Raw genomic sequence first — 140,192 nt, 5'->3', positions numbered from 1 at the left:
TGGAGTGAAACAGTGAAATAATTGCCAAACTGTCAGTCCTAAAAATCCATCTCAGCTTACAGATTTCTTGGTTCAACTTTGACCAACAGTACTGTAGTTCTATGCTTTTGTTCTCCCCAAATAAGGTGGTCCAGAATCTGGTTGAATTGTTGGTTGATCATCCGATCACACGTGTTTATTGCCTTGTCGCTGTGTTACTAGATCACAGCAATTACTTTGCGAGTACAATGTTATCACAACCAAGTGAACAATGGCCAAAACTATGAAAATATGAATATAAGTATAGGTGAGCACCACTTTACCTTGGTTTTGGCCATATCCACAATGTACTGGTCTCCCTTCACACACTCCATGACATTGAAGCCATCACGGTCCAACACCTTGGCCTGTGCATTGCCAGAAACCACCAAAATGACATCACCAGTGTTGCTGTACTGCAGGGTCTTGATCTGATGGCTGAGGGCAAACAACACACAAAGAGAACATCTGAGGCAAAGAAGATACTTTTAGTTTGCATTTCTGTGGTGCTGATAAGTTCTGACAAGTCTCTTGGTGCCTGTTTGCAAGCCATCTGTGAGTTGTGATTTTACAAAACGTCTGCACCAAAACAAAAGTTATTCAAGAAGATTTTTAATCTTTCAACGGCTTCAAAAGGGGACAAAAACAACAATAGATACATGTAGCTATAGGAACAAAATAGCACAGCATTAACACAGCAGGGGGTAGCAGGGGCATCAATATTTCCATACACACAGCAAAAAGTTCCATTGCTGGAATAAAAGTGTGGCTACCAAATGGTAATTTTCCCCATTGTTTTAGTTTGACTGAGCTCATTTTTTGGGGGTCAGGAAAGAGAAATAGTGGAACTCAGCAGCACAGCTTTCTGAAGCCCAGCTTGTTAGTAAACCAAAAAGGCTACTGGATCACACTGTAATCAAATTAAATGTAGCGTACATTTCTGTTAATAAGGGGAAGCCTGCTCCAGCTCAGCCCACTGGTTCCCAAAACCAAAAAAGAATTTGATCTTTGATGATGGCTTCAATGAAACACAGAATAAACACGCACAGACACACAAACATCCACATCTGCTTCTGAAAGGCTCATTTTGAATGAAAAGAGAGGATGTCACAGAGTTAACATGAGACTTAATGAAGCTCAAGAAGTGTGTGTGTGTGTGTGTGTGTGTGTGTGTGTGTGTGTGTGTGTGTGTGTGTGTGTGTGTGGTCTTGTTATCTCCAGCAGTGTTGCTCTGGTCCACTTTGTCACACATAAATGCAGTGAGTGTACTTGATGTTTGCATGGAACTATTTAACCACATGTTAAGCAATTGTGTTGATGTTACACGTTGTATTCTCAGAAGTGAACTCACCACTCACAGGGCTGGAGGGATCTGAAAGCCTGCAGAGCCTGGTCCATTCCAGCAAAATCCCAGAACCGCACATCATAATCATACCCACCAGTCACCAGACGAGCTCCAGAGGGGTCTAATGCAAGAGCTGATACCTGAGGAGACAATGAGTTTATATTTCAAACTACTCACAAGGCCAACCAACTTTAGAAGGTTGCTTCTGCTGCTACAAACATTTGACAGTGTAGTTATACTGCATTCTCTAAAAAGGCAGCAAAAATAAACAAAAGCCAAATATTTAAAGTTTGTTCTCATGTAATGATCAAATTATTCAGATCTAAAATGTTTTAAATCTGCAATCAGCACTGTATCTGGATACCAGATTGGTTCTATACTGATGATACAGAGATTTCAAAAAATGTTCTCACTGCTACAAAATATCAAGTGAAACAGACTTGAGAACTTGGGAATCAGTGAGCGGCCCCTCCACAAATGGCATAGCCCTGGTCAGCCTACAGTATGACGTAAAGCCATCGAATGCCTCTTTGTTTAGATCCTGTGAAACTGCCGTTTCGGTACTCTATTCAGAATTCCAAAATAAAAAGACGTATTAACAGGAAGTGGAAGGCAGGACTTAGGTTGTTTGTTTTGGTCAAATCCATAGCTGTGGGTAGCCTTTCTTGAGCAACCAAAGCTAGAAGTACACATTGGGTTATGAAAACATTACACCTAATGAGTTTAAAACTCAGACCCTCAACTCGCAATGTCTGGAACCTGTAAGGTAGGTCAGTGGCTTTCCTTTTCTCAATTTGTCTGGCTGTGGCATAAGTTAGCTTGGCAGTCAGTTCCAATGCGTGTTGGGCTAGTGTGGATCATGTTGCTTTGCTGTGTGTTGTTCATTCATTCACCGGACCATCGGATTTACAAGTCACTTACAATGAATACAAAACTTCTTATTCTTCTTTCTAATTGAGTCATTGAATACATTACCATAGAGACACTTAAGCAATAATTAGTGAATGTTGAAAGAATAAGTCCTTACTGTCTTGGTGCCGTGCTGCAGTGTAATCTCATGAGTGTCTGGAATCTTCTTCACTGGATTCTAGGGCGGAAAGTTGAGATGAATATAAGGAAACAGTAATAGAGTGAAGAATTAAGTGTATAGTTATAGAGTGGCATTTCATCCCAATATTCAATTACACATGACATTTAACATTTAATAGGCTGTTCAACTAAAAACTCTGGAATCACAGTAATCACCTGCAAATGACTGACTGGAAACAGTTACACCACTGGATGCAAAAGGTTAGGATTTGAGCAATATCACTCACAACCTGGGGCATTTACTTCCCTACGTGACAGAGTGTAAATTAATACTCTTCATGTGAAAACCAATGCACCACCACGCTTTTGAATAATGCTGCAATTGCCACATATATTTAGGTATGAAAAAGAAAGAAACAGGATAAACACCTAAGAGACAACATTGTAATTACTGTTCAGTAACATAAGATCATAGTCTCTCATGTATAGTGTTAACACTAACAACTGAGTCTATTTTCTTGTGCTGCCATCTAGTGGTGACAAACAGGTGCCTTTATAGGTCTTTTTCACTGAGGACACTGACATGTCACGGTAGGAAAAGCACAGGTGTAAATAATAAAATTACTGATAGCTCAAGGATGTAATTTATATTTAACTGCTTCGGCTCCTTGGCATTCCTTCTCTCTATCACACTGTGACGACTTATTGTGACACTTGATGATAAAAAAAAAAGAGAGCAGACATTAATGTTATTAGTAACACCTGTGCTTTTCCTACTATGACAAATCAAAATGTCTGTGAAAAGGCCTATTTAAGGCAGCAGGAAGACAGATTGGATGTTTTCAACAGAATGTATAAAAACTCAGGTGGTGAACCTATTGGAAATATTTTGTAATCCACTCATAATGTCTACTGTTAAGTGGGTTATTTCAGACGTACGTCATCATCATCATCATCATCGTCATCTTGTGTCTCCCCTTCATCATCATCACTGTGAGCCGCGTTGCCTGGTAGGCGAGGCAGTCGCACATGCTCATCATCGTCATCTTGGGCTGTATATTGAGGAGGCAGTGGAGGCCCAATAAGCTCGGATTCTGAGTCTGAATCTGAACCACTGTCACTGCTGCTCTCACTCTCCTGTTTTCTAAAAGGAAAAAAACAAAACATAATTGTAAGTCAAAGCAAAAATGTTATCTTACGTTTGATTTACAGACATGTAACTAACCTCTGAGGTAGTGGGGCCTGACCAAACTGTAAAATAGTACTCACTCCAACAATTAAACAAAAAATCTCTGGTTACCTGGAAGTAGCAGTCGCAGCTTTGTCTCTCTGAGTGTGTACTGATGACTTGACTGATTTGGAGCTTTCCCCTTCCTCCTCCATCTGATCATCATTCTGCTTCCTCTCTAAGGAAGCAACAATTAGAGTAAACAACTTCACACACCCTGGTGACAGAATTAACAGCTCGTCTTGTGGGTAAACCTACCTAATGCACGCTGACTCCTCTCAATGGCTGTTCGACGGGTCTGTTCAAAAATGGCATCCAGGTCAAATGTGCGGGCCTTCTTACCTGGATGGAACAAAGAAAAATAACTGACAACCCATATTGTCATTTTCTCATATAAGGAATAAAATTAGCCTGTAAAATGATTGACCATTTTTGGACTGTACATACCAAACCCAGAGAATCCCATGACAGATGCCATTTCTCCATCATCACTCATCTTGTCCGATGCTGCAAAGGAGGCGAGCAAATTGTTTATCATAGCCTGGTTATCTTGTTTATCATGGAAGATGTAATAATGACACATTGCTTTTCACGTGAATTCCCAAGAATACAGGACGCAGTTTTAATTACCGGTGATAATTCAGTGAACACTTGAGGTAATTTTGGATGAAGAGGGCGAATTACTCTAAAGAGAGGTAAAATACCGAGTATCGAGTTGTGAAAGAAACACATAAGCTCGAATAGCAAAATAAATGATGCTGCTATACCAGAAATTAATTAACGTAACGTTAGCCATAAAGACAAACACAATTTTTTATATAACGTTACTGATGGTCCACTGTTTGCATCAAATAGCAAATATATAGGCCTTCATCGAGTTGAAACTGAATACCAAAATTTTTTTTGACATCACCCGTTTACATAAATTCGCTTTGAATATAACGTTGTTAGGAAAAGTTCAAATATTAAAGCTTGGCTGTTAGCTAACGTTAACTGTATGCTTTTAGCTTGAATGAGAATATATTTAACACTGGTAACGTTAAGAGCACCAATTCTTTCTCGTTTGAAGGACAATTATTGCAGCTTTTCAGGACAATTAAAGCTGTAACTAGCTAACTTTATAGTTAAATGCTTTGATAATAATTTTGGAAATTGGAGAACACCATGGCAGAAAACATAAGCTAACAAATAAGCTAGCAAAACTAGCAACGATACAGGTTTCTTTTAAGGTAAGGTAGCTAGTCGATAAATGTCAGACAAACTGGAAATACAGCCCAATATGCGTAGCACATACATGTAAGTCGTGTAAGATGAATATACAAAACTTAAAGACAAAAAGTTGCTACCTTCATTCACGTTGTTTGGATCCATGTTTTCAAAAACGAAGACCACCTATGACCTCCGGAAGTTCTTTCTTCTTCTTCTTCTGTTGCGCTTGTGGTTGCGGCACAGCTGCTCCGGTGTTTTCTAAAATAAATGCACTAGTCTTGCGAGGTTTTGGCTGTTCACACCGAAGCCAAGCCCAGTTAATAACAAACAATAAAAAAAGTAAACGTTTAATACGGTGTCACTTTTTGTATACTAAGATGATAAAGATCTTTATATTGTTAATATGTTGATGAACACAAGAATGTTAAAAAGCATGTGATCTGTTTCGTGTAGGACACTTTTGTAGATCCACTGCAAAATCCTGTCTATAAGGCAATAACAAAACTCAAGAAGCTATCAATTGTCTAAAATTTAATAGTTTTGGGAACTTTTAGTCTGTATGATATATGCTGAAAATGTAAGATATGTCAAATATTAAAACACATGCTTGTGTGATCCAGTGGGAAGCTCTCTCAGGCTATAGACAAGAATGACAACAATGAAAACTGATTTTAAAAGCTTTGATCCAGATATGTAATAGTTGGAACAGTCAAGTCTATACAAAAATAAATTATAAATGTAGAAAACTTTACACTTACATGGTGCAAACCTAGAACACCGCAGATGTCAGTGCAACAAATATTCTACTAATTATATATGAAAATGATTGTAGACCTACTTTACCAATAAAAAATATGTCAAACTGTCTTGACATATTTAATATCACTGCTGATCATTATCTAATTTATTAAACATATCTAAATATAATGTATACTACTGTACTTCAAAATGCTTCTGAATTACAGTAGATTCAATAGGCACATAAAATCTTGAAAGTGTTTTCCAGTAATATACAAATCTATTAAGTGTCAAAGTGGTATTGTTTTTTCATTCCTTGTAACAATCAAGCGTCCTCTGCAGCCACCATCCTCTCGATAGCTGCCCAGTCTATTTTGCTGAGGCTGCTGCTGGCGCTCTCAGAAAGGTTGTCCAGCCAGTCCATTGCTGACACACCAGCTCTGGCACCATCATCCTGCTCATCCAACATTCCAGCCAAAACCTGAAGTGTACAACAATGTATGAAATTCACACATCATTATTATTTTCCATCTACAGAAGTCACAAGTAGTCTCAGATAAAGGCTAATATGTGATTAATGTGATTCTCACTATGTTAGACTCCTCTGGTCCCAGCAGCCTATTTAATTTTGAAGTGGGCTCCCAAAGGTTCACCTCTTCTCTCTCTTCCATCCTCGTCTGCTCCCTCAGGATCCCTCTCCCTACAGCAGTCCCTCTTAAAGGACCTTTGTTTGGCCGCGTCTTTCTCTGGTGTCCGAGGTGCCCTTCCTCACTCTGGATGGCTGTGTGCAGTTTAGTGTGGCTCTTTGTGTGTGAGAGCATGCCACGTCTGGTCACCTGAGACATACGGTCCCTTGGCAGAGAAGTAACTAACACAAAATTCACACAACAAGTTTAGTAAATACAATATTATTATACATGGTTTTATCAACATCATCTCTGTAAGCTTCTTTTTTTTTTTTAAAGACACCAATGTTGCTGAATATCATTATGATACCTGGTCTATGTAGTCCCAGTCTCGTGTAGTAATCCTCTGAAGACCGTCCCTGCATCCCAGCAGTCCATGGACGAAGATGGGGTTGAGCGTGTCCTGACTTAAGACTTCTTTTATCATCGGCAGATACATTGAAGAAAATGATATTCCCTCCATTACTAGCTAATCCAGATGTTTAAAATCAACAGGTTTGGTTGTGGAATAATGAATGAATGATTAATGTTTTGTTCAATTACTACAACTATTCTTTAATGAGACAAGAACCTGGTCAGATTACTGTTGCAGGAGATACCTGTGAGTGCTACCAGAGGGTGGAGCAGAGATGGGTCGTGTAGTTAAGGGCACTGGTGAACCTTCAGTGTGTGAAGAATTGCGTAGTGTTGGGGGACTGGTGGGAAAGTCACTGGCCAAAGAATAGGCTTCCCGGGTCCTCTGGTTGTATTTCTCCAGTAGCATTAACCTATGAAATCAAATTGAAATAACGGTTAAGCATATTATGCAGTGCACATGCATGTTTATTGTGCACAGACAATGTAAACAGGTACATACTTTTCTTTATCCTTTCTGGTTTTCCAAATGGCTGCTTGATTCTTGTTTGCAGATTTCTGCAGGGGCAGAGCAAGCGAACAACAATGTGGATGTAATTTTTTTTTTTTTATATAAGATACAATGGAATATCATTTCTAGTAAAGAGGCAAATATATCTCACCACTGTTCCGGAGGTAGTAAAAGGTTTGTGCTCCCTCTCCCTCAGGCTCTCTCTGTGTTTTTGATAAACAGCCAGTCTTTCCCTGTGTTTCCTTCTCATCCAGATCCTCAGCTCTCTCCTCTCATCCTCTGGAAGAACACGTTTCTGTGACATCCAGCTAATTTGTTGCTCTTCCAGCCTGCTAGGGGTCATATTACTTTTAAGCTCAATGATAAATCATAGTAATTTGGACAACACCGAATTGGTAGTAGGTACCATACCTGCTAAGGTGTGCAGTCTGTGAATTGGAGAGATCCAGGTCAGTCAGGGATATATACCCTTCCCTCACCAACTCGTCTAAGATTTCTGCTGTATCGGATAACCCAGTCTGACCCAGATTGTCCTCCGCCCATCTAGAGTTGGACAGGTAGAGGGTATTGTAAATTAGAACTGTAAATCTATTGTAAAATACAAGAAATAACAGTGTGTACATCCACATCAGATAATATGAGTCATAACATGGTTAATACGATTTACTTAAACCTACACCGGAGATATTCCAGATGCTTCAGTCAGCTGATCTTTTATTTCTGTGGGAGCAACACAAACAGTTGAAATAGTAACTTTTAACATTATGACTCTACTGAGAAAATAACCATTTATTTGACTATACAAGGATAAAGAATCCATCAACATTTTTATTTTAATTATACATTAACTTAAACAGCAGATGTTTGGCACTATGCCAGCAAATTTTTAAGGTAGTAACATTTTTTAGGAAATGTTTGATTAAATTGCAACTTTACTTGGAGGGGTGTGAAGGTAGGAAGGACCAGCATTGTGACTGTAAGAAGTGGAGTCATTTTGAAGGGCACATTCTTCTTCCTGATTCTCTTCTTCCTCTTCAAAGGCATGTTCAGTTGAAGTGTCCAGTCGTGGTAGCCATGCTGTTAGAGACAGGGGATGTACAACAGAGTCTAATAGGTAACAGTATTACAGTGCTCTATTAAACTTTTACTTTTGTTTTGGGGTTTCAAGGACTTGTCATTTAAAAAACAATGCAGTTCTGGCTATTATTACAGATGATTGAATAGTTGTAGGTCATACCTTGGTGTGGGACAGTCAGTCTGACAGTTTTTTTTACTGCTGTGGTAGTCTTTACATCAGGAGCAAAAACTGGTGTGAGCTTTTCAATAGTGTTCACCAGCTACACAAAGAAAGATATATAAACATATATTTGTCAGCCTTCAAAAGAACATTTGTAAACTTGGGTGTCATTCATAATATACAGGATAAATAATGAAAAACAACATGCTTATTTACCATCCTGGAGTTGGAAAAGTCCATCTCCAGATAGTCTGCAATGTTCTGTAGAGCAGCCAACTGAGCATCCAGCTCTGACAAGTGGGAGGAGAACCACACTGTAGTAGGTGTGGAGGATGAGGCACTGTGAGGTCCAATGCTCTGGGTCTTTATGGCTTGACAGATTTCAGAGTGAGATGGATATCTGTCCACGTCTTGTGGAGTGATTCTCTCTGGATCCCTAGTGAGCTCAATGTGGCTGAGTGACGGCGACTCGTCAGGGATATCTAGAGTGTACAGCACAACAGATATTTGGACCAAATTTTAACCAATGGTGTTGTGCTTCACCACTGATCTGATAGTTTTCAGTATAAAGACATAACTGCATTAGACCCTCCAACATATAAAGACATATAAAGACCTGTGTGAGATCTCCAGTGGAGATCCTCTGGAATTGTGACTAAGGGTTGTGAATCTGGAGCATCACCACTCCTAATAACAGAAGTCGCAAGTACATGAAGCTGAGCAGAAGTAGGTGAAGAAGGGCGGATGGAAAGACAGGGTGGCAAGTTCTGATGCAGGTCTTTGTCTTCTAGATCCAAGACACTTATGAACTGGTGGCCATTCAGACCCTGAGAGACAAAGGCAGAGAAACAGCCCATTAATTAGGTAAGCCTTTGCTCAAATGCAAGTTTTATATAACAACTTCCAACATGAATGTATGAAGACCATGGTCCCTCCATGAAGAAAAAAAAAAAAAAAAACATAATTCCAATGTATGCTTTTTTTTGGATGGAGATCAATTTGTAATAATTGTACTGCTTTCTACACACAGAATAGTAGGTACTATTGTATTATGTGTTGTATTCAAAGTGGAATGAAAGACCTATTCAGCACCATTCACAGCTCCTGCTGGGTTCACCTTGTATGTCTGGCCTCTTACCAAATTCTTCTCTGGCGCCTGTGGGGTCTCCTCTGTTCCTTGAGCAAGGCGTTTGTCGCAAAACTGCAGATTTCCTGAACTTTGTGCTGGATGGAGACAACACACACAAACAAATAATGTTTAACTCTTCATTATATCCACAACAAATAAAAAGCAGTGTGCTATCATTGTACCAGGAACTTTAAATCCACTTACATCTAGGGCTACTCAAAGTCACAGAGGCAGACACAGCTTTATCCACAAGTGTGGGAGGACAAGCTGCAAGAAAGATAATCCACATGTTACTTTCTCAGAATGTAGGTTCTTGGAAAACATGCACTTGAAACAACCCAGTCAGAAAAACAGAAATCCAATTTATGTTATACATGTCTTATTGATAAAAAAAAAAAAAAAATGCTAAAAACATTTCCTTTCAATTACAAATACAAGCAACAATTGTGAATTACAACTCTGCAAAATTAATATTAATAATGCGTAAACCCAAACTCTAACTTACCAGGGTCTGTGTTGGTGAAAGCATCATGGCACTCTGGGGGTCTTTTACATGTGGAAGCAAAGGCATGGAGCTCAGCTGAAGTGGACACGGCCCTGTCCAATAATCTCTGACCAGTCAGCAAAGAGTCAAAGGACCCTGCGAGTTACAGGTAATTAGAACAGATCAATAGACATTATAATGTTCCAAAGTGTCTGGTCAAGACCTACATTATACCAGTGTATAATATAGGCCAGTAGATAAATTGCTGTGAAAAAAGGATTTACAAGCTTTGCATCATTATTCAATCAATGTAAATTTGAAAACTGCAAAAATGCAGATTTCTGTCCTTCCTTTGAGATGTAGTCATGTGAGTTTAAAATAATTAAGTAATAAAATAATTAAATTCATTCTACCTGTTTTTTCATGAGTGCCTCGAGGTAAACCCTTAAGTGCTACCAAATAAAGGCAGAAATATACTCCATAAGAACTTGGGAGGGTTGTGTCAGACAACATCAAACTTCTGAAACCAACAATCTGACATTCACACCCACTTCCTGCCGGGATTGGCCAGCTGTGAGAAGATGGGTTTGAACTTCCCTCTCAAGTCCTCTTTTTTCATTATTTACACAACAATTTTTGTACAACACTATGAAAGTCTTTCAGGAGAGACTGTCAGAAAATGTTGGCTGTTAGCTCCATATTTAAATGATATCGCTTCTCCCCTCTCTCTGATGGCTGGTTTTTTACTCTGCGAGTAAAGTGTGGCCACAAGCAACATACTGGATATAGTTGCTGCTTGTTATGGTGATCATAATGCGCTTTGGACCTAAACATTTTTAACATATCAATTTATGAAACGTGTATTTGACACTAACCAAATTGAGCAAAATTGGTAACATCTTGTCCAAGGGTGATCTCTTCAGGAGCTGCAGGCTCTTCATTTACAGGCTCATTTGTTGGCTGTAGATATATTAGAACAAACAAATGATAGTGGAATTACACTTAAGCACTGATAGTAGCACAAAATGTTTCTTACTAGAATAAATATTTTCCTACCTCCTGTGTAGGGATGATAGACTCATTTGGTCTGAATGTGACCTCTGCTTTTTTTGCCCTCCCCACGTTCTCCTCTCTCCTCTTCTGCCTATAAACAACACACAGAGTGTTTAGTGAGTAAGCTAAAAAGCCAAAAAAGAAAAGAAAATCAATAACATTGAGACTAATATGCGATTGCCTCTTGCTGGAGTTAGAGCTCGCAAAAGTGGTAGCTCTTCTAGCGCTTTCAGGAGGTGGGTCTACTCTGAGCAATCGCAGTCGAGCCTCTTTAGCAATCTGCCTCCCGATCACTGAACTGGTTAACTCCTCCGTGGACATGAGACGGGTCATTTGGGCTGAAGGTGCTGCCTCGGGAACCATCTGTGGGAGAGACAGATATCTGTACATAAACTACAATGCAAGATATAATCATACCCAATTTAGACATCTTGAAAAAATGAAAGTATTGCTTGCCATTTTTGGTCCAGATTCTATATGTAGAAGCTTGATCATAGGTGCGGCTCCCCACGGAGCTGCAATAATAGTAGTGGGCATTGAGGAAGGTGGTAAGGGTAGTTTGGGGAACGTGGTGTTACTGTGTGGAACAGGCTGAAAGTGCAGTAGACGAATGCCCGGCATTGGTGCAGATGTATGAGGTGGTAAAGCAGGAGGAAGTAGGGAGAACCCTTGCCCCCTAGATCTTTCCGATGTCTGACTCTTGTGTTGAGAGTTCCTGGGAGTTGGATCATGTGGAGGATTAAAACTGAGTTGTCTTTTTGGAATGGAGGTGGATTGGTCATGGTTTTTAACCTTGTGCTGCTGCGTTTCTATAGTTGCAGAGGTTGCAGTGTGAAGCAGCTGGGGGCCTTGAGGATGGTGTGGGGCATTCTGCTGGGATAATGGAGGACGGTGAAGCTGAAGTAATTTCAAGCCCAAGACCTGGGGAGCAGGAGCACTATGTATGCTGTCATTAGAAGGCAGTAACACCGGGGCAGTGTGAAAAGCATGACTGGTGCCAGTAGTAGCCAGAAGCCCCTGTGAGGGTGGGATTAACCTCCTGCTCTCCTGAAACTGGATTTCTGGTGACACTGCCTGGACAGAGAGTGGCTGCATTTCCTGAAGAAACAAAGAAAATTGTATTCAGCTTGGTTTCACTGAGATTGTGTTATTGTTTACATAAAAGCACAATGTGTCACAACTTAACAGAACACTTGAGCAATACCTGATAATTTACACCTGCACCATTAGCATTGGAGGGTAGATTCCTGATGGTGGGATGCTGGCTGCCTGATGGAGAGGTTTTCCCTGAGCTCTGGGTGGCAGGCTGGTCTGCAAACATGCAAACAGGGGCCTGACTGAACTGAGGGTTGTTGGATCTTGGATCTAGCACATGTGCTTGTGTCTGAGGTGGCACAGAAATGGTGGTTTGCACAGGTGAGGCATCTGGTTGAGGGATGAAATTGGTAGCATAAGATGATGGCACATCAGGGTGTGAGGTGTTCATGTTAGACTGGGCCAAAGAAGAGCTCTGCTGGGCAAGTTGCAGGTTAGAAAATGAAGCTCCCAAAACCTCCATCAGGCTCATGTAGTTGATATGCTGTAATGAAGGACAAAAATACTTCAGATCAGAGTCAATTTAAAGAGTCAGTTTAGTCAAACATTTCCTTTTGGTTAATCTGTTCTTACCTGAACCAATCTGAATAAGTCTTCACCCAGACGCTGTCGCATTTGCGGAGCCTGATTGGATAGCGGCTGATGGGGAGCTGTGGAATCTGCAGTGGGTCCATCAGCTGTGGAGCTTTGTGGCTGGAGGCTTGGAGGATCCACAGGTGTGTTGGGGAGCAGCATTCCAGGTGAACCAGAAGGCTCTGCGTGGGCCGCTGCCTCAGGATGGATAGTAGGAAGAGCTTGGGGCTCTGGGTGTGGGGGGTCTTGCAGTCTTTTAGCTTGACTGTGGCTTAAACAACAAAACAGGCACCCAATGTCAACAACCAGAGTGTATGTTTGCATGTTGAATGTATGAAATAACTCAGGAATTATGTTGTATTCTATTTCTATAATGTCTAACTACAACTATCATTAACATGACATCATTACATAACATGGTGAGGCTTAACATTTCAAAAAATTATGTAATAATGAGCAACTTTCTGCTATAATCTTGGCACTGACTTAATGCAGTAATAGCTATCCTTTTACACATTCATGGTGCACACTTGCAAAGTAAATAAGTTTACTTAAAAAACTTACAGAGAGGTGGAGCTGGACAAGTCTTCAGCATTTTCTGAAAATTCCAGGTCTGCAAGCTTTAAACTCTGCAAAGAACAAAGACAACAGTTTTGTGTGCTTTGACATCATTGATGATACAAATGAAGAATGGGAATCCTGAATGGTAATATTCACCATTTCAGGCGTGCAGATGCTTCCAGAGATGGTCCTATTGGAAACAGAGGACGACACTTCCATGCCCTCACTGTCACTGCTTTTGCCTACAAATATCAAAAACGTCAATTAATATACTTTCTTACAAGAGTCTGCATTACAGTAACTTTGATGACCCAATATAACTTTTAGGTAGTCTACCTTCTTTTTCAGGTGTAACATCTAAGTTATCGAGAGATGGTTGTTGTGAGCTGGATTGTCTCTGCTGAGCATCAAAGGTCAGTTGATCCTGGTCATTAGGGAGAGGTGTCCTGTGGAATGTCAGTTCTTCTGGTTCATCTGTGTGAGAACCACTGCAGGGAAACAAATAATATATAAATACAGTAGGTTATTTATATTTACAGTAAAACTGGACGGAACTCTGCTGTTTTATATGAAACTGGTCAGGACATTAAACCATGTCAAATGATGAATCAGTACAAAACAAACATATCAAACTCCAGATTATACATTATCAATGTATCAATATTTTTTATTTTGCCTGCTGCATTTTTTACATTACCACCATGTGTCCAATAACTCTCATTTGTTATATAAATGCAATAATAAACCATTGTAAATAAAAACATGGGGCACTCACATTGACAGTTCTCCTTGCTGTAGATTGTGACAAAGACCAGTGATGGGAGTGTTTGCTGATCCCGGGTAGCCTGTATCAACACTGCTCTCTCTCTCCAGCTTCCTATCCACCTCAGGTTGCAGCACAGGGGCTACAGTCCATTGGGTTTCTGGAACTCGGATGTGGGCACTGTAGCGGTCAGTCCCAAGTAGAGCAGTGTACCTGTGCTCAAGCAAGCTGAGAGAAGTGAGGACAGCAGGCGCTGAGGCTTTGACACGGATCACTACTCCTTCATCAGCTGTTCCTCCATCCCCTCCTCCCCTCTCTTTCTTCTTTTTGCCATGATGTCCTAGTAGCAACCTCCTATCAGCCCAGCGTACCATCCACTCCAGCAGCCTGCCCAGCCCTGGAAACCGAGCCTCTAGTTTAGGGTCCAAACCCTGCTGCAGTTCAATCACTGCCTCCACAGAAGTTGAGGAGCCAAATATCACGCTCTCTGAAGGCTGCCCCGTGGGAAAGGCACTTTGAATAGGGCTAGTTTCAGAACCAAAGAGCCCTCCCTTCATTCCTTGCCTTAAATGCCTCTGCTGTCTGAGACCAAACAAACCTTTTGGCCTGCCAGTTCTCAGACCAGGAAGAGAGGTGACAGAAAGGCTAGTTCTGGATACAGGAGCTTCACTCCAGACGGAGGAGGTTTGCAGATCGGGTGTTGCATCCTTTTTCACTGGCTTGTAGCAGCAGCCGGCTCTGAACACTGGAGGATCTAGGCCCAAGTGTTTTCTCGATGGATGGTGCACATCTCTTTGACGGCGATGAACCGTTGTGAGCACATCAAAGGTGAGAGAATGCAACTCTCTCTCCCGCAGCTGGGAGGAGAAGCACTTCAACAAAGGTAGTTCATTGTCTGAGTCCCTTCCATCAGCACTATCCTTCTCTAACACGTAGCTGAGGAAGAGCTCCAGGAAATTTAGATACTCATCATCTTCAAGCTCAAACTCCCAGGTGCCAACAACTGGAAGGGAGGGCTGCTCATTCTCCTTGGCATTCCCTGGCTGACTCTGCTCCTGAATGACGCTTTCAATCTTAGTAGCCATCTTCTTTGCATGTTCTCTGCCTCTTACCTTTTTTGCTTTTTTGCCCCTGCAAAGAACAATACAGAGCACAGAATAAGCCACAACACAGAAACATGATACCTCAGTGTAATGGTAGTGGTAGTATTCTAGGCGGTGTACCTTGTTGTTGCCCTGCTATGCATTTCAGGAGGGATATCTTCAGATGTATTATCCACTGTGTCTCCATCACTGTAAACTGGGGGGAAGCCACAGTCAGTTAAGGTGCTGGTGCTCAAACTTGTGCCCAGTGAGAGTTGCCGTAACACGGCCATCCCATGTTTGCTTCCCCTGTCCTCCTCTTCCTCCTTTTTCTCCCACAGATGGAGCTCAGGGGGGGCCAGGTGCCTCGTCAAACGCCCAAGATGTTTTCTCCTCTGTCTGAATTTGTCTTGAATCACAATCATCATCAACTCGTTGATCTCCTGTTTTTCCCCCTCTAAAAAACAAACAGAATAACATTTATAAATACATCACATATGTTTAGGAAGTCATGGATAATACGTAAAATACATTATCCTAAATCCTAAATCAAAGCACAAGACTGGCGTTATGACCTGGCAAATCACCGTAAGAAATAATCTCTGGGGTCGTCACAAGTTTTCATTACATTCTTTATAGAATCAATATTTCAAATGTAGCCATTAGGTAAGTTAAACAAAAAACTGCATTCCTACTGTTTAAGTTCTGTTTAGTGCCTTAAAGCAACTTGTTAACGAACAGAGGTGTTCGTACCAAGGACACTGCATTGCCTCAGTCTCTGCAGCAGTGAGTTGTACTTCTCTCTCAGAGGGACTCTGACAGACTCTTCCTCCTCTGGGAAGGCTCGTACCAGCGTGTCTGCCACCTGAGAAGAAGAACAGGAAAGTATGATAAATTTACTCACTTAACGTCATTCTGTTTTACTTTGATAAACACTGTCTATGTAAGAAAAGGCAAGAACAAGTCATATCACCAGAGAGAGAGGAGGAAGTTCAGACACAAGGCTGAGCAGTATGTCCTGGAGGATCTCCTCCGCATTAAGGAAACAAGAGAAAGGCAAGAACCGACAGGCCCAGCAGAGAGCATCAACACAGGTAGATCTCACTTCTGAACCAACAGGGATCTTAGAAACACAAATACACACATCATAGGGCATCTATGGCTGAGGATATTTATACATAACCATGTTACACAATTAAACACTAAAGGAATACCTCTTTATCTCTACAATGCTGTCTGGCAGCCTGATACTTCCTGCAGGAAATGGAGAGCTGGTCCCTAACATGAAGCATCCAGCACAAACCACACAGCTCCCTGAAACAGACTTGTGGGAAAAATATAGTCAATAAGTACAACCTGAAAGTAGATCATTGATTATGATATCCGCAATTCACTGAGTTGTGTCTTACTAATAGTTTGAATGGTGTCAGGGTCCAGGTGACCATCTTTATTAGGCCCCTGTCTGAAGAATCCACTACGGGTGACGAACTTCATCAGGCCCTCTGGGAAAGTCTTTTCTTCTTCTGCGGCTGATAGATAGGAGTACTTCTTCCTGATCTGAAAACAACATCACATATTTGCACTATTTATTTCCTTTTTGCATGATGAACCAATTAAAGTGTAGTAAAAAGGAAAATATTTTTGTTGTCAAAAAAAAAAAAAAAACCTTGGATATTGCAATGCATGAAATTGTAAACAAAGAATGTCAGTTATGTCAGCCTCACTTGGGGACCTTTAATCCTCTTATTAAACCGATAAATACCCTTTAGTCCTAGAAAGTACCTTGTGTAGTATGTGTCTGGCACGGCGCAGATGGCTGATGTACCACTGGGCAGCAGGATGGCAACAACGTGCAGATCTCAGAAGTAACAGTAACCTTTGGAGAACTCCAGACACTTTGTGGCGTGATGCAACTTCTGCAAACTGCCCTATTGTCCCTATTGGGTCCTAAGCGCACACACACAGCATTTAATTATAGAATATAAATGTAATTGTACTGTATGTAAAGGTTAATCTTCTATGTTATGTACCTGTGTGTTGGGGGAAGGCTGAGGGCAATAAAGAGGTGGGGAAGGCAGATACAGTCCACTGGGCACCAACAGAGGCAGGCAAGAACACAGGTCTTTGGCTGTGTCCAGCGAGGAAGACAAGGGTGAAGACATAACATTTACTCCAGCCATGACTGAAGCCTTCAGAATGTCCTGTATAGAAACCTGTAACAAGTCCCAGTCTTCTCCTTCTGAAGGGTCTAGTAAAAAGGAGTTGAGACAAAGCATAGATTAAAATCAAAGGGTTCTACATGCGTTGTGGACTTCTTATAACGGTCAGGTCTCACTAACCTGTAAAACTCTTGTCACCATTGTTATGTCTGCGCTCTTGGGAGTCAGACTTATTGCCAAGAAGACACTCCAACTCAACCTGAAAAATGCTTTCTGGTTTTAAAGCTGTTGGGAGGTGGAACTCTCTCCTCCTGAGCCTGTCATAAAAGATGTCATTGAGATGTTCATGAAAACAAACATCGTACATTTATTCTCATTTCATTCAGTCCCTGATTATAATGTATGCTTTCGCACTGACCAAGTGAAGTCAAAGTGGTCAGCGCAGTAATTGGTATAGGCCAGGCTCAGAGAGGCCGCTGTCTTCCAGTCACCAAGATGATAAGCCAACCACACAGTCTCAGGAAGCAGACCCCCTAGCAGAAGCAGGTCCTGGGCGTAATCTACTGTCCATACTTCTGACAGTTGCTGTTGTCGCACTGCTCTAGCCACCTCCACCTGGCACAGTGGCACCAAGCGCCCAACACTAGCAGCTGAGAAAGAACATGTTACCAAATAGCAATACATTAAGAAATTATCTTTTTAACTGACAAATAATTATGGAAACACACCATGAGGTAGATGTAGTGGAGGCAGGACGGCCACATGGTGGGGGGGCAGGATGTAGAGGGGTTGGTTGGTGAAATAAGAGGCCATGAATCTCCCCAGGGTCTGAACCACAGCACAAGCTACGTCACTGTGAAGGTCCATCGGCAGCCACGGGCAAGGAAGAGGCTCTGTGGCAGGGCATAAAGGCAGAGCTACTAGCTAACTTAAGCGACTGTGAAAATGGCATATCAGTTATTTCTAAAACATTTTGTGATGCAGCAAATTGTGCTAACAAAAAATCTGCGGCAACTGTGTCAAACTATTGATCAGCAGGGAACAAAAATCCCAGTTACATTGCACTGCATTGCATGACATGTCACGTCATTTAGCTGACGCTTTTATCCAAAGCGACTTACAATTGCTATATATGTCAGAGGCCGTACGCCACTGGAGCAACTATGGGTTAAGTGTCTTGCTCAGGGACACATTGGTTGATGTATCACAGTGGGAATTTAACCCAGATATCCCACTCCAAAGATGTGTCATATCCACTGTGCCATCACCACCCAGTTTATAGCACTTTGATTAATTAATTCTTTGCAGACTGATTAGTACCAAAAAGATTAACAACTCCCCCATTCTCATCATACTTACCTTCAGAAAAGATTATGTTTGACCTCAAGAAGAAGCCATTTATTTTTGACAGATGCTGGGGAGACTTTGTAACCTTTTTACAAGATAGATCTTCTCTTAATGATGATGCCCATACTTGAAGCTACATTGCAGGTGTGCTTCTGAAACCTTACTTAGCCAGGTGCACTGCAGCCTTATTCAGGTCAATACTATAGCCTGTGTAAATAGCATGTCTATCTCCTGAACTTACAAATAATATCATCATTTTTAATATCTTTTTTTATTTTTATTAAATGTAATATCTATTTATACCACTACTATTACTATGATGTTATAGTTTACTATCTGAGGGTGGGCAGGGGGAGGGTCATGGTAAATGCTATTCACATTGTACTTTTTGTACTGATTGTCCTCTATCTCTGTATGAGAAGAAAAGGAAAACTCAATAAACAGTGTAAAAAAAAACATCTCCCCCATTCACCATATTCATAATTTAGAAAAACATCTTTTGACCACACAGCCTGGACAGTGAGACATTCAAAGCCAACTCAAAGGCCAGTGTGACATATTGAAACCTTTGGAGTTCTCTCAGCACTGCATGACGTATCCGTATGTAGGAGCTATTTACAACTTGATTCCATTAGCTGACTCACACATTAAAGCCCTTTAAAAGACTAAGGACTTATTGACCATTGCTGACCTGTTATGCAGGTCATGTTGTCCTCCTGGTGTCCAGCCCTGTGCAGAATCAGGCGGGCCATGTGGTCCCCCAACTCCTGGGCTTCTCTCAGACGGTACTGGGAAAACAGACTGTATAGGAGGGCCAGACAAAGCCGTGTCTCCTTGAAGACACTACGATCACAGCCTATCAGAAAGACATACGATTACCATTTCAGAGTGAATGTGACCTTGTGGTGTACTTCGTTAGAAAAATTTAAGCAGTGGTTCTTACTTTTGTTACTCTCCTCACAAATTTGTGACCGCCATGTATCGGCACTTTTTGGGTATGAGCCACACAGAAAAAAATTTTCACCTGGGGGTAGAAGAGTAAAACACTAAACAACAATTATTATTCAGACATATTTAGACGTAACTCTTAGGTTTTCTTCAATTTGAACCACAGTTAAATTATTTTGCATTTGGTTTGTTTTAAACTACCTAATTAATTTCCTGTAGCTGGTGCAATAACCATAGTTAGATAAATAATAATTTTGCTACAGACCTGGGTAACTCAGCAGTGCAGGCCCCTCCTCTAGCCTTTCTCCTGTAGCCTGCAGAGCTGTTTGGATCTGGGACATGATGACAGACACCTGTTGCTGTTCCTCCTCCCAGCCATCACAGCCTTTAAAGCTTTTCAGTTCCTCCATATACTGCTGGGTGACCTTGTAGACCCACTGCCACACTCCCAACAATCTGAAAACATGACATGCAATGACTAAGACTGGCATCCACAAGAACAAATAACTGACTATTTGCTGATTAACAGTGACACATAAAAAGCCAGAGAGATGGTCTGTACCTGCTGGATGGTCGCTGGGGAACAGGTCGTGCCTGATGTACAAAACTGGATTTCTCTTCTTTCTCATCCTGTAACAGAGGCACATAATGTGCATCGGAAGGCCAGAGCTGTTGTGGCTGGGAAAGAGATTCCTTCTCTGCAGAGGACCAGACAGTTCTTTGATGCAGGCTGTAGGTGTGATCAAGAGAATCAGAGAACAGCTCCAAGATAAGCAGGACTGTGGATAGACTACGAGATGATAACTGACAGTGACCAGTCTGGTGGGACTCAGGGTGAGGGGTCAGCAGGAGACGTATCAGCCGTTTACTGAGCTCTACCACCAGCCCAAGGCAGCAAGACCCATCTGAGTGACTGCTATCCCAGGGAAGAAAAGACAGAAGGGCTTTGAGAAGTTGCAGAAGGCAAGTAGAAACCGATGTATTCTTTTTCCCTGTGTGGACCTCGGAGCGGGGGATCAAATGGAGTAAAGCAGCAAATCGCACCACACAGTAGAGGGTATGCTTCAGCAGACGAGTTCTGTTTTCCACAGCATTTCCTAGAGACATGCCAAAAGCCCAAGCTGTTAACAGCTTAGTCTGGATTTTTCCAAGTTCACAATGAAGAAAAGGAGTCTTCCTCTCTGTTTCAACAAAGTCCTTTTCATACCCTGGACTAGTAAGTCCAGTGTCAGTCTGTGTGTCCAGGGCGTGGAGTGTGTCAAACATTGTGGCAAACTCCAGACGGCCGCCATCCTCAACATGAGAACCAGCAGGCGGCCCATCTACGTCAGAGTCATCCTCAAAGAAAGTCTAGGAAACCACACAAACAAACAGCAGGTTACAGATACCAAACATAAGTGAATCAAGCAACTAATACAGCAGCCATGACACATTATTACTCAGGGTAATCACATGCACTATAGTAATTAGATTTTCACTGTAAGCAGTGATCTGCCATCCAAAATTGCTATGTAAACAGAGAAGGCTGCGACAAGGGGATATTACCATTAAGACACTGAGAATATGTAAATGTTGGTACAAAAAGTAGTAGTGATGGTAGGAAATCAGATTTCGAATCTGCTTTTTACCTTCATGTAAATGTAGCCCGTCAGTAGCCTACACAGGAATCAAAAGCTATACATTTATCTTTTAAAAAGATACGTTTGTGGGGCTTTTCCCTTAATTTGATAGTGACAGTGCATAGACAGGAAAGGTGGGAGAGAGATGATGATAACACACAGCCAAGGGCCGCAGGTCAGATTCGAACCCGGGCCGCGGCAAAGGACCCAGCCTACATGGGGCGCACGCTCTTACTGGGTGAGCTAGAGGTCGCCCCAAGCTATACGTTTCTAGTTTGTTAACTATGTGACCGACCTGTACTTTTTCAAGAAGCTCCTTGGTACCACCCAGTGTCCCCTGATCCTGCAAGAAAAGTGGCAAAGTGGATCCATCTGTGGCTGCTGAAATGACAGAGTCTGCGGTGTTGGGCCCACATGTAACAAGGCTGCTGTCAAGATTCAGGCAAGATAGGGATTCCAACCATGCCCTCACATGAATCTGAAAATAATGAATGTGAGGAAACCATATTGTCAAAAATGGTCCTGTAGAAAGTACATACAAAGCTGAAGCTGATCCCGGTTCCCACTTCTAGAAGTCCCTGTTTTACCACCTGTGATTTATCCAGTATCCGACTGGCCTTCTCAAGGTCCATGCTTGTGTCCTTTAGAAGTGTTGTCAGCAACAGGGCAGGAGAAGGCCTATCTAGCAGCCTCATAACTGTGGCCATGTAGCCATCAGACACAATGAGATACATCAGCCGTGGATGCCAGGTCACAGAATACCGCTGCCTAAGGACATCCCGCACAGACAAGCTGGAGCTGGACAAAGAGGCCGCCTCTTTATCTGCAGACATTGGCGCCCTGCAAAGGGGAAAAGATAGATTTTTTAATTTATTTTTTTTATCACAGACATTTGCCAACTATCAACTTTTTTGATAAACAACTCTTTTGTTTCAGCTTCTCAGTGTGAGGATTTGCTGATTTTCTCTCAATCAAGCTAGTAATCAGCAGAATAATAGATAATGGAAATAATTGTTATTTGCAGCTTATTATATACAGAATTAAACATTACATGTTGGATATATATGCTTCAATTCTTGGGACAATAGAAAAGAGCAAAGATGACCACAGATGAGAGAAGAGAATTAAGAATAAAGAACATCAGCACAAACAAATCAATAACTTGTAACAAGGGCTAATAAGTGATGTAGGGTATACCGGTAAGTGACAAGAGGGTGCAGGGGTAGGAAGTGTGCAGGCCCAAAGTCCACATTGCAACCGCAGCTTGTTAGAGTGAGAAGCCCCCCAAGGCGAGCTAACATAAGAAGGGAGCCTCTCTTCAGGACACAGGCCAGGAAGAGACCGCCTGGTGACCAGCTCACACTGCTCACCCAGTAGGACCTAAAACAGAAGATACGTAAAGTCCATTTCTAAATATATACACACTGTACATCAGGGCATCTCAAAGTCCGGACCAAGGTCCGCATCCAGACCGGATGGAAAGTCAATTCGGACCCAGCCCATAAACCTTGTATTATTAATACCATACATTATGAAGTGTAATGTTTTCTAGTTTGAAATACATTTTCTATTGATCGATAAATTGTTAGTGATGTTAAATCTACATTAAAAATATCGCCAAAAACGTTGGATAAGGCGTCCAAAACATCAAAAAAAGCTTAAAGAAAACTAACAAAACATTGGAAAGAAGTTGAAAAAAAGTCTACAAAAAAAGCAACAAAAAAGTAATAAAAAACTACAAAAATGTCCTTTTACTGCATAAAGCTTAAAATAAGGTACAGTTGGGTACCGGTTCCAAATTTCATGTAACGGTACCCAAATCTGTACAAAAGTTGAGCAGGAAAACCGAGAACTCAACATGAATATATGTTGCTCAAAAGTTAAAAGTGAGTTGATTAAATGTTATTTTGTTATTGCCAATCGAATAAAAATCTTAAGCGGACCTTTGAGTGATATGTTTGAGAACCCCTGCTGTACATCAAAGATTTGAAAGTAGTTCTTATGACAGATGGCATTCTGATGATGCCACACACCCTTTGGTGGCAAAAATGTCCTGGTGTCCTATATCTTGGCAGTCTTAATACAATTGTATATTGTGATATTGTTGTCTTTGTTGGTGATGTCCCATTTTTATTCATGCATACCGTACCTTATGTATTTAGAGGGGATCTCCATTTTCTTACTTCCACATCCTCCAAGGCCACTTGATATGGAGACAAAATTCTGTGTGCTCACAAAGAGGACCTGTGAAGCCTGCATTCAACAAGAGGAAATATAAATCTTGATTTACATTTCTGAAAAAAACATATGAAGATGTGAAAAAAGAGATAGACAGGCCAAATGCTCACCTTAGGCTGTCTCTGGTTCAGCACAATGGCTAACAGGCGGCCATCTGGAGAGAAAGCTGGCACCAAGGCCCCTCTGGACTTCACTGGTTGGCAGGGCGGCTTGAGACGAGACATGGGGTATGTCTTGGTGGCCCACTGTATGCTGTATCCCACAGAACTACAAAGAGAAATGTGTACTTTTAACTACTGTAATACTCAATGAGTCCTGTCTTTTACATAGACCTGTTCACTCACCCCACTTTCACATGGCCATCTTCCCATTGGATTTTCAGGCAAGTGATGATTAACTTCTTCCCAGATGTGAAAACAAAGGCTGATAAGCAGGCATCACCCATACACTAAGTTTGGAGAAAAATAAAATTAGATTTATATTTTTTTTAAATGGATAAAATGAAAATCAGAAATGGAGTGCAGGTATGTATGACACAATATGTACAATATATATTATTTTCATTATACAGACCTCTGTCTTGGCGAAGATGGTGTGATGGGATGCTTCTTTGTCTTTTGAAGAAGGCAGAATGGAGTCTTCAACAGGCTGTATATGTGCCCAGTGTCCCTTGACTATGCCATCTCGTACCCCTGTCAAATCCCTGACATCTATACACTCCCACAGGAACACTTGTCCTGTAATGGCTACCAGGAGCACACACATCCCATCCCCTGAAACATGGAGTGACAGTCGTCTGGCGTTCCCTGTGAGAACATAGACACATAAATCCAAGGATTGAAGATTTAATATTTCATGTAATAACTGGAATCAGGATACTCTATGATCAGCTCACGTTAAAAACAAAACAACATTAAACGTTAAACATCGCCTTACAAACACCCACCCGCAAACTGCGGCCATTGTTATAAAATATGGAAGCAACTACTTGTACATCTCGGGTCAAGAATGCACCTTCCCACATCTTCCAAGTGAGTGTATGCTACGGTCTCGCAGTAGAGAGAATGCATATACGTGTACATATACCTGTACTGTGCATACCTTGAACAGCAGTAGTTATTTGAACTACTTCTGGGACTGCTGCAGCAGTCTTCAACAAGTCTTTATCCCTGTTCCACAGAAACAGCTCTCCTGAGACCAAAAGTCCACAAAGCCACATACCTGAAACCCAAGATACAAGAAATGTATTCTCAGTATTGTCAGGTGGTATGTGTTTTGCTTTGAGTTTACACAATATATTTACCATTGTTGGATGAAGCCATTGTCACCACACTGTTGAGCAAAGGATGGAGTTTAGGAGTCCTTTTCTTGGTGCGACCAGACACCATGTTGATCTCACTGATCCGTTTGTCATCTAACAGGAACACAGACTCCTTCTCCTGAAGAGAGACATGACACAAAGTCACAGGCATGTTTTCTGACAAGGAAAACTAATTGTTAGTGTCACTGGCTGAAATGCTTTTGACTGTTTTCACCTTCCCAAGCCAACAGAATCGCGGCCATGGTTTCTTCCGTTTGATGCTGGATGACAAAACAACGTCCAACGTTAGCTCCATGTTTAAAAGACAGCATCAGTTCTTCCTCTTGATTATGCCCTCAGGAAGGGTTTATCGAGATGGCAGGATCCCACTAGTCAAGCAAGACAATATAAATATAGCTATAGGTTAGCTGACAGGCAACAGTTTTATTTGCGACAATGTAACGATTTTGATTAGCTAGCTAGCTAGCTAGCTACGTAACGTTAACTAGTTAGAAATATGCGATGGAATCCTTAGCTATATGTTTACAGCAATGCGTGACATGTGCTGACAACGTTAAAGTGTTAATAGCTAATGTTATCCATTGTTTGAACCAACAAAAAACATCGCCAACGTTAACTAGCATTAGCCACCTATCTAGCTATTGTTGCTTACTGCGCGGAGCATTGGTCCCGAAAAAAGTCTTACCTGAGCAATTAAACTGCATTGGTTGTACTCAAATGTTACGCCCACACCATTTAGTTGCGGGGATGTTAATATAGCTATGCTATTATATGTTGTTCTGTAGCTAATCATGAAATATTTCGAAACTCCCTCCCCTTCAGTAGCCAGAATTGTTTCCCATGATCCTCTTGGAGGAAGCTTCAACGCGTTGCTGTGGAAACGTATAAACCTAGCGATGATAGGATAGGATGCCTTGTCGGGAACTGTGTGTGATTTTTGCCCTCTGTTGATACATCCATGCTGTTAAACCCATAGACCGTATATGGTTAAACCCCGTGACCCGAACCCTTACAAAACATTATTTGTGGGGATTATTTAGCGTGATGTCTACCTAAAGTTTGTGGTGAACTGTGTTACTTTATTTTTGAGCACATCACTAAATATGATCTTCTTGACAGCTGACAGTTTACAGGACGTTACTGAGAACTCTAGCCTGATGGGGCTTTTTGTTGCCATTCCATTATGGGGCAGCAATTCAGAGCCACTTGAATTGGCTGTGGTTTGTATGCAAGATCGTGGCTTTAATGATTCCCTACAGTATCCCTATTGAAGAGGTCATGTGTTTTTTGTTTGTTACCTTTTTATTTTTTTTTATTTTTACACTGAAAAAAGGGCAGGACATGTTGACACAATGCTATGGATGGGATGCACAAACACAATAAACAAAGGCAGTTGCGAGTTGAGTTGACCTTTACAGAGCTGTGGAGATAGGTCTGGCAATGCAAGACTATAGGTTGGCCTTAAATTTAACAATGGACTATTTAAATTGACCATATTGTTGCACATCAGGTTAATGCTGTCTTTGGAACTTTTGAACACATCATACTCAAAGGCTATAAGAACTTTAGGACTATGATTGCGTTTCATTATCTTTCAGCAAATTCTGTATGGTGGTCTTTGTGTTCAATGTAGAATGTCATACTCCAAAAAGACTCATAATACTCAACGACTAACAACTGGCAATGTGTAGTACACGCTCATTCACAGATGCTTCAGAATATTGCTGCACAGGCATACTGTTGCCAGCAGATGGCAATGCTACAACAGACATTATACCATCATAGCAAAGTGTTTGAGTTCACATGAAAGCCAGTTCTGACTAGAGCAGAAGAGATCACTGTGGTAGATAAACGGTGGCATAGAGGCTTTTTGTACTTTGCCTCTGGGCTATTACAGATCTCTCTCCACAAGGTCAATTTTCTCTGAAGAACATGCAGGCCTATTAACTACCTGAATGTTTGTGTGCAGTAAGTGGTCCTCCTCACCATTAACATGCTATGGGTTGTGTGAACTCTCAAGCAATACGGTCTCTTATTGGCTTGTCACAGGGAGTTATTAGGTTTGCCCCCCGGCCCCTGCTGGTATTTAATTACCCTTGTACTCTCTCCTTTTCATCATGATGAAGATGACAGCTGCAGGCATTGCCAATAGGTGAAAGAGGAGACTTCACCAGACCTTAATTGGTTCATTTGCCTCTGCCTGCCAGGCGCAGATGGAGCTCTTTATTACTGTCACTGCCAGGTACATTCTGGTCTGATGAGAACCATCTTAAGACAGAGCTTGACATCCTATGAGGACATGATAACCTGACCAAAAACAGAATGATAATCCGGATGAGAGTAGTTCAAGAAACAAACAGATACAGCACTATAAAGACTATGTTCATTCATAATATTTGTCAATAATTGTTTTGTTTTTTCAATAGAGCAAGACTACCATGATACTGTCATGCTTATGAGCTTATTGTTCAATCTAGCTGTGTCCAGGATTTCAATTGTACTCCTTGGATCATTCCACAATGAGGTTTTTTGTATACTAGTAGCTGAGTGTGTGTGTCCGTCCTCTTGCAACGTATCAGCCTGTTGTTGAGATATTTTCATCATGCATGTGTTTATTTATATGAATATCTTGACGTTGGACATCATTCATTGTAACAGGTCTTTACATAGCTAAATATGGCATAACTGAGGTATGGCAAGAGCACGCAATGCAAAAGTGTATGAATAAAACATGGTTGTGTTTGTTTAAAAACATTTGTTAGCAAGTAAGCAAATACTTCTCTAAACACTTGATCCTGAAATTCCATTTTGGTTTGAATTTTCATTTCTCTCTTCTATAGAATACCTATCAGGAGACAGAAAATAATTAAAGTAGCATAAAATACTATTAGCTATTTGCATCATTGAAAAGAAGTAAACTTTTTCAAACAAATCTTTTCTTAATTTGTCAATCACTGATCAGAACCCACAAGCAGGTTAGACTGACGGATGTCTGTAAATCACCCTTTCTACATCAAACATAAAAACAAAGGTCTACTCTGTAATTACTCTATAATTACTATTTATTTGACTGTTGCCTGCTCTTTCAACAATGCATGCCTGCACATAAAGTAGAGGCAGTTGGGTTAGGATTTCTAGATGATTCTCCTATAAACTGAACAATTACTACATGTGGATTATAGAGATTGTATCATGTGTTTGACCACAAAGAATCAGCATGATCACATGCGAACAGTGGGCTCCTTTTAATTTCAATAAACTGTATAGCCATTACAACATCAACATGTGATCAACTAGAAAACAATAATATATCTACGTCCTCAGTGTTCAATATAGGGACATTAGTTGGCATGGTAACCTCATTTGCCATCTGCAGGCCTCACTCATACTGAAAAATGACACTCAGGCTCAGGAAGCTGTAAAGAAACAATTTATGTCTGTCTGCTGCAAGTCTCTTGGTGTGCACTTGATTGTCTGTCTCAGAAAAAAACCTGCATTTGAAAGGTTAAATTTGTTGTGATGGTTAGTCTCCATCATCGCATGTTTGTTGGGAAGATTTATTAGTGAGTGCTGAGTGCAGCAGTGTATGTTAAATATTGACTAATGGGTGTTCAAAGTCTAATTCAGCATTTGAGGATGAAGAAATGCTGGAAACAAATATGCTTGCTTGCCTTTTTGTTGAGAGTTAGATGAGAAAAACAACACCATTCTCAGATCTCTCAGATAAATGTGAAGCTACAGCCAGCAGGACGCTAGCTTAGCAGCATATAGGCTGGAAATGGGGAAATAGCTAGTCTGGCTATTTTCCAAAGGAAGTTGGGGTTAATAGGTCTTTTTTTTACAGCTGACATTTTGACTTGTCATAGTAGGAGAAGCACACGTGTTAATAACATTAACACTGCTGTGGAAATGGCATACTAAGCAACCAATCGTGACAAGCTCTTATCCTGAGAAATTTCTGACCTGAGAAACAGGATTTCGTAGTAAAATTGATTCTCTACTTACTGTCAGGCCACAGTCTTGAAATGATTATTGCACTGAAGTTTTTTTCTCTCTACATTTTTTAATAAACATATATTCTAAATCCAAAACAAATATTTATGATAGGCTAATATATGGCTTATTGGTATTACTACTAATTCTAAGCAGTAGGCTATACTTTTCAAAGTGTATACGTTCATAACGCATTTGATTGGAGGACATTTCTTTACTTGAATGATAGGAATACTTTGTCCAGCATTGCTCCTAATCCAGTTTACAGCTTTACCTCACTTTCCCCAAGTGATGCAGCTCTCTCTTCTAGCTCTGCTCTGCACGCCACACCTGATCCAATTAAGAGTGAATTAAGCACTGCTGATTGGCTGAGCTCTAAAACATCTACTGTACAGAGCCGATGCGTAGCTTTCTTAACCGATCAGACGAGCAGGAGTCAAGTTAGACCAAAAGCTTGCATTTGTTTTGGGCTAATTTATCAGACGTTCTTCTCCTTTAAAACTGTCCGCGAAACAGCAACGTGCTTACTTTGACGGGCTTGGCATCACGACAGCGGCCGCCTTCTCTTTCATGCGATTGGCCGAGCCGTGGGAATATTCAAATACAGCCTTGATTGATTGGCCCAGAGCCGGTTTCAACAGTGCAGGGGACTCATTTCCATTCCGACATCACTCTCTGTGGCACAGACAGCTTGGTCGACTGACGAGATGAGATACAGACAGCTGCACGGACAACACAATCGGTGAAATTATCTTCTATACACGACTGTTGAATATGTCGAGGATGTAAAGTTAATGGAGCCAGTTTCATCAATGGATATATCTCCGGAGGTTTCGCGAAATCAGTGCCGAGATTGCTTTTGCAAAGGAAATACGCCTTCCGAGCAGGAGAACAACCAATCAGCCGTGGCGAACCAAAGATAAACAAGCCTTATGATAATACAAAACTCTGTAAGACAATAATTATGTTTCCTATTTCCATCCTTAATGTTTAGGGGCACTGTTTGGGCTCATGGAAAATGTTTCTCAGTCCAGACAATGTTTTGTTGTAGCCTATAGCTGAATTGATTTTTAACAGTAGCTGTGTAACTACATGACAATAACAGTAGGTTATAAGACAAATATTTAGGGTTGTAAAGATGCTACAGGATTCGCCCTGCATTGATTTTAAGTCGACAGAACTAAAGTGGTGAAAATGCCCAGTGCGCACTATGGATAGGAGCGTCTCGCCCTTACCATGTCAGTATCCTGCTATTGGCTAATGTGTATTTATATGGGCCGAGTCTAACTATGAGGTTTGTGATTTATATTCACTATAGGCCTATAGAATAATGTATCTAATGGCAGAATATTCGCCAACATGTATTCAACAGTTAAATAGGCCTATAGGAAACAGTAGGCCTAATTAGTCATTATAATATGAGTTAAGCATTTGCATCAGGTTAACACAAATCTGTAGTTTCTAAATGCTTTTTTTTCCTGAAAACTGCTCTGTTGTGAGCCGATACAATGTCTAGCTCATCCTTTTCATCCTCAAAAGACATCTTTGTTGGGATGATGGTTTGCGCAATGAAAGGCGCTTTATATGTCAGCATCTCAGCGGATACGGGAAGTGCTTTGAAGTATATTATCGGTCATTCAGGGCTGCCTCTGAAGGTTTCCATTTCTATTGTCTAGAAGCCGGAGGTGGGATCATCGCACCTCACTGCACCGGTGGCAGCCGAGGTTGAAGGTTAGCCGCAGCAGAGGGGCCTATATAGATTATTGGCCAGGTGTGAAATTCTACCCCGCATGCTTTTCCTGCTTGTGCCAGCTCCTTTATTACCCAGAGAGATGGGATGTCACAGCTTCCCACCAGAGGCAGAGAAGGAAAGCCTGCAATTTGGTGTTTTATTGGCTCCTTTTTATCTTGCTTTTTTTCTGACCACTGAGAAAAATACCTCAACCCCCCCTCTTTGTTTATTTTTATTTTGAGGCATGTGACTATCAGATATAGGCTTATCTTTATGTCTTATGATTTCCTATAAGCACATTTAAAGCATGACATTGTGACTTTTGATTTACCACAATGTCATACAGAAAATGTTAGTGCCTTATCCCCTTTTCATCATCAAATATATTGGTTGGCTTTATATGCTATAAAATCTAGAGTTTGGCTACTTTTACTTAGCCAGCGAATGTTTATTGCGACATGTTTTTTTTTCTTTTCTTTTTTTTCTTTCTTTCTTTATCTGGACATCACTGTGTTCTTCAATTCTAGACTGTTTAGACCGTAACTAGTCTTAATGACATATTCATATTTTTGGTTGTTTTTTTAAAAAGTGCTTTGCCTGGGCCTGGAGTCGTTTGGGAGGCTTGTAAATTGCGTTGTGTTATGAGCAGTCCATGTGCAGGTATCCCATGGGGGTTTCCCTCTGATCTCGCATCACACCCCAGCAGTAATTCCAACTCTGTGAAGGGAAGGGATTTGTCATTTGGCTGCCTGCTTCCCTTTGCCTTCTCAGGAGCGAAGCTGAGCTCTGATTTATTGTGAAGTTTCCCCAGGCTCGCTCAATCTCCATGCCTACCGAATTACTGAATGGAGGAAACGGCTCACCACGAGAATGACCTTTTCTTGGATGACTATTACCCAGGCCAGTACAAGGACTGATTAAGGTCATGTCTTTTTCTGCCATGTCATCCATAGCTTCACATTTAAGGGTGATTTAAGTGTAGGCCTACAGTCAGTGTTGCGGATTAGCCTATGGTTAGGAGCCAGACTGATAAAATTACTTTGAAAATATATATGCACCCAACCCTTCTGCCCCTCTTTTAGAAATAATGTCAGTGGCTTGGTCGCTTAGCAGTTTCTCCCATGCAATCTTTGTAATCACCTTTTTTTTTAATCTGCTAAGAGATGTCATGTGTAATTACAGGCAGCCTGCCATCTTTTGAAATCTGTCTAATTGGTCTTTTCATTCTAATAGGATGAAGGGGGAGTGAAATGGGGGTTAAGGGTGGAAGGTTAAGGACTAGGCCTCCGAGGTCATTGGGGGAGGGGACAGGACTGCAGGGGTTATTTGGAGCTCCACTCATTTTTGTCTACATGATGGCGCTCAGTCATTACTTCAAATTAATGATTAAGACTGCCAAATTGCAACTGATGCATCGTCATTTGCCCTAAATAGAAAGGCAGCTAGATGATGGCATTCTTAGATAGTCCGTAGATCAAAGACCTTTTTTTCTTCCCTAGAACATTTTGATGTGTCTGTGATGCATGGTGGAGAGCTTATCATTAGGTTATCTGCCACATTAGAGCCATACAGGCAGCATTTTCTCTACAGTTTCTAATTAGTTTCATGTTTGCTTGAAGATTTTAATGACTTGAAGGAATCAGTGACCCTTAACAGTAAAGTAAACAGCCAGAGGAACGGGCTTGAGTAAAGGGGGTTGGGAGGATTGAGTGTTTGTGAAATATAAAGTAATTTCTGTCTGTCATTTTTGTCTTCTTCTATGGTTTTAACAACAGTTGATGAGAATGGGGTCAACAATCAATTAAAATCATAGTTTGACTCTTTTACCATCTGCTATCTTTGAAGTCAAGGTTTTCTAAAGGCTGGTCAGCATACCTATAGCTCTTTTGACAGTGTGTCTCAGTGTGCATACTGGGATAAGGATAAGATAAGGCTCTGTTTACCCTCTCATGCTACCTTGGCTTTGGCCAGACTTTACCCCATGCAGTGTGTGTGTTTTTTTTGTTTTTTTACCTTGGGACTGTTTGTGGGCAAGGGTAGTTTTGGGTCAGTCCAAGGCTTTCTACTCCCTTCCAAGGCTGCTCTTGAAGATAAGACTTAATTGTGCAGCTTTGGTTTAATGGCTAAATTGTGTTCTCAGCATCTGTATACATATAAAGTCAGAATTATTATTTTCACAAAAACAAATCCATGTTCAATATTGTATTATTATATAATATATTGGTTATTATAATATTGATATATTAGGTAGGTTAACCACTAATCATCATACCAATACTGCTATAAAATACTGACTCATAGCAGTGGCCCTATATTAACTCCAAAGTAAATGATTCATTTTTTGTCAAAACTGTAAACATCCTAGACTAATACTTCATGCTGGCAGTAGCTGCCGCTGTAATTAATGGTGCAAGCTCTGATCCCAGGGAGTTGGACTCCGTTTCATACCATTTGTTGCTGCAGTGTTAGATGTTAAATTCCACAAAAAAATTTTGTTTGAGAATCTTCCTAATTAAGGCTTTGTGTGACTGACTGTAGGTTTTCCTTGCACATAGCTAAGACATATATTCATATCCACAACATGTCGTTAAGCTTTTTCATAGTTAACTAGTGCAGTGCCCTTTTGGAGTGCGTGCCTCTTCAGAAATGGACAATTGTTTGGTTCCCAGTGTGTACTTTATCTAAGTGCGGTTCAATCAGTTGCGGCTCGGCTGCAGCTCATGTGTCCCCTTTTTTCAGTGCTTTACCTCTGTAATAACAAAAAATAAATTTCAGTTGTAAAAAATTATTCCAAACCTATTTATCCTATTTACATAGAACATTTTGTTATTTATTTAAAACATTTAACACTCCACACAAAATACCCCCAACCTGTCCAACAAACGTGTGTGTGTGTGTGTGTGTGTGTGTGTGTGTGTGTGTGTGTGTGTGTGTGTGTGTGTGTGTGTGTGTGTGTGTGTGTGTGTGTGTGTGTGTGTGTGTGTGTGTGTGTGTGTGTGTGTGTCTGCGCGCGCTCGTCAGAGCCCCACTCTGTCTACATGCAGAGAGGACAGATATGCTCGCGGGTGCTGTGCATGTGTGGGGACACACACACAGAGTTCCCAATTTATAGATAGATATGTAGTTTACTTTGATTTCCAAATAAATTCAAACTATAGATGCAATATAGAAAGCAAGTCAGTAACAATGTACATGCCAAAGTAAATAGTAACTAAATGCCAATTGATGTAGTTTTCATATAAGGCACCAGCAATTATTTGTACTAAAGACAAATTATATCAGCCTTGCTTTTGACACTGATTTGTAAGGAAGTTTAATTAAAAAAAAACATGTTTTCTTATGAAAAAGTGGTTGAACCAGAGCTGCAAAGATTAATTGATTAGTCGTCAACTATTAAATTAATCACCATCTAATTTGATTATTTAATAATTGGTTTGAGAATAAAAATTCCGGCTTCTTAAATGTGAATATTCCCTCCTCTATGACAGGCAACTGCATATCTTTGAGTTGTGGACAAAACAAGACATCTGAGGACGCCATCTTGGGCTTTGGAAAACACTGATCGGCATTTTCTGACATTTTCTAGACCAAACAACTAATCGATTAATTGAGTAAATAATCGACAGATCAATCAACAATGAAAATAATTGTTAGTTGCAGCTCTAGGTTACAGGGGGTATATGCAATTTAAGATATAGGAAACATTTTAACAGTGACGGACCACATTGGACATTGCATATACAAACAACTTTAATTTCAATAGAAATAGTATAGAGACTGTTTTGTGTTGGCTACATGAAAATTTTGCATGGGAGAAACTGTAATGTTAATGTATTTCCCAGACAGCCATTAACGCTGTGTGATTTACACCCAACTGAAAGCTCTGGACATCTGTCTGAATATTGCCCAGCAATTGTATAGCATGTTGTGCTTGCACATGAATTGTATAGGAAACGCTTTTTAACACTGCTGTAATACCTTTTAGCTAATCTCAATGGAAATGAGGCACATTGTTATCAGCCTGCAGGCCTTGAGTGCTCTTGCAGTGTATAAAGTGGCTCTGGGTTGTTTGGTTATCCTGTATGTGAACCTTTGTGTCCTTTTTCCCTCTATAGAAGAAGAAGAGAGAAATCTGGGTCTGTCTTATATGCTGCTCTGATATCAATTATGCAAACTATTATAGGATTTAACCAGGTCAGCTCATATCGGCTAATCCAGATAGATTCTATTAAAAATGTATGGTGTGTGTGTGTGTGTGTGTGTGTGTGTGTGTGTGTGTGTGTGTGTGTGTGTGTGTGTGTGTGTGTGTGTGTGTGTGTGTGTGTGTGTGTGTGTAGAGATGAATCCAGAAGCTGCTGCAACACTGCTGTCTAATTCTGTCTGTATGTCAGACTACTTGTCTGGTCTCCATTACTTAGACAGGCTCTTGCAGTGCCTACCTTTAAGGCAGTATAAAAGCCATACGTGATATACAATTAATTATACAGTAAGTGGATTGTTATTCATGGACCAAGTCCTGTTCATTCAAAGAGAGACCCTGATCTGTTCTTCTGTAATGACCAATTGCTCTTTGTTAATAATTCTTTTCCACCTAAATTAACATTCTTTTTTTCTGCCTTTGTACTCTTTTCCTTTTGCTCATCTGCAGTTTTTGAGTGGAAGGAAGGGAAAACATTAGCATAGCACTCACATGCTAATCCACCCAGATAGTGAAAAGGGTGCTTGTCTAAGACCTTTTCCATTATCATCTAATTATTAACTGAGGATTCTGAGAACTGCTAACAGGAGCTGAGATGGTAGGGAGGTGTGTATGTGTGAATGTGGCAGGGTGAAAGTGTGTGTAGAGCCAATCTTTTTCTGTGCATTTCATGTTTGTTTAGAGGGAGCCTCCCTCTTTGCAATTTGCTTCTATCTTCGCTCTGACCCTTGATGCTGCACATACTCAAGACTCCAGAAGGTCGTGACAGATGCTTTTGTCTGAGTCCCAGTATAATTTAGGGCTTTTTCCTGCTTTGATGGATATTCTTGTGCTGCCCCTTTGTATAGCAAAACAGGTAAAATGCAAGGCATGGCACATTTTTGATCTTTTTTACTTATTATCTTAAAAAAATATGATCCACATTGTCTGAAGTTTAACTTCTTCCTATTACAGCATAAATATGAATGGTGCTAGTTTGATGATGCTGAAGGATGCCGTTTTTGTTAAACTGATGTTATTAAAATTCAGTTTTTAGCTATCTCCCTATTAAACTAAAGCAGCTATTATAAAGTCTCTCCGTCACTGCCCTTATGACTCTTCAATTGACCTTCTCCTGATCCCAGGACAGATGATGCATTGGGGGGGGAGGGGGTCTGGCATTTTGCATTTGCATGACTCGGGAAGAGGCTTGAAAAAATACATTTATCTGCCAGGACATCCTTGGGGGACAGTTAGATGGACTGGAAGGCTAAATGTCTTTATCTCCCTGTCAGGCCCTCAGTAGACCACACTGCTTATCAGCTGCCTGAATGTCGCCTGAGAGTGGAGGAGATTATAGACGCCCTTGCAGCTTAAACTTTGTGCTTTTTTTCTTATTATGCATGTTAGAAAAGTCCTTGAATATGTGAACTTGAAAGACAGGGAACGTGCCAAAGTATGGGCTTGGGAAGAAATGTGAAAAGTGAGACAACTACTTTATAACCTCTATAATGTCTTGCAAAAGGCAGGTTAGTTGCTGATTGCAAAGCTAATTAAAAAAAACTGGTTTGGATGGAGGCCGTTATGTTAATGACAAAGATTCTTGACCTCATTTGTGAAGGTTGAGTTGAACTATGCTGAACACTGCCATTTTTAAGATTGCTGACTTTGCAGTTGCCATGCCCCTAATTTCTGTATTATTACAGCCACTCACTATTGTGAGATATCCTGATTTGACATTGTAAGAAAGTGCAAGACAGAACATTATATGGAGGGCTGGAGAATTGTTATTGCTTGATAACTTATCCCAGATAATATCATGAATTGTGGGATCACTTTGATCTCATATCTCTCTTCCCCTTTTTTGGGTAATTCAAGATTCAGAAGGCAATTTTAAGCTAAAGTTTTCAATAAATCCCTTTTAAATTTACAATTGAGACACCCGGATAAAAGAAAGCATCATTACTTGCACTTTATGCTTCATTTCTGGGTCCCTTTTCTGCTTTCAGTAAAAGTTTCTTTTTCTTTAAGACTCTGCTGGCTTCTCTTTGAATTATAATGCTCTCCTTGATGTATTTTATTCCAGCAGCAAATTATGGGAGTAACAGAACATATTCCAATTCATAGCTAATTTTTGCTCAGGAAGGGATTTCCCTGGAGAAACCATTTCTCTCTTGTGTTCTTTCTGCGTTTTCGGGCACCTCCCTCTTGACACCTGTGTGTTAATGGAAGGGTTGTTGTGAAATTGCCATTATTTTCTAAATGGAATCTGACCGTGCTGAGGCTTTTAGCTCTTCAGATGTGTGTGCTCAGATGAGGCAGGTTGCACTGAGCAGTTTGAAGTGGGCTTGTCACCAAGGGACAGATGAGTGGAGGAGGGGAGCGTCTACACTAGAAAGGGAAGAGTGAGGAAATCTTTTCTTGTGTGTGTATGTTGGCACCTGAGTAAAATGAAAGCCACCCTGACTCTTCTTCCTTTTGAGGTGAAGGTAATCATGTTTCTGCAGCTCGTCATTGAACGCTGTTTTGTGGTTGACTCACTTTAGCAGCCCTCTGGACCCTGAGGGAGAAATGAAAGCAAAAATCAAAAAGAACCTTAAACGCGAAAAAGAAGCAATCTGACAGCTGTATGCTGCAGGCTTATATTATCCCTGTTGGGGACCACTGCTTTGTAATGAAATACTGTGTTTCCATCCATCATTATTGGACTGACTATTAATACCCTATAGGTCTGTGATTTTTGTTGCATAGATTGCAGTCGTCTGTCTATAAGGTACCTGATTCATATACAGTAAGAAATAATTACAATAGATAGCTAGTTTGGCAGTGCTTGCATTCATACTGGGTGACTCTGCCAGATAATAAAAGAGAATGTCAAATGCGATTATCGCTGAAATATTCCCTCAATGCCTGGCTTTATCTTCAAAATGAAGATGGTGTGGTGAGGCGCCTTTTCTTTCAGACACAGCCTCTCATTTCCTCTGACAATACTTAACTCTGCAAACAGAACAGCCTATTTTAGGGAGTGAGCTGCTTTTAGCTTTCTCTGCTGATCAATACAGCCATAAATTTACAGAAGAATAAACCCAGGTCTCAGCACTAGTTATAAATTGAAACACACAGCCCAAGGCTACAGGAGGCCTCGTATGTAAGTGATCTGTGTGATTGCAACCGACAGAACAAGGTTGATAACAGGAAAGAGCCATCATAACAACTAGGAAGAAGGACTAGATGGAGTCATCATCATATGATATTACTTTTTTGAATGCACACTCTAGGCAGTTCAAAGTGGGGCTCCTGAATTTTAATGTAGTAAAAGGAGCCAAGTGGTTGCAGACTTTCATATATGTAAGCTATTGAAGTAACGTGGAAAAATGAAAAAAGAGGAGAGCTTCATATGGGGTTTTAATGTTCTCTACCAGCAAGCTTGCAGTTTTTCTTCCAACATCAAACATATTTTTGATGCAAGAGTTTGTATGTATTGCATATCATTTGATGTCTTTCCAATTTTAAAGTTTCCATCTACTTTTTCCTCCAGTCATCCTGGACACTGTGCCTAAGCAATCACAAAAAGACATGAGAACAAAACTGATTAGGGATCAAATCATCTCTGGTGAAGTGAAAGGTTTTTGAGCCACGCTAGGTGCGTCGTTGGATGTCAATCTCAGTCTGACAGTTGCTCCACCACTTTGGTCCAGACTGAATTACATAAATAACAACTATTGGATTGATTGCCGTAAAATTTGGCACTGACTTTTGCGGTCCCCTGAGGTATGAAACCTACTGACTTTGTTAATTGTCCAACTTTACCTCTAGCGCCACCACGAAGTTGACATTTATGTTTAATTTGATTATTTGATGGATTGCCATGACATTTTGGTGCTGACATTTAACAGTACCTCATACCTGCAAAACTAATAGCATTCCCACCAGCCTCAGCTGTACTTTGTGTTCTAATGTGCTGATTAGCTAATGGTGAACATGGTTAATGTGTACATGCTAAACATCAGCATGTTACTATTACCATCGTGAGTATGCTAAAGTTAACATTTAGCTCAAAGCACCGCTGTCCTGAAGTACAGCCTCACATAGCATGCCTGTAGACTAGACTAGGAGAAGTATTGTTTAATCTCTATTTCATTTGGTGTTACATGTATTGGCTACACAGTTAAAACCTGTTTTTTTCTTTGTTCTAGCAGGTTTATCCAGGCTGTGTGCAGCCCTAGAGAACTATCATGCTGGCCTGTATCCAGAGACGGCAGAATCACTCGTCGCAGCGTCTGGCCTGCACACCCAAAAGCCTTGATGTTCCTCCACCGCCATTACTGCTGTCAGTACCAGCACTGCAGCCTTACAACCACAAAGGTGAGTTTATATCACACGTGACAACATTTTGCCAGAGAGGACAGACAGCAAGTACTATACAGATACCACAAATACACAGTTTGTACAGTTTTTTTTTTTACGAACATAGAAAATACTGGTAATTAGTAGGATCTTGGTCATGTTAATGAGTTACTCAGTCATGTTCATGTGCACATGAAGCTCATGCATGGTTTTAGCAGGGTGCGCTGAGATTTCACTTGCTCTGAATCTTCTAGAATTCAAAATAATGGGCCTCCTGATGATGATGATGATGCCTTTTAATTGGGCTACTAATCAGTGTGCTCCTGCAGTGCATATGCATGCAGGTCAGAGTGGACTCCAAAATTACAGAGTTAATCAACTCACATACAGGGTTACTAATGATGTTCACATTTTGTGCAGAAAGTGCTCCCTGTCTGTGTTGTTTGACCTTCATCATGACTGATTATGCTACAGTCACTTAAAGGTTGAGTGGGTGTCTCAACCTAACCTGGACTGACATTTGTGATTAGATTTCTTTCAGTTAATTGATTGAATGTGACTTGTTTGCAGATTTGGTTCATGGTCTGATACTGCTTTCTTAATGTGGGTTACTCTGCATCCATATTATTTGTGTAGTGGTCCAAATTGCCTTGTTTCTTCCTGGACAGTCTAGATTCACATAATGAGATCATAGTTCCACAAATGAAGTTATTCTGCTGTGGTTTCCTTTTCTCGGTTGCTTTAAAATATTTGCTGATGCGTGTATATTTCTACGCTGGCTCTGGTTTGAAGCTATATTGAAGATCTATAACTACTTACAGTGTAATGGTTCTGCTGGGTGTGTATTGCAGCCTTATTAATGTACTTAGCCATGAAACTTCTTGAATGATTTGGTCCTTTAAAGATTTTCTTTTTGGTATAGGTATTGTGCTATTATTTTGATCTTATGCTGTCTGTCATATATGCTGTCTGTGTTTTATTTGGAGATATGGAAGAGCAGCTACCGCACTGCATAAGCTAACAGGAATCGGGCTCAGACTGTCTCATTGAAAGCAAGAGCTTGCAAATATTGACCAGTAACATTGCGTGCATTCAGATTTGTCTCTGACAAAATAACCGTAATTTGACTATCGATATTATCTTAGACTATGTGGTCAGGATTATCTTATCTGACTGATCACTTGCCAGTTCATGTTTTGTTTTTTTTCATTCTCTTAAGCCTGTGTATTCTCATGCAGGATATCTTTGTTCATTCATCATGACATCTGATCTTCCATTGAGTATGCATAACGTAGTAAATGTATGTTTGGGAAGTATAGACGGCCCAACAGTGTTTTCAGATGACCCTGTAATGATCAGATTTCAGTGACACCTGCACGTACACACAGGTGTTTTCACTTATTCTGGATAATTAGACCTTTTCTCAGGTGGAATCACGCTTGAGGGTCACCAAACTCCATGTACTTAAAAGAACCATAAAAGTTTTCTTTCTTGATCTAACAGGTGCTACAAGATTAACAGGAGAGTCCGGGAGATGTATAAATTCCCACACGTTCCTGAGACGAAGTCTAATCAGCAAAAAATAAGGGAAAACACCTATGTGGTCATGGTGACAGACGGTGTAATTAATTGACAAAAAGCGTGGATAGTGTTTTGCATTATTATTTCTTTCTTATTTACTTGCAGCCGCACAATGCGTTTCTAACTTGACTCATATTTGAATTAGTGAAAATCTCTCCCTCTTCCGCTTCATCTCCCATCTTTCTCCTCAGGTGGAATGCCGTTTTGCCTTTTTTGCTATTAAATATTAATTGGGAATCACTGGAGCACTTGTCTGCTAAACGCTGGAACAGAAGGGCCTAGTTTGCCTCAGGCAGAACCAGGGGTGCGTTTCTTATCCTGTTTACCTGCAGGGCCTCCCGCCCTTCCCATTTGAGTTTTATGTACTGCAACTGTGCATAGTGCAGCACCCTCCAGCTGTAGCCTGACATTTCAAGCACAACCACAGGGAATAGACTGCTGATGGGAGCTCGGTCTGTGTAGCCCAGGCTTCTTCATTAAATGAGTCGCTGTTGGATTGAGTTAAATAGGGACTTTAGTCGCTGCTGCACTTTTGAAAGCCAATTATTATTTGAAGCTATCAATAAATGGAAGGCACGTGGCATGAAAACTATCAGCCACACAAACCCATGAGAGAGATTTCTGAGGAACGAGCGTTAGGAATTATGTGATGAGAGTGAATGAGAGCTGTTCTCCTCTCTGCTATCTCAGCTTGAAAGCAGGGCCTGGAAATGCTTTTTCCCACGCTGCTGGTCTATGCTCGGGTCGGCTCTGAGAGGGGAAAGTTTGCCCAAGCTGGGCCAAGCGTCACAGAAACAAATGAGGAGTGACACTGGTGCAAAGGAGGATTCGCCAGAGCCTCTTTGAGCACACATAACTAAGTGTTCAACCCTGATGTTACTCTGTTCTGTGAACACTCTTAATGCAGAGATCACTGACATGGAAAGAGGGAGGCATGTGCAAATGGGGTAAATGAGTGTCTGTTTTGTGTTTACAGAAGAAGTTTGTGAGTAGAGAGTTTAGTTTGAGATTTAAGAGCATATGTTCTGGTGTCAGCATGTCCTCTCTGTCTACTTTCACCGCCTCACCCATTTCTATCTAATGGTCCTCTGGGTTGCTAGGTTGAGTAAACCACATGGAGGCATTAACTGGCGATTTTCTTTTAACCCCATGGGAAATACTGTAAATATTAATGCATCTCCATATATTAATCTGTTGAGTCAAATGACTCTAATGTGTAAGGGGTCATTTAGTGACAAACCCAGAGAATTGGCATTCAACTTTGAGATTTTTAGGCTTCTTTCTGTGCATTGTTTTGGTTTTATGACACATTTACTATACCTAATTTATATCTATCTTTAGCTTTGGCCCACAGTTAGTGCACGTAACAGAATGTTAGTAGCTCTGTGACTGGATGTTTCTCATCAAAATGCACTTTGGGAGTCGGAGTTCATGTCTGGTACCTTCTACTGTTTCATCAAAGAACCAGATATTTCACACATATTCAGTTCTTCATCAGTTCTTCATCATAGATCATTTTAGTGGCAGAGTCACTAAAATGATCTATGGCCAAAAAAACTAATTAATTCAGCTTCTATTCTATTCATGTGTATTGCTTGAATGTTTAAAATGCAATTGAAAGATGGAAACTGACTGAAACAACCCTATCACAATAACAACAACCATTACAATATCCAATATAATTAGCATATAATTATATAAATGATGCAAAATAAAAAAGAAGTTCATTTTAAAGGTGTGGCCTGAACTGAGAGGGAGAGCCTAGCAGCTGCTAGTTTTGATGTTCTGCTTTGTGACTGATCAGCAGATAGTCAATTGCAGAACCTCGCTCAAAGAGATGAATGAAGTCAGGGCCAATTAATTACATGGTTCTAATGACTGGGCTTATTGGGCCAAGTGGGTGCATAGAGGAGGTTTCCATGTTAATAGAGACATAGATTTTAAATGCAATGGGAATGTGCTGCGCTCAGTCCCTGGTTATTAAGGTAGGTCACAGTATTTTAAATATAAGGATTATTGGTGTGGTAAACAAGTACTTATGCCTGCCTGAGAAGCACTGTTCTGTAATTAACTGCCAGTTTTCAGTGCCATGTTCCTGCTGAGGATTAGACGCTCGTACATATTATCTCACTAAAATGTTTCACTATAAGTCTTTAGCATAACATCAAAGACCTGTGTGATTTTTGCCTGGCACTCCAGCATGTATGGATATTAACAAGGAATAATTTATGATTTTTTTGTTTTATCTCACGTGAGACTCATATGTAGTGGTCATTCTAATGGTTTTCTTATGTTAGCCCTCTGGGTATGTAGGCTAATAGTTGGAAGCCGTGGTTTTGGAAAAGCAATGAGCATGTCCAACTGCCGTTTTCAGCCCTGCCTCTGGGGCTTGTTTTGCCCATAAATTAGTGATTAACTGAAACTGCTCCGAAACAATGAGGTCTCTGCTCTAATCTGGGGGGAAATGGCTTCAAGTGTGACCACGGGAAAAAGATTAGCTCAGTTTAAAGTGGCAGAAAGCACTGAGTGGGATTTTATGGGGGTGGAATCAGGGTAATGAAAGACCATATATATACACCACGGTATGGTAAGTACCCAATGTTTTATCCCTCCTGAATATTTTCATGCTAATATTTATAAAATCTCTTTTCTTTTAGACACACACACACACACACACACACACACACACACACACACACACACACACACACACACACAATAAATTAGGCCTAGTGGTAATGGAGAGTTTATAATTGGCCCCCCACCCCCAACTGTGCACATCCCCTGCATGGAAAGAGGAAATCAGGATTAGGTGTTTCCTGTGAAAGTGTGCCAGTTTCACTCAGCGTGGTGCCACAACAGTTGAGCAGCATGTTTAATGTGTGGAGCCCCTTCCAACCGAGAAAACATTCAAGCCTAACTGGACCATTAAATCCATCTAGGGTTGTAGATGCATCGCACATCAGTGTCATTATGCAGATTTTTGCGAAAAAGAAAAATACAAACAAGCTTTTTCAATCCTACGTAACCTACTTCAATCAAAAACCAAGTGGATGGAAAATGTTAAGGGTCAAAGAATTTAAATTTGTAAGCACTCTTGGATGAGGTTGCTCTTAAAAAGTGGCTGGTGTTATTTTCTGTGTGGTTTTTCGTCTGCCCCTGCTCCTGTGCTTCCTGTCAGGGCTGAATGAGTGAAACAGCGTGCAGTCTGCAGGTTCAGGGTGATTAAGTGCTTAAGGTCAGACTGCTAATTATCTCTGTGCCGTTCCTTACCTGACAACACATAGCTGCCATTTCCCCCGTTGTCATGTGAACAGCCTCATATTTGTTTACATATCTCATCTGTATTTTGCAGCAATACTCAATAAATAAAGACGGGAAACCATTTCATGAAGAAATGTATAGTTGACAATCTAAAGGAGAAGCCTGTTTCAAGACATTTTCAGTTTGTCTAGTTTGTGTATGCAGACCATTTCTTCTGGCCTATGCTTATAATTACATACTAAAAATTTATTAATGCAAACCTACTTTAATATCAACATGAATAATATCATCTCCTAAAGGCAACATGGGATGATTAAAGGAACCAGCCCATGTTGGAATTGTAGCTCAGCCATTTCATCTGCTAGGTGAAAATATTTACTAATTTACATTTACATTTTTGTGCTGGAGTTCCAAATGCCAGGGTTTTAAAAGAGCCAAATAGCTGACTGAATATAATTATTGCAGCTAATAATAAGTAAGAAGCTTGGGGTTCTGGCTGCATTTGTACATTTTTACTTGTTTGTTTGCTTGTTTTCAGGATAAAGGCCAAAATGAGCTGGGGTGAGGATGCAAATAACCTCTTTGGACACCTGCAGCGCACCATCGAAGTGACGTGTTTTCAATTATCACTTTCACTAGTATGCATGTGCCCTCATGTTGAGAGTTTGGGTGAGACAGCAGCCTCTAGGCTCCTGCCTTCTTGGCACTTTCAAATGGAAACTTCAGCTCTCATAGTGCCAGATTGTAATTAATGAACCACACATTTTAAACACTATTTGACTTGGGTTTGTTTTGCAGGAAGGTTGAGTGAAGGAAGCTAATATTGTGAAGAATTACTTCAAGATATACTATTCTTTACTGCTACCACATGCTTTGGGGAAGTCACTATTGGCTGGTAAACATGCTGTGCTTAGTTTACGGCCATTTAACACCACTGATTGGTTATAAAGTCCCGAAGATTGAAACAATTACCTCTGGTTGTAATTTAGAGCAGCTTTGATGCTGGTCATGGTGTTTCTGATCTCAGTTTTAACTTTGCATTGCTTGATTCTATCAGGATCAACTAAAATGAATCCCTTTTCTATGCATATGTGGTCCTCAGATGATTAATATGTGAGTGCAGAGTGGGGAGGGCCTATTTGCTAATGAGGTTTCCATAGTGCCACATTTAGGCAGCCACAGTGGGAAGTGCAGCTGTGTTGTGTCTCCATGGCTCTGACAGGGCTGTAATCTCCGGACTAACAATATCAGACACCCTGTGAAGAGGTGTTAGCATTCAAAGTGTTTGAAGTGTTGGTGGAACAGCAAGCCAGTCGCAGCATGCAGGGGCTTGACACCGACATTTTACTGAACAAGCAACGGCTAAAATGCTTGTTTTGCTAAATGATCTATCTTTTGGTAATTGAGCAATATCATCCCAGGCAGAAAATAGACAAGATTTGTGCAGTTGTGTCAATGCTGGTGTGTGTCGGATTCATGATATTTTTAAATGTGCCATCGCTTCTCATCATCTAAGCTCCTTTCAGTTGGATATGAACCTCTTCTGCATATTGTTTATGGTTATGAGTATTCAGTTTTTGGCCAAAGGCCAGAAACCATTATTGCAGCTGTTTCTTCCTGTTACCTCTTTCTCACATCTTGATGTTGTGTACAATCTGAACACCTTTTCAACATCCCATGATGTCATGGTTTTCTATAGCAGCACTGCACTGTGATACATAATAAGCAGTGTTTTGCTTTGTTGTATTTCTCTGTAGAATTCATTCATGCTCCTAGCACCATGGTGCTGTTCCTTCGGCTCTGCTGGGAGATTGCTGGATGGATTGAACACTCCACCTTACAGCTTTAAACACCCAATTTCTTTCTTTCATGAGATGGATCTTGTAGATTGAATCATTTTCACAGTCGGGAGGCTCACTGTAGGCCTGAAATGAAATGAACTCCCAAATCAATTTGAAATGGGAACAACAAGTGAGCTTCACCATGCATAGATGGAATTGGTTTTGTTATTGAAAATTAAATTAATTGTTTTGTTATTTTTTGCCCTTTCATTGCAGATTACAGCTTTGTTCTTTTGCCTGGTAGGATTTCCTCCGATCTAGGTTAATTTTTAGTGCCTTTTCTTTTTATGCCACGAATTTTATAAAACTGTCACTTTGAAAGGTGGTGGTAATTTCTACCAGGTGATTTATTGTTTTTAAATGGGGCGCCTTTTCCACCTTTCCTTTGTCGCTAGGAGTTAAGCAGCCATGAAATTGCCAGAGTAATAGTGTTTAAATCCAATCTTAGTTTGTCTCGTCGGCTTTGTCCGCACACAATTCAATCTGCAGTGTCTTTTTTCATCTGCATCGTTTCCTTCACAGTTAGGGCTCCAAGCTTTTACAGTAGAATCGGTTCAGGTTCATAAAAGCATAAAGTGGAACCAAATGTCATAGGGAGGAACTGACGATACTCGAATGATTACAAAATGATTGAGAGAAAGAACCAAAAGTAGGGTGCGGATCAGCTGTTATCAGCCATTTCAGTAAAATTAGGTCCTCCCCCTTTTCTTTTGCCAATTCCCATCTTTTGATTTCCCAGGGTAAACTACCTTTGGGTTGAATTAACTTAAGCACCAATCAAACAGTGCTGGAGGTCATTGTTGTAGTCAAGATCACCTAAACCGAGACCAAGTCATTACCAAGACCAAGGTGTATCGAGACTGAGTCAAGACCAAGACCAGACCAGTGCGAGTCCCACAAAGCATGACATGATAAAATGTAGAAAATGCTAACCATAGGCAACAATACAAAACAATTTCATATTCTTCTTTATTCACCTCTTTTATTGCCATATGTCATGAGAAATGCTTTGATAAAATAATCAAAAGGCAGCTATATAATCTTGAGTCTTTATCTGAGACTGAGATAAAAGCGAGTAAAAATATGGTTGATTCCGAGACGAGACAGAGACCTTCAAAAGACTGATCTTGAGTACTACAACACTGCTGGAAGTGTTTCCCTCCTTAAAATTAGTTTATACATGTTGATGTCTGCCATTATTCTCTAAAACAGGTTTGAGATTGAAGGAAAAGATTTCTCAGGGCTGCTTGTAAACTAATCACTTGTCTCTGTCTGCTTTCTTCCCAGGCGAGCCAGCCTCCATGATTTCTCGGTACCCATCTCCTGCGGAGTTGGATGCTTTTGCCCAGAGGACCGCCAACAGTCCACTGTCCATCAAAATCTTTCCGTCTGACATCCGGGTGCCACAACATAAACAGCTTAACAAAACAGTCAACGGGTTAGACACCACAGGCCCACACTATAGCTCCTATTCACACCCGTACTCTGGAGGCTATCAGGGTTTGTTGGGCATCATCAAAGCCTCTGTGGTAGTCAAAGGTGTGGTGAAAAACTCTGAGGGCAGGAGGACTAAACTTGCAAACACCCAGACTTCTGTGGCACCGTATAATAATCCTCTGAATAACGGCTACACAGTCAGACACGGGCATAAGGCCTATCATATAAGCTCATGTAAGCCCCATGATGTTCCTATTGAGACACTTTGTTCTAGCGCAGGGATGGCCTCCGGAGATCAGAGCCTGGCCCCCCAGTCTGAGCTGGCAGAGGTTCAAAGCCTGATGAGGCAGATGAGCAGAGTTCCCCACAGCCAGGCCCTGCAGCTGGGGGGAGAGGCTCGAGCCAGCCCCTCTCTGCAGGCTGTGGCTGCAGTGGCACATTCAGACACAGACTTTGTCCTAGGAGTGCAGCCCCAAAGCAATCTTGCATTTACAGGGGCAGTGCTACCTACACAGAGTGCAGACATAGCCAAAGCAGGGTACTTAGAGAAAGGAGACTACACAATGTGGCAGCATAAACATCAAATCCAACAGCAGGCCTATCAACAGGGAGCAGTGAGGATGTACAGCATGAGTAACAGTGCTCAGAGGCACAGAGCCGCAGAGGCTAGGCTTGGCCAGTCTCCTGAAACCTGCCTCCCTTTGCCATGCTCCTCGCAGCTGTCTTATAGGCCGCATCCTGCCAGCATGGGCGCTGGACAGGAGCGAGTCAGCAGCTCCTCTCTGAACTGTGCCGCCATGCAGGGGGAGTTTTCTGTCGGACAGTACTTTGCTCCTCTCTGGGACAGTGTCATGGCCACCCCTGATAGTGACTGTTATACTTCTCAGGTGCTGGCAACGGGTACATGTGCAGCCAGGCCTAGAGACCTGGGGCTGTCCCATCCCCATCTCCAACCAAACTGCCATCAACACCACCACCCACAGAGACACCAACCACACCTCCACCCTCATCTTTTTCCTCATACCCAGGCTTACAGCACAGACCAAAACCTCTGTTGTGGGCTGCCTAGTTCTAGCCTGTGCCACGCTGCAGTACTTAGCAGCAGCCTGCAGTCTCTGGAGTGCCTCATCAGTGAGATCCAGCCTCCCTGCATCAAAGAGCGCATGCTGGGCCGTGGGTACGAAGCCATGGGGATGCCTCAGCTACTGGAGCACCACCAGCAAACCCACATCCAGCTCCCCGTCTACAGATGAGATATGGTGTGCTGCCACACAACGCAACGCAGAAGTGACAAACCTTTTATAGACAATGGTGTGTGAGCTTATACACCTATGAGATTGAGACATGCCTTTTTAGTTTGTGCATGTACTGTATTTGTAGAAGGCTTTGTGTTATGAGCCTGAAAAGGTAAACGATAATCATGATTTAAGATACAGGTTTAGCTTATGGATTTAATGTTTTATTTTTATATCTTAAATGGCCATCAAATATGCCTGCTGTTCCTCATTTAACCCTGATGTTCAGCACCTAATCAGAATTTTCCATGATCTGTATATTTTGCAGGTAATTTCCCCGTAGGCCTTTACAAAAATGCAAACGTGGTGAACTGAAATAATCATTGGTACCCTTCTGAAAACATTTACTTGAATCTAGGAAGGGTCGCTGGTAACCGCTTTTGTGAATATATTGTATATTTTTACATAAAATGGCTTCTTATTTGAACATTCCTTAACTATTTACTGAACTTTTGGTTGTCTGTGGCTTTTTTGTGCACGTATGCAGTGCCCCATCTTCTGCAATATGATGCAAATTTCCTGGCCGCTGTATGGGGGAACATTTTGATCATTTGTATAGAAATGTGAATATGTGTTCTTGTTATGGAGCCACAGACAAAGTTATGTAATTTAACATCTTAATTGATTTAATGTAGTCATGCTCAGCACAAAGTATTTGGACTGTTGCATATCCAAATCAATACTGTGGCAATTCAGGCCAAGCTAGATGTGCCCTTTTGTTGTATTTCTTTTTTATTTGAAGTGGTTGTTCATTTTTCTTGAATGAACTAATCTCTGGAAGGTTGTGACTCTGTTGCACAACACCTGGGTATATACTGTATGAGTGCCATGTTGGAGAGCAGGTCACCTGAATCCTTTACACTATCTTCTTTGTAGGGCTATATAATCTCTGATGGTGTGATATGTATGACTGAGTAGCTCTTTGTGTGTCTGCACTGGTTCTATAATACTATTTATTTCTGTCAGCCTGTTGAGTTATATGGCAAACTGTCTATAATTATAAAGTGCAATTATTATATATAAACATGCGAGCGCTCTCCATGAAGGATGTTGTTGAAATAACTACATTTTGCAATGTATGATCCTAATCCCTCAATCCTTTTTTTGCCTCTTCGTAATAAGGATTGTCAAATAAATGAGATTTTCTAAACCCAGCACATAGTTTGTGTTATTACGTATTATTAGTTATTATCTGCCAGACATGCAGCTGAGACTATCTTTTTTTATTATATTCATGAATGATAAACTAGTTGTGGAAAGATGAGACATTTTTCTAGTTTTATTGCAAAGGCATTTGAGGCTTAACCACCTGGCAAGTCTTTTTTTTTCCAGTCATAGATCTCATTTGTATTTAGATCTCTTTTCACTGGAGGATCACAGATTTATAATGTGATGTAAATCAATCCTTAGCTGAAAGATATTGGCCTGGTTCCTCCATTAATGAGTTGAAAGTGCTAATTTTGTTATCACAGTGAATTACGTTAGCCTAGATGGATGGCTGACGCTTGAGGGAGAAGCCATTGAATACTTCAAAATACATATGTGTAAATGAATGTTATATTACATTTGTGTATGAAAAGAATACCTGCTTTCTTGAAGATAAATCCACAAGAATAGTACTGTTCACATTATGTAGAAATGGACTTGTTCTTACCCAGCTATTGAATTGCTAATCTTAGATGGCAGCGGGCCTGCACCTCTTATTTTGCTTCATTTGTCCTCCTAAATTGGATGCTATAGCAGTAATGCGTTTTGGTCACCACAGACATAAAATGCACACTCCATTTCAAAACATATAAGCTAAATGACATGAATGGCATTAGATGCACTGCTGGGAATAAAACTGCAATATTCAATTGATGACCTCATTGCAGATAAATATTTCAGAGTTAAAAGGTCAGTGGCTTTGTCATTGAGGCATTGTTGTAAATGATTTCTTGTCTTAGCCTATTGTGTGCTGGCTTCGCTTGGAGATTTTCCATCCTATCTATCAGTCGGGACAGGCCAGGCCACTCTGCTGATAAACCTAAAGGGTTACAGACATGTTCCTTTTGCTCTAGCTCAGAGGCGATTAGCTCAGGTTCCTCTGGGAGAGCAACCAGAGCCACTCCAGCCTCTGGGACACACGTCAGATAAGTAAGACTGGGCAGAGGAAAAGGTTTGTTGATCTAGGGGATTAGGAGACATGAAGAAGAGAAGGGATTTTTTTTCTAAATTTACTGCCGTTTGAAAAAGCAGTGTTCAAAATAATTTTTCAGCAGTCAGCCTGGGAAATATTTTTGCTGAGAGCAAATAAAATTGTTGTCTGCCTGAAGAGCTTGTACAAACTTACTCTTACAAAATTATAAATATAAATCCGAACTGCTGTTCAGAAAAAAATGTAAGATGTGGCAAAGACTGGAACTGTATCTACGTTGCATTTAGTGTATGATTTTTATCACTGAACATAATTTAAAATATTTCATGCAGTAGCTCAAATACAAATGTGATTAAAAAAGTCAAAAAACAAAGTAAATATCGCCACCTAGAGTAAAATGAATGAACTGTAAGTGTGATTTGCATTAAGAGTTGTACTAAGTAGTGTCACCTATTTTTTTTATTTTCAGTCACACATTAAGATCTTGTGATAAGAACAAATTTGATCATAGTTCATAATCCAAAAAACAAACAGCCCATCTAGAAGTATTCATTCAGAAAATGCAGATCTAATAAATAAGTTATTAATAAATGGGCACATGATGTCTGCTGACAGGAAAAACATTGTTTGACATTATGTTTGTGTAAAAGAAGTTAGGTCAATTGAGAAATAGGAACAAAATAGGCCACAGAAGAGTACACACAAACAAAGAAGTCGACCACACCTTCAAACTCAACCCAGACAACAGACACAGGTTAAGCTCTCAGAAGAAAAATTGTTCTGGCTCTGTTAACTTTTGCTTTGTAGGTAAAATAGAATTGCAAACATATTGATTCTGAGCTTGAAAACATTGTGTTTTTGTACAGAAACACCAAGGCACAAGTGGATTAACGCACACTTGAAATGGGCTGTTAAAATTTAAAATGACTTAAATTTGACTTGAAATCGTAACTCCAAGGCTCAAGAGGCAGAGGACATCTGAATGTGAGGCATTAACAGAAGTGGTTCCCTGTGATAACAGTGTTACTGTCAACACTGTTTACAGTCTTGTATTCGTCTCTTGATGGAACAAGTGAAAAGCCACCTGTTAACGTTATAAATAAAGCAGCAACTCACACACAATAACATCATTCTGCAGAAGAGTGAGAGCTGCACTCTTGCGGAAACAACGCTGCAATGAAATGCAAATGCAAATTATATACAAGAACAAACACATAACCTCCTGCTATAATGGTTTGAATCAAGACATTTTCATAATATTAAAAACCAAATATACAGTAGTAATATTTAGTAAAACAAATCCTATTTACCTATCCTATAAACAATCCTATTAAAAACACCTTTGGAAACGGGACTTGTCTGACACCTGAGAGGTATGACAGATGTCCCAGGACATCAAACCGTGTAGTCCAGCTCTGCGTTCAGATTTGTGTACATCTCGTAGATGGCATCTACAGTGGCCGTGTAATTAATCAGGAACTGGCGCACATTTATCAGACAGTCCTCCTCTTTCACTTCCTCTCCTTTCGACAGAGACTTGAGGAAGTTTGATTTGTAGGGCGCTGCAAGTAACGCTACCTGCAAGAGACAAAAAAAAGAATATAGAGGCTCACAACATATAAAACAAGAAAGATCAAGTTAAATACAGGGTATGGGCACAAGATTAACATGTACAATATAATACAGGGGCAAAGAATAAGGCATTTGTGGTAGTCAAAATAAACACAACAGCACAAACTACAGCTTCAAATGGACTAATGTATTGTTGTGGTCAGATTTGGTACATTCCTATTATAATATTTCCATAAATTTTAAGAATAACAGGAAAAGGGACATTTTACTCACATGGAAAATCTTTTGAACAATCCAGCCGTGGTATTTCTTCAGCGCCTGTTCATAGGCTTTGGTGACATTAACCCGAATTAGGTTGGGGTTGTTTTCATCTCTTTCTCCATCTGCCAAACTCTGGAGCAGGATTTGTATGAAACGGAGACCCCTGCAGGAGAGACCCAGTAAAAACATTTCAGTTCAGCAGCTGAATGTTAAACATACAGTAACATAACATTAAGACCAAGGAGTGTGCTCACCTTTTCAGCCACATCAGAGCTAATGTTGCTCCAACTTTAGGCCATTCTGCTGCATGGGCTTCTCGCTCTGCCTCCACAATGTCCTGCAGGGAGACATACTTCGCAGGATCCTTAAGATACACTGCTTTGATTTTCTGAAAATGCACACTTGGGTTGAGTTTGCATTGTATGATTAACCTCAAGATCATATTGAAATATTCCTCCTACAACAGTAGTGTGAAAACACACCAACGCACTACTAGCAGAGGCATGAAAATACACACAGATCTTACCATTATATTGCCATTAATGTCTGATTTGATCACAGAAAATACGTTTGATCCCAAGCAGTCTGAAAGAGAAAGAAGACATTTGAGAGCAAAGCAATGAAATATGAATGACTTCATCACACATATCCCTGGCTGGAGGGGGGGAGAGAGAGAGAGAGAGAGAAAGAGAGACAGATCAGCCTTTACGTACAAAAAGAGGGAGGCAAATGCAGTGAATGCAAAGTCAAACAGTTAAGGCACAATGAGGCCAATGTTGCTCTGTTCAATGAGTAAACAAAGAGTTTCTCTATAGGCTAAAGTGCCGCAGCTGGGTCGGATCCCCCACCGTATCCCAGCAGCTCCACTTCTGGTATGTTTGAAATAAGCACGTCCTGGGATCAGACTAGTGGCAAGTCATTTTCATGTCATGACGAACAAGTCAGCAAAGTATGAACCGTGACAGCGACAACACCGCGCCGTCTCAAACACTAAATGATGTGTTTTACCGAGTTCAGGTGGAGGCATTTACTCACCAAAAAATGAAGGAATATGAGACACAGCATCCAGGAACAACTTTGTGTTTATCGCCTTGTCAGGAGGCAGCTCTATGAATTGGTTATCCAGTAAAAGAGACATGATCCCCGCCGTGTGAGCGCCGTGATAAAACGGCAATCGCGAGCAGCTTTCGGCTGAGAAGAACCCGGAACTCTTTTTCTTGTCAGATGGGTGGGGAAGCACCACCAGCCCCTATCGCTTTCGTCGTTCTCCAACAGGTGGGACATTATACATGGGCGTGTTAAAAACCGCTGCTGGTCCACACAACACACACGACAATGAGCTAGTTGAGGTATGAATTATACTTTATTAAACCTAGGGCAGGGATTGTTTTCAACCACAGAGGTAGTAGCAGGCTATAAGTTACATGGGATTAAATGTCAGGGATAAAACCAGGGGTGGAAAGTAACTGAAAACACGCCGTTTTATTAGAATTTTAAAATCTGTAATTTTACTTTCATTTTGCTCAATTCATTACAGTCAGAGGTTTGGCCAAATCATTATTACTTGGTCTGGTACATAGACTGGTCTGGCATGACCACTACTAGTTTATGGTGGCTAATGTTAGCAAACTTTAGATAGATGTTGAAGAATAATGGACAAGACGAGTTAGGCTCTACTAACATGTTCAATAGCTTTGCATTAAGATCAGTGCAAAAAGGATACTTAAAAGTAATTGGTGGCTAATCACGAGACAAGATTGCTCTTCAGGGCACCCCTACAATAAGATAAAACAAAAAAGATCTTAACACAATAAAAAAAATAAAAAAATGATTTGAAATAAAATAAAATGTTCTACTGTGCAGTGGACTTGAAATAAACAGAAGACAATGGTGTAATAATATGTACTGAATATTTTTAATACTTATTTAGGACGTCCTTTGCCGACTTTTCATTTGAACCGCTTTCCCTTCTTATCAACCTTCTGAGAAGGTTTTCTTACTTCTACTTGAATAATATAATAATAGAATTAACTGTACTCCACTTGTGCAGGGTATTCTTGTTCTCTTTCCACCCCTGGTTGAAACTGATCTCACAACAACAAGTGACACATTAGACCCAAGTTCTACAACAGGTACCCAAACTTTGAGGGCACATTTCTACTTTACCAGTGACTGTAAGCCATGGCTGTACGTATGTGACCACAAGTAGCATCTAACACACTGGAGTTACAGCATCACACCAAATAAACAGAGATCCCAAGGTGCCCACATGTTACTGCCAGCTGAGATGTCCCAAACCTCAGAACAAAAGTTAGTCTGTGAGGAGAATCGTGTTAAACAAAAGCTTATGAAAATAAACATTGATATTTTCTTAGAGGTATGACATAAAGTTTATAAATAGAATAGCATTTGGGTTAATTTTGATAAAGAATTAAATGGATACACACATCTTATATATTTGCATAATGCTATTAAAATTGATTCAAAATGGATTTCACACGGGCCATTGAGGCCATCTCTGTGACAACTGTGTACACACACCCACACACACGCACGCACACACACACACGCACACGCACACGCATGCATGGCTGTAACATTATAACTCCAAAAACGACTGATACCTAACTGAACAGTTTACTGGAATCACCTGCTGAAACTGCTGGATGGAATGGTTTGCACACTGTTGGTACTGCTGGCCTTACATAGTGCTCAATGCACTGAAGCTACTTTTATAATCACAGGTTTGCTTACTAAACAAACATTTGAACTCTAAGCAAGTGGCATCACAATGGTTCAAGATTAAAATACCGTCATTGCATCCTGTAGTCATTTAAAATGGCTCAAGCAAATAAACTGACAACACTGGTGTAGGTTAAGGTTAACTCTACGTGGAAAACTACGTGGAAGGCTCAACTGCTTCTTATTCTAATCGTTTTATATACACACAACATTGCACTTTTGGATTTTGTGTGGATTAAACGGTTATCTCTTTGTGAGGTAAGGGATAGTAACAGATTCTGTCCTACAGTTTTAAAGAGGTTTGTTTACTCTTTATAACCGTGATACAAAAACAACAAAATTAATGTTTTGATTGATCTGTAATTTTGCATGATACATCTCATTTTTAAAGGAATGTATGAATGCTTACACTGATAAATACAACATCATTGATTAGCAACATCATTGATTAACTATTTTGGGTGCACCAGGAATGTCTTTGGGTTTTAGTTAGTTGTTGTTTTCTTTGGTTGTCACAGTGACAAGTTGCTTGGCAGCTTTGGCAATGTCATAGGCGCACTGGATGACCTGCTGAGTGACCAGCTGGATGTCCGACGGGAAGGGGTTGTGCTCTACGGCCTTCTGGCACTCTCCATGGAGCCGACTGGCACTTGAAGTGAGCAGACACAGAGACCCTCGCACAGTCTCCGAGGATGGCCTCTGTGGGGGAAAGGAGGGATGATGGAGACTCGATAAGGGACTGACATGACAACGTTAATAAATAAACCCTCATTGTGGTCAGTGGGCTGTGTGTGTGAATAAACATAAAACAAAGTAATCCAATATATGGTAAATATAAAACTAAGTAATGCAATGAACCGGACCTACCCGATCTAAACAAGTAATTTAAGATTCCCTTTGGCTGTTTGAAACAAACAACAAATCCCTTAATTGCTAATTCCTAATTGACATAAAGATGTTGGTAGGAGTCATCTTACCTTGGGAAACAGGGCGGCCATCTCGGTCACGGCCATGCAGATCTTTTCTGAACAAGGCAGGAAGCTGCAGGAGATGGAGACAAAAAGGTTGAATGGATGATCAACCCCAGTGTGCCATATTCAGCAACACCTAAGCTAAACAGCTACCACTAACATTCCTCATCATGCAACTAAAAAAAGAGCAGCCTGGGGTAATATTATTTCTGCCAACAGTAAACACCATTTATGAATACAGTACATTGCACATTGTATTCAATAATATGAAATCTTACTGCTTTGCTCAATAGCACACTTTATTTTTTATTTTTTAAATCATAGACAAAGTACCTCATACTTAAACATGTTTAATCCAGCAGACCTGGCAAATAATACAAACTATTTTACTTTCCTATATCACTGCTGTAACTTCAGTACACCATCAAAACGTCAGACACAGTGCCTACCTACTGTATTTGATTATGTAACTAACTAAACATATGCATTTCAGTGGTGCAACTTTCCAGAAGAAAACCCTGAAATAACCAGCTAGGGTGAAATGTGTCACAAAAGCACAAAAAGGTAAGCAAATACAACACTGGGTTAGTAGACAGTGCTATTGTTAAAAACAGCTGTCATCAACTTCATGACATACTCAAACTGAAAGCAGTTTCATTTGGCCAAAGAGACCAATATTCTAACAGAAGAAGCCAATAATCAAGCTTTGAAAGCCTGCATTAGACCACTGATAACTTGGAAGGACGAACTATACTTTCATATTAATACTTATATTTATGCACATTTAGGAGCACCATGACTAGGGTTGGGCATCGTTCTGATTTGAACAATTCTGATTCCAATTCCGATTCTTCCTTTCGATTCCGGTTCCTATCGATTCTCGATTCCAATTCTTTGTGGAGTTGAAACGGGTCACATGCTTACGGTATTTCACAGATAAGAGGAAAATCTTATTTTGATTCAATGGGGATTTAAAGTTTTACCAGGCTTTTTCAGCTTACTGTGCTCCTGAAACACAATGAGCGCCTGGAAGTAGAGTGGTCGCTATGGAAACTCAAACTTCTGCGTGTTAAAGCGTAACTCTCGCCAAAATGCAACCTAGGGTCTTTTTGTGAATGTACTGGAGTCAAACTTTCGTTTAAAAGCATATTTAGGACGGAAGTGCCACTTTTAAGATTTACTGTATTTTAGTTTTTCGGTCAAATGGCCTTTTGAATGGGAGTGGTAGGGGCACTTTTATGCTAGCCTCAAAATAGCTATTTTTAAAACATTAAGAAGGCTCGACACAACATGAAACTATGCTCCAAGTATCACCAGGGGCTCTACACCTTAACGAAAGCATTAACAACATTGTGTACCCAGAGTTTAGTAAAAAGAAAGGTTTTGAACAACTCACCGTAGCTGTTGTTGTTTCCGGCCGCAGCCATTTTATCAGTCAAAAACAATAGATTTCCGAATGCAACGTAACAGGGAGGAGAGTAAAGACGGAAAGCTCCTAAAGCTTAGTTCCATATAAATGCACGGATAAGTCGTTGTTTTGTCGTTCTTGAAAAACAATATTGACCTTGTAGTTGAAAAAGGAGCCTGTTGGAGTCTGTCGATTCGCATTCGGATATCGACTCGTTTTGACTGCCGAGGTGGTAGTGGCCGGAAACAACATCAGCTGCGGTGAGTTGCTCAAAAACTCTCTTTTTAGTAAAACTATGTACACAAAGAATGTTGTCAATGCTTGTGTTAAGATGTAGAGCCCCTGGTGATACTTGAAGCAAAGTTTCATGTTGTGTCGAGCCTTCTTAGTATTTCGAAAATAGCTATTTTGAGACTAGCATGAGAGTGCCCCCCAGCTCTCCCATTCAAAAGGCCATTTGACCCAAAAACGAGAATACGGGGAATCTTAAAAGTGTCGATTCGGTCCTAAATATGCTTTTAAACTAAAGTTTGACTCACGTACATTCACAAAAATACCCGTAGGATGCATTTTGGCGAGAGTTACGCTTTAAATTTGGAACCGATGATCGGATTTGAAACTATTCCAAATTGGAACCGGTTCTCAATGCCAATCCTAACCATGACAGCTGGAAAAACGTTGTGGTTTGGCCAGGACTCAGAATCAGTACCCAGTCAGGCCAACATATATAATAATAATAATAATAATAATAATTTTTTTTATTTAAAGCGCCTTTCATGTCACCCAAGGTCACTTCAAAAACAAACAATCATCAAACACCGTTTAAATTATAGTCATCTCATAAAAATAAAAATAAATAAATAAAAGTCAGTCAGTCCATAAGCCATCTTGAAGAGATGTTATGGTTTTTAAAGTCAGTAATTGAGTCACAGTGTCTGATGTGCTCTAGCAGTGAATTCCATATACCAAGCCAAGTCACCCAATATTTCTCACAAAATTAAAACAAAAAAAATACATGATTTCTATGAATTACCATTATATGATTGTGAATACCTCTGGATAAAGTAGGCACTGGATATTTAAACTGGGATGAAGTGAAATGGTTAATAGCTCACATCATGATTCAACCGGGAAATTAAGTAGAGTAATATATAACTGTAAAAAAAAACAAAAAAACAAACAGGAAATGAATACAGGAAACCTGTTAGACTAAACTAACTTAACTGCGGATTTGGCAGGTCACAGGGGAATACATGGTAGTGTGGCGTTTCCTGTCAGCTGCGTTTTAAGACCCGAGGCCTACCCCCAGCAGACACACTGTGTCTGAGAGGCCAGTTTATGAAGCTCAAAAACAATGGCTCTCTTTGGGACCTGAGTGCTGCTGGTTTACTATATAACCGCAATTGCCTTGAAAGTCAGGTGAAAATCAGTCACTGGTTAACAGGGGCATAGCACAAAATTCTTGGCCCTGTAGAAAGGCATTCTCTATGGGCCCCTCCCCACATACACAGCTATTCATTCTAGTATATTTTTGGGCCCTCCTCACGTGAGGGCCCTGGGTACTCAGTCTCTGTTCCACCCCTAGTCCGACACCCCTGCTGGTTAACTGGCCAGAATCAAAGAAAACCGGCAGGGTCCTGGGCCCTGAGGACGACTAACCACTGACCTAGAAGCAGCTGAGACAGAGGATGAAACACCATTTACCCTCTTCAAAAGGACAGGCAGAATGACAGAAATACAGTCGTGGTTGACATATATAGAATTCAGGCTGTGCTTCAAAGCACATTAATAATGAGAGATTTGACTTTTAAGAATTATTAACCATTTATTAGATTTAATGTTGACTCATTATATATATATATACACACTATTATTTATGTATTAATCATTAACTACCTTTCATGTTTGGTCTCCTGGGCAGCTCTCAGAAGCTCCTGTATGTTCTTGGTGATCTGCTCTGTCTTACAGATGACATCCTCTGTGCATGGCAGAGTGGCATCTTCCCCCCCCTCCTCCCCTGGCTCCACAGCTTCAGAGGCTGGAAGAAGGCTGCTATGAATGGAAAGAAAAAGAAAAATGCTTAATCGCGGCTTTAAGCTACATGCATTGCAACTTATACAGACACAGGTTTCTTTATTAAAACAGCTTTTTTTTTTTTTTTTTTTTTTTTTTTTTTTAAAAGAGGCGAAAGTCCATAACAAGTGTGGTTCCATTTTAAATATGGATTTCTTTTCGGGTTTGCAGTAAACTGAATTAATTGAAGTATCATTCCCTGTGGTAAAACAAGCAGTCTGGCATGTAATATGGAATTACAACAATGCAACAGAGTTTAAGGCTGGGCACAAGGTGGCATCTAAAACAAACCTTTATGAGACAAAAAGCCAAAACAGCACTAAAATTGTATAACCGTAGTTGACATAAAACTAGCTATTAATGTACTATATTCAATAGAGGCTTCATTATTTATAGCTACTCATGAAATAGTCAATAGCAGTGACTATAATCCGCACGAAAATGGCAAAGAACAACCAGAGATGGATGAGATGGATGACATGTGCAAGGCTTCTGGCTCTTGCTCATACGTATGCTGCTTGTTTTGCCAGTGGAAGCTTAAGTCAGACAGGTGCAAGTCCTGATAGGTTAACTTACTCCAGATTTCCACTGGATGCAGAACGTCTGCGGACCGGCTCCGCTGCGTGCTCAGCCGTCCGTCAATACCCACTAGGTCCGGATTTGTTGCGGCACGGCTGCGGCCATGACTGACAGCTGTAGTCACGAGGACCCACAAGTTCTCGCGAATTCACGTAGAATTTAACCACAGTTAGTTAGTTTCCATCCAGAGGAGTAGAGGGGAAACAACTCTGTGCTGTGTTTTCAAGGTGTAGTGCAGGGAAATGTATCCGCCGTGAGCATGATGTATTTTATTTTGAAAATTAACCGGATGTTTTATTTTGCTTCTGTGCTTGACTTCCTGTCTCGCACTATCTGCCGTGTGCTGAATTGCTGCGGAGCTCTCCGGCGTCCGGCAAACATAGAAGCTCTGCGTATCTGCTCCGGAGGGCTGCGGACCACCGGTGCTGTGCCGGAGTCAGAACACAGCCGTTCTGCAGTCAGTGGAAATACACACATTGACTTTAATGGAAACCTAATGACTCTGCCGTCGTTCCGGAGACGTTCCGCATCCAGTGGAAATCCGGTGTTAGTCCTGTACAGTCCGACTGTTCCAATCAAGGACTCTTTCTAAATATTTGTCAAAACTAATATTAGTCTAGCTTCCTCCTCTCTTCATGTGACTGTTAACTTTGTACGCTTCTGCTACGAGGATGTCATCATCTCCAGCACCAGAAACAAGAAGTAAAACCTTCCCATTTATTTAACTTCAAAGTTCATTTCTTATTCTGTCTGCTTGCTTCCCTCAAACATTTTATTTCAGAAGATACTGCATGCATCTCATAACTTAATATCAATGAAATCACTTAAAATACTTGGTGTATAGCAAAAAAGTTTTAAATGTATTATTTGAAAGACCAATTGGCTGGATTTATCAAAAAAAACTAAGGATTTTTGTGTTGCATCATGGGTGAGAATATACATATACAGTACAGGCCAAAAGTTTGGACACACCTTCTCATTCAATGCGTTTCCTTTATTTTCATGACTATTTACATTGTAGATTCTCACTGAAGGCATCAAAACTATGAATGAACACATATGGAATCATGTACTTAACAAAAAAGTGTGAAATAACTGAAAACATGTCTTATATTTTAGATTCCTCAAAGTAGCCACCCTTTGCTTTTTTTGATACCTCTGCAAACCCTTGGTGTTCTCTCAATGAGCTTCATGAGGTAGTCACCTGAAATGGTTTTCACTTCACAGGTGTGCTTTGTCAGGGTTAATTAGTGGAATTTTTTCCCTTATTAATAAAAAAAGGGTGGCTACTTTGAAGAATCTAAAATATAAGACATGTTTCAGTTATTTCACACTTTTTTGTTAAGTACATAATTCCATATGTGTTCATTCATAGTTTTGATGCCTTCAGTGAGAATCTACAATGTAAATAGCCATGAAAATAAAAAGGAAACGCTTTGAATGAGAAGGTGTGTCCAAACTTTTGGCCTGTACTGTATGTACAAACCTTCACAGAGAAAACAGTCTTTAAAATCTAGACTTTGTTTTAAGTCACAGTCGCAGTCAGTGCCATTTTGCACATGTGGGTCCAAAGTTAACACAAATGTTCTTACCCAGTCTCCTCCAGTTCAGAGTGGTTGGGCGTAGAGTCATAATCATTCTCCAGCATGATACTCTGTCCTTCCAGACTGCAGCCCTATAGAGACATCCACAAATTAGCATCAATCAAATACAGTACATTTACTGTATACGATTAGCACAAACATTACCAGAGCAACTGTAGGCACATACGAATCAGAATCATGCATTTCTGATAGTTCACACCATCAGACATTTGGTTTTAAAGCAGATGAAGAGAAAAAAAAAGACAGGAAATATACAACAGGTCATTCTGTTGTAACACAGCGCATACTGCATAGGATGCTATTAGTAGATGCAAAGAAACACTGATGTAAACTGTTGATGCACTTATTAGCAGCTGTGACTAATAAGCACATTGTGATGAGCCATTTTATCTAGCTTTCATGGATATTGGACTCTGCTGGTTGATCATTCAAACAGCTTTCTCTGGTACAACATTTCATCACTTCTGATGTTTACTTGAGCCAAAGCAGGTGTGGTGAAGGTTCTCTGTGGATAAAAAGCTGGAGTTGTTCAGATAACTGAACTGAAGCAGAGGCACTGTGGTGCATGCAGGCAGGCAGGCGATACTGATAAAAAAAGCAGTTTGAAGAAACAGGTCAGCAGGAGAGAGAAGACTGTGGGGTCAAGCAGGGGGATAGTTTCCATCCCCCTGGGGCTGCCTCTAAACTGAGGGGAACTTCAGTACTTAACCCTTCGAGATTGCTCATCCCACGACCAGGACAGGGAAGAGGGGAAGGTAGGGAGGGAGGAAGCAGCCGTCCCCAAAGGACCCCTCCCAATCTAGAAAGGGGTCAAACCAAGTTGAGCATACTCTATTGAGATGCAATGATTGAATGAATGAAAAACCAACACCAGCCCCAAGCCAGGCATCATTATTTTGTCTTGTGATAACAATCCAGCAGGATCATCGGTATTTCTGTGCTTACATTGGTTGGAAAGGGTTGTAAAATGACTCCATCCTCATGCCGAGCCGTTTCCCCCCGGTGGGGGTACTGCCTTGGAGAAGAGCCCGTCTCATACATGGACATGGCGCGACCTCCGCGGGGTGGGTGTCGACCAAAGGGCCCCTGGAGCTGTTGTTGTCCGCTGGGGGCTTGCCATCGCAGTGTTGTGTTTTCAGTCTGCAGGGAGTTGAGCTGAAGAGAACAAAACATCTCTCAAGTCAACTCTAGCTGGGGGAAGATCTCCTTACAAAAGCTCGGCCAAACATCAATAATAGAGTAGAATAAAGCTCTGGGAGAAAAGCCCTTCCTCTATGTCGAGTTCATCGTCACTTCGGTTTTGTTTTTGGTTTCTCTTAAAAACTAAAGTTTGCTCCCTTGACAAATGAAATGCTGACACGGTGTGTTGATTATGTTGCAATTCCTGTAGCACGAGGCCTTGAGAAACTGCTGCATAAGTGGTTGCCCTTATTTAGACGAACAGCACTTAGAAACTGAAAAGAACAATGGGAAACAGGACTTAAGAGTCCATAGTATTATGAAAGTTATCATAAAGGTAACAAATTAAAGTATTAAAAGAGCTTTTAGAGGCTATTTAGCATATATGTTAGGAAATGTCTTAATGATCCACTGTGTCCGCAAAATAATAAAGGACTGGAATGGAGGAAGGCCACTTTTGTCAGATAAAAGCAGTACGGTTGAGGAGTAAATAAACCAGCAGGAGGAGGCAGTGCATTGTGTTAACACTGTCTCTCGGCTAAACTGAAAAGAAAGAATTTTGATGCATATAAGAAAACCAAATGAAATGCTGCCATCTTCTAAAACTGGTGAGTAGGTGACAAACCTTTGTCTTTTTAATACACAACGTTTTTTCAAAGCATGCAAATTTGGTCCGTAAGTTGATACACTTGGCAGCATTATCAGGTGCTCAAGTGTCTTGTAGCGGAGGCAAGTAGAAATGAATTCATCAAATCCTTTAGTTGCCTGTGAGAGACCAACTCCATTACACTTAGTCACTTGGACAAAGTGTAAATCTGATCCTTGGAACGAATTGGATTGCTATCAGACATAAAAAAAGCTGATTATAAATTCACGTAAGAAACATAAGAGACATATTTAAATATGATTGTCAAATGTTGAAATAGTGTAAATACACGTCCCTCCAAAACAGATGCATTTAGTAGAAACATATTTTACCAAGAAAAGTAATGAGAACAGCGAAAACTGTCATTGAGAGTTGAGTTTAGTGTCACCATAGTATTGGAGTGGAAAACAGAAGAGGATTTCCTCAAACCTAAGCAAATAAAATAAAAAAAAATAAAAAACCATGCATGTCTAAATACCACTGGAGCTAAGTGGGACAATCGACTTTTTTGAATTACTAAGAAAGGATCTGAGTGACGTAATATGCCTGAAATATAAATAAATATTAGATTGTTACCAGTGCTTGCTACAAGCCTTGAGATGTCCGAGATCTGATTTAATTACATTTTAGTAATGGTGGGTGCACAGTTGATAACTCTGGTGATTCACCCACATTCAAACTTTAATCACTGCAACATTTAGGTGGTTTGTGGCTGTATGATGGTTATGTAGATTTACGATAATGGATCATAATGTCCTCTGTGGTTACTATTTGTTGATTAGTAGTTGGTTCTTTTGACATGGGACTTGTGAATCCTCGATCAGTTTCAGACCACAAAGAACTAGTTTCACGGAGCAGCATAGCAGAGAAAGTCTGGTGATTGTTAATTATTACCACAGGAATTTTACCCCATCCAGAAACACAGCATCCATTTTCTCTGTAGCACTAGTAGTGAAGAATTTCAATTGCAATTCGAGCTTATATGGCATTTTTATCCACTCATCTGTCAAAATCTGGTCTTCCCTGCAACCAGAAATTCATGCACTGTATAATTCTAAATAGGGAAGAGGCTATGTCTTACACATTCAAACAGACATGACCTGAAAATAAATTACTAGTCTTTGTGTGAAATCAAAATACTAAATGTCTCTGGTAACACGGGGAAGGATCAAGTCTTGCACACACAGACTTAAACTTTAACACTAACTGTGTTATAAAGTCAAGATGAAAGAAAGGCTACCAACACTAGCAAGTATCAGAGAAGATGTAGTCTCGCATTGCCAGACTTTCCTCCACAGCGCCGCAAAGGAGGGTCTGTCTAGTCCACACAGCATTCCAGTATGAGAGAAACACGTGCTCTGGTTTATTGACATTTCTTTAAACCAATCACAATTGTCTTGGGCGGTGCTAAGCGCCGGATGGAGCAATGGTGCTTCTGCAAAATAGCCTCTGGAAGGAACTTGTTATGGTGGAACGTGTACGACATTCAAAAGTTGTTTTAGTTGTGCAACAGAAAAGTCAGATTGGACAGATAGTCTAGCTAGCTGTCTGGATTTACCCTGCAGAGATCTGAGGAGCAGTTAACCATAGTCCTCATAAATCGACCGAGTTTAAAATGCCAACATAAACAAAACGGAAGGTTACGGAATTTCCGGCGGCACCTGAACAATCCCGGAAATGAAACGTTGTCGAGACTAGGGAAGATGTAAATACCTTAAATCCAGTACAAAGTGACCACTAATTATGGCTCTTGAAATATTAATGTGTACTACGATCTAATTAAAGATATATAAATCAAACTATGAGGGCATACTGAGTTTGAACACAGTACTACAAAACAAAAGAAAGTGCCTAAATGATCTACAGTACAATTCCCTATCAATTGCATGTGAATTTACGAACCTTGCTCTGCATGCTACGCAGCTCTTCACTGAGGTGACAGTTGACTTTAAGAAGCTGTTGTATTTTGGCTTCTGATGCAGTTAGGGCGCTCTTCACCTCCATAAATTCCTGTACTGTTATTGGTCCATCAGAGAGGTCAGAGGACTCCGAGCTCTGCGGCAGAACATGTTACACAAGATAGCATTAGATCAGTTTTAAAAGAGTGAAGCAAGATGTTCTATCAACTATCTTAGTGAAGTATAGTAGCAGGTTCCAGCAATTATTAACCTTGGTCCTTCCATCATTGCAGCTGTCACCACAGGTGGCTTCCAACACTGGATCTTCATCGGATGCCACACTGTCATAATCGGGCTGGTCATTGTCTTGGCTCTCACTGTTATGGCGACTGTCTATTCCTTGAAGGATCAGCTCTACACTCTCTGAAGGCAGACCACCAGATCAAAGCATTAGAGATCAAACAAGCCCTGCTGGCTACAGACAGCTGTATAAATCAAATAGCTAAAGAACACATTTTTATTTTTATTTACTGAATCCAAAAATCCAGATTAGCTGTTTTTTATTATACCCCCAACAATCAGGCTATGATGTGGTTTGCTATAATTTACAGAATGCAGGAGTTTTCATTACTAAGCCCAAATCCACAATCTGCGTTTGGCACAGTTTCTGCACAAACATCAGTACATATGCACATACCCACATTCTAAATATAGCTCAACCCACATGGTCCACACGTAAATGCAAAATTCAATACCGACTTCCTGCATCTTACTTGCAACAACCAATTTAGGCTTTCTTCTGTGTATATGCTGATAAACCCATTCACCGCAATACAAACATTAACAAAAAAAAAAAAAACACACAAAAGAACATTAGCAACGAAATTCAAGGTCTTTTAAAAATAAAAGCTGAAAGATATATTGTACCTTTGGGACTGTCGCAGGAATTACCCCACTGCCGTCGTTTAGCATCAGTTAGAATATCAATAACCAGGGTGGCAAATTCATTAGCACTAAACCTTGCCAATTTTTGACGACCCTGTGAAAACGAATGTACCAACACAAAAAGGAAAAAAACATGGCAGCACTATTAAATCCAGTATTCACAGAACAGATTGAAGTTTAAACACGAGGCAAAATTGGTGCAATCACTTGCCTGGTTTCTGGTAGATGAGTACTCTGGATTGACCGGCAGAAAAGGCACAACTGTGGTGTCCGTTACAAGTGTGCTGTGGTTCTGAGTGGCCAACCACACTAAAAAAAAAGCACAAGATAAGATATAACATCTGAGATATTAATTTAAATGCAGGCATAAAAAGCATTATATACTGTATTTTTTTTCACCTGCATCTGTTTCTCTTCTGTCAACTTCATCATAAACATCCATGGCAAGTTCTTCAAACTGATGGTTACTTAGCTGGGACAAAATAAAGCACAATTTCTAATAATTGAATAGAAACTGAATTTTAGACCTTGAATCACATGTAAAAATGTCTCACCGACTGGAGCTTCTTCTTTGCGGCTTTTGCAAACTCTGACAAATCCAGGCTGCTTTGGGCAAAAAATTCAAATTAATCATTTTTCTGCTAACAAATTTCTACACAAACAAAGAGACACACAATGGCAAACATACTTACTTATTCCTTATCCATCAAGAGAATGCAACATGGGAAAAATAAGATTGTTATTAATGTACATAAGTACAAAATATAGCATTAAATATTAACCAGGAGCCTGTCGGAGCTGATAATATCACTTGTTATCGTTTTCTGTGCATTACAATATCTCAACTTTTGTAACTATTAAGTACGAAACACATCCTTACTATGACTTAAAAAATGGCTATTACCTGTCTGCCATCTGTGGAATGATGAAGTGCTGCCCGTTTCTGTGATCTACAACACAACAAGGGCATTATAGGGAGAAACTACCATAGAAAAGAAGAAAAAACATCAGCTCTAAAATGCCATACAGAAGCTATGCTTCTTACCTGGTCTTCTTCCACAAAGGTAAAATGTTAACCGGTCAGTGAGTTCATACTGTATCTCCACTAGCCTCTCTGCCAGCTCCTGATGCCCAGCTTGTCTGCATAGATTAGAAATAAAAAGGTCATGTTTCCCAAATATGGCACTGTGCTAAAGCTACAGAATGCCTCAGGTAGGATTACTTTCAATTAACCCATGTCAAAACCTTGTGTCAATACAAGTTTAATTAAGAGTACAAAGTTGGTTTGGTAACTTAGTTTCTAAGTAATGAGTGTAAAACTGAAGTAGAATGTGTGTAGGCGTTAGCTGGCCATGGTGACCAGTCAGGCTCAGACACCACCAAACCTCTGCTTTGCCAGAAATACCATAAAATATATTGTTTTTACTTTGATTTATTGACGTAAAACTAGGCAACGATTCTACCTGTAATCTCTTTGCAATGCAGATATTGTCTTGATCATATATCAGTTTTGTAAAATATGTGTACTAATAAGTAACATGACAAATCAATGTCAGCTTACTTTTATCTTTTTTTTTTTTTATCTATAATTTTTCCTAGGTCTTCGTTCCAACTTCCAACTAGTCCAGCTGAGTCAGCTAGCACTCTGTGCTACAGTTTTTCCTTCCTCCTCTGCCTCAGTTAGTCATACTCTTATTGAATTTCTCAGAATGCCACTGGGTCTGTGTCTAATGTTTATTGTCGTGCAAGGTATGCTAAATATTTTAGCCATTTCAGTTGGTTTTTTCCCCAGTTCCTAACTAGGCTTTTTATAGCAGTTTCTACCAACTTTTGTGACTTCCCTTTTCATAATGTGCATCATTTCCTCATTAACACCTTAATATATGAATAGCACACATTTTACAATATACACATACACGTCTGTACAATTTCCAAAGGATGTGTATCATTTCCTGCCACTAGTGAGCTGGGCTATGTCTGTTAAGGCGATGCTTGCAGCAACATTAAAAGGTTAGTCATATGAAAAGCAACAACAGTGAAAACTGTTGGCAGTTTGCTATGTTGTCTACATAGCCAACACTGAGTTTTTACTGCAGAGCTCACCAGAAATCATGTGTGAGGGAAATGGCCTGTGAACTAACCTCTAAAATTATAAAAACGGGGTTAGTAACATTACATAATGTCTGTACAGACTTCCCACTGCTACCTAATAAACATCGTTAAGTACAACAAATAAAAAAATAAGCCAGTGTTGAATTAAAAACATAGGTCCAGTTTTACCTTGCATAATCGATGGGGGTCTTTCCACTGGAATCCAGAGCCCCGGGATCAGCTCCATAAACTGCCAACAGTTCTGCTTGTAACATTTGTCCTGCTTTTGCTGCTATGTGTAGTGGGGTGTTTCCTTTCTCCTGTTGTCCCAAAAAACACCACAATGATGAAGCATTATTATTATGTCAACATTAACCTCACAAAATGTGTTTTCATGCATATTCCACTACACTTACGGGATGGAAAAAGTTGGCTTGTGCTCCCAAAGATAGGAGTCTTAGGCAGGTCTCCAGGTTTCCAGTCCGGACACTGGAGTGGAGTTGCTGAAAAGGTGATCGAAAAGTAGTTTAAAAAAAAAAGTTTTAAAAGGTGCATACACACACAGTGCTGGCTTCACTAGATACATCCTGCTAGAAATATCACTTTGATAAAAACTTGATAATTGCAAGTGAGTGACACACGAGGGGCATCCCTTTAAAAAAGTGCACAGATACAACAATATAGGTTTAAGGGTGCATTGACGTCAAAAAACTGATTTTTATGTTTTCTGTGCATACACTTATAAGCACTTTTCTCTTTCTAAATCACAAAGACGTTGCCGCTATTATTGAAATGCCTACTATGAAAATGCGTAAAATCCAGCTTGTCCTTAAATTATTTAAGGAATAATAGAAATTTAAGAGCAAAAATCCAAGAAGGGACTGAAATAGCAGTGGCTGTGGCAAAACTTAGGGAGATAAGACAGGCTATAATATATATATATATATATATATATATATATATATATATATATGATAGTCACAGTCCTAGCATGAGCAGTACAAGAAAATCTGAGTGGCAGTATGTCAGATCAGGACTGCATGCTAATAATCAATCTATAAATGGGCCAAACCATTTCTGAAATGTATAGGAAGTGGTCAAATATCATGATTATAAACCAAAAATCACCTGCTGTGCAATGGTAAAACAACTGGTGCTCAAAAGACAAACAGTTGGCTTTATTTTGTTCATTTCCTTGGTTACACTCCAAGAATTTTATTCGCAAGATGTTGGGTTATTCTTACATCTAAAAATCTTTTGGCAAATGAAGAATGTAGAAAAGTTAACACTAAAACCAAAAACAAGCCATTTCTCACCTTGCTGAGGTCTTTTGCTGTTACACTGTCATCCTCCCGACACGGCATCCGATGGACGTACACCAACATCTGATATTTGGCCTTGATGAACTCTGTCTTGTTGGGACTGGAAACAACAAAAGATGCCCACATCTAACACTAGGAACACAGAAAATCTGGACCACCATCACTATTTAAGTGACTACCACCTCACATACTGTAATCAATTATATAAGTTTGTTTAACAATCATCAACACATATATTAACTGGGGATGTCCTGATGTCTATCATTGAAATCAGACCCAATATCTGCAGATCCAATGTAGAGTATTTGACTGGTGGCTAAGCAATTCCTCCATTAAGTAATCCATTATACCACTTCAAAAGGTTTTTGGATATCTTGCTGCCCCTTGAATCGAGAAAAAAAAAAATAGTCCGGTAGCTTTTTGCTAGAAGCTCGCCATCTTTGTACCCCACCCCCTCTTGCAATTAGAGTGGCCAATTGTTTAAGACATTCACATCCACCCTTCCTCACTGTCCCATGACCAACTTTGTCTCCATTGATCTTTGTAAAGACAGAGGACAGTGCAGCATACTAAATCAGTGGGGAAGCCAAAAACAAAGGCTAACTTTGTTTTTAACGTTAACAAGCAACGAGAAAACTCCAACCCATGTCATCAACACTAGAATACTTCCTTGTTTAGTTTAATGAAGGAAGTTGCAGCAGCTGCGGGATCTGTGTTTAACAGCTCAGCGACTTATAACACTGCTATGATAGCTCCTGACTGTACCATCAGAGAGTATAATCCCCTGAAAAGGAACCAGTTTTCTTTGCACCTGGAATTATCCTAGAGGTACTAAATGTAGTCCTGGTTCCTCTGGTCAAAACGCAGGTTTAGCTCCTGATTTCCTCAAATGGGTCTTACTCCCCTTTAAAAGATCCTGCAGTGGAAAAACCCAATAACACAGCATTCATCTTGAAGCCTTTATTTGGGATCAAGGATAGCTGCCTCATGTTTGGTGCAATTCGTACTCTCTGTCTGTTTTTTTGTCTGTTGTGTGGTGCTTGAATGTGTTTTCTGTGAGGGTCAGACTCAGCATGGCTGTGTTTATATGTGGCTGACTGTTTATCTTTACTGCACCAGCCAGACACCAAACTGACACCGTGTTTATACCTGGCAGCAGATGAGCGTGACTGCATCACAACTCTAATTTTCTTTTTTTTCTTATGCATTTTGGGTTACAGTACGCACTGCTTGTTAAAAAAAAAAAAAAATCATAATAAAAGGAAAAGCTGCATAAACCTTTTTAAATTCACTTTCTTGCAAAATCATTCAGTTAATCAACAAAATGGAACCCCTATAGCTAACATGGGTAGGATATTACCACTTGCCTTTAACTGAACATACATTTGTTGTGTATATTCCCATCCGCATGTCAACTGCTCAAGTCATGGCATTTCTCAAAGTTACTTGAGACTGACTGACCGCGAGTCATGTTCATTATACAGAGGGCCAATTATGCATGTTCATTGACCTTAACCATGAAAATCAATGTTGCCAATAGAGCTTTATATCAAAGTGCAGACAAGCATATCAAAATCAGCACTGATGCATCAAAATCCTTAACAGCACTTACTGAACTCTGTCCTGGGGGTTGGCTTTGCGCTTCCCACTTACTGAAGAGGAAGGGTCCAGGAGGCTATGCTCCCATATGGAATTAGCTCCATTGCCATACAGTGTCTGGACCATCTAAAACAGAAACCACATAAAAGTTTACCTGAATGCATAGAAGGTTGACCTCTGGTCACTTGATGATGTGTCAACCATTTTATAATCTATCACACTTGTGCAATGTGGGGCTTGTGTCTCCTCACCTGTATCTGGGTGGGTGGCCATGGACAATGTGTCAGATGTCGGACTTGAGAGCTGTGTCGCCCCAGACCTCGATGGATGCTGCAGCACTCATCGCAGATCATCACACCCCTGTTAACAGAGGCCCAGCGTGGCTCTAGAATAAGATGCAAATGTTAACGTTAGTTAATCTCCCAGTCTAATGTTAGATGGTTAATAACACACAACCTTAAACTGAAGCTTTCATTTTGAAAAACAACTTTACATTGTAGCCAGGCGAGGATGTTCGCCAACTGACAGCAACAAATACCTCCATGGTCGCTTCCTAATGCCTTCGACACATCCAAAATCCCAATCACAAACGCAACCAGGCATGGGTCTGTTGTGCGACAACATTAACCTACTTGTTATCACTAAGTTAGTCTTAGCGAGCTAGCTAAATAAGCTAATTCATCTGTACCACTGTATACTAACAATCAAGCAAAGAGTTTCAGAACCAGACAAGTTAATGTGAATACACAGACAAAACACAAACATGGCATTTTCACAAGTGTTTCCACAAGAATAACATTTACAACAATAATAGTTATCCATCTAGCTAGCTAATTGCTAATTAGTTATCGGCGCTTGGTAACGTTAACTAGGTTAGCTAACTGGACGTAAGTTGTAGTAAAGAATAGCTGGTTAGCTAGGCAGCTAAACGCTAGCTTGTTTGACATCATACCCGGAGCACTGCAATCAGCGCAGACCTCTCTGCTTCGTACTCGCTTTGACATCCCTTGATAGAAATCCTACAGGAAAGACAAATATTTGAAAGATACGTTACAACACGACTAGACAGAGATAAAACGGGACTGCCCGCCCTAGCAGATTCTATTCACCGATTATAGCAGGCAAACTGTGCTCGTTTGCGCCCCCCCCCTCCTACTGTTGAACAAAGCAGTGTCCCATTACACTCACACAGCCTCCTCTGTGCCTCCTCTGTGCCTCCTTGTCTGCTTCCATCCTTCCTTCCTTGTTTTTCTTGATGTCTATCCTTTATCGTCCAACTCACCATATGTGCTAGCTGCAGTAACGCTATTAGTAATGTATGTGAATATAGTCTGTGTTGGTCAAGTTAAAAATATGAAAATCTGGTGTTGGGTGTATAAAGTAATTCACAAAGTTCACTTTTACCACCATCTGCCCCCGCCCCTTTCCTCCAGTGATGGAAAGCACTTTCACTCATGTACAATTATGAGTTTTTTTACTTGAATATTTCCACATTATGCAACGTCTACTGCACTACATTTCAGAGGGAATTATTGTACTTTGTATCCACTACTACAATTATGTGACAGATAATAACAAATTACTTTGCAGATTATGATTATACCTAGGGCCTACAATGATTATTTTTAATTTAAATTATGAGACTACCCAGCAATATGTTAAATAGCTTACTTAAAAAGTAGTTCCCCATTGACCAGTTACAACATTAAAATGCTGCTTACACCTTAATGTATCAGTATAATAATTTCAAAGGGACCAATCTGCGACTGCATAATAAACACTAATGTTTAAGCGCATTTTGCTGATAGTAGCCATTGACTTTAATACTTAAGTAATGGATTTGAATATTTCTCAACCACTACTCACCCCCATCTACACTTTCAATGTATGTGCCAGTTTCACGTGTTTAATTTCCCCCCAAAATACAGTTAATGTGTGTAGGCTACATGTAATTTCTAGGCATTGCATTTAATCTTACTCATTTAAATCAGTTCATCATAATTGATTTGATCCATCACTGATTTCACTACATCCTCACCTGTATTTCAGTTCACCCATCTCATTGTACTAGTCTGCAGTGAAAGAGGCAAAGTGTAGGCTATCTAGCCCAACACTAATCTGAAAACCTTTTTCTCGCTCTAGGCTTATCATTTCCCTGCTGATGGGGAATTTAGATTGTGTGCCCTGCAGTCTATGCATTCATTCATGTTGGTGTTTATATGTGTGGGATGAGGAAATGAGCTTGTCTGGAGTCTGCAGCCAATGAATGTGAAGTCCTTCTCTTTTATTTCCAAGTTGTGGCTAGTAGTATCATAAATACTCTTTACCGCTCATCCATTTGGTTTTTGACTTAATATTGCACTGATGACCTGTGACCCTGAAAAAAAGGCCCTGATGAAAACAATGTGTTCTTATGTGTTTTGTTCTTGTTCCATTTTTATACGCATCGGGTTTATTTGCCCATTGTGGTCAATGTTGCAAATCAATGAGCAGTACTGACAATTCTATAGCAATATTGGATTTGAATATGATTTTTGCTTTTGCATCAATTATTTTGATTTATCTTTTTCTTTATTAGAAGGATTAGCCATAAAAAAACTGGTTATTAAATCAATCAAAAAAGTATTAAATCACAATATATCTGATATAAAATCACATGTAGTAGGCCTATAATATGTATCTGCATTGTTCAGCCCTAGTTCAGAGGGTAGACAAAACAACAGGAACACCCTTTAAAGCAAATCAGTGCAACAACATGACAAGCTATAGGCCACATATACGCCTACTAGAACATACAATAGAATAGAAGAATACAAGGTAAGATAATTATTTTAATGAGGCCTTGAATAATTTGACCTGGGGCTCATTAACTGTCATTATCATATCTGTTAATCAAGCTCTGAAGATTTTATGGATAATGTAACTAAGAAACTTTTCGTGGAAATATTCCAAATGTGTATTTGACTTAACACAAGTTAGGCACAGTAAAAACACCTTGTGTTACAGGGAGTTAGAAATATAGGTGTTGGCGTTGTACCTCTAAATGTATATGCTACTGTGACTTTAAAGGGGTGTTGGTTCGCTGAGAGAGAGGTAACAGATTAATTTAGTCGCTAAGAACACAGCTCACATCTCGGAGCCTCTCTGCCTTTTAACCAGTGTTGTCTTTATTGCTTTCAAGAAGACATTCTCCAAAAAAGCCGTGCGTGAGTCAGCCGCTACACCCTTCCTGGAGCGATGGGAGGTAGACTACAGACGCCGTTATTATTTTTCTGTCGTGAGCCTGTCATCAGTTATTTCCCACACAAGCAATCTGATCTGCATATTCATTATGTTTTCTCTCGTGACAGAGGCCGAGACGCGTCAGAAATTGCTGCGCAATGTGAAGAAAGAGGTTCGTTTCATTTTATTTATTTCTCGCTCGTCACAGTTTATGTTGGCGATGCAAGCAATGTGTGTATGTGTGTGTGTGCGTGTGTGTGTGTGTGTGTGTGTGTGTGGGGGGGACAGGGGACATCGTTCATCGGGTTTGAGCCACGACTACGCCACAGGCCTGTTTATTATAAAATTGTCAGTTTATTTTACATAATAAAAGCGGATGCAATTAGGCGGCCCGTAAAATGGCATGTTTTTGACTGCTTTTAGACTGGCGTAGATGATGGTGACGATAATAGTCATGATGATGATGATGATGATGAGGATGATGATGATGATGATGATGATGATGATGATGATGATACAGAAGATGGTGGCGAGGATGCTGATTTTATATCAGGTGGAAAACAACACATTTAGAACGTGTACAGATAGGCCTACATTTGTTTCTATCCATGCACCTGTTTTTTTCATATCCTAGATTAGTCTCTCTCTCTCTCTCTCTCTCTCTCTCTCTCTCTCTCTCTCTCTGAAGAAATAATGGTTAAACTGACATTTCTATAACGCACCATCTATTATTCAAAACTAAAAGGTGTGACCTTGGCATCTGTTTCACTGGCATTTTAGTGTGTACTCTAGATAGCAGCCATAAATGCAAACTAGTCCAACCCAATCTGAGTGATATATTAGTTAATTATGAGCCATTTGGACATAGAAATTAAAAACGGACGGGACACCTCAGACCTTTCCAAACTGCTCAGTGACTCCATGACTCCCTAGTGAGAGAAAACAGGATGTTTTATTCATTGCTGCTGAGAAAGGCCGGTGTTTCCAGTCTTATCGTGTCCGTGCTCCCCCTCACCTGTGACTCATTGCCTCTCAATCCAAATCCATGACTCTGGGGCTAGATCCTGCAGCAAGGAGGGGCTCTGTTGTTGTGATATATAGATTTAAAACATATATACAGTAGGCCTAACGAAAATAATTGATTTTCAGTATTTACATTTGTGCCTGTTTATTACAAAGCAGACTCTTTCAGGATGTTTATTCATATGAAGAACAGGGACATGGGGCTTCTCGATTATGGAAAAAATTATGTTTAACAATTGTGTGGTCTACAGCTATCTCATCTGCAGTTCTGTGATTCAGTTTTTTGTACATAACTCAGACATCAAAAAAGGGTGGGAAAATAATCTTAATTCATTGTCATACATTACAGACACAGAGCATCACACTTAATTCAGCCATGTTGTGTATAAACATAATTACTTTGTAAAACATGACCTTTTTTTTATTTTATTTTTTTATATAATTTTATGGTTTACAAGTGCATTTGCTAAAGTAAGTAACAAGCAATACTTACTTCAGTTAATTGTCAACCTCTAAAAATGTATTCATTGATGATGGGGATGACAGGACTGACAACAAGCCAGAAAAAGCAGACATTTAATAGAATTATCTCAGGTTTGGCTTGGAGACAATTGTATAAAAGAAAGCCATTATAATGGTCTTAAGATATGTGCATTTACCTGGCAGGAAGAATCTTGCGCTGTAACACTACAGACTTGCCAAGTGTAAGATGCAGTGTTTTGGGGAGTTTGAGCCATTAAGATGCTATTGGACTATAGAGGATATTTTGGCCTCTGCAGCTTCAATTGCGACCATTTAAAAAACGAATTTGTTTCTCGCAAGTTCTCCAACTTTATGGAAGTGCATTACTTAATTGCTGGAGTGCATCTTTTAAGCTGGAGAAGAAAATACTTTTGGGGTACTTATTTGATAGTGCCTGCCCTATGCATGTCAGTTGCAATATTCCCAGAGGATCAGTCGTAGTTGTCAAGAACCAAATTCCTCCAGAACATCTAGAAACAGTAAAAGAACAAAACAACATGTGAGACTTGAGGGAAATCTCAGGGTTTCTACACTCTGCAGTGCCCTGCTACGCCCTGCTATGTCCTGCTATACCCTGCACTGCCCTGCTATGCCCCTGTAACGCCCTGCAGTGCCCTGCTACACCATAAACTACTACAACTACTATTTCTAGTCATAGTTCCATTATCTATATTGTGACTATCATTGTCACTGTTCATCACACCCTCAACCGGCACCGTCAGACACCACCTACCAAGAGCCTGGGTCTGTCCAAGGTTTCTCCTTAAAAGGAAGTTTTCCTCACCACCCGAGGTTTCTCCCTAAAAGGGAGTTTTTCCTCGCCACTGAGTGCTGGCTCTTGGGGGAATTACTGGAATTGTTGGGTCTTTGTAAATTATAGAGTGTGGTCTAGACCTACTCTATCTGTAAAGTGTCTTGAGATAACTTGTTATGATTTGATACTATACATTTTTTTTTATTTCTTTCCATGCTCAAGTTGAAGTTATGAGATCTGAAAGCAGACAAAAAGACTGAATGCATGTGTTATAGTTTTAAAAAGATTCCAACATTTGTGGTGCTTTAGTTTACACAATAATTTGCTCTTTATGTTAACCTCATAAATGTGTTGTGGAACTGGAATGCTCCTTTGTTGCTCATCATATCGTCTTGTAACATATTCCCCTATTGCATCCTGTTGTGCTTGTTGTTTTGACTCTCTTTCACCTTATGTAACTGTGTCAGACAGATTAAGTCTTGTCTCACCGTGTACCTTTCTCTCTTAGGTGAAACAAATTATGGAAGAAGCAGTAACGAGGAAATTTGTGCACGCAGACAGCAGCCACATCATATCCTTCTGTGGTGAATGTTTTTTTTGTGATTACACTGCACAATAAGCCATCTTTCTCGGGCAGCAGGGTGTTTCAAAAATCAGGGTACATGCTGCAGGCCTTTTCCATTAGCTTTAATGCTTAACATTAACTTAAGAATTGTAAGTAATTTTGTGGCATCATTTTGTTTTGTGCATCTTAAAAAAATGTCTTTTTGCTAAAATAGTTCAGCCTTTTGTATCCAATTTCAGAGATTAAAGCATAGGACATGGTGTAAGCCACAGGATTGTAGTTGTTACAACCACATTGACATGTACAGTGCAGATGGTTGACATCAATTTGTGACCAGATTCCTACGAGTTCATAGCCTGACGTGGTCATACTCAGATTCTAGTCAGACCTCGAATGTTGTGGGCGGGGCTAAGTTCGGCTGGCATCCAGGCTAACGAGTTCATGCTCAAAATGGTCCATTACAGTCTGTTCAAGCAATATAAATCCTAACAATTTCTTTTCATAATGCTATCATGTCTTTGTATATTTAATAATGTGGATGGATGGATGTAGGCTAACACCCTTTAAAGGTGTTGATACTAACAAGGAGAGAGGCATGTGTGATGCACATCCCTCATATCCTAGCAACAGGAGACATGTGTTAGGCAGATTTCAGTCTATTTCTACTTGTGCCACCTGTGCTTGCTTTAATACAATTATTAAGGCTTGAAGCTTTCACAAAGAGGAAATTATATTGGGTTCATTAGGTGAAAACAAAACTCAAGGGCAAAAGAAAAATATACAACCTTTAGGAAACAATAACACAAATAAAATTGAATTGGAGAAAATAAATCTAAATATTGACTAATGCTCTGTGTGTTTGTGTGTGTAGCTGTAGTTGAGGCCTGCATGCTCCACGGACTGAAGCGTCGTATTGCAGGCCTGCTGTGCAGTAACAAGGTCGCAGCACTCTTCATGAAGGTTGCAAAAACCTTTTCTCCTGCGGAGGACCTCTGCCACAAGGTCCAGGAGCTGGAACAGCTCATCGAAATCAGGTGAGATGTTAACCTCCCCCTGTGAGATGCCAGTGACATTTGCTAGTTTTGTATATCTCTCCCCATTTGTGTTCTACTTTTATGTGTGCCTTGTCCTCCTGTCCTATATGTGTTTCTAATTTCTAATAACAACCTAAACAGACATGTCATCTGTCAGGTTTCTTTACTGTTTTTCAGCAAGCAGAACAATTCTTCACTGAGTAATGACCGCAGTCGGCAGTCCAAGTTGGCTTACCTCCCTCCTCAAGCACTGAAACACCTGTGGATCCGAACTGCCCTGATGGAGAAGCTCCTGGACAAGATAATCCTGTACTTGGTGGAGAACAGCAGGTATTTCTTATACATCATTCAATGCAATTATAAGCTACTGGCTATAGAAGATTATATCCTCTATTCAGTACCATAATTTTGCCTCTGTAAGAACTGGTTCCTTTACCGATCTCAGAAGCAATAGTAGGTGTTGGTTTTTGTTTTTTGTGCATCTCAGCTTCAACGGTTTTCAACATCTTTAATTTTATGCAAAACATTTTATTGTTCTAGCTTTTCTGCTTTCTCCTGACACCGTATGTCAACATCCCATATTATGCGGTTACAGCTATGATATGCAAACAGGAAGTTGGTTATGATTTCAAAATAGTCAAATGTTCTAAATATTGTTTTCTGCAGTGCCTTCTATGAGAAAGAAGCCATGCTGATGGATCCTGTAGATGGACCAATTCTTGCATCTCTATTGGGTATTGATAAACCGCACTAACCGTCACATGGACCACACTAAATCTCTAACTTACTAACTTTTAGTTTATATTATTCAGAACTCAAAATATCTGAATTACTATAAACTGATAAATCTTGTTTTACAGTTGGCCCTTGTGCTTTGGAGTACACCAAAGTTAAGACTGCAGACCATTTTTGGACGGACCCGTCTGCTGACGAGCTTGTGCAGCGGCATCGCATCCACAGTGGCCACTGTCGGCAGGATTCACCCTCCAGACGGCCTGCCCTGGTGAGATAGTGACAGACTTAATTGATTTTACTTGAAAATTCAGCTCTTAGTCTGGTTACTGGATGTAGAGTGCTGGGATAAAGCCTGACATCCGGCATGTCTCTCACGCGCAAGGTGTCAAGCTTTCTTCTGCCCTTCCGCTGACACAGCGCTGTGGAGATAGGGCTGGCTATGCAAGATTTTTCGACTATAAACTACTGTGTGTATTACTTCTGATGTCTTCTTAACCTCTATCAGATCCAGAAGAGACAGTCCAGTGGTAGCATGGATGATCGCCCTCTCATGTGGGTGAGAGACTATGTTGAATCACTCCACCAAAACTCCAGAGCCACACTTCTGTTTGGAAAGAACAATGTCCTGGTGCAGCCGGTACATGTTTTCCTTTTGCCTTATATCTTTTAATACAATAACCATACAATCCTTTAAGAGAGGCTTGTTTAATTTCTGGGGGACTTGGGTGCATCTGTTAACTGATTCCTACCTAAATTATCTAAATCGTATTGCAGATATGTTGTGATTTGAAAGCTCTAACTTGTGTCTGCAGAGAGATGACATGGAGGCCATCCCAGGCTACCTTTCTCTACATCAAACTGCAGACCTCATGACACTGAAATGGACGCCCAATCAGCTGATGAATGGCAATGTGGGGGAGCTAGATTCTGAGAAAAGGTTAGGCATATGAAACCCAATCTAATAAAAACCAACCATTTTTTGCATAGTTGACTCAGTGGCTCATTTTCTCTCATCCTTCTTTCAGTGTGTATTGGGATTATGCTATGACAATTCGTTTGGAGGAGATTGTGTATCTACACTGTCATCAGCAAGGTACGGTAATCCCCTTATAATGTTTTAGTTAACAAAAGTAGGAGTTTTAAGAGTTATTCATCTTGCTATTCATTGTGTTAATTTCTCCAGTGAACAGTGGTGGGACGGTAGTTCTGGTGAGCCAGGATGGGATCCAGAGACCTCCTCTACATTTCCCCAAAGGAGGCCACCTCCTCCAGTTTCTCACCTGCCTGGAGACTGGCCTGCTACCTCACGGACAGCTGGACCCACCGCTCTGGAATCAGAGAGGAAAGGTCAGCATGAACAGAGGATAATGAAATACCTCTGTGGCCTCCTTGACACAATGATGCTACAATTACCTACAACTTTGATCTTTTGTAACAGTCTGTTGCCTTTCCATTATCAGGGAAAGGTTTTCCCCAAACTGCGAAAGAGGAGTCCTCACGGCTCATGTGATTCTGTATCCGATAAGGAAGATGATGAAGCAACCGATTATGTGTTTCGAATCCTCTTTCCTGGCAGTCAGATGGAGTTCAGTAAGTGTCTTGAATCTTCCTAACGCTGCCTCCCTGAAATAATCTAATAAAACATCATCATCAATTACATCTACGCTTGCATTACTCTCTTAATAATGATTTACAGATTAGAAAATTTCAGTTTGGATAAATCTGTTTTCCCTACGCATATAGTCAGTGTACATTTTCTAATGAAATTCTCTCTACTGCTACATTTCATATCTGCCTATTTAGGGCCTGTGTGTCCATTTCACATTATAGACAATAAGGAGACTTTGCATGGACATGCAGTAATTTGTAAGCCACCTCGCCATCTCCATCCTTTCACTTGGTTTGTTTTTTTCCATATTTTATTTAATTTTGTTTTTCCATTTTTCTTGTTATTTGCATACATGCACTGTTATGTCCACATCTATTGGAATTTCATCTGATTTTACTTGCTTATGATGATGACAGTATCAACGGTAATGATAAGGGCTTTCATGCTGTGCAGTGGCTCTGGAGCTGATGGACCAGGGCATGAACATGTGGCAACCGACACCCAGAAAGTCCTCATGCTCCTCCTGCTCACAGAATGGCTCCTCTGATGGCTCTCTGCCTAATGGCTGTAATCAGGAAAGGTAAGTATTCCCTTGGGTCAGGCTCAAATATAAATTCAGATTATTCCGGTGGACTAAGTTTGTGCCATTTTCCTTTTCTACCAGGGCTCCCTTAAAGCTCCTTTGTGACACAATGAAGTACCAGATAATCTCCCGTGCTTTCTATGGATGTGAGTACAAACAACTGTTGGTTAACTGTCATTCATTGGGAACTCATTTCATTCCCAGGGAAACAATAGAACATGTCTTTATGAAAATATGTATCTTTCCTCTCCAGGGCTTGCATACTGCCGTCATCTGTCCACAGTTCGTACCCACCTTTCTGCTCTGGTCAACACCACTATAGTTGACCATAGTGTGCCATGTGATGCCCGAGGAGGCCTCTCTGTGGAGGTTTGGGGCCAATTCCTCAAGGACAGCTCTGTAAGATTCACACCGAAACACTATCCCATGAGATATGTTTTGCTTTTAATTAACAGTGTTAAATGGTTCTCTTAAGTAGTGTGTGATTTCAGTGCGCATTGATAAATACCAGACTTAATCTTGTCCAGGCGTATAAGGAAGAAGAGTTACGCAGGCTTGTGTATTTTGGTGGTGTGGCTCCTTCACTACGCAAAGAGGTCTGGCCCTTCCTGTTGGGACACTACCAGTTTACCATGACTGAGAAATGCCGGCTAGAGGTAGTGCTGTCAGACTATATCATTATGTGGTACACATATAAACCATTACAATATTTGTTTACAAAAGGTTTCTGTTTCAGATTGACGAGCAGATGCGGACCATGTATGAGCAGACTATGAAGGAGTGGCATGGTTGCGAGGCCATTGTCCGCCAGAGGGAGAGAGAGAAACATGCTGAGGCCATCGCCAGATGTTCGTCTGGAGCCAGTGTGGAAAGAGGACCAGTGCAGCGGGACTCTACCATCAGTACAGATGCAAGTTTGACCTTTTGGCATTAAATGTGCTGCATTATGTAACCATTATGACAACACACAAACTGTTTATAGTATTATGATACCATTTCTAAGGAAGTTGCTTGACAGTTCTGCTTTTTGTCTCTTGTGTGATGCTTTTCTCCACTCCAGTCATCTCTAAGTTGCAGCTCAGATCAACAGAATTTCCACTCCCAAAGTGATTCCACCAGCAGCGCACAGGTAGTTTCTCATAAGCATGAACATCACAACAGTTATCTCTAACGCCAGTGTTTTTCCCATGTAATAAGTGTTAGCCCACTTATTACAACTTATATATAGTTTACTATAATGTCCTCCATTTTCCAAAGCATATCATTACGTTATAGATTGATTTACTACCTTCCATTCAAATTGAGTTTAAATCAACTTGCAGAAACTTGTTTGGTATAGGTAAAGAGTGATATTAAATGCTTTATCACCTTAATTATTTGTCACAGTTATGTTATTGTCAAACATGTCTGACAATTCATAGTTCACTGGCAAAACAAAAGTCACATTGATGAGCTGTGTTGTCTGAAAGTTAAAAATGAAAGATAAATATTCTAGAGTGGCTCTGTGAGGCTTTTAGTTTTGCCGGAATTTTGTCATTACTCATTCAATGGACAAACTGATTTTTTTTTACCAGATGGTGGTGGTAGATGAAAAGTCAGAGGATTACCAAAATTATTGTTGTTGAGATATTTCTCAGGATGAGTAAAAGCTTTGACTTGCAGGTGGCACTAGAGAAAAGGTCAGGGGATCCACCAAAGTCAATAGGTGTCATCCTCTGGGGAACATGAAAGTCTGTACTAAACTTTAATCCATCCACAATCCATCCAATAGATTTTGAGATATCTCTGTCTGTACCAAGCAGTGGACTGCCATTGCCATTCCCAGAGCCATGTAAGCCAAATTAGATGCAATGTTCACTGTGATGGATTACATATTACATTGTATGCACATTTCAAATCTCAAAAAGACATTCATGCAGTAATGAAATAGATGGAAACCAAATGCTGCCTTGAAGATTGTATTAGAACGTACTTTACGCCTTGGAATATTTGCAGCAGTAGTATATCTGATTTGTAGCTAACGGGCTAACACATGCAAAACCATTGTTGTAACATTTGTCCATGTCATTGCTATGGGATATAAAATGTATTGCATGTTCACCACTTTCCTTTGGTTACCAGGTATGTGCATCGGTTGAGGCAGTGGATCAGATTGAGACTGAGCCCAAGGCTGAGGAAGGAGAAGTACAGCCCAATAATCCACTGAAGGACATCACAAGTGACACTGCAGACACCTCACAACCTCCCTCTAGCAGCCCCTCCTCCACAGGTCTGTCAAATCAATGTCCAGTTTCAGGAAACAGCCCTCTTGTAACAAAATCAGCTGTTGGCTCTGCACCCTCTCAGCACTCAGAGGAAGCATCAGAAGTCTTACATGACAAAACTACAACTGGCTCACAGTCAGGAGGGGAGGATGTAATGGACCCATTAGCCAAGGACGAGGTTTCAGAGACAAAGATGGAGACAGTCTCAGAAGGTGAGGTGGTTAATGACTGTGGGATCAGTAAGTCACGAAAGACATCTGAATCTGAAGAAAAACCTGAAGTAGAAGAAAAAGATATAACAACAAATGGGAAGTCTGAAGATTTAAAAGCAGTAGACACAAATATGAATTTAAGAAGTGTTCCAGAGAGCACTAATGTTCTAAAGCTAGAAACAGAGATTCATAATGAATATTTCCAAGCGCCTCCACTCGGGCAGACCTTGACTTTTCAAGCACACAAGAGCAAAGATCTGGAGTCATTATGTCCGCCGGTGCCTATTGCAGAAAAAGATACTAATCCAGAGAGTGAAAAAAAGCCAGAGATTTCTGAAAAAAAGGCCACAGATTCAGAAAGAAAGGATGCCGTAGCAACAGTTTGTGACGTGGCTGAAATAAAAAAAGCTACAGAAATTCCATTTGAGAAACCTGGTTCAAATTCACCTGTCAGACAAGTACTGAACGCTCTCCAGTCAGCGTCAAGGGGCAGCCTTTCACTATCGTCCCACTCTCGGCAGTCTCCAGACACCGCAGATTCAGATGACTCTCCTTCTGCCCTGGAAATGGAGGACATTCCTGCAGGGACATGTGTTACGTCTGACGATATCAAGACCAGGCCTTTGGCAGGTCTCGCTGCACCCCTTGTCTCCCTTGCGCAAAGACAGAAAATGGCATCAGAGGACCCTGTCCTAGATCACCATCTGGACACAAGCTGTAACACCAGTCCTGAGGGCACCGACCTGGGCCTTTCTGAAGAGGAGCCTGAGATGGAAAATGTGCTCACTGAACCAGAGTCTGCAGAGGTGGGAGGAGACACCAATCACGACGAATCCTCAGAAGAACAAACTTATTCTGTAAGCATTACACTTTACATACAGACATACTTCTTCTTGTGATCATCAGCATGGGCTAACATAATTCACTATTATTTTTGTAGCAAGAAACACTGGACATGTACTTGATCAATTTACATCGCATTGACAAAGATGTAAGACGTTGTGACAGAACATATTGGTACTTCACTCCTGAGAACCTGGAGAAGCTGCGTAACATTATGTGCAGGTAAATGTGCCACCCATGCTAAATATCTCTGAAATTTCAATCCAAAAACAATTAAATCTGAAAAATTGAGTCAGCTGTGCAATAAAATCTGAAAAATGTGGTTGTCTTTGCAGTTACGTGTGGCAGCATCTGGACACAGGTTACGTCCAGGGCATGTGTGATCTGCTGGCTCCCCTACTGGTTATTCTGGACGATGGTCAGTGACACTTAACTGCAAACTCTATTGGTATACACTTTGCCTAAATGTACATAAATGTCTAAATTAGTCACTTTTTTAAATGTGTGTGCGTCCCAGAGGTCATGGCATTTAGCTGTTTCACTGAGCTGATGAAGAGGATGAACCAGAATTTTCCTCATGGAGGTGCCATGGACTCTCACTTTGCCAATATGCGTTCTCTTATCCAGGTATGTGTATATATGTGCACCAACATACATGTGCATGTATCAAAGCTATAGAGTAATGATGACAATTTGTTTTTATACCAAAAGATCCTGGACTCTGAGCTGTTTGAACTGATGCAGCAGAATGGAGACTACACACACTTCTACTTCTGTTATCGTTGGTTTCTACTTGACTTCAAAAGAGGTGGCAAATGCAGGCACCATGACATTTGCTTTAATTACTTCTTAAAGAGAATTTAGCATTTTACATAACGTGATACTGAATGTAATGTGTTTTGTTTTTTTACACAGAAATGGTGTATGATGATGTGTACTCTGTGTGGGAAACAATCTGGGCAGCCAAGTACACCTCCTCTAAGCACTTTGTGCTCTTTATTGCTCTGGCACTTGTGGAGATGTATAGAGACATCATCCTAGAAAATAACATGGACTTCACAGACATCATCAAGTTCTTTAATGGTAAGACGAGATAAGAGAAAAACAAATGCTACAATATGGTGGAAATAATGTTATCAATTACCAGAGCTTATGTATAAGTACACTAGATTGATATACAATTCTCAGTTGATCATCAGTTGATTTAGATGATATTTCAGCTGTGACAATATAGGATACTTTCTTAGTCAGGAGAAAAAAAAACTATTAAATAATATCAATATTATGAAGCAATTTACCTCCTGTAAGTCACGATGGTGCTTAAATTCTCTTCTCAGAAATGGCAGAGCGACACAACGTCCCGCAGGTCCTGATGATGGCTCGAGACTTGGTCAACAAAGTGCAGACGCTCATAGAAAACAAGTGATGCAGGATGCCGCTGTTCTGCTGCTGCTCCCATGTTTCTTTGTGCAAGTTAAATTGTACATTAACACAATAGTCACGTATTCAAGAGGAAAGGAATACATGTTAACAAAATGTAGTGTTTGGTAAGTACTGAAAAGACAACGGGTCAATATTCTATGATGGTTGCACAACATCTTCTTCCCAGTTGCTCCTTTCTATATTCAGGGGAGATGCAATTGTTGCCAGTAAATTTATTTTTAAAGTGTTATTGTTCACCTAGTGAATGTACCCTTGTTGAAAAAGCTTCAGGATGTTGTTTATTTTGCCTTAAATTGAGCCATTTTTCAGGGATACAGCAACGAAATTCTTCAAAGTATTGTTCTTCAAGGTTGATTTTGTTTAATTATACTCACCACACATCTTGTGATGCACTTGAGTATATTTTCATGAATATAATTTTTGCTGACATTGTAGCTACCATGATTAGACACTGAATATATTTTTAGTAATAATATCTGGCATTATTAGATGATTTGGTTTTGTAAACGTCAGAGGTACAGAAGGTTGTGTGCTCCACGTAGCATGTGTGGTTTGCTTCTCGATAGCCATTTTGAGGACCACTTGCTGGCTTCTCTGAGGCTTGATGGTCCTCCTTCTGTGTTTGCCTCTGATGCACACAAGCTTGCAGGATATCCAGACCAAACCTGTGAACTCTGTGCTGTCTGGCATGATTGCACATAGTTTGCGCCATGTCCTCTGGTACCAAGTTCTCATTCTTTGTGTTCCTTTTATTTCTGATCTCCTCTATGCATTGATTAGCTTTCATTGTTGTGCAGATTGGTTCTTGATACTGGTTCGAATGGTTAATGCAGATACTCTTCTCACCTTAAATAACACAATGCTGCTCAGGCTGCAGAATTTAGCTTTACAGTGCTGACAGACTCTACTTCCTTGCAGCATTGCAATAGTTGCTTTGATGGTTAATTTTGATGTGGTAGTAAAACTAAAGGGGTGAGCAGTGAGGGCAGCATGCTTCCTTTGCACTCGGTACTTCTGTTTTTCACTTTCACCTTGAGATCATAGTTATCGAGTTACTAGAGTTATTAGAGTTTCATAGTTATCTGACTTTGTCTTGCCCTGCCAATCTTGTCTCGAGTTAACATGAGAAAACGGCTCTTGGTTGCCTTGTCTTTAACACACTCAATTGCGGTGTTTTATATGGCCAAACTTTTGGCAAGAAGTCTTAAAATAATTGTTGATATTTCCTGGGGTAACTGTGCATTTATCTTCATTATTACCTCAAGATCCCAGTGTTCATGCCTGTTGAAAAGGAGCTCTGCTTGCTGAACCTCATTTAAGTCTGCCAGTCATTTGAGGCTTAAGCCAGTATTACATTTATGGATTCACTTTAGCCTCGACAATTTTCCTCAGCTACATTTTGTTTTCTGTAGAGCCAGTGTAGCCAGAAAGCACCTTGATAGGCGTACGTCCTTCCTTTATTCAATTGAAAAAGCAGCCAACTTTTGCTCTGCCTGATGGATTTTATCTGGTGCCCTCCAGTTCCTTGGAGGACTTTTTGGCCAGACTGTAATGGTAACCAGATTTACTAGTGCACACCTCCTCTCACAAGAGTTTCTGTCCATTTTAGTACAGTGCTGCTTATACTGTTGTAACTTCAGCTACTTGTAAATGTGATCTTTTTGAAGCCCTCATCAGGTTTTCACAGTCTAGTAAGTAAGATCAAGTTGTTACACTTAAAGGGTTAGTTCAGTGGTATGTAGCCATGCAGTTCATTTTGGTTTGGTTTTGGCTGAAAATGAACTTTTAACGACATTGTATCTTTCCAGAAACAATAATAATAATAATAATAATAATAATAATAATAATAACTTTTATTTATATAGCGCCTTTCATGAAACCCAAGGACACTTTACAGAATTACAGTGGCTATACAAAGGGAAGTTGTAGGCTGTGGTGAACAAGTGGTGTTTCAGGAGTTTTTTTTTTAAATGTCCAGGGATGTAGCATTTTGCAGGCCAGTGTCTGAGGACTGCAGGTTTCGGGGTGGGGTGTATGGATGGAGGAGGTCGGAGAGGTACAGTGGGTCCAGGGCATGGAGGGATTTGTAGGTGAGAAGGAGGATTTTATATATGATGCAGGACTTAACTGGGAGCCAGTGAAGGTGGATGAGGGTTGGGGTGTGCTGCCCTGTCTTGGTGTGGGTGAGGACCTTGGCGGCAGAGTTTTGGACATACTGGAGCTTGTCTAGGGTTTTGCGGGGAACCCCAGACAGTAATCCATTGCAGTAGTCCAAATGGGAGGTAATAAAAGCATGTATGAGGGTTTCTGCCACAGAATCAGAGAGTGATGGCTGGAGACCTTGATGTCAATAGATTAAATTGGTCAAATAAGGTCTCATAGTGCCTCCATTCCAGATGGATGTCCTAAAATCTCAGCAGATACAAACAAAACTATCTACATGGCTAGATAACAGTATAAGTATGTCGGAAAATATGATTTATTGGTGCCACTCAGTTTTAAAATAGCCAAAACACACCCATGTTTGGTTCACTGTGGCTTAAATACCAGTGTTTCGTTATCACCGCTAATGTGTCAACATAACATGCCAACATGGATTATTGCTGTTTGTGTATTGCTGTTTGTTGTCAGAAGATTTACTGTGTACAATGTGTCAAAAAGAAACTAAGCTCTTACATATTTATTAAATGCAATACAATGTCTGTATATGGGCCACAGATTATAATGAACAGAAAGATAAAAAAATATCAAATTTGATTTGTCACATGAAATCGTACGGGGTACAATTCCAGTGAAATGCCATTGGAAATAAATATTTATTTTCTTCTGTCTTCTCAAATTGTCATCTGGTATAATTCATTTATTGCATATTAAAAATATTATATTTTGCATTCCATGTGCCTCATGTATACTTCAACACACTTTCATACATAAGTTAGTATATGCCTTGTTTAAAGTCACTTGGCTTGTTTGTACACTTTGCCTTTAAAGGATATTTTTTTTTGTTCCTGTACATTGTAAAAGTTTTTTGTAGCGGTAATTTATTTCTCATCTATGGAGATGATGAGATCCCTTCCTCATGTGATTTTAATAGAAGAGCTAGAAAACAACAGTCCTTATTCTCTGCAAAAAAAATTCATTCCAAAGTTAAGCTCAAGAAAGATCCCCCTTTATCCCTCTACCACAGCTCATATATTGTCTGGCAGAACACAGAGAGAATATCAAAGCCTGATACTAGCTTCTGCTCAACTCAGAAACTTGTCATGGCTCCCACAACAGGGTTACATTTCTAATCACGCTATACAGTATCTTAGATTAAGGTCAAAAAAAGCTACATTTCAGATATACTGTATGTTCACAGACCATATTATTTGACAGCTTACTATTCAAGTAATTTACTGCTTGCCTTCATCAAAATCGGACTGAAATCTTTAGGACAATGAATGGAACAGCCAGTAAAAGTTTGCATTTATTGGTAAAGAAAAAAACAACAGAGATGCATACAAATTATAGTCCACCTACAGGCCACCTCGGTCAGAGGTTCACACATTAAAAATATAATCTGACAGGCGAGGCTCACAGTCAACTTGTGTCACTACTCTAAAAGGCTCACTAATTTTACATGTTTTAAATCATAGTAGGATATTGATTAGCTTCACAGGTTCTTAGATTGGCAAAAACTTCATACTTAAAGCTACAGAAATGCGACATACAATAGGGAAAATCATGTCAAGATTTAAGAAGCAGTTTGACCATAGATTGATAGCTGCAGGATTGTGTAAATAATTAGTTTTGGACAATAACCATTGCAATTCCTGTCAAGGTATGACATCATTCACAACCCACGATTTCTTTATAAAAGAAATCTCCAATTTGTTATATGATAATCAAATCCAATTACCTCACTTCAAAAAAATAATAAAAAAAATCCTGATAACACATATGGGTGTTACAAAGAAAAAATGTTAAGGCCGTGGGGAGGAGCAGGGGTTGTTCATGTGATCATGACCATGGAATGTATGTAGCAAGAAATAACAATGATCTATCCTACAAAGAGGCCTGGGGTTTAAAAAAAAAAAAAAGAAGTAGAAGAACAAAACATTTTCCCCAAATCCTCTATAACTGGTGGGCTATTCTACCGGTAATGACGTGGCGGGGGGCTATGGTGCTGTGGAGGGTGCCTCCTGGGGGGTGGACTATGGCGCGACATAGTATGACGTGGAGGCGACTGGTAGCGTGGAGGCGGGGATCCTCTGTTATGGTAGGGAGGTGAATAGCGACCTCTGGATCTGGAGCGGGAACGTGACCGATTCCAGTTGGGAGTGCCCCTCTCCTCATAGACGCGGATGTAAGCAGTCTCACCCTGCAAAAGGAAAAAATATATAGGCCATTTGTTGCTTTCACCATCTAGGAGGATAAGGGACAATTGAATCTCATCAGCACTGGAACTCACTTGATGAGAGCGAAACTCTGTTCGATCCAGTCTGCGTAATGCGTACTCCATGTCCTCTCTACGGAGAAATTCCACCACGCCCTCTCCATCACGCTGCACATCTGCAAAACAAACATCTCCTGCCTCACGCATATGATCCTTCAGATCCTGCCAGCTCCCAGTTGGTGGTAACCCTGGAATGAGAAAAATATGTGATATGTGAAGGGGACAAAACTTACTTTGTTGCTTTAAATTACCTGGCACTTTCAAATCATTACATTCAAAAGTTACGTTTTTGGCCAAAGTCTAAACCCTTTGGGGTAAACAACACCTTTACAAATAGGTTTAAAAGACATTTTATGAAGCATGAGCTTAACAATTGAAATTTAAAAGCTCACATAAAATAATTGGATGAATGTTTCAGTGAACCCCAATATGTTTAGACCAGTACCCCAGTGTTGTAGTTCCAGAAATCTGCTCTAGTATGACCGGTCAAGTCAGGCAACTATATAAATCTTAGACTTTAAAGGGGTTGGTCTTAAATAAGCAGTCTAATTCTACAGCTTGCATAAACATGCTTGTATAAACACGAGATAAATGTAGCACACAACAAACGATATACAAAAATCCCACCTACCAGTCACTATAGTCGGTGTTTGGGGTTATGCAGCCAAAATGACCGGTTTTACTGGTTTGTTTTTAAGGACTTAAGGAGCTGACTTGACCTCATCCACTTAGTCTCCTTGACTTCCAGTCCGCCATGAAAGAGAGAGACATATCTGCCTACAACTCATGACGTCCTCTACTAGTCCCCTTGTCCTCCAGTCCGCCATGAGGGAGAGAGACATATCTGCCTACGACTCAAGACGTCCTCTACTAGTCCCCTTTTCCTCCAGTCCGCCATGAAAGAGAGAGAGACATATCTGCCTACGACTCAAGACGTCCTCTACTAGTCCCCTTGTCCTCCAGTCCGCCATGAAAGAGAGAGAGACATATCTGCCTCACGACTCATGACGTCCTCTACTAGTCCCCTTGTCCTCCAGTCCGCCATGAAAGAGAGAGAGACATATCTGCCTACGACTCAAGACGTCCTCTACTAGTCCCCTTGTCCTCCAGTCCGCCATGAAAGAGAGAGAGACATATCTGCCTACGACTCATGACGTCCTCTACTAGTCCCCTTGTCCTCCAGTCCGCCATGAAAGAGAGAGAGACATATCTGCCTACGACTCATGACGTCCTAAGTCCCCTTGTCATCCGGTCCGCCAAGCGAGAGAGACATATCTGCCTACGACTCATGACGTCCTCTACTAGTCCCCTTGTCCTCCAGTCCGCAATGGGAGAGAAACACATTTGCCTACGACTCATGACATCCTCTACTAGTCCCTTGTCCTTCGGTCCGCCATGAGGAAGAGAGACATATCTGCTTATAACTCTTACGTCCTCTACTAGTCCCCTTGTCATCCAATCCGCCACGAGAGAGAGAGAGAAACATATCTGCCTACGACTCTTACGTCCACCATGCTACCAATCCCCTTGACCTCCAGGCTGCAGTGAAAGAGAGAAATATGAACTGGCTATGACTCATGACGTCCACCTACCAGTCACTATGACCCGGAATTCAGATCTTCGGGTTGGGGGTCCAAATCTTCCCCTAGGTCCTCCTCCTCCTCCTCCTCCTCCTCCTCCTCCTCCTCCTCCACGTCCTCCTCCTCCTCCTTCACCACCACCACCTCCCATTGGACCAAATTTAGCACCAGAGGATCTAGGATACTCCACACGCAGCTTGGAGTCTCCATATCCATATCCATTTCTTCCATAGACAGCATCATCTGCATCCCTAAGAGAAGAGAGCAAAGAACTCCTTACGAAAGTACGCTTGTTTCACTAACGGACATAGACCTGGAAATTCCGTCTCCATCCATTCCCTGCTGCCAGTCACTGGAGATGATATTATAGAACTAAAAGGTATCCAACAAGGGGAATGTGATTGGACTTGCCAAAGACCATCCCTAAAACTCACCGTGGGTCTTCAAATCGGACGAAGGCAAAAGGGATAGTGCCTCTATTGTTCTTCAATTCAATGTCACGGATTTTTCCATATTTGTAGAAGAGATCCTCAATGTCTCTCTCCTGGACATCCACAGGAAGATTCCCCACATAGATCCGCCCATCCGACATGGTGGTTGAGTAGGTAGCACTGCTGACACAGAATGGGGGCACCTGGAGACTTTAAGATCACTTCTTTCTTTCAGAAATAGCTGTGGAAGTTGTCCTTATCTTAATCCTAGTTCCAATCCGAAACTTAGTCCATCCGCCTCCAATTCCTTAATTTAGACAAAAATAAAAAACTCTAAACCAGGGATGCAGCCGTGATAGTAGCAAATGAGTTCAAAACACGGCACAGGCCCTCGGATCAAAGCCTGAAAACTTGAAAACACAGGGTAATGAATAGGGGTGTAACGATACATCGATCTGGATGGATATATTTTTATAGAAAGTAAACCCACTTAGTTAATTTTTGCTTATTATTAGCGCCCCTGTGAAAGTGTTTGTTCCAAAAAAAAAGTGGCAAAACTTGTTTATGGCAATATTTACGTCATTTGGACAACGCTTTACATTCTGATCCTTGCATGTTCATTTTGCACTAAAGTTCGAAATGATAGAAGGGATAGAAGATGCTGGCCATATCACCCAGCCCTAATTCTTAAACTCAAAAACATATAGTTAAAATTAGCTTACAGTGCTCATATTATGCTCATTTTCATAATTGTATTTAGAAGTTATATCAGAATAGGTTTACATGGTTTAATTTAAAAAAAATATATATATTTTTGTTGTACTACACATTGCTGCAGCTCCTCTTTTCACCCGTGTGTGTTGAGCTCTCCGTTTTAACTGCTGAGTGAGGCATCACACTTCTGTTCAATCTTTGTTGGGAGTTGTACATTCGCAGTAGCTAGGTAAGGACTACTACCCAGTCAGAAGCAGAGTATGAGGGTGTGCCATGCTAGCAGATAGGCGAGCATTATAACATGCGTTGTAAAGTGACGCACATTCGTCCCGGAAGTAAAGGCTGGACTACAATAGAGCTGTTTGGAGCAGTTTGTGAACAATGTTTTCTGTTGGCGATGGTAATTGCCTTTGGGGTGGACTTTGGGCTTTTTCACTTTCTAAACCTATAACCTGCACAAAAAATGTATATAACACAATAAAGGAAAGGAAAAAAAAGCCAACAAGCATATTATGAGCACTTTAAGCATTTTCCAAAGTTATAAGACTGTACGAACCCTGCTCATAGGTTGTCAGTTGGGTTGAGATCTGGTGACTGTAAAGGCCCTGGCAAATGATTCAAATGTTCATCCTTATTATGTGCCCCATTGGCAAGCATCTGCATGTGTTCTGGTACTTGACTCATTTGTTCAGGTATTACCTTTAATGTGTCACCTGTAGGTATTTACTACCTACCAGCCTTCCAGAGACGTAAATTAAAACAAGTGCAAGCTTGCTAGTGCTATAAAAAAGGAGTTATATTTTGACATTTTGTACACCTCATTTAAAAAATGTACAATACAATGCAAACCTAACTAGTAGCCTTTCATATTAACATAGAGTTTAATCAATATACCACTGATAATGTCCCGGACAAATTAAGATTTTAACTATAACAAATAGCTTCGTTTCAATACACTGTACAGACAACGGGCTATTTATTAGTATTAGGTTAATCGTGGTGAACGCGCAAGGGCATTTCACTAACATTAAAAATATATATTCCCCATGTATAACGTTAAAAAAATTAAAATTATATATATATAAATATATATATGAATTCATTTTGTTTCCGGTGTTGCCCCGTCGAATAGTGTTTCCCATGGTGGCGACCCGCCTCCGTGGTTAGGGATAAGGTTTGGTTCAGGTTAAGGCAGGGGGAAAACACATACCGACGGGGTAATAGTCTTCGACACAACACCGGTCCTTGAAATTCGCGTAGGATAAAACAACAGTTGGTGAACCAACCAAACCGGTTAAGTTAGTTGCCTGCCAGTTGAACATTAATGTTGAGAAGTTTATGATTGATTATATTAATACGTTAGCTACAATCTTGAGAGCTCCTGGTTAACACCATAGTGTTAATAACGTTAGTGGTGTTAACGTTAGTTTTACGGCAGCAAGCGAAGGTGGTTGCCAATTATTAATCGTAGTCTCTTAACTGTGTTAAGGCTACGCTAAACTGCGTTATCCTGCAGCTGCCTAGCTAACTTTAGCTAGCGTCGGTTAACGTTATACGATAGGCTGATTGTCTTACAAACAGTTTTTGCAACGACGCAGCTACTACATCCTTAGTAAGCAATCATATAATACATTAACCGGACGGTTTGGCTTGACTGTAGCTTGAAAGTTAGCCTAACGTCGTTAGCCGAGACGTGTATCTTTGTTGATAAGGTCAGCTAGACGGGCTGACGAGCGTCTGTTTCGGCTAACGTTGCAATGCACCAATATTTCTCACACTTAAAGATACAAATAACTGCTCAGTACACATTAAATGCATGCAGTTAAAAGCACTTAAATTACCAAAAGGGCGATTACCTTTAAAAACAAGTAAGGGCGCCTCCTTTCGTAGATTTAATGCTAACAGTTCCACACGCTGCACTGCTTCCGTGTTAGCAACAGCAAGCAGCTAGCTGTGGCTTCTTCTAACCTACTTCGCATTTCCGGAAGACAGTAGTGAGGATTATTGCACTGCTGCCTCCCATCGGATAGAAAAGTAACATGTTATTAGCTTTTGTATCCCAACCATGATCCCAACTCATAATAATGCTATACAAGTAACGTTAGGGTTTAACTCCTAGCTTAGCTGTATCCAAAAAACCGTTGTAAATCGTAAAAACACTCGAGACTATTCAGCATGTTGTAAAGGTACCTCTCTCACTTCCATGAGCAACCAGAGCAGCTGCTGAAACAGCATCACCAACACACTGATATCCTATTTACTTTACCTCTGTGTTGGCTCCATCATGTTCTGGTTGGTTCTTTTTGGAAGTTTCAGAGATAAGGTCTCTGGTTGTGTTGCTACACAACCAGTTACAAAATACTTTCTTCATTGCCATTCTGTGACAATTGCTCTGACAAGGAAACAAATAGTTATCATATTCATTAAGAAACACAATTAATAATGGCAGCTACTGGTAAAAACTTACAGTAATATTGTTGTCATGGTCATAGTAATTATGACAGTGCTTGATATAAACAAGCTTATAGCAAAACAAGATGATCTGAAAAAAAAAATCACTTCAAGTGTCACTTCAATGAAAACCATGATTATCATATACAAAAAAAATATAAATGGAGAAGGGTAACATACTGTGCAAGTTCAAAGTGGCTGCAAATAAAAAGCCCAAACTGTTGGATAAACGGAACTACAGGGGGTGAATAGACGCCTGTAAACATAACAGATCAAATCAAATTAAATAAGATAAACCTTCATTAATCCCCTAACAGAAATTCAGGTGTCATAGCAGCAACAGCAAGAACAAATCACAGGAGAGGTAGAGTAAAGAACCAAACCAAGATAATAATAATAATAATAATAATAATAATAATAATAATAATAATAATAATAATAATAATAGAAATTGAAATAGAGATAAGGTAAAACACAGCTGCCCCTAGATATCTGCACTGGATATCTAAATGAGTGAACATATGTACAGCCTGTTAATACATGTACATACTGTATGTAGGCTACATCTACTAAATGTATTCCTCTTTATCAATAGATAAATGTGCATACAAATATTAATGAATGAATATAAGGCTATGTGCACCAGAGTCCATGCACGATTCAGTTGTTGCTACTGGCACAAAAGACTGGATAGAATTTGATACATATTTGAGTGAAATGTGCTAGCTATAAAAATAAAAACGTGGTCTATAGCCTATTCATTCCTTGCTTGCTTAGTAGTCAGACAGTCAGATTATTGCAACCAACCAATCCTGCTATTTATGGGGGCGATATCATACTGTTGATATTAATATTTAGTCAATGGGGGTTATACGTTAAGAGTTTCAATTTAACAGTTACACCTAACATTTTTTGTGGAGGAAAATTATCCATACAGTCAGAAATTTAACTATAATCTCGTCGTGGTTTGCAAGCATACTAACAATCTACCACGACGAGATGTTTGCAAGGGTTTTGACTGAGGTCAAGCGCGAGAACGCGCACTTGCAGCCATGTGTACGCGCGCAGCGTGATGTAGCCAGCTAACATGTGATGTATGAGGCACCACCCCCTGGTGCGAGATGACTGAAAATATAACTGCTCAGCGCGCGCTGCACAGGCACCATAGTGAGGCCACGGCGAGGTGGACTCCGTCGTTTGTGGGCTGTAGCGTTCAAGAGAAGAAAAGGAAACCATGTCGTACACTAAGCTTGTAGCATCTCTTGTTCGGGCACACCCGGGCAATGTCAGAAAAATACGCGTTTCACTTGGAAGATGTCGGTCAACAGTGGCATCCACCAAGAGCCAAGAAGAGAAAGATCCAGAGATAGATGGGTGCACCGTGGTGGAAGCCGGGCCGCTTGAACTCATCAGCCAGACCAAAAACGTTAAAAACATACAGTTAAATAAAATCCACATCGACTTCGACAACACTCAGGAAGCCTACAAAAGCAAGGGAAACATTGAACTGCTTCGAAGTCTGCTGGTCTTCAAGCTTTGTACAATTGACATCCTAGTTGAAAAGAACAAGGAGGTGAGTTGATATTGTTCAAAAGTTAACGTTAGCCTTTTGATTTAAGAACACTTATTATTATTTCTAATTGTAAAGTTATAACTGCGTAATGATTAAGTGAATATACAAGTCCGTAACATTCAGTCATATAATGAACTATAGGCTATTATATTAACTACTGAGATATAATAACTTTTTATCTTTGCTTTGTTTTCAGTTGATGGATCTGAGTAGGAAGGTGTTAGGTAAGTGGATGTTTGAGAAGCTGATGAAGATGACCTTCTATGGTCAGTTTGTGGCAGGGGAAGACCACAACTCCATCAAACCTTTAATTCAGAAGAATCAGGCCTTTGGTGTGGGGGCAGTTTTGGACTATAGTGTTGAAGAGGACTTGACACAAGAGGAGGCAGAGAACAAGGAAATGGAGTAAGTAATATTTGCAACAGACTGACCAGGTGTTTAGTAAAGGCTACAACGTAGGCTCCTTTCTCATAAAGATGTTTGGTTCACATAGAAATGTTGTACTGCTTTTTTTAAACCAAGCACAGGTAATTTATGAGTTACGTAACATACTAAACTCACAAGGCCTGTTGAGTCAAGCTTATTTGTATATCCCAGTATCACATGCTCCACAACAATCATGATCCTGATCCCGCCCATGCTCTTTTAAAGTCAAGGAAATACTCTTAAAAAAACTTGGGGAAACTTGAAGAGGCCATTTAAAGAGAGACCTTGCATGCATGGTTGTAATAGGAGCTGCACACTGAAAAGAGCAATTACAGAAAAGAATATGTTGCAATGAATCTAATAATTAATTTACTGTGGCATTATTATAATAAATCAACGTTATTTAATAGTGAAATAACTAAGTATAACTACTAGACTTAATTTTAGTCGTGGCCTTTACACCAAACGTATTAAAGGTTATTGGGCACATTAAGTGCATCCATGCTCTGTGACTGTGGAGTACATATTACAGTAACGTTATGCCCCAACAGGTCAGTTTGCCCTTGGTCCCCCTAGCGGGTTCAACCAACTGCTAATTTTACTGTTCAAAACATAAGGCACTGTTATTTGAAATACACTGTTAAAAGTCAGCCCACTTTAGTGTAAGACTGTGAATTTCTTTCTATTCCCGTTGTCTGCATTACATGTTGTCTCTGCCAATTATCTTTTGACTCCTTTATTTATATTCAGACATTACAGCATTCAATAAACTATAGTTTGATACTGTTCATTCTTAACTAATCTCTTCAGGTCTGGCTTCTGTCATGTTTCTTATCAAATTTAATGTGAGTCACGCACCAAACAGTACGTTTCCTCCACATAAAAAGACTGTAATTGATTGTGCCTGTCCTATTGGTTGGCTAGAACAGACCCCTCTCCTCTGATTGGTTGAGCTGGTTATTCAGCTGGGGAATGTACTTCCTGAAAAGGCTGCCAGCCTTTAGAGAAATGTGCTGGATCACTTCATAGGGCACACACACAAAATTGTTACGCAATGTTCAGAGGAGGAAATAAGCCCTTTTTTTAACCAAGGATTATCAAACTAAGCACAAACATACACAATCAACATTTTAATTCACAGAAAGAAAATACTGATAGTTACATGAAGGAGACAACAAAGTGAACACAGTAGTTTTGTTTGTTTCTTTTGCCTTTCCTCAACATACAAACCCTTTTCTTTCCTTTTCTCCCTTTTAAAATTGTCTTCTTAGGTCGCAGTAGAACAATCTTTAGACCTTCCCATGTTTATCATTGGCATACTGTCTGGTTGATTAACTGATTAAAACCATGTAAGTGACATGAGAAGTTAGAAAAGCTGAGTGAAAATATAGATGTTATAATCTGTTTTTAGATAATAATTTGTTGTGTTGAACAGTTAACTGTTTTAGGGAGATGCATTGTTTTGCTGTTATATTCTGATTCCTATCCCTTCTCTTTCAGTTCATGTGTTTCTGAAGCAGAGAAAGAAAGTCCAGGTTTGTATATCAGTTGATTTATTGTATGTAATGTATTTTTTTAATGTATTTTTTGCACTATCAGCCACTGCATGCTTCATCTACTAAATAACTGCTGTACAGTTAGCAGGCAACCCTGGCAACTGGCAAGACTGAACAACTAGTTTCTTTTGCTCTACAGTTGCTTCAGCTTGGCCCGAATGCAACATAAGGCTAGTCGAGTGTCAGTGCTGGTATGTCTAGTCATGCGGCCATGTGGCCTAGCCTGGAAAGTACTGGTTATATCTGGATTTAGTTGGGTCTGGCATGTCCAGTCCAGTGGGTACAGTGAGAAGACACTTGGTTCATGTTACTGGGTTAAGGAAAGAAACTCAAGTATATCATTCACATACTGCTTTCTGGTCTTGTTTCAAAGTCTGATGTTATAATCAATGTTAATTTATCAGTAAGGAAGAGGAATTTGTTAATACATATTCTTAGTATCACTCTCTCTGGCAGTATTATTAATGGTAATAGTAGTACTGCCATATCACTCATGATGAAATACATGTTTAGAGAAACATTTCAAATTCATTAATTTCTAAAAGAATCATTAATAAACTGTAAATGTTAAGTAACTTTTACTTGTGATACATTTATTGTGGCATTAATAAATAAATAAATATACAGTACTCAACACAAAAGCTTGTAAGATTAAAATAATTATGTTGATTACACAGTCAAGCTGTAGAACAGAGAGAAAACCTACTTTTAATAACTTAAAAATCGTAATATTGTCCCTGAAGATGTGTTTTTTTCATATAATTTCTGAATATTATGGTTTAAATGATCTTATTGATAGAAATGTGATGGAGACTAACTCCAAGTGAGCTAACAATTAATACAAAAATATGTGGAGGAGAAAAAAAGCTTTAGGTTGGTGATGAAAACTCTTTTTCCATGTCAAGCAGCTAACGTTACCTTCTCTTTATTCCAGATGCTGATCATCGTGAGAAGAAGTACAAAGCCCATCGTCAGTTCGGGGACAGGCGTGGAGGGGTTATTAGTGCTCGTACTTACTTCTATGCAGATGAGTCCAAATGTGACAACCAAATGGAGACATTCATAAACTGCATTAGAGCCTCTGGTAAGTAGTAATGTTTCTGAGGAAGCCATTAAGAAATATAATATGTAAGTTTGGCTATTAGATAATGGCTATACAAACCCTAAAACTATTGTGAAAAAATAAAGTAAATTTGCAATAAAAATTATAGTGTTGAATTACACGCAATAAAATAGTTGAAGAGTTATACAACATCAAGTGAAATAAAATGTGTTATCAATTTCAGGGGGAGCCTCAGCAGATGGATTTTCTGCTATCAAAATGACTGCTCTCGGACGCCCACAGTTCCTTGTAAGTTTAACTTAATTCAACTAAAAGTTAATATTAAAGAATTTAAATAAGATGAAAACAAGATAATCCTTTACTAGTCCCACAGTGGGGCAATTTGTAGTGTTACAGCAGCAAAGGGGATAGTGCAATCACAAGAGGCATCAGTAAAAATGCAAGATATAACTGTAAAAAAGCAATAACACTGAAAAAGCAGTAACCAGTAAAAAACTAAATATAATAAGTAGACAGTTGAATTAACAGTATAATTCGAATGTGTATTGCACATTTTAAATTTTAAATATTGATACTGCACGTGAGTGCGTCAGTTTTGGAATGTGCACGCTACTGGGAACAGTGTTGATTGTAAAGTTAGAAAAAGATAAAGTTTGTAAAGAGAAAAGTGTGATTGGCAACGCCAGTGCTGCTAGATTGAACACTAACAAACCATAAACCATTCATTACAGGGTAATGGGTAATAAAACATTAGCCATTTATTTTTCTCTTTATGGTTTTGAGTCAATGCCAGTTGATTAGTATGATTAAAGGTTCACATTATTGTGTACAAAATCTAGGAGTTGCCTTCAGTGTTCTCACTGAAATTCTAAAAGATCATCCAGGTAAAAGGGAAACTGTGAGGTCACACAGTCTTAACTTTCTCAGACAAAAAGGAAAAGCTGTCATTTTCTGTGAATAAAATACTGATATGTCCAGCTAACAGTATGATTCCAATGCAATATTATAATTTGATCATTGATGAATTGTTCTGTGTTTGAACAGCTCCAGTTTTCAGAAGTCCTGGTTAAATGGAGACGGTTCTTTAACTTCCTTGCAGAACAACAGGGGAAATCTGAAATGATGCTTTTGGAACAAAAGCTGGAGCTGCAACAACTCAAGGTGTGTTTTTCCTTCAGAAAATCAAATGTATGTTCATCCATAACTTGTGTCCTCCAATAATATTTAGTTATTTCTAAGCTGTTTAGTTGTGTCCAAGCCTTCATGACTTTAAGTGCCATGTCCTTTGTTAAAACAATAATCATCTGCAATATTTGTTTTTAATCTCTGAAATATTTATTTGTAGGAAAGTTTGACTAAGATGGGTATTGCAGCCAAGGATGACATAGAGAATTGGTTTACTGGAGAAAAGCTGGGTTTGTCAGGGTAAGATAGTCACTCAGTAGTGAAATGATGACCACAAATACTTCACATTAAAACAATTAGGTTCTTGAATCCCTGTTTAGTCTGTTAACATATTTTAATATACAGTATCTCACATCTTATTGCCAGAACGATAGATCTGCTGGACTGGAACAGTTTAATTAAGGATACAACAAAAATCTCCAGTCTGCTTATGGTGCCAAACCTTGAGGTGAGTCATGTAAATATTTGGTGCTGTGTCCAGATTCTGAAAGGTAAAAAAAAAAGCACTGTGTGTGGCAGTTCAGTACGTGTTGCTTATGTATGTGGTCCTCGGTTTAAATCAGTCTGGTAATTTCTTATCTTATCTGTACACTGTGACCTGTCTAATGAACACAGAAGGTCTTAATATTATCTTGAAAGGGCATATTTCCAAAAATGATACAGCATTTGACAGCAGAAACACATATTTTAGGTGATCATTTTCCAGTTTTAAAGTGTGGGGGGGAGGGGGTGAATGCAACATACTTTCTGAATTTTCACATTTCAAACCGCGGAATTTTACAGCTAAAGGTATTATACAGTTGGTATAAGTCAAGCTTTAGTACACATGTTAATGTAGGCGGTGCTATTAAGGGGAGTTGAGAAAAAAGTATCAGTTTGAGAAGGAATGTCAGTGGCACTCATTCTACTCTGACCCCCACCCACCCAACCCCCGCCCTGCCTGTCACATACTGATAGTTAGTGGGTTTATCCTGATCATAAAAATGGCTTTAAAATAACAAATGCCAATGATTCAATGTTTTGTGTGTTGGTTGTGCAGACAGGCCATCTGGAACCTTTGTTAAACAAGTTTACAGCCGAGGAGGAGAGACAGATGAAGAGAATGCTACAGAGAGTGGACGTTCTGGCCAAGGTAAAGATACCAAAACAAATAAATGTGTATCTAATAAATCATTTTATGAGGTAATAAAGAAATATAAACCCAATTTATTGCAATCAGACCTGGTTCAAGGAATTTAAAGAAATTAGAAGTAAATTGTGTTTGCTGAAGTGATGAACCTTTTTTCATGGAAAATAATGTGTCACTTATAAAATATCTTTGTTTGTGTGCACCTGCACCAGCATGCCATGGAGAATGGGGTGAGGCTAATGGTTGATGCCGAGCAGACGTACTTCCAACCAGCTATTAGTCGACTGACTCTGGAAATGCAGAGGAAATTTAACAGAGAAAAGCCAATCATTTTCAACACTTATCAGTGTTACCTCAAGGTAAGACCACAGTTCATTACAGCTAAGTATGACAACTTTTACTATTGATTATTTATACTTACAAATCCTTTCTGTTTGTCCCAGCTGTAAAACCAAAATGATTTTTTGTCGATACTGTTTTGTACATTTTGTAACATGTAGGTTTTTATTGTTGTTACTAACCTATCACATGGATAGAAACAGTTGTTTTGTTTGTGTACAATAGCAAGCTCCTGTTCACTGTCAATAAAGCTGTACAGTATGTTATATGGAGACATTACAGGTAGCTCTCGAAGTGTCATGTTTTTGTATTCAGTAATATTTGTTTGACACATTTGCCATTTAAGTCTTGTTTCTGTACCCATAGAGGCACCCTGTCCTTAGGGTCCCTGTCCCTGTCCTAGTCATGTCCTTTTGTGTTTCTAATACTTTTAGGAAGCCTATGACAATGTAACTGTGGATGTTGAGCTGTCACGACGGGAGGGCTGGTACTTTGGTGCCAAGCTGGTGCGCGGAGCCTACATGTACCAAGAGAGAGACCGGGCCAAAGAGATTGGCTACGAAGACCCAATAAACCCAGATTATGAGGCCACTAACAGGATGTATCACAAGTACGTTTTTCATTATTATCAAGGCCCTTCATGGCTCAGCTAGAAAATGTCTAAATCCTAACCATCTGCCTTATTGTTTGTCCAGGTGTTTGGAGTATGTGCTGGAGGAGATCGAACACAACAGGAAAGCAAACATCATGGTTGCGACTCACAATGAGGACACAGTGAAATTTACCCTAGAAAAGTATGTTCTGTCTCACGTCTGCAAGAAAAAGTCAAAGTCCATTTATCTGACATGTGCTCTGTGCAGATTTAGTTTGAGCATACACAAAAGCCTAACATCTCTTATTCATAAAGGATTAATCCTAATGGTTTAAACTAATGCCTAGGACAAGTGAGTCTTTTTCATCCTTCCAAAGCAATTATAGGATTTACAGAATATGATTGCCAAATCAATGGTGGAATACTGCACTCTAGCTCTTTTTTGGTAACCGTCTTTTAACATATTCATGTTTTTTTCCTGTTTTTTTTTCTCTTCAGGATGAATGAGATGGGCCTCTTACCCACTGAGAATAAAGTTTATTTTGGACAACTGCTAGGAATGTGTGACCAGATCAGCTTCCCGCTAGGTATGTTGCACTCAGCTCAGATACTAAAAGTAAACAGTAAGTTATGCAATCACAGAGGCTTACATCACATAGTCATGTGGCCGTAGAGGATCCACAGAAACGTAGTCCCTACACACATGCCACTGGCATTACAAATTGTCAATCCAATCTATAGATACTGTATCATGGCAACAAGCAACTCCAGGTTCTCAATGTCTGTAACTGTTCTATTACCAAATGTTATGTCAGTTTGGTTCAGCAGGGATTTAAATGTACACATTTAAGAAAACAGTAAGTATACTACTGTGCATAATAGCCTTTTAAGTTGTGCCACAATTAAAAATTCTCTGTATAAAAAACCCACACAAAAGTACCTCTTTGCATGATAAGGACAATTTCAACAGTCTATTTAAAAGTGTTATGCAAGTGAGATACAGAAGACATACTGTACAACTGAGATACTACTTCAACATCATGCTAATGGCAAGCCACTGAGTTTTGATTTTTAAAAATGTGTTGCCATTTAAACAATTTAGCAATGATCTGGTGATCAGCTTTTCAGGTGGAATGGTGTATTGTAGAGCCCTTACCTTTAATCCACTAGTGAGACGACAGGGCTGGTTTGACCTTGCCATATCACTTGATATGTAATATCAAAACCCCCTTTTTACATGTCGGTGGTATCTTAATGCAATATTTATTCACCATCAATTCATTTCTAAAAAAAAAAAAAAGTTTTAATCTACTGCACCATTATTTCAATTTACCGAGTTAACCATGGAGTCAGACAGCATTCCCCCAGTTGCTTTGTGGCACAGTTATCTTCATTAGCCATTGTCAGCTTAATAAAAACATGGAATGCACTCACGGTGGTGATAGTTGACATTGATTTAAAACGTGTCTCCTTGCTCTATGTTCAAAACAGGTCAAGCGGGTTTCCCAGTCTACAAGTATGTTCCATATGGCCCAGTCAACGAGGTCATTCCTTATCTGTCTCGCCGGGCTCAAGAGAACCGTGGCTTCATGAAGGGATCCCAGAGAGAGCGCAGCCTGCTGTGGAGGGAGCTGAAACGCAGGCTGCTTGGTGGACAGATTTTCTACAAGCCTGTATACTGAGTAAACATACTAACTGCAGTGTGTCTGTAAGCATTCCACCATCTTTACCTGCTAACTGCTCTTTGTCGAGGAAGATGCATGTACCTTGGCTTGTAAGGCTGCACAGTATGGAGGAAAGATTTGTAGTTTTACTGATAGATGTGTTTTAAAACACCTCCATAATGATTTTGGAGATTCCTGTGCTGCTCAAATAGGAACTGATAGAATAGAACTGTTTGATTTTTTCAATCTAAATTAGAATTACTTTTGAATTTTAACTCAAAATTTGGTCACATTTAAAAAAAATCACATTTGCTCCTTTTTTTTAATAGAACTTTAGCAAATGTTTATGCATCAAAACATAGAACCTTTCTGATATACAGCATGTAATTATGCAATAGAGGCTAAGAAACGTTTATTGTGTATGTATGGTTACCATAGGTGGCGTACTTGTCCTGTGCTTTTTTAATGGTAAAAGACACACTGTATGTTTTGTTCAATGTAAAGTTTGTCTTAAGTAGCTGTCACTCAAAGTGCCTTATGATTGATTTTACAAACAAACAGCGGCTGTACAACTTGTAAGTTTTGTTTTTATAAGTGTACACTCCTCTGAGGGCATTGTAACTTATTTTAGCATGTTTGTTGCTATGCTGTCATTTTATTAATCTACTTGAACAAATATTATTAAGAGATTATTATTGTGCAACATAGTGATTTTGATTACATAAAAATGTTAGTAAATGCAGCATCATAAATCAGATGATCCTCTTTTGATCTTTCATGAAGCCCGTGCATTGATGTTCTTAGAGGATTCATAATAAAAAACTGGTTTTGTCAGTAGCTCTGCCCCTAGCCTTTGAATAATCTGTAAATTGTGCTGCCCAGTGTCCTCTGAAAGGTTGGTCGATTGAATGGAAAATGTCTTTTAAGTTGAAATGTTTCTTTTTTAAGACTAGAAATGACTACTGTAAAATGTTCTTATACCTTTTTGAAAAAGTAATATAATTTAAAAACTATGAATCAAAGTGTTTTATTTAATTTTTTGTAAAGCTAAATAAAACATTTAGTATTTTTGGAAACACGACAAAAGTTAATAGCTTGACATAAAGTCATTAAGTTCATTTTTGTTACAGTCTCAATGTCATAATTTAACCCAATATCAGCAATATAGAAGCTGCCTTAATTGGTGTGGAGGGTTGAGTTTGAGTGTTCTAACAACAAATTTGATTTTAGTCTCTCACCTTGAATGACCTTGACACATCTCAAGTAATTAAGCAGTATTTGGGTTTGTATTTCCTGATGTTTTACTCTTGTGTTTGGTTTCCTAATCACTGCTGTATCAGTATATAGTATATACCATATTTTGTACAGTTGTAAAATAAATGTAATTATTGATAAATACAATAAAATACAGTTAACATTAAATGTAATTGTGTTTATTATTGTTGCAGCTGTGTAACTGTGTAACTCAAAAGTTACACATAATGACATATACATATGACATAATATCTTAAGACAATCTGTTGCTGCCTTAAAGTTATATAAACTCCAGCTTCTGCCATTGTAGGCAGCCCTTACTAGACTGAATAGATGCAACCCCGATCTTCTCTCGTAGTGATGTAGATCTGGCTGTCCTCGCTGACAATGGCATCAACAACTACAACACAGAAGCTAGTGCGCTCCCTGTGCCAAGTCTGTGTGACCTATTAAATCAGGTAATTCTGCCCCAGCCAAAGTCAACAGCAGCTGAGGTGGCACCTGAGTCCTAGGTATCTGGAGACTAAAGAAAAACAGTCTGCCAGCCCCACAACACAAAACAACTGTGTTGAGAACAAGTAGACCCTGTTGGGTTTACTCTCTGTCCAGCTAGATGTTATATGCAGCTACTATTTTTAATGTTATGACAACTTTATTGCAGCCTAAGATTTATAGTACACTATATATGTATTGGTGTGGCGTAGATGTTCTCAGTTCAAACCCTGCATATTGGTATTTTTACATGTTCTGTACACAAATGATAGCTACATAATTTAGCCACACACTTTATAAATACTACAGTATATAAATACCTCATGTCTTTATACATGTATGCAACAACCCAGTCATCTTGCTTAGTAAAAGAATGTAACAACAAACCAAAAGTACTCTATACTCAGTGTTCTTATGACTGGACCTGCTGCTGGGGTTACGAAGGTCAAATGTTGCCAAACACTGGTGTTGGGGGAAATATCGTGTAATGGCAAATAAACAGTTATGTAGTAATAATTCTACATATTATGTTTTGTAGAGGTGTGGCTTTTCTTAACATTATTTTTTGGGATTTTCTTATTTTATTAGACAGACAGAAAAGGGGGGAGAGAGAGGAGACGACACGCTGCAAATGGCCACAGGTCGGATTCCAACCTGGGTCGCTACAAAGACTCAGCCTACATGTGGCGCACACTCTACCAGGTGAGCTACAGGTCGCCCCAGAGGTGTAGCTTTCAACAATAGCCTCTTTTTCAAACCAATTCAGTCCCTGTGGGAGGAGACATTACATCGGACTTCTTTCAGTCCCCACAGCCAGTGGGATATGATTTCAGGGATCGTGTACAGCATGCTGAACAATAGAGGGTTTTCTTTCACCTTGTAGAAGATCCTCACACCGACACTGCTAATGCTCTCATCTGCAGGTAAGTAAAGCTTTTTACTTGCATGTTTTCTACACGTTGTACACTTCTTTGGTTTACAATGTCAATTATACTCAGGCTGTTTTCATTATCAAAAGAAGGTTTTTATTTATTTTTTAGGATAAGGGGTCTACAGAATTGTTATTTTAAGCTAAGATGTTGCATATGTATAACTGCTCTGTGAGACATCAAATGTAACAAAAGGACTACATAGACGAGTATCAGTGTTAAAGATAAGAAGTCAGAGCTGGTATGAAAGGGACTTACCTTTCCTATGTGGTATGAAGAGTAAGCAACTGTCCAGTGTCAATGGTAGAAGCCCTTATTTGATACAGTCTTTAGCCATTTTTTACTATGAACATTTAAAGATGCTTGTGCCTAAATTGTGTTTTTCATGTGTCTCTTTTCTCCTTACATTTCTTTTGTTATGCAAAAGCACCATAAACATGTTTATAGTGTATACATGGGGGCCCTGTATTTTATTTGACAGAAAGAATGATGCAGCAGTTTTCTTGCTTAACTGTGTTGTCTCCTCTCAATGTCCCCTTTTCTTTTTCTACAGTTTATCATGTTTTCTTCTTTTTATCAGCAATCATCACCAGGTTACATTTAATTTAAATGGGTCAGGCCTGGGCTTTCTGTGAATGCGTAATAATTACTCTGCTGTATTGAGGGATGAGGTGAGGTAAGGGGGTAATTAGTTGTCCTGTGTGTATTGAATTGCTGCAGGGCGTTTCACCTTAGTGTTGTGCTCATTGGTTGTATGAGAACACAAAAGTTACACAGCAAAATCCAGCAAGATGTGTATCAAAACTTCAAAGCCTTATTGGAATGTTCCCTGTGATATTTTCCTCTATATACATGCTCTCCAATTTCATTTTCAGGTTCACATTTGGGTGTTAATAATGTCTGGCATCAAAGGAAATAAGTGCACACTAAAACGGAGGCTGATTCTCTGGGTTTTATTAACCAACATAATGCTGGTGCTGTACTGCTTGATGAACCCAACCCAAGTCAAGATCAGGTAAAGATTTAAAAGCAAAGCATTATTTTCTTTAGTAAAGTCAGCTGATCTGTTTTCTTATCCATATATTTTGTTTATAGGGGCTCCCAACAAGACACGTGTCCTCTAAGCATAGCGAAATTGAAAGAAAATGTGAGCACGCCTTCTCAAAGCACAGAAGAGTGCTCTCCCACAGTAGACATCATGTTCATGAAGACCCATAAAACTGCCAGTAGCACCATACTCAACATCCTCTTTAGATTTGGAGAAAAACACAAGCTTAAATTTGCCTTACCTGATGGGCGTAATGACTTCTTTTACCCATCGCCTTTCCTGTGCTCCCAGGTGAAAGACTACAGGCCTGGAGACTGTTTCAACATTATTTGTAACCACATGCGCTTTGACCATCAAGAAGTAGCCAAGCTCCTGCCTCCAGATGCTGTGTACATCACCATTGTACGTGACCCAGTGGATCTCTTTGAGTCGTCCTTCAACTATTATCACAGAGCAGTTCCTCTCACATGGAGGATCAATGGAGAGAACAAACTGGCAGAGTTTCTAAACAGTCCTCAGACCTTCTACAGCCCACAGGCTTTTAACTCATTCTACCTGAAAAATCTGCTCTTTTTTGACTTTGGTTTGGACAACAACCTGGAAGCTGATGATCCTCGTGTCATGAGGGATATTCATAACTTATCAAAACATTTTGATTTGGTTCTCGTAGCAGAGTATTTTGAGGAGTCTCTTATCCTGCTTAAGGACACACTGTGTTGGACTATGGAAGACATCATGTATTTTAAACTCAATGCTCGCAGGAGCTCATCTGTATCTCGTCTGACCCCTGAGTTGAGAGCCAAAGCCTTACAGTGGAACGGGGCTGACTGGAGACTCTATCAGCACTTTAATGCTACCTTCTGGGCCAGAGTAGAGGCGTATGGGAGAGAAAGAATGAAACAGGAGGTAAATGAGCTGAGGAGAAAAAATGCTGCGATGAAAGCTATCTGTGTCGAGGATGGAGATGCGGTTGAAGCACAAAAGATTCAGGACAGACGTTTCCTGCCCTGGCAGCCAGTTGGAGAGTCTTCCATCCTGGGGTACAACATCAAGAAAAATGTTCATCCAACATTCAGGACACTTTGTGAAAAAATGCTCACGCCTGAAATACAATATTTGTCAAATCTGGGCGTAAGCCTGTGGCTTACTAGACTATGGGGTTGGTTAAAAGATGCTGTTTTTACAATTTGACTTGGATTAAAAACATTTACAGCTACAATATAACAACTTGTCCTGCAACACAATGACGCCTATTTGAAACAATTGTTTTTCTCTTGTTTTAGAAAATCTAATCTTCTGAACGATGCATCCATAATGTTCATTCAGATTTGTCTCCAAGAATCTGTATTCACATTGGGCTGCATAGAATGCTTTACATTTAGGAATTTTTACCACTCCCAAATAGGCCTTCAGATGGGTCCATTAGCTAAGATACCTCTACTCATCATCTGTTGGCCTTTAATTGCTTCATTTAGTTTTACACTACATAAAAACACTGTTTACACTCTTTTAAAAATAGGTTCAGGCTTAAAGTGTGAACAGTAAGACTCCTTATTGTTGTTGCCTCTAAATTAGTAAAATTCTGCAGTTGATGATCGCCTCCCTGGTAAGATTTATATGGTTCATGGTCAAAGCTTATTTGAGTGATTGTCCACTGCAAGCACAAATGTTTCTGGGTCCTGGTGCTCTTCTTTTGTTGATTCCACAGGAATCAAACCAGTGCGTGGCATCGATCTAATACTGAGCAATCAGTGCTAGCTTTAATGTTAGAAGTGCAGTTCTTATCATTCAGTGGTACAAGCAATGCTAGTGTGCCCCAAGAGGCCTGAGGCGTAGGTGCAGTTGTATGCAGTGAATTTGAATGGTTATGGCCTTGCACGTCTTGTGCCATGTGCAGTATCCACTCTGCTACTAAGCATACTTGGCATGTTGGCCTTGCCGGACCCTGCCATAACTGTTTACATAACATGGCTTCATCATTGACAGTAATTATGGTCTGACATGGCATGAACAGCAGATAATTTTCTGTGCGTACATTTTGATTTAATTTAGGCAAACGCAAATGATTTATCAGTTACATGACTAATTTTTGGTAGAAGGTGGCAGCTACTGTTTGTAGATCATACTACTTTTTGCTGACCAGGCCAATATACAATATATAATTGATAACCTTGGATCTTTAGCACCACAGGTTACACATACAGGTTCATCTGAATAAGAGCTTTATCATTTTATGTCAACAGACAAATTGAGTTTAACCCTTGTGTTGACTTTGGGTCAAATTTACCCCTTTTTCTGAAAATGTAAAGAAGAAAAATTTTACAATTTAAAACGTTGGAAAAAGCAAAAACAAACTGAGAAAAAGGGGTCAAAAGTGTTTTTGACACAAAGACAACACAAGGGTTAACTACTCAATTATCTTTTCATCACAATATTTGTGGCAAATAAGCCATCTCTTTCCCTGTAAAGTGAAAATATAAGTCACCCTTGGGCTTAAAAGTATTATGTATGTACTTGTTTACAGTATTGTGTGCAAGTATCATTTACTTTAAAAAGGGCTTGTATGTTGATAACATATACTGATTACGGGAATAACTCTGAATCAGCCAGCCTATGTATTTTGTTAATATCATGCTCTTTGTAAAATTGCATGCATTTTTATTCAGTTGATTTTGTATTTTGACAAACTACAGTAATACATATCATTGAAATGCAGGCTTCTGTCCACCCAATGTGACATTTGCATTCTTTTATGTATTAGTACCACACACCAAGCTCACGTTGAAATATATCCATGAAATTATACACTGTCAAAACCCATAAAAACTGCTATCTTATCTAAAGGACACAAATCATTGCATATTTTGAAAAAGCTTGCAACCATGCAATTAAAAAATGTAAATTATCAGTTTAAATATAACTACACCCTTCCATGTCCTCTTACCAATTAACTCAAATAGTTTGTACATGAAGATCGACTTTAAGAAGACATAATGTGGCTGGCTGTGTGCCTAAAAGTTTGCCTATAACAGTGTTACTAATTTAAAATACTGTGACACATGCATGTCAATATATCTGAGACATTACAAGATTTGTACCACATTAACAAGTTTAATTTAACGAAGACTTTACAAATAACAGGAAGTTGAGGAAGAGGTGACAGGAACCATTGCTCCCTCTTCATGGTGGTGTGGATCAGCTCCCACGGGTCCCACTAGGCATGACTTTGAGCGCACTGTCCATGTTGACTGATGTTTGATTCAGGTATCGAGTCCAGGAACAATGGATGACGGAAGTCTGACAACAGTTGCACTTCAGCCTTTAGGTTAACCCCGCGGCCTTTTATTCCTCCTCTTTGTTCTCGTAATTGTGTTTAATGTGTTTCCATAGTTTCTACAATAAATCACATATTAGTAAGTTAGACATTGCATATGCACAGGTAGGTTGTGAAGTTGTAAAAGGACGCGTTTGCTCGATAGCTTAGCTTAGCTAACGTTAGCACTGCTTCGCCCTCTGCTTACAAGGTCAGGATAAAACAAGCATTTAAACACCAAAGGACACACTTACCCCACGATTCATTTGCTCAAAGATCGCGTCGCCACCTTGGTCAAATAGTCGTTCAAAGAAGACCGCTCCAACCATAATGGTTACAGCGAAAGTGGACGTTCTCCTGAAGAGCAGATTGTAGACGGACTTAGCCAGCGCCATGTCGGTGGATTGACGTACTGCGCAGGAACGGAAGCTGGGACAAAACGCTTCCGCTCCAGGAGCAGCGGATGTTAGCAGTATACTGTCTATGGTTAGCAGTGAATAACAGTAGTGTGGATTTCCTTTTTCTTTTACCACCAGTTAGCTAAAGTAACATACGGCCTTTCAAACATCACCGAGGAGGGCAGCACTGTTTCGCCAATGGTTTGTGCGCTTTTCCGTTTAAATCCAACAACACAGGGATTTTAAGTAAACATGTTATTGATGTAACGTTAATAATAAGCAGCATGCAAGCTACTTAACCATCTAGCTAGTTTTAACAACGCTACGGACACATGTTAAGGAATATTAACGTTTGCTTCGCTGGGTTATCTGGGGAAGTGTTCGTACCCGCATCAAACTGTTCGTTGCTACATGCTCAGTGTGTATATTTCTAAAGAGTTCTGTACCTTCACAATGATTGTCCTCACAGTAGAACAGGAAGTCATACATATTCAAAATAAAGGCACCTAGCTACAATACTAAACCAGTAGATGGCAGCAAAAGAAGGCTGTTAAATGAACAGATAAGTAATACTATTTTCTTTTTATATGTGAGGCCGTTCTACTGTAGCTATATCACTGTAAAATTAAACAGCTTTGGGTTTCAGACTGCTACTACAATTTGAAGATGTCTCTTGGGCTATGGGAAATTGTGATCTGTATTTTTTTTAGACTAAACAAATAATCCATTAATCAGAAAAATAATCAACAACATAATTGATAATTGTACACATACAGTCTGTTTGGCTAGAAACTTGGCTTTGAATCATCTAGTGCATAATGATACATAACATAACACTCAATTTCATACAGAAAAAATTTCAGTCAGCACAGCTATTCACTCACCATGTCTTGACAGAGCAGTTATGTAAATGTCTTTCGTTTCTGTTTACAGTCTTTGTCAGCAATTTAAAAGGTGACATCATGCTGTTTTGAGCACATAACCTGCACCATGGGGAAGAGATACTACTGTGACTATTGTGACCGGTCCTTTCAGGACAATATGCATAACAGGAAAAAACATCTGAACGGTGTTCAGCATCACAGAGCTAAAAAAGCCTGGTATGACTCTTTTAGAGGTGAGACTAAAATTTGGTCCTTGGACCTTTGAGATGTGGTTGCAATGAAAATCAAATTACATGCTATATTTTTACTAGATATGATGTTTAGTGTATATGTGTTTGTTTTAAACTAGACAGTGATCCTATACAATTCCTATTTCAATCTACTGTTTAAAATGCTAAGTCTTAAACCTATGCATGAGATTATGAGAATTAAGCATGCTTACTTTTCATTATGCCATTTTGGCTGCCCACCTGTTTCCTTTATGATGGAAGATTATACAAACAACTGAAACAACCATAGACAACACTATATATTTTTTTTTTACAGACTCTTCAGCCATTCTGTGTGATGAGCAAACAAAGAAACCCTGCAGGAAGTTTCTCCAAAAAGGTAACAGAACAGTTTAACCATACATTTTTTCACTAACCAGGAAATTATATTAAATACCTTGCTATAATAAAAAAAAAAAATGTCCCTGGCTTTTTCTTTTTCTTTTTTAGGAATTTGTGATTTTGGCCCTAACTGCAGGTTTTCTCACATGTCTGAAGATGAACTGTTTAACTTAAAAAGACAGGTGGAAGGTAAGCTGTAACCAAAGGGTAGTGCTGTAGTGCTCTACCACATGATTCAGTCGCCCAAAGCAATATTCCACACATTTAAGGCACATATCATTTGCAAATATAAATAGTATTCTCTAAATGGTTCTTTAATAATAAGGTGAACATTCAACATTGCACTCACAGTTGTCACAGATGATCAACACAGTCCAGATTGTTAATAGCTCAAATGCAATGCTGCAGAAGGTGGGTTTTAAACAATCTTACTAAAAAGGTAAGCACACCGGTTAGCCCTTTCTCATAAATTCCCCTAAAAAATATACTATTAATATACAAGTACAAATTGTCAAGTGCATTTTACCCAGATGACTGTGTACATAAGTGTGATATGTTGACAGGAGTAAGATGTTATTTCTTTCAGATGAAAGACAGCGCAGAGAGGACTCTGTAGACAGAATGATGCCTGGGCGAAGTATAGAAGAGTGGCTCTCCAGAAGGGAAAAAAAGCGAACTGCCCTCGGTATTGAAGGGTATGCACTTTAATTTTTGCTTAAACACCTGTTCATACATGGTTAGCATTGCTAATGGTTATTCCTGTTGATTTAGATTTCAACTGTTTCATTATTTATATCTGCAGAGATTCAAAAGATAAGCAAGACAGTGAAGAGGGCCAAGAAGAAAGTGACATTCCTCAACCGCTCCTCTCCATCCCTGACCTTCCACCCTCTCTTCTTCCTCCTCCTCCAGGCGGGTGGAAAGTCAAAATGAACACAGAATGGGGTTGAGATATTCACTTTGTGGTTCACATCACTGTTAAGTGGATATGGGACATTAATTGAAGGAGGAATGGTACAGATTGCATATTGAGAGCTTGTGTCACATATTTGAAGGTTTTCAGTTTTTAATGAGGTTTCCAGTTGATTCTAAAAAGCTGTTTGTTGCCAATTTTTTAAAAGAAGAATAAAAAACCACAGAATAGGTCATGTTTGTTTAATTTAGAAGAACTACTTATTTATTACATTGTACTTGTATATGTTGAGTTTCTTGTTTGAGAATACAATTAACAGTAAAAATAAGCTAATTTAAAATGAGTAAATGGTTATATTTACATTAAACACACATGCAGTGCATAATAACCCTTATAATTGACATTTTGGCAGTTTGTTGTTGATTGCTCCAATAATCTGAAGTAGAGTGACTTAATCGTAAGACTCCTCTAAGGAGTTACATTTGATGTCATGTAGTCCCGAATGAAACAGAAGATTGCTGAGCAGATGGAAATAATATTTTGTTTAATTTTAATCCTCTGCTTTGTCACTGATCTGACTGTATTTTATTTCTAATCCAACCAGCTAAAAGAAAAAAACATTTTACTTCCTAAATAGTAAATATGGCAAATTAATGATCTGGATTATGTTTCATAATGAAGGTTTTCATAGTTAGAATTTTTGTTAAAACACTTGCCAAAGAGCCTCATGATCTGGATTTGTGACTAATGCATTTATAATTGTCATTGGCCTTTTAAAGGTCCTCAATAAGGTTATTCCTCATAACTGGGGTTATGCTGAGATGTATACTGTATAGCCTACTTACCTAATGCAGTGGTTACAGCAAAATCCTCAAATTTGTATGAGTTTCTTTCTGTTTTGTATCATTTTGTCTAACTTTTATTTTCCCGCCTTGATCAGAATACATCCCTGACTTCTTATGGGACTTAACCTACCTACTTACGTACTTAAAGGTGCCCTGTGGTGTTTTGGACCACTCTAACACTATGGAGCAATGTTTCTATCGTCCACACACACAAGGACCCATGCATGGCCAGCCTTGGTTTTAGGCTATTCTGCTTATTGACAGTGGCAGTAACACGGCAACAAATAATAAAGACAGTGAAGAAGATGGATAGCAACGGAAAAGTAGACATGGATGTAAACAATAAATAATTTTATTAAGCTAATTAAAAAGAAAATCAGTTTTCTAAATGTTAAATGTGGAAGGAAATGCACACGTGTTAGATCTCAGGGATACACACAGTGCCTTTGGCACCATAAGGCACCTCTAAATAAAGATTAGGCTATACAAATGAGAAGTTCAATAACTCATTCAGTCATATATAAGTAGTGAGCTTGTAGCTTTATTTATCACTGGATCCTCATATATATAGGTGTATTCTGTACATTAAAGAAAATGACACTACACGTCCTTATCCTGGATCTAATCTTCTCACATCTATACTACTTCATGTCCATTGCTGCTGTGCTCACTACTCCTGTTAGCCCTTACAACTACAGTAATTGCGTGTGCATGTTATTTTCCCCTAAAGCTCTGTATTCCAACGCTCTGGTGCTTGTGTCCATGCTACTACATGAAGTGCACCACTATATGGCTACAAGGAAATGTTTTTTTCCTTCTGTGCAGGCTGTGTGCTGTGCTCTGTTACAAATGCACGTTTAACATGCCTGATGCTGCAACATCAGGGCCGTCACACCATCAGATCCTGACTGTGAGTCCAAAGTGTTGGATGAGGAATGCATTCAAAATTGTGTTGTGTTTACCCTAAAAAAGCATCCCCACCCAGATCTGCTCTTCTGTTTTATTATTATTTGCTCTACTTGTTGTTAGTATCAATTATGTTGTTGAAGTGTACACAGTAAATGTTCCTTTTTTGAGATTTGTCATATCCAGCTTTAATATGCAACCAATGTCACATTTGTAAAAGAAAAACAAACAGCAAACTCCTTTTTAAAGCCTTAGTTTTTATTGGACATGCATATACAGTATAGCCACCACTTACATTAGTGTATAATTGATGCAGTAACCTCTACATGTGCTGTAACAGTTACAGAAATAAAACAGCGCTGGATATTCTTGATCTAGACATTAAAATGACTGGTTATGTCACACAGCATGATGATACAAATATTAACTAGAAAGTTAAACTGACTTTTACAGGGGAGAGAGAAAGATAATACATCACTTGAATTACTGATTAGTCATTTCAGTTCAAAACTACATTTAGCATCAGATTAATCTTTGTCAAAACTTTGACTTTGTATAATGGATTTTCCTTCTTTCCAGAAGTCTTTCTAAAGTTACTCTTAAGTCAATGCATGAGAGCGCTGTTTGTACTCCAAATGACAAAAGCACAGAACAGAAGACATCTACGAAATCCAATTAATAACAATTAAGACAATCTGTTAACAGAGTGTACATAAATCTGCTCATTAAAGCACTGTAGTATACAGGATAGGACACAATAATTGCGTATATGTCTAAAGACAAGATTAGGCACAATAACTATTTTACATTCACACAAAACCCATACCTTACATGATATGTTCACATGAAGAGGAAATGTGATGTCTTATAAGTAGTTCATATACGAGATAAAATATCTGTTTTATTGCCAGAATGATATTCGCTGTTTAATACGTTTTCTCTTGTGATAAAGCTTTGATAAACTTTAAGATAAAAAGAGCAAGAAAAAATATACATCATTTTGTAAAACATTCTAAAAAAATTAATCTTTAACAAATCAGAAAAGTTAATGTAAGTGCATGACCTTAATACACACAATAACTTGTTTCTGAATGGCCAGTCAACCTGGAAATTATATCAGTAACCTGATATTTTTTTGCAGTATTTGTTTTATACAAAACATTAACATTATATTCATAATAAAATCACATAGATTCGATGTATCACTTTTCGAAGTAAGAAAATATAACCATGTTAGACTTTAAACAATATGTTGTTTTGGTGGTCTATGTAAAAGCCAGAAAACATTTTTCATGATATGTTAAATTATTGTTCACAGCATACTTCAAAGTATTTAGCATTTTGATATTGTCTGCACGTCCACAAAAATCGACAGTTACAGAAAAATGTCAAATACTGAGATTTTGTTTTGCAATGATTACTTAACAAATTGCATAATTATTTCAATACATAGACCATATTTCAAAATTTAAACACATAGAACACACATATATTTCTTGTCTAATATACATGCAAGTGTGTCGTGTGAACTCAATATCCTTCATTGTTATTTGCTATAAATGTTACAATTAATTTAGTTGGAGCTCTAAACTTGTGGCAGTCGACTTTAATCACAGCAGGTAGCTCAGGCCATACAGTAAATCAATTGTCTTTCAGTGTGACTCATTATGACTCATTTTGGTGCCTACATGCACAGATTTGAAATATGCAGCATTTGGCATGTTATCGCTGGCAGACTGTGAGTATATGATTGATATGATATGTTTAATATGTCTGTTTATGTATGCCCCAATCACCAAGGCAAATTCCTCGTAAGTGTAACTTACTATGGCAATAAACCTTTTTCTGAATCTGACTCTTCTGAAACATGTTTAACAAGTTGTGTGATCCTCATTTGTCTTGAAGTCTGGGCTTTTTGCATAAATGCCTATGCACACATTCTTATATGATATTTCTTAGAGAGATTTTGTAATTTCTTGCTGTGTTTTCCCTCTTATTTGGACTTTACTGTTCACTTCAGTTTAATTCTTACAAATACATTTTTTTAAATGGGAACTAAAGCTGGTCAATTTCCAAATCAAGCTGTTCAGCCAAGAAGGCTCACTGTGAGCTATAAAACAAACCAATATTTTTTTTTGTAAACTGTGACATCTTTAGAAATGGCCCCTGGGATCAGCTGACATGGCGTACACAGCATGTGGTTGAGGGTCACAGGCTGTGTCCACATGCCACTCTCCTTTCCATCGTTCTTTTCAGCAGCGCTGTCCAGTAGGTTCCTGTGCTTGTTCACCAGTTTATTCCTGTTAACTGTTTGGTTCTCATTGTACTTTTCATTGGCATGGTGGAAATTTTGGGAAATTAACATTTGCTAAGTAGCACTAAGCATAAAATACAGCTGAGGTTGATTTAAGTGTGTTAGATGAAAAATTAGGCGATCACCAAAATTATTATAATTCATCCTGAGACATTTCACTCAATACCACAAATGTCAACCTCAAGGTGATGCTAGAGGAAAAATCAGGGGTCACCAAATTCAATGGGATACATCCTTCGGGAACCATACATGTCTATACTAAATGTGCCATTTCATCCAGTAGATATGGAGATATTTCACAGGATAACTGAAAACTTTGATTTGCCGGTGGCATTGCAGGAAATGCAAGGGGATCATTAAAGTCAGTAGCATTCATTCTCTGGGAATGAGAAGATGTCTGTTCAAAGTTTAATGGCAATAAATCCAACGGTTTTTGAGATATTTCAGTCTAGGCCAAGTGGTGAATCAACCAACTGACAGACAGACATTGTCATCCCATGCCTCTAGCATGGCTAAAAAGTTGTCAAAATACTTTAAATATTCCATTAAACAGATTTGTGTTTTGACTTAGTGGGGCTACTCTTTTGTTACGATTAACATCACAGATGATAGATGTCTTGGACTTCTGGACTGGAAATCTTGGCGCTAAAACAAACAAATATTTAATAGAGACACAATAGGCAGTACCCAGTCATTTATATGCTTTTGTAGGTGATTTAAAGCTACTTAATATGCAGCCCATCAACACATTTGTATTGCTTTTTTACTATTATCAATAATATGATTATTGGGTTCTCATCAACAACATTAATTGTTTTCACAGACACCGCACATCCATTGCTACAGGACATACTTCTACAGTCTACTTTCATATCTAATTGCTTAGAAAACATCAGAAATTTGAATCAATGACACACTCTTGTAGCATAATAATCAGCCCTTGAAATGTCTTTCATTCTTTTTTTTTAATGATGGTATGCTATGATTTGTGGAAACCACTGTCTGACATACAGTAATTTGGTCCAATAAAGAGAGAAGCTGTGATGGCATCATTGTGAGTATTGAAAACATTAAACAAAACCAAAAACAGTCAAGTATTTTGGTTAATGTTTGTTTCTTCATTGTCCGTCCTTAAATCTCTTTGTAACCAGCTGGTTTAGTATTTACTTCATTCCTCTGCGGAGCATTTGATTTGCTGCAATGAGCATAACGCTGATGATAAATGCAATGGCGAAGGCACAAATCAGGCTTTTACGCACACATGTGTGTTTTTCCTGTTGTGTTGGGCTTGCTGTGGAAAGATTTAGAAGAAGAAAAAAATATTAGCACATCTGAGTGTCTTAACAGAGCTTTAAAAATGTTTGAACAACATGTGAAATAAAATCTGTATGCAACATACTGTCAATGTCAACATGGGACTCCGGACTGTTCAGGTGGCTCTCCTCAGTCATTATGATGTTCTCAATGTCTTTCATGGTGAGATGGTCACGGAAAGTATCGTAAAGCAGTCTCTTAAGCTCATCCACAGTAAGTTTCTGCATGTCACACTGGGTACATAAAACACCAGGAAAAGTTTAATTAGCAAAGAAAAGACTTTATTTGCATCACTAAGGCCCTTAGTGACGCATATAAGTTGTAGGACAATAATATACAGTGGTAGTACAGGGTAACTCCTGGTAAACTAATTTATTTGAATATGCAACTAAATGCAAGGATATGAATATACTGCATGTGACGTACTGTAATTATCAGAATGGTGTAGTATGTCAAGGCCATTTGGAAATTTATCATCAAAGAAGCACATAGAATATAATGCATAATAATAATAATTTCTGTTTAGTAATTGTAATTGAAACAGATGGCTTGGTATCACGCAACAACAGAAAAGCCAGAAGGGAAACTTACTCAAAAGAGGAAAGAGAATGGATTAATGGACACGGATAAAGGAAAAGTCATAGACTTGATTGATGATACTGATGACAACATATACCTTCCAAAACACAGAATCAAAGTCTGCTCCGTGGAACTTATCAGGCATTCCAGCAGCAGAGAGTTTAGGACCAAGCAATGTGACAAATTCATCAAAGCCAACTTGACCGTCACCTGATCAAATGGACAGAAATACAAACATGCCACTATATAACTCATATGTTTGATTATATGCAACAGTCTTTTGAACTTGCTGATTCAGAGAGAGAGAGAGAGAGAGAGAGAGAGAGAGAGAGAGAGAGAGAGAGAGAGAGAGAGAGAGAGAGAGAGAGAGAGAGAGAGAGAGAGAGAGAGAGAAAGAAACGTACCATCTATATCAAGTCTTTGGATGATAACCTCCAGCTCCACCTCATTGGGCATGTAGCCCAGTGAGCGCATGGCCATCCCCAACTCCTGCTTTGAGATGAAACCATTCCCATCTCGGTCAAAAACTTTGAAAGCCTCACGTATCTCTGTTGGGAGAAGAAGGGCAGTAATTATATTAAGAGTGGAGAGGAAGGAGGCATAGCATGTTTATATGGATTATTCACATACACCTTCACAATATGAGCAACAGCAGGCTGGATCAGTTGAATATGTTGATTTAAATTGTGTACACGTTTAAATCAGTAGGAATATTTGAATATTTAATGATTGAAGAGTTGGAATTGCAAGAGTAAGAGTAAGAATTTAAAACTCCTTTTCTCTTGTTACAAATACAGCAGAGGTATTAAAGGATACATCTGGTGATATTTAAAATTCTTCTTAATGTCAATTATTCCCTACTGACAAGTATTATCTGTATAGCCAAATCCTGATATATTGTAGCTTATTCTTATACTATAGAGCCCAACTGTGTGTCCAAAAACGATTAAAAACAAATAAATTAGTTGTTCCTTAATTACGATGAAAATGGTGGTTTATTTTGAGTCCACATACGCGGTCCTGCTGCTGTAAGTGCCTACTACTGCACCAAATCCACAGATGAAAATAGTCCCCAACAAATGCACTATAACTTTTGCCATTTTTAGACATTTTGGTCGCTTGGGGCTGAGAGTAAGAGACATGGCCGGGCAAGATATTTAGCATTTATAAGCAGTATAGAAACATTAAATACAGGTCTATAACAAGCTATAATAGTTGTACGCAGCTAAGTGTTTATTAAGATTCAATGGTTGTAAGCAATTACAGCTTCAACTAGAATGACTTATTCTAATCATTATGTGTTTATACACCAGCCTCCACTCATGGGTGCTCACAGGAGGAGTTACAGTCACTGTCAAAAGTTCTGATCCACCAATCCTCATTAAAAGCAGGGACAGGTTCAATCGCTTCAGCACAATAGACTGACAGAGAGAGAGAGAGAGAGAGAGAGAGAGAGAGAGAGAGAGAGAGAGAGAGAGAGAGAGAGAGAGAGAGATAGACTGTAGTTGAATGTTTCAGCACCATGGAGAGAGACAGAGAGACTGTAGTTGAATGTTTCAGCACCATGGAGACTATTTATATACTATACTGCACAGTAGTATTTTCCTGAGTTGCATTATAATAGATAAATAGAATGAATAGATAAAGTGTGGCCCCTGTGTATATTAAGATGTATTCTATTGTGTTGCCTGGCTTTGTTTGCTATAGATGTATACTAACAGGCACCTTCACATCCTACACCTGTTAGCCACAGCACAATTGGTTGTGACAGAAGGCAGTGAGCAGATTAATGTGTTTATCATTAACTACAATTTTTGGGAAATAATGCATTAACATTGCCATTTGGCTCCTGTCCTCACCCTGCATAACAGTATTCTATTTGAAGTGGTAAAAAAGAGCAATTGCACATCAAAGGCACAGAACCCCGTTGGCTCTTTTTAATGTAGATCCTTAAATATACAAGACTCTTCGATGCTTGCTCAGTAGTCACGTGTAATTAGATGAAACAAGGCAACATGTAAGATATGAAGTTATACCAACAGACAAATGACACAACATACCGTACATGTACAATGCTAGCCTGATATATTATCAGCAGGAAAGGAAAAGTATTGAGAAGAACAAATAAATGAACATTGGAATTAACAATTAACAGTGGGACAGGGACACAGCCAAGTGCCTCTTCCAGGCATGGTAGCCTACTGTATAGGCTGCTCCCTCTTAGTTGATTAGTCGACTAATCGGTCGTTTTGGTCTTAGTCAACTTAGATTTCTTTAGTTGATTAGTCATGTTTGATGCTTTTTTCATGCTGAATGACTTATTTCCAAGAAACGTACGAGCACATCTCTGGTAAACACAAGAATTAAAGTGGTGCTTTTGCATGACTTTTAGTGTAGAAACTCAGATTTACAGATCTGTCGATCAAATCAACTAATCGATTAGTCAATACAATTGAATGAGTGTTAGTTAACTATGAATTTCTTCAATCGAGCACAGCCCTAGTATATAGGCTCAGTCAGTCTACATCATTAAACATTAACACAATAAAACATAAACTCATCTACAGTATATTCAGTTATAAGATGTAATTGTATACTGCTACTACCTGCTAATACCTTATTTGAACTTCATATGGATTAAATGCATGTAATTATACTGACTCTTTCTATTACGTAGAAATTTGCATGCAATTATGTGATTGGAAAAGCACCTGCTGTAATTTGCATTCAAGCCCACAAGTAGATAAGCACTGACCATCCATCTTGTGTACATGAATGACAGTTTACAAGTGATAGCCCACAGTCAAGTCAAGTTTATGCACAGTGACAGACTATAGCCTAAATAGAAGAAACTGTTGCAAGAGGCGTTTGGTCTTTGGTACATTCATTGGGGTCCTTCTGAACAAGTATCACTGTCTGTACCAAACCTTGACATATCAGACACAACACATTTGTCTAAATTACAGCAGTGCTGCTTGAGTTTTGTTATCTTCCTTCAGCACCACCCTAGATTCAATGTCATGACCCCTGGCGCCAGTGACAAATAATTCATTCACTGAGCCAGCTGAGCAGCGACTGGACTACTGATTGTGTCACACCATGAGGAGGGAATCTTTTTTTTTTAAAATTACACTCTAGGGACAAAAACTACATCTTAACATCTCTGAAAAGGTAGGTCCATTACAATCTCATATTTAATTTATCGTCTGTTTCTTTTAAAAGTTCTTTTATACTGGAATGCATTACATTACATTACATTTTAGATGCTTTTATCTAAAGTGACTTCCAATAAGTGCATTCAACCCTTAAGGTACAAACTCAGAACAGCAAGAATCACGTAGAAGTACATTAGCTTCAAATAAGCCAACTACAAAGTGCCACATGTAAGTGCTTTTTTTAATAATGCAGAAGGTCAACACACCATATGGTGCAACACATTTCTGATACAGTCTCAACACAAACTGATCACTATAAGCTTCACAAAGGTAATAATATCACATCATGTCCGACTTGTGCATGTCATAGTGGATATTGATAAATTATTTTAAAAGCATCATTATGCAGTATTTTGAGGACAACAACAATGCATTTTGCACATGCCTGCAAACTACAAGCATTAAACAGATGCATTTAGATATGCAGTAGACATAGTACATACAGTACATACAAACGTACAAAGAGTATACACAAGATACTACAGAACCGTCACCATTGTTGTTTTAAAAAAGAAAACTTGGTGAAAACTCACCTTTACCAGTTTTCACAGACTCAGCTTTTGTTCGACTGTGAGTCCTTGATCAGAGTAACCCTGCACTTCTCTGTCTGCATCAGCTCGGTTATCTTAAGTCAGGGCCAGGCCATGAATATCCTTGTACTGTATGTAATCACAGGATTTTTTTTTTTATTAATTCAGCATTCCCCCTGCAGCCGCAAGTAAACAAGGTCTGTATGACCAAACCTTTTAGGGTTCATTCTGCTGATAGGAGGACAACAATGTCAGAGCTTTAACTGAAATACTAACTTGTTTAACACTTTTAAGCAAATCATTAATATTGGTTTGAAATAAGTTATTGTTAAAATCAGTGACAATATATTGACTGATAAAACATAGTTAAATATTATCTGTGACTTACATCTTTTATGACCAATATGTCAGAATGTTTTAGAGTGTCTGTAGTCTTTGAGATAGTGGCACGGACTGTAGCCATGAATCAAACAAAACACGTCATTGTTGTTCAGAGTCAAGCCAAGGGTAAAACATGGTCATGGGTGTGTCCACAATGGCAAATCTGTCACAAATCAGATTCAACAAATAGAAAACTAATTATTTGGTAATGTGTTGGAGGGGACATCAAAATCATCATAATAATAATCATACTGTGCAAAGATAATGAATATGACAAGTAAGAGAATTTATTTGGTTTAGATAGATTATATGAAGCTTGCAACATACTGTATTGTAATTGTTGGCTTCAGATGTAAAAGCAAAAGTTAGTTAAATAAAGCTCTGATTTTTGGACATGACGTATTTAAATTAACAATAACAAAGCTACAGCTTTCCAGCTCAAGTATGTAACTGAAAAACTTAGGTCCTGTCAGATACAAATCTGATGAAGGCAGTATTATTTGTTGCACACTGGTTTTATGGATGGTCCAAACAAATGTGCACTGTGTCATTAGTGTGTAGCTGCCTTTTCTAAATCAGTCAGTAATCTCTTTTTCATTTCTGATAAGGTGCATTCTTTACATCCTGGTGACAGGTGCTCATCATCTTGAAAACAATTCTGGGGGGCTGCAGAAGAAATATTTGTTTTTGTTGCACAAGAATATATTGCTATAGATATAGATGCCCTTCAGTGCATCCTGGATTACCATTGTTGTAGGATTGGGTCAATTGAGGCCAAAAGTATAGAAACAAAATGACATAGAATGATATTACATTAAACCGAGTTTACTGAAACAAAAATGATATGAGCAGTTCATCAAATGTTGCCATGCAAGAACAAAATGAAATATTGACTGACAATTTCATGGCAGGTGAGACCAACAGCTGCCAACAGAATCATTATGCTGATTGTTTCCTGGAGAGCAAACTGTCTTATTTATGTTTATTTATTCTGCAACATAGAGCAGTTTGTTTTAGCTTATTTGACCTACTGATTATCATCTGTCTTTCACTTATTTTTTAGCATGTGCTCCCCATCCTCACAGTTTACTTCTTGCCCCAATCCCAAACTTCCCCCATAAGGACACTTGTACATTTAGGAGCGTATTCTGTATACAATTTGTTTTGTAATAAGCTTGAATTTAAGTGTCCCATACATCAAAGAGCCACTTCTGCCAACACTGATATCTAAACACAGGACTTAAAAGTCTGCTGACCTTCCAAGTGAACTAAAACATGAGGAGCAACAGATCAGACTGACCTTTCTGACCGACCAACAGAGTGATTCATGCGGCTTGTTGGTGCAGCTAAAAACATCCATGGAAATAGTCCATGGCAAGGGCTAATGCCAAGAAGCTCACCGCTGCACTTTGGCAGTGTCTGTGCCACAGGCAGGGGCGGAAAGGCCATGGAAGCTCGCTCACCTAAATAATTGGGGACATTTCAAATAATGGCTTTGAGCCAGATGAAGACATGTCATAGACCAATATGACATTAAGAGAAAGATGATGTTTTACATCACCTCTACTTGTATTAGTGGGAATGCTGTTCAACTCTTTTCTCTGTCTTCCTCCCTCCTCTGTTCCCCTCCATCCTTTAGTCTTCCTCCCTCCTTCTCTCCCTCCCTCTGTCTCTCCCTCCCTCCATCCTTCTCAATCTCTCTCTCTCCTTCTATCACTCCTTCTCTGTCTCTCTCTCCCTCCCTTCCTCTCTCTCACTCCCTCTCTCCCTTCCTCCTTCTGTCTCTCCCTCCAGGGTCATTTGTGATTTCATCCATGTATATAGCCTGTTTCTTTTCAGGCAATATATCCACCTCTCCGCTCTTTAGGGTCATGCTTGTTTGTTCTACCCAATGGATATGGCTGATAATAATACAAAGTCTTTAAACTTTCAGCCTTTTTAGTCAATTTTAGTCAAAGTTGCTCTTTCTTTTCCTCTCCTCTCTTTCCTCTCTCTCTCCTTCTCTCTTTATTCACTTTCTCTCCTCTCATCTCCTCTCTTCTCTCCTGCTCTTCTTTCTTCTCTCTTTCTTTCCTTCTCTCTTTCCTCTTTCTTCTTGTTCAGCCCCATTCTTTTCACCTAATATATTTCACATCTCATCTCAGCTAGATTGATGCTTTTTCGTTCTATGCAGTATATATATATATATATCTGATAATAATACAAAGTGTTTCTTCTTTCAGCCTTTTCAACTTTCATCTTTAACAGTATTACAGTATTAATTTGTTTCATATTTCTGCATATATGAGTCATTATCAGTTAGAAAATCTACTCAGACCTCACAATGTTCTACATATTTTGTCATTATTCAAGATTTAAAGCAAACAGTTCAGTTTAGCATAAACTTTTAACTTTTTAATGAAATTCATACTTATTAAACCGATTTCCACTTTTTCAACTATTCTCACTACTTCAACTTCTTTTTACGGATTTAAGCTATTCAACCAGTTTAGCTTTAGCAATTCAGCTATTCAGCAGTCTCACGCATTTTCTGCAGGAAATGCATTTTCTAGTTTTTTATGTAAGTGGCCAAGCTGTAATTAAAAGATGCCACAACAGGGGATCCGAAGCAAACTACTTATTATGAATTGAAATATGTCTGTGACTAAACCGAACAGATGTGTGTACCTAATGGTGCGTGTTAAAGTATCAAATGCATTTTGGTACATTATCACAGTTTGATGCCACATTTGGTGTCCCTTACATTATTTCACTTGCTGAGAGGACTTCAGAGAATTTCAAGACTGCAGACTGCATATCATGTTGTTCAGCCATTTGTTTTCCAATATCACAATTTGAATCAGTGTCACAATGTTGACAATATTTCTAAACATACAGAGCTGTCCAAGCTCTGTGCATTTGCTGGTGGTCCCACTATTTCAACTGAGACATGTGTAGCATTGAAGTGGCTAGCATTAGCTTGCTGCTAGTCCCACTATTTCTTATGTTATGTTTGCTTGGATACATGACTACTTTTTTGTTGAATTTTAAATTTCAAATAACAATATGAAATACATATCTCCGTTTTTTTCAAAGTTTTAGCCATATTTCAAGAAAGGTTTCTGTAAATTTGCTATGAATGCTATAAGGGAAAAGAAAGTACCTAAACGTAGCTTGTCTGCATCATTCCTATGCAATGGAGAAGATACTGGAAAATGTGTTGGGTTCAGGGGAAACAGGTGTTGTCTTTTGAATGAGGAACCAAACAATGTTATCTCAAATAAAATCCTAAGTTAAGTACGTTTTTACAGAAACCTCAGTATTCAAGTCCAGAGGTGAGAAAATACTATGAGTATCACTTGCCCTAATCAACATTCTCCACTTAAAAGTAAAGATTGTGGGGTTTTGTGTTTTACTTAAATGAAGAAAAGGGTTTTCTTATCAAAAGGCTATTTACTGAAGTAGTTACCAAAAATTGGTTAAAAGGAGGATAACATTATTCACTGAGAGATGAATTAGACTCTTTTCATTAAATAAGAGCCCCTCCCAGGTGGTTATCAATAATGACATGATTACACCAATGACTCCTTCACTCTGATAATGAAAGGCGAAAAACATGTGAATCACATTAACCAGAGGCTACAAAAATAAAAATGCTCTGCAGCTCAGAGAGCTCCATTCACTTAATGTATACACATCATACAAATACCGTCACAAGCACCAGGCTTTTGCAAAATATCACAGACGTGTCACACTGGATACACACCGTTCATACAATTTCAACTGATTCGGTGTGAACTGAATTAGTCAAAAATACAATATGATGAATCATGATGCGACAAGACTTGATTCACCATACTTTAATTTGTTGCCCCTGTGGAGCGTTTTAACACGTACGCATAGTAAAAAAGATAAATCACCCCATCATAACAGACACCTGTCTTTCTTTGCTACACATTTACTACATCTTCACATTATTACATTTATAAACAACACACACAGTCACTGGAGACAGCGTGAAGACGTGCTGCACAAGCCCTGCAGATAAAACAACTCCTGCTGTCAAAAGTATTAAATACTCCCACTACCTGCAGCTCTTTGCAGGCTCAGTTGAAATTACATGACCTGATCGCTTTGGGAAAGTTGCAATTAGACAAATCAATTAGAGTTTGACTTCATTAGCAGTTGCTGCTGTTTCAAAATCAAATGCCTTATTGTCAGTAGAGATTTTACTTCAACTGATCTCATTGCTATAACATTGTTTTGTCTGGCTTGTTCATCTGTAACCTTTATATGTCTTTATGAAGCTGCTTCTCCTGGCCAGATCGCTCACACTTTTCATGATATAATAAATAATGATAAATAATGGTAAAGTCAAAAACAAGGAAACAGGCTGATTAAAATGCTGTTATTTGCAGTGCAAGGTCTTGTTTACTGATGTTTTCTGTTAAGAATATGTCCATATGTCCTACAGTGAGATGGAGGGGTGGCTGTTTGAGATTAGCACAGGCCCATCGCATTTTGGCATCATGTGAACCCTTCAATTTACTGTGTTTGCTGCAGCCTCAAGTTGAATCTTTGTGGGTAACTTGACCTGCAGCTCTTCTTACCTCCCAGTTATATTGAAGGATAATAGTAGAATAGATTTTATGTTTTTGTCCAAGTTAAGATTTGCTTTGTGTCAAAATGCTTCCCAACTCGGATGATGTAAATGATCATTGTTACAGTGATGACCACACATTTGTCATTGACTACAGAGGAAGTCACATTTAAGCTGCGGCAAATACTTTGTACAACCGAGCATGTCAAGTCTGTAGTTTTTTAACCTTGTTGTTGTTGGTTTGCTGTGAAAATAGTTTGCAGCAAAAAACACAATTGTAAGCACAAAAGCAGACAGCTTTGCATACAAAGTGGAAGACGGTCTACACTATTCTACAATGCCTAACGTCTGGGGGATTCTCCTGCTGACTGTGATCTATAAATACTGTTCACCTCCTCTGTCAGCGATGCACCGAGGAGTGATACAAACTCAAAGAGACCTCCAAGAGTGTAACTGCTGGGAAGTCATGACTGTTGAGCCGTAAAACGAGAATCTCATCAGTTTCAACACACCAGGTGCAGCGTATGTGCAGTTTGTGTGCCAGTTTATTGTAAGCTTTGGTGTGTATTTTAGTAATTGTAATATTGACAAGTTCATTGACATAATTATGATATTGTCTTGTCATAAAAGGGGTTTGTTTTAATTTGTGAGTGTAATTTTCAAAGGTTGTGAAGAAATGTCAATGTATTTTAGTCAAAGTATCTTGGATGTATTCAGTTATCTCAGTCATTCACGTATAATTGGCTGAACTTGGCCCTGGATCTTGGTTTTAATATTGCACTCATTAAATAGGGACACACACTTGGCACAGCATAATGTTCATAGACATAGACATTTACAAAAGTATGCTCAGTGAGTTTAACTCTTTTACACAGGGTACATACACACATAAACGGATGTGTTGAACATGAATAATATAGTGATCGCTGCTATGTCACTGGCATATATAAGCAGCATTGGTGAAATATTTTTCATTTTCTTCCACTGAGATATCCATAACAGAGAGACTACTTATGGTAACAACCAATGCCCAAAGTAAACCATTTATAAGATTGTATAATTACAGCTCAAACTAATCAGGTTTTGGATAAGAGGGTTAGGCTTCACATATATAAGCATATGCACCGTTTTAGAAGAAGCAGTAATACAGTTGCTCGCAGTAATGCTTTGAAGACACGTCATGGTTTATGACAACTGCATGACACAAGGACAAGAAAAGGGCAGGAATCCTTGCCACTGACCCTGCCCACCTAGCAACCATCTGTTCGAAAAACATTCCCTGGAAACCGCAGTTCCATTAAGAGCTGGGATTACTTAATCATCCTCCCTAAAGCTCGCCCAGTATAAACAATAGTGTCTCCAGTCAGTGCAATCATCTGTAGTTGTCTGTTAATGTATTTGCTATAAAGATTTCTCTAAATATTGCAGCCACTGTCCAATTTGGTTAATGGTAAATACAGTTAATATTGCAGATATGATTATGATCCACATAAAATGTCAGATTAAAGATCACAAATGCGGGATTACAAAAATGTTCAGATAATCTCTATGCAGTCTTGAGCATGCAACTGTTATCCATGCTTTATCCATGCTTTATTGGTTAATTATAATCATTTAATTAAGTCATGTGTTTAAATGAAACCTGTAATTTACATTTGAATGATAATAACGTATCCTCTTCCTTAATCCTCATTATCACCATTAGTGCCAGTTAATAATTATTTGTCATTAATCTCTTTTTAAATAATGATGAGTGTCTTCCTATTATTTTCCATACTACAATAACTTTTTACTTTTAAAATAATTGTTTAAATGCCACCAAGACACACATTATAGAATATTAAGTCATCCATTGAGGCCCTTATGTCTTGCAGAAGAAAATAAATTCTGCAAGAATGTCTTCAATAAAAGAACTTGGAGTTGTCTCAGTTAGTTGAATACTGGCAGAGTGTTACTGAAACAGTAGTCTCGTATTGCCTGAACTATCTCCACAGCGCTGTCAGTGCTGCATTATGGTCTGGCTACACCACCTATCTATTCTGGGATAGGGAAAAAACGCTCTGGCTTGTTTGCATTTCTTTAAACCATTTACAACTTTCCTGGGCGATGCTAAGCCCCAATAGCGTGGATGGTCAGAGGGGAGCAACATGTGTCAGGCTTTTTCGCATGTTCATCCTTTGAGCCAGACTACTGAAACAGCATCTAGTTGCCATTTGAGAAACTGCAGCTCAAGGCACTTCCGGCATTGGCTTCAGCATTAAACTGAGGTGGTCGCTGGTTGCTTAAACATCAAAGTGATTGATGATATTGTTAACGCCCTCAAGAAAGATGTTTTGATATGTAACATTGTCTTTTCTGATCTCAAGAGGTGAGAGATGTGTTTTTCTTTGCGGGAGCTCTCACCTTCCCTACCAGTTCACCATTGTTCACCCAATTGTTCAAGTGTGGCTAATTTGCATGTAAGTCAACCTAATTGTAACTTGTCACCTGTTCCATGCAGATACAGTATCAAACACCTTCGTTACTAATAAAATATGTTGTGCATCTCATTATAATCTGTTTAACATTCTCGTTCTTCACAGTTTTACCTGAAGGCGAAACTGAACTAAACTCTTTAATCTGTTTATCGAGGGCAGTGTGTTTCATATACTGTTCAAGGTCTGACATGCGCTGTCTCTTTGCAACGTCCTTTTGTCCTTGTGTGTTGTGTTTGTCAGTGGGCACAAAAATGGTAGTCAGCATGTCTCTGCAACAATGTCATCAAGAGAAATGCTTGTTGATTTAATCACAGAAGTCACAGAGGTTTGTGCTCACTTTTTTTTAAGTTTCATGGTCTCTACTTGCAAAATGTGTCTTTATTATTATCACTTTGTAAGGTGAAAATGCTTATAAGAAGAGTAGATGTTATTATATTTGAACCATCACGTTGGACAATGTGTAGGTGATACAGAATTATTTAGGTAAAAGTTAATATAAAACTACAATAGAGAGTAAAACCAAAATAATGTATTAAAGAAAACAAGGTATAGTGACCAGATAATAATAAACCTATATAAAATCTGTAATCTGAACTGCAGTTAGGATTAATGTCTGAGAATTATTCATCTCGTTGGTCTGGATTCCATGAAGTCAAAATGAAGACACTACTACTACTACCATTACTGTGCATATTTCTAGTGTTATTTGTGTAGTCATCTCCTAAAGCTTAATATATAGCAGTTCAGTGATGGGTTGTAATCTGTTTCTCTGATGATCCAAAATTACACTGGGTGTAAATATACACCTTGCTAGGAAAAAGCTATTATCATAAATTGATTAGGGAGAGTAATTACATTAGTCGAGCAATTAGGGAACTTCTGCCCCGCAGTAATTAAAGATTTTGGGGTTGAAACAATATTTATTGGCTGATTTGCAGAGCTCTGAGAAAAAGGGGAGCAATTTTCACTCAGAAACACCGGTCCGCAGTGCTGTTCACAGACCTACAGTAGCAGCTCCCACTCTGTGTGTTAAGGTGAAGCAGTTGTAGTGTAAAGGGTAGTTGTTGTCAGTAAGTGGGAGGTTACTGATTCAGTCTGTCTGAGGATCTATAATAGGAAGAGGTTTTTCTGAAACTCTCATACCTCCCTCAACAACTACAAGCAGACAAAAGGTAGGGCATTGTTTACCACTGCCGAGGTTTGAGGCCATATAAATGTAGCAGTGCATTATGTGCTCATTGAATCTTCCCTGGGTAAAAACATTCATGGTTGAATGGGCTGTCTCGGTTCTGTTCTGAATATTTAATAGCTCTCAATTAGTAAACTACACTTTGAAAAGATTCCTCCAGTAACTGAAAGCTGTATTGTCATTGACTGCATGGCTTCTCGTGCAACACACAACCCTCACACTTTACTGTTGCTCTAAATTCTTGCTTTTCCATGGCCAACCTTTTAATTATATTTATGTCGTCATTGCAGTTAGTGGATTTTCAATGTCAAATGAGTGGCTCAAAGGAAGGGTAGGCAGCCACTTGTGGGCTCGGGCAACCTACAGACAGAAGAAGGGGAAATAGAATTCCCTTCGCATAAAAGACTTGGTGATTTCAAATCTGATCTGAGTTATCTCTTTATTGTAGTCTGCCGGGCTTCACTCCAAATCACTGCCAGCTGTGCTTTCTCATTGTGAGTGCCATTTGCCAAAACAAAACCTCCATTCTTAACAGCTATGCACTATGGTTATATAGCAAGAACAAACATAATACTCCAATGAATCTTTTGAATGGCCTAAGTACAACACTGTGCTATGAATGGTCGTTCGTATTAATTAATGACCGAATGCAATACATCAAACAAACTGGAAAGAGATGAGAGGATGTCATTTAAGACTCAAAATTAATCAATCTCCCATCTTATTAATGAGGCTTTATCTGTCATAGATTTCCTAAAAATGGTATTGTAATATGCATTTTATAGTTATAAGCCTGCCATTCATCACAGCCCTTTTTTCTATTTCAGACACCCCTTTTTTATGCAGATTTCAAGCCTTGTCTCCTAAAGTCTTGTCTCTTGGCTCAAGAACAAATGACTGAATGAGAACAAAATCCGCTGCAATAAAGTCTCACAGGTGTTATGGATATAGCCAGCAGGTATGGCATTGTGTATAAGATAAGATGTAATTTTAACACATGTTTATGACAATGTCCATGTATGGAGAACTTGGCATGTGTATATGCTTAAAAATCGTGAGGATTAGTAGCTATTTATTGTAATTATTAGAGGATGATGTGACATTTTGAATTGATGTACAAATGACAAAAAATATATTGTTTGGTGTTTGAGTCGTTTTTTTCTCTCCAATAATCAGAAGCAGCAACATGCAGAAAAAGATGACAGAAACGGAGATAAATATGTCAAAATACAGATTGTCTATGTATCCCAGATTTTGTGGGACATTTAAACCCTAAAGGTAATGATGAACATCTGTACTACTTAACCTTTTTTTTTTTTTTTTTTTACCAGAAGAAAGTGTCCAGTTAGTTAGTGAATCAGAAAAAGAAGTGCACACCGGCTGGAGCTCTCCAGGGTGCTGAACTAGTTGCATTTGCATTTAGATGTTAATAACTCTTTAACATTACATTAAGAACATGCAACCACAATCCAACCGACTAAACAAACAAGACTCACCTTCAACCTCATCCTCGGGCAGGATAACAGGGGTCCGGTAAGACAGGACATCTGGAATAGTGCAAAGTCCCTTGTACATGAACCTGGTGGTCACAGCACGCACTGGCATTTCTGCGAGGGAAAACCAACTGTGTCGCGATCTTCATATATCTTAGCTCTCCGGAGATTCAAGACAGACCATTTGCTACTGTTCTTGATAAACAAATTTAACAGTAAACCCTCCCCCCTCTCCCCTTTTTTTCAAAGTTCAACGCTCGTCTTTTTTATATTCTCGATAATACTAATATGAACACAATCACGTTGCGATCGGCTGCGTGTTTAACCAAGAATGCAGCTTGTAAATCGCCTTTGGTTTAAATGCATAGCCTGTAGCAGATTACTGTAAGCAAGGAATAAAGCAAATAGGGCATGCCATTTCATAGAAAATAACACATAAAAATTATACTTCATAGCCTGATGACTATTCAGATATTGATTAGCTATGATTATAACTGATGCAATCAAAGATATAAAAAGCTACTTTGTCATTCTTCTATCCACGTATATATCCTGCATTATAAAAGAAAGTAAGATGATAAATTCATTTTACAAATATTTGTACTTAATCGACATTTTCGCTATTGGTTTCACTGATTTCTACAGCGCCTCTTGTTCTTCTAAACTGTTTATTCATGACATAATCTGCCTCACTTTTCTTCCCCGTTTCGGCATCTTCTTAAAAAAAAAACGAATCGATAATACGATCTAAACGGCAGTGCTTACGAGCTGATAGTATCCGATAAACGAGGTAGGCTACAAACTAGATCTTATTATTTCCTGGAGAGCGAGTCAAGGGAATCCTGGGTGACCCCCTTCTCGTCTGATACAGACACGCTGAATGAGGCAGTGATCCTCTCTCTCTCTCCAACTGTCTGCTCCAGCCTCATTTGGGCTCTCACAGACGCGCGCGCGCACTCACACACACACACACACACACACACACACACACACACACACACACACACAAACACACACACACACACACACACACACACACACACACACACACACACACACACACACACACACACACACACCATACTGCTGCTGTCTCTGTCACAGCGGAGTCGATTGACCATTTCCAAATTAATGTGATTATCTTCCCTTTATGCACTCTACCAGTCTGTATGATACATTTTGACACAACTCAAAATGCGTTTGGACAAATATGAATGCTTGCATGCTTAACAGATTAAAAATAAGAAGTATTGCAACAAGTGAGGTTCTTGAGCTCTTTGCCACTATGGGGCGCCTCAGCACAGTGGGCTAAATGGAAGGTGAGGGACTGATACTGAAAAATTTAATTAAGCCTCAGGCTACTTGGTACCAAGCATATTTTATGCAGTTATAGTCAGCAGTTCATAATCAAACATGAATTTAGTGAAATGTGTGTGCAGATTATAAGTATATATTTACTATGTGTGTGTGTGTGTGTGTGTGTGTGTGTGTGTGTGCGCACGCCACAGGTGAGCACCAGCGGTGGGGAAAGTATAAGAGCAGCACTTGCCCCTCTCTCATTACCACCCTTGAGCAAGGCCCTTACCCCAACTGCTCCAGTGGAGCTGCTCAGTGTCCAGCAGATCAGACTGTGGTTGTACTGGGCAGCTTCCAGGTATGAATGTGTAACTGTGTGAATGTGATCAGGGCGTTCCTGCAAAAGTGAGGCTTCCTTTCAATGAACCTTCCCTGAATATATTAATGTAAATAATAATAATAATAATAATAATAATAATAATGCACTCTTTGTATCTGCACTGTGCAACAATTTTCTTTGTAATAAATACATTATGATCTTATCTTATCTCGTCTTGCATAAATATGAAGCTATAGCCAGACAAGTATACCTTAGCATGGACTGAACGCAGGGGGAAAGGTAAAATACACCTGCATCTCTACAGCTCACTTATTCCCCCAGGAGTCTCCGCTGGTTTCCTGGTAACCTCACTGTAACGCCAATACTCCAGGAAGTAACTGCTCCCAGTAAAGAAATAATCCAGCACATTACCCTCCGTGAAATGCCAATTTGTCCCTTTACGCTCACATCTTTGTACAGATTAAACAAATAAGATATAATGTGTTAATTAGTGACCTTTTGAGTTGCTGGTAGGTGGATTTGGACAGAGCCAGGCTAGCTGTAACCCTCTGTCTTTATGCTAAACTAAGATAATCGTCTGCTGGCTGTGGCTTCATATTTATCGTACAGACATGACTGTGGTATCTATCTTCTCAACTAACTCTCAGCAAGAAGGAATATGGTTAGGTTTCCCAAAATGTAAAACTATTTATATTTAAATCACAAACTTGGAGCTTATCAGTCTAAAATAAAGTAAAAGTAAAGTAAGTTACAAAATGACATTAGCTGACCACAGCAAATCCAACTCAAAGCAAAGTACCTTTTTACTTATCAAAGCATGTTGACCTTATATTAACATATTTGCAAAGACTTTTTTTTTTAAGAATCTTGTGAAGGCCAAATATTTATGGGGATTATACACCCACCCCCTCCCCCCCTTTTTATATTATTTAAAAACTGACAATGGATTAAAGGAAAATCGAGTTTCTGGAAATGATCCATCCCACAAAGAGAGTTACAGGCAGCACACATATTTATTCATTTCAACCCAGAAGCACACACCCTGACTTTTTGTTCGGAAGCAGCTGTATGAATCACTGAAATTTGATGAATGTTTTGTGCAAGCAAACCCTCAGAAAACACATTACCAGTTGAGAATGCCTATATTTTGCATGACGATGCCCTATGTTACTATCTTTCCACCCTGGTTCACACCAGATAAGTGCGGTGCGTGCTGAGAGAGCCGCATGTGGTTCCACTGGTTGGTTCTTCAAGGGTTTACAGGATTGACAGGTCTATTCCTGTCTGAATGTGAAGGGATTGTCTCTGTCTGCTGCACCTGAGCCTCCTACTGGCTCTGTATTCACACAAGAAAAAGTCAAAAACTGAATAACAGGCTTTGTTTTTCTCTCACATCCTACACAACATTATAGGTATGTGATGGCTCATACTCCGAGACTTTAATCTTTCAGTCTTTAAAACTGTGTAAACACATGGTGAATAGTAGCACAGGTATTCGGTTATTTTATACTGAATACAGCAATATTTGCTGTTCATAAAAACATATGTTGATTTAAATACATTTTTTAAATGTTCTAATGTAGTTTGTCTTATGTAAAGCTTATGTTTGCAGCATATTTCAAACACAATGACACTATTACATATCCAACACAGAAACTGCATTCATAAGTATTTAATCTTTAATCTTTATATGATCATACAACACATGAAACCATAGTGTAAAAAACATCACATCACTCAAAATATCATTAAAACCAATATTAACATGCATATAAAGTAAAATGATTCAAAACCAATGTATAGGTAATTCTTCCGAGGAAATCCTTTATTAATAGTCTACAAATTAAAAACAAAAACAGCTGAACCTTACTTATTTTCCGGAGAAACATATGAAGCTCAGCGCAAATTCTTTCAGAAAGACTTCTAATAACTTCAATCACCTCTCTCTCTTCCTAAAACTACTCAGCTATTCACATTTTAGTTAAACCAATCAGAATCGGCCATGAATTTCACGACCCAATCACAACATTACATCCCTGCTTTAAATCTGTTTCTCTCTCTGCTGCTGTCAGTTGTCATTTCAGGCAAAGAGTGCAACCCTCCTCCTCCTCCCCTTCCACCTCCAGTCATCATCACCCACGGCACCCTGGATCTTCCTCCGGCAGACCGCTCCCGTTGACTCCTTCGGTCCAGTCTTCAGCTCTTTCACCACTACCACCAGTGTCTAGACTCCATTGGGGAGATATGTCTTGGCTTCTCTACCCCTTTAAAAAAATATTTTATAATGATGGAGTCTAATCTCCAAACACTGTACATTTCATATTATGTATACTGCATGTACAAATAAAACTTTGCATATCGCAACGAAGTCTCTCCTGATTGAAATGCCTGCTAGGGTGAAAACAGGAGACATGGTCATTCAGAGAATCGTCCCGGCCTGAGGGCTGACAATGGTGGAGAGCACCGCAGTCCTGGTATTCATCCTATCGTCATCAAATTAAGCCTCTAGGGAGGACTGAGGATTGTCTACAGAGGCAAAAGACCTGACAGCAGGGAGGGAAGAGACATCAAAACCACAGCTGCTGACATCCAGGAAGTCATGATGGAAATATTACAACCTTAAATGTCTGTTGCCTGTGACCGGTTTCACAAATATATTTTGGACTGGTCTGTTGTGTTAGGCCAGCCTTAATTTTGCTGATCAATCTAATGCAAGTTTTACAAAAATAAGACAGATTTATGGTATTTTGAGTCTAAAAAGGTTAGCCACCATACCCCCAGGTTAACTAAAAGCCACGCTCCTTAGTAACAATCAGTGACATCTGCTGACCAGTGGCACCAAAATGACAAAAAAGAGAAAAACATGGCTCATAATGTTTTTAGAGACCATAGAAACCTATTGGAAATATACGTAGATTACACCTCTTCAGTTGTTTCCGTTTGTCTAAGGAAACTCTTCATTCTGACTGATGAAGTACTGAGCACTGCCACATTAAGAAGCCAAAGCATCTCAGCTCTGCAGGTCTGATCAGCGTAGAGATTTAATACTGCTGGAAGTTATTTGTATTGTTGTATTGTATTTAATTATTCCAGTGAAACATCTTGTAACTGTTACATTTTTCTAGTAGGAGAACATTTAATGCTGGAGTAAAGGAGTTTAGTTTGTTTAGTTTTAATTTACCCAGAATTCCTAGTTAGTCAAGATCTAGACAACTTTGTGTAAAACAGACAAGATGCAACACAACTAAGTTCCAATTGCTTTTCAGTCACAAGTACTTGATATTCATAAACTGTTGCGCGTCTCCATTATTTCATCCACTCCACATCCACTTTCATCAAGTGTTGAGGAGATGTCTAACTAGCTACTTGTAATGAGACTCATGTTTATCTTAAGAAAATACAGATCATATTTTAAATAAACTAACTGGGACAGCATTTTCCCTGCATGGTAAATGCAATCTATAAAACTAACAGTGCAGAAAGAAGTTCCAAAAATCTCATCAATGGCACCTACATCAAAA

At 39.4% G+C, this 140,192-nt stretch overlaps 12 protein-coding genes across 29 annotated transcripts in view; 5 read left to right on the top strand and 7 right to left on the bottom strand.

Moving 5' to 3' along the window:
- wdr70 (WD repeat domain 70) overlaps nucleotides 1-5,098 on the bottom strand; it is a 48,933-nt gene extending 43,835 nt beyond the window's left edge. The window contains exons 1-8 of the mRNA XM_028601792.1: nucleotides 4,967-5,098; nucleotides 4,068-4,127; nucleotides 3,879-3,962; nucleotides 3,693-3,798; nucleotides 3,332-3,536; nucleotides 2,391-2,450; nucleotides 1,370-1,503; nucleotides 303-456 (exon numbers count right to left, since the gene is read on the bottom strand). Coding sequence (XP_028457593.1) covers nucleotides 303-456; nucleotides 1,370-1,503; nucleotides 2,391-2,450; nucleotides 3,332-3,536; nucleotides 3,693-3,798; nucleotides 3,879-3,962; nucleotides 4,068-4,127; nucleotides 4,967-4,991 — 828 coding nt within the window. The 5' untranslated portion in view covers nucleotides 4,992-5,098. The remainder of the gene's footprint in view (nucleotides 1-302; nucleotides 457-1,369; nucleotides 1,504-2,390; nucleotides 2,451-3,331; nucleotides 3,537-3,692; nucleotides 3,799-3,878; nucleotides 3,963-4,067; nucleotides 4,128-4,966) is intronic.
- Nucleotides 5,099-5,495: 397 nt separating this feature from the next.
- cplane1 (ciliogenesis and planar polarity effector 1) lies at nucleotides 5,496-25,606 on the bottom strand. Of its 5 annotated transcripts, none has more exons than XM_028601832.1 (50): nucleotides 25,413-25,606; nucleotides 24,942-25,095; nucleotides 24,710-24,845; nucleotides 24,508-24,627; nucleotides 23,980-24,212; nucleotides 23,751-23,854; nucleotides 23,517-23,673; nucleotides 23,318-23,421; nucleotides 22,366-22,548; nucleotides 21,759-22,008; nucleotides 21,464-21,646; nucleotides 20,112-20,899; nucleotides 19,815-20,005; nucleotides 19,545-19,625; nucleotides 19,293-19,457; nucleotides 17,983-18,147; nucleotides 17,673-17,904; nucleotides 17,435-17,571; nucleotides 17,126-17,343; nucleotides 16,878-17,042; nucleotides 16,505-16,652; nucleotides 16,310-16,419; nucleotides 16,069-16,218; nucleotides 15,849-15,960; nucleotides 15,237-15,552; nucleotides 14,026-15,144; nucleotides 13,587-13,738; nucleotides 13,407-13,492; nucleotides 13,254-13,318; nucleotides 12,690-12,960; nucleotides 12,226-12,600; nucleotides 11,478-12,119; nucleotides 11,203-11,384; nucleotides 11,025-11,112; nucleotides 10,844-10,928; nucleotides 9,990-10,124; nucleotides 9,689-9,751; nucleotides 9,494-9,579; nucleotides 8,972-9,182; nucleotides 8,572-8,837; nucleotides 8,356-8,455; nucleotides 8,055-8,195; nucleotides 7,796-7,838; nucleotides 7,530-7,661; nucleotides 7,270-7,450; nucleotides 7,110-7,165; nucleotides 6,853-7,020; nucleotides 6,564-6,670; nucleotides 6,158-6,435; nucleotides 5,496-6,048 (listed from the first exon to the last, which is right to left on the bottom strand). In XM_028601832.1, the coding sequence occupies exons 2-50, from the start codon at nucleotides 25,020-25,022 to the stop codon at nucleotides 5,893-5,895; spliced, it is 9,717 nt and encodes a 3,238-aa protein (XP_028457633.1). In that variant the 5' UTR covers nucleotides 25,023-25,095; nucleotides 25,413-25,606; the 3' UTR covers nucleotides 5,496-5,892. The 5 variants fall into 5 exon arrangements, with proteins under 5 accessions (XP_028457633.1, XP_028457636.1, XP_028457635.1 ...); XM_028601835.1 differs by having other exon boundaries at nucleotides 6,221-6,435; XM_028601834.1 differs by having other exon boundaries at nucleotides 6,564-6,667.
- Nucleotides 25,607-29,367: 3,761 nt separating this feature from the next.
- On the top strand, nucleotides 29,368-49,461 carry LOC114571278 (protein FAM222A-like). 2 transcript variants are annotated; one of them, XM_028602159.1, is made up of 3 exons: nucleotides 29,368-29,462; nucleotides 38,826-38,994; nucleotides 46,950-49,461. In XM_028602159.1, the coding sequence occupies exons 2-3, from the start codon at nucleotides 38,865-38,867 to the stop codon at nucleotides 48,350-48,352; spliced, it is 1,533 nt and encodes a 510-aa protein (XP_028457960.1). In that variant the 5' UTR covers nucleotides 29,368-29,462; nucleotides 38,826-38,864; the 3' UTR covers nucleotides 48,353-49,461. The 2 variants fall into 2 exon arrangements, with proteins under 2 accessions (XP_028457960.1, XP_028457959.1); XM_028602158.1 differs by having other exon boundaries at nucleotides 29,368-29,670.
- Nucleotides 49,462-50,972: 1,511 nt separating this feature from the next.
- On the bottom strand, nucleotides 50,973-53,622 carry LOC114570693 (glycolipid transfer protein). Of its 2 annotated transcripts, none has more exons than XM_028601145.1 (5): nucleotides 53,400-53,622; nucleotides 52,891-52,949; nucleotides 52,619-52,752; nucleotides 52,377-52,527; nucleotides 50,973-52,109 (listed from the first exon to the last, which is right to left on the bottom strand). In XM_028601145.1, the coding sequence occupies exons 1-5, from the start codon at nucleotides 53,500-53,502 to the stop codon at nucleotides 51,927-51,929; spliced, it is 630 nt and encodes a 209-aa protein (XP_028456946.1). In that variant the 5' UTR covers nucleotides 53,503-53,622; the 3' UTR covers nucleotides 50,973-51,926. The 2 variants fall into 2 exon arrangements, with proteins under 2 accessions (XP_028456946.1, XP_028456947.1); XM_028601146.1 differs by having other exon boundaries at nucleotides 52,619-52,701.
- An 83-nt stretch (nucleotides 53,623-53,705) lies between these two features.
- git2b (G protein-coupled receptor kinase interacting ArfGAP 2b) lies at nucleotides 53,706-72,628 on the bottom strand. 7 transcript variants are annotated; one of them, XM_028601138.1, is made up of 22 exons: nucleotides 72,610-72,628; nucleotides 72,374-72,440; nucleotides 71,673-71,806; nucleotides 71,435-71,547; nucleotides 69,817-69,922; nucleotides 68,917-69,003; nucleotides 68,690-68,820; nucleotides 67,455-67,549; nucleotides 67,314-67,359; nucleotides 67,102-67,107; nucleotides 66,964-67,015; nucleotides 66,809-66,881; nucleotides 66,621-66,718; nucleotides 66,392-66,503; nucleotides 65,736-65,887; nucleotides 65,469-65,621; nucleotides 62,687-62,896; nucleotides 62,451-62,540; nucleotides 61,730-61,812; nucleotides 59,382-59,537; nucleotides 56,084-56,147; nucleotides 53,706-55,805 (listed from the first exon to the last, which is right to left on the bottom strand). In XM_028601138.1, the coding sequence occupies exons 2-22, from the start codon at nucleotides 72,423-72,425 to the stop codon at nucleotides 55,596-55,598; spliced, it is 2,223 nt and encodes a 740-aa protein (XP_028456939.1). In that variant the 5' UTR covers nucleotides 72,426-72,440; nucleotides 72,610-72,628; the 3' UTR covers nucleotides 53,706-55,595. The 7 variants fall into 7 exon arrangements, with proteins under 7 accessions (XP_028456939.1, XP_028456938.1, XP_028456940.1 ...); XM_028601137.1 differs by lacking the exon at nucleotides 72,610-72,628 and adding an exon at nucleotides 72,531-72,609; XM_028601139.1 differs by lacking the exon at nucleotides 72,610-72,628 and having other exon boundaries at nucleotides 59,382-59,534; nucleotides 72,374-72,595.
- A 1,924-nt stretch (nucleotides 72,629-74,552) lies between these two features.
- sgsm1b (small G protein signaling modulator 1b) lies at nucleotides 74,553-89,001 on the top strand. Of its 3 annotated transcripts, XM_028602611.1 has the most exons (26): nucleotides 74,553-74,665; nucleotides 74,772-74,815; nucleotides 77,451-77,526; nucleotides 78,379-78,541; nucleotides 78,719-78,871; nucleotides 79,208-79,275; nucleotides 79,402-79,544; nucleotides 79,782-79,913; nucleotides 80,089-80,213; nucleotides 80,302-80,369; nucleotides 80,460-80,623; nucleotides 80,737-80,866; nucleotides 81,339-81,465; nucleotides 81,550-81,614; nucleotides 81,722-81,867; nucleotides 81,996-82,124; nucleotides 82,205-82,378; nucleotides 82,529-82,597; nucleotides 83,240-83,299; nucleotides 83,590-84,801; nucleotides 84,885-85,009; nucleotides 85,123-85,205; nucleotides 85,305-85,414; nucleotides 85,499-85,595; nucleotides 85,703-85,870; nucleotides 86,125-89,001. In XM_028602611.1, the coding sequence occupies exons 1-26, from the start codon at nucleotides 74,659-74,661 to the stop codon at nucleotides 86,211-86,213; spliced, it is 3,927 nt and encodes a 1,308-aa protein (XP_028458412.1). In that variant the 5' UTR covers nucleotides 74,553-74,658; the 3' UTR covers nucleotides 86,214-89,001. The 3 variants fall into 3 exon arrangements, with proteins under 3 accessions (XP_028458412.1, XP_028458411.1, XP_028458413.1); XM_028602610.1 differs by lacking the exon at nucleotides 74,553-74,665 and having other exon boundaries at nucleotides 74,747-74,815; XM_028602612.1 differs by lacking the exons at nucleotides 74,553-74,665; nucleotides 83,240-83,299 and having other exon boundaries at nucleotides 74,747-74,815.
- Nucleotides 89,002-89,686: 685 nt separating this feature from the next.
- On the bottom strand, nucleotides 89,687-95,432 carry srsf9 (serine and arginine rich splicing factor 9). Of its 4 annotated transcripts, none has more exons than XM_028602165.1 (5): nucleotides 95,250-95,432; nucleotides 92,683-92,986; nucleotides 92,261-92,499; nucleotides 90,684-90,856; nucleotides 89,687-90,593 (listed from the first exon to the last, which is right to left on the bottom strand). In XM_028602165.1, the coding sequence occupies exons 2-5, from the start codon at nucleotides 92,838-92,840 to the stop codon at nucleotides 90,366-90,368; spliced, it is 798 nt and encodes a 265-aa protein (XP_028457966.1). In that variant the 5' UTR covers nucleotides 92,841-92,986; nucleotides 95,250-95,432; the 3' UTR covers nucleotides 89,687-90,365. The 4 variants fall into 4 exon arrangements, with proteins under 4 accessions (XP_028457966.1, XP_028457968.1, XP_028457969.1 ...); XM_028602167.1 differs by having other exon boundaries at nucleotides 92,683-92,882; XM_028602168.1 differs by having other exon boundaries at nucleotides 92,683-92,862.
- A 1,501-nt stretch (nucleotides 95,433-96,933) lies between these two features.
- On the top strand, nucleotides 96,934-106,208 carry prodha (proline dehydrogenase (oxidase) 1a). Its single transcript, XM_028602101.1, has 14 exons — nucleotides 96,934-97,417; nucleotides 97,614-97,822; nucleotides 99,344-99,378; nucleotides 100,334-100,483; nucleotides 100,686-100,750; nucleotides 101,507-101,623; nucleotides 101,808-101,887; nucleotides 102,014-102,095; nucleotides 102,687-102,779; nucleotides 102,989-103,135; nucleotides 103,550-103,725; nucleotides 103,811-103,909; nucleotides 104,206-104,294; nucleotides 105,199-106,208. The coding sequence occupies exons 1-14, from the start codon at nucleotides 97,079-97,081 to the stop codon at nucleotides 105,387-105,389; spliced, it is 1,872 nt and encodes a 623-aa protein (XP_028457902.1). The 5' UTR covers nucleotides 96,934-97,078; the 3' UTR covers nucleotides 105,390-106,208.
- A 1,590-nt stretch (nucleotides 106,209-107,798) lies between these two features.
- Nucleotides 107,799-110,285, top strand: gal3st1b (galactose-3-O-sulfotransferase 1b). The gene is made up of 3 exons (XM_028602247.1): nucleotides 107,799-107,819; nucleotides 108,922-109,061; nucleotides 109,142-110,285. Exons 1-3 carry the CDS (start codon nucleotides 107,799-107,801, stop codon nucleotides 110,283-110,285), a joined length of 1,305 nt encoding a protein of 434 aa, XP_028458048.1.
- Nucleotides 110,286-112,185: 1,900 nt separating this feature from the next.
- On the bottom strand, nucleotides 112,186-112,904 carry uqcr10 (ubiquinol-cytochrome c reductase, complex III subunit X). The gene is made up of 2 exons (XM_028602313.1): nucleotides 112,662-112,904; nucleotides 112,186-112,487 (listed from the first exon to the last, which is right to left on the bottom strand). Exons 1-2 carry the CDS (start codon nucleotides 112,800-112,802, stop codon nucleotides 112,437-112,439), a joined length of 192 nt encoding a protein of 63 aa, XP_028458114.1. The 5' UTR covers nucleotides 112,803-112,904; the 3' UTR covers nucleotides 112,186-112,436.
- zmat5 (zinc finger, matrin-type 5) lies at nucleotides 112,730-117,134 on the top strand. Its single transcript, XM_028602312.1, has 6 exons — nucleotides 112,730-113,006; nucleotides 113,739-113,922; nucleotides 114,236-114,298; nucleotides 114,409-114,489; nucleotides 114,887-114,995; nucleotides 115,103-117,134. The coding sequence occupies exons 2-6, from the start codon at nucleotides 113,796-113,798 to the stop codon at nucleotides 115,248-115,250; spliced, it is 528 nt and encodes a 175-aa protein (XP_028458113.1). The 5' UTR covers nucleotides 112,730-113,006; nucleotides 113,739-113,795; the 3' UTR covers nucleotides 115,251-117,134.
- Nucleotides 117,135-120,441: 3,307 nt separating this feature from the next.
- On the bottom strand, nucleotides 120,442-135,119 carry cabp7b (calcium binding protein 7b). The gene is made up of 5 exons (XM_028602627.1): nucleotides 135,039-135,119; nucleotides 121,576-121,719; nucleotides 121,269-121,381; nucleotides 120,678-120,825; nucleotides 120,442-120,569 (listed from the first exon to the last, which is right to left on the bottom strand). The coding sequence occupies exons 1-5, from the start codon at nucleotides 135,115-135,117 to the stop codon at nucleotides 120,442-120,444; spliced, it is 612 nt and encodes a 203-aa protein (XP_028458428.1). The 5' UTR covers nucleotides 135,118-135,119.
- Between the last annotated feature and the right edge of the window lie 5,073 nt (nucleotides 135,120-140,192).

Source organism: Perca flavescens, chromosome 16, assembly GCF_004354835.1.
Source record: "Perca flavescens isolate YP-PL-M2 chromosome 16, PFLA_1.0, whole genome shotgun sequence".
NCBI classification, from domain to species: Eukaryota; Metazoa; Chordata; class Actinopteri; order Perciformes; family Percidae; genus Perca; species Perca flavescens.
This window is presented reverse-complemented; position numbering and strand designations above follow the sequence as displayed.

Bases quoted from the DNA above. Each gene is read 5' to 3' on its own strand.
- prodha (XM_028602101.1), top strand. From the start codon at position 97,079: ATGTCGTACACTAAGCTTGTAGCATCTCTTGTTCGGGCACACCCGGGC. The intron at 97,823-99,343 runs GTAAGTAATATT...CTTCTCTTTCAG, and splicing joins GCAGAGAACAAGGAAATGGA to TTCATGTGTTTCTGAAGCAG. The intron at 104,295-105,198 runs GTATGTTGCACT...TGTTCAAAACAG, and splicing joins CCAGATCAGCTTCCCGCTAG to GTCAAGCGGGTTTCCCAGTC.
- sgsm1b (XM_028602610.1), top strand. From the start codon at position 74,753: ATGTTTTCTCTCGTGACAGAGGCCGAGACGCGTCAGAAATTGCTGCGC. The intron at 80,214-80,301 runs GTTAGGCATATG...TCCTTCTTTCAG, and splicing joins GAGCTAGATTCTGAGAAAAG to TGTGTATTGGGATTATGCTA. The intron at 84,802-84,884 runs GTAAGCATTACA...TTATTTTTGTAG, and splicing joins CAGAAGAACAAACTTATTCT to CAAGAAACACTGGACATGTA.
- zmat5 (XM_028602312.1), top strand. From the start codon at position 113,796: ATGGGGAAGAGATACTACTGTGACTATTGTGACCGGTCCTTTCAGGAC. The intron at 114,490-114,886 runs GTAAGCTGTAAC...TATTTCTTTCAG, and splicing joins CTTAAAAAGACAGGTGGAAG to ATGAAAGACAGCGCAGAGAG. The intron at 114,996-115,102 runs GTATGCACTTTA...TTATATCTGCAG, and splicing joins ACTGCCCTCGGTATTGAAGG to AGATTCAAAAGATAAGCAAG.
- gal3st1b (XM_028602247.1), top strand. From the start codon at position 107,799: ATGTGGCGCACACTCTACCAG. The intron at 107,820-108,921 runs GTGAGCTACAGG...TTTCATTTTCAG, and splicing joins TGTGGCGCACACTCTACCAG to GTTCACATTTGGGTGTTAAT. The intron at 109,062-109,141 runs GTAAAGATTTAA...TTTTGTTTATAG, and splicing joins CCAACCCAAGTCAAGATCAG to GGGCTCCCAACAAGACACGT.
- uqcr10 (XM_028602313.1), bottom strand. From the start codon at position 112,802: ATGGCGCTGGCTAAGTCCGTCTACAATCTGCTCTTCAGGAGAACGTCC. The intron at 112,488-112,661 runs GTAAGTGTGTCC...GATTTATTGTAG, and splicing joins TTGAGCAAATGAATCGTGGG to AAACTATGGAAACACATTAA.
- cplane1 (XM_028601832.1), bottom strand. From the start codon at position 25,022: ATGGAGCTAACGTTGGACGTTGTTTTGTCATCCAGCATCAAACGGAAG. The intron at 24,213-24,507 runs GTATGCACAGTA...ATGTTCTCACAG, and splicing joins AATAACTACTGCTGTTCAAG to GGAACGCCAGACGACTGTCA. The intron at 11,113-11,202 runs GCAATCGCATAT...TGTTGTTTATAG, and splicing joins AGCTCTAACTCCAGCAAGAG to GCAGAAGAGGAGAGAGGAGA.
- cabp7b (XM_028602627.1), bottom strand. From the start codon at position 135,117: ATGTACAAGGGACTTTGCACTATTCCAGATGTCCTGTCTTACCGGACC. The intron at 121,720-135,038 runs GTGAGTCTTGTT...TTCTCCCAACAG, and splicing joins GCCCGAGGATGAGGTTGAAG to AGATACGTGAGGCTTTCAAA. The intron at 121,382-121,575 runs GTACGTTTCTTT...CCATTTGATCAG, and splicing joins CCAAAGACTTGATATAGATG to GTGACGGTCAAGTTGGCTTT.
- git2b (XM_028601138.1), bottom strand. From the start codon at position 72,425: ATGTCAAAGCGAGTACGAAGCAGAGAGGTCTGCGCTGATTGCAGTGCT. The intron at 67,550-68,689 runs GTAAAACTGGAC...TAATCTATGCAG, and splicing joins ACCCCCATCGATTATGCAAG to ACAAGCTGGGCATCAGGAGC. The intron at 67,360-67,454 runs GTAAGAAGCATA...GTTGTGTTGTAG, and splicing joins CCTTTGTGGAAGAAGACCAG to ATCACAGAAACGGGCAGCAC.
- LOC114571278 (XM_028602159.1), top strand. From the start codon at position 38,865: ATGCTGGCCTGTATCCAGAGACGGCAGAATCACTCGTCGCAGCGTCTG. The intron at 38,995-46,949 runs GTGAGTTTATAT...CTTTCTTCCCAG, and splicing joins GCAGCCTTACAACCACAAAG to GCGAGCCAGCCTCCATGATT.
- LOC114570693 (XM_028601145.1), bottom strand. From the start codon at position 53,502: ATGTCTCTTTTACTGGATAACCAATTCATAGAGCTGCCTCCTGACAAG. The intron at 52,950-53,399 runs GTGAGTAAATGC...TTTCTCTTTCAG, and splicing joins TCATATTCCTTCATTTTTTG to ACTGCTTGGGATCAAACGTA. The intron at 52,753-52,890 runs GTAAGATCTGTG...GTGCATTTTCAG, and splicing joins ACATTAATGGCAATATAATG to AAAATCAAAGCAGTGTATCT.
- srsf9 (XM_028602165.1), bottom strand. From the start codon at position 92,840: ATGTCGGATGGGCGGATCTATGTGGGGAATCTTCCTGTGGATGTCCAG. The intron at 92,500-92,682 runs GTGAGTTTTAGG...CTCTTCTCTTAG, and splicing joins GTCCGATTTGAAGACCCACG to GGATGCAGATGATGCTGTCT. The intron at 90,857-92,260 runs GTAGGTGGACGT...TTCTCATTCCAG, and splicing joins ATTCCGGGTCATAGTGACTG to GGTTACCACCAACTGGGAGC.